Source organism: Rana temporaria, chromosome 1 (genome assembly GCF_905171775.1).
Source record: "Rana temporaria chromosome 1, aRanTem1.1, whole genome shotgun sequence".
Lineage (NCBI taxonomy): Eukaryota > Metazoa > Chordata > Amphibia > Anura > Ranidae > Rana > Rana temporaria.
The window spans coordinates 100,844,454-100,988,632 of NC_053489.1; the positions used below are offsets into that span (position 1 = coordinate 100,844,454).

The window sequence follows — 144,179 nt, forward strand, 5'->3', positions numbered from 1 at the left end:
GAAGGAAGTGGGCGTGCTTCATTGTAATGAGCCGTGACCCCATGCAAATGAAGGGCCGGCCGTACTGCGCATGCGCGCACGAATCTGCTTCTCACTGGGCATGTGCAGAACTTTGCTCGGCGCAATCAGTGAGATAGGTAAAAGGCCAAGCATACTTAGTTTGAGGATCGCCCTGTGTGTAAATAGCCCCAGTCAAACACACTTCCCTTGCAAAAGTATTTCCCTGTGTTCCCTTCCTAGAGCAAGTTGCTTCTGCTCTGAACGTTTGTCAGTGTTTGTTGGTGAGTTGTGTGTGATAGAGAAGTTTTGGAGGAGTATTAGATAGTAGTTGTTGTTTGTTTCTGATAAGTGTATTTTTTGTTTGATTGTTTCTGCTAAGTGTTTTTTTTTCCTGCTTGGATTTTGTGTTTGTTTTTTTTCTGCTTGTATTTTGTGTTTGTTTTTTTCTGCTTGGATTTTGTGTTTGTTTTTTGTGTGTTTGTTTTTGACTTTGTAGTAGCTGTCTGCTTGTGTGTTTTGATTTTTGTTTCTTTGTTGTGTGTGAATTTTTGTTGGTTTGTCCTGTGAGTTTTCTTGTTGCTGAGTGGTGTCTGTGATGGCACCCAAGCGCAGGAAGCTTAATTTTACCCATGTGAAAAAGCAAATCCTTGCCAGGTCCATCGTCCGATATGGGCGCTATTTACATGGGCCTGAGAGCCGGAAGAAGATCTATCAACAAATTATCAGATAAATGCAGCGGGGGGGGGGGAGACGAGGACCCCCGCTGGCATACAGAAAAAGATCAATGATCTGAGGAGCGTGGTCCGCAATAAGGTGGCCAAGCTCACTGCCCATAGGAGGGGCACTGGAGGAGGGGGACCATGCCCCATCCGGCTGACTGAGGAGGAATGGGCAGTGGCCCGGTGTTTCCAGCCAGAGCAGGTGGTGGGCCTGCATGGCTTTGACTCTGATGTTCCTGTGGGGCCAGGTAAGTTTTGTTTTTTCTATCTGGTGATTAGCATGTGTGGGTGGGGGAAGGGAAGATGTGCCAAGTGTGTGGATCCTCAAACCTGTGATTGTTTGGTGTCCTCCACAGATGACCAGGAGATTGCTGGCCCATCAGGCCAGGAGGATGCTGGCCCATCAGCCCAGGAGGATGCTGGGCCATCAGGCCAGGCTGCTGCACCACCCCAAGGACAGGAGGCTGCTGAGGATTCCCCAGGGGAGGGGAGTGGCCAAACCTCCCCTCATGAGGAGGATGAGGGGGAGGAGGATGAGGGGGAGGGGAAGGAGGATGAGGGGGAGGAAGAAGAAAACCTGCAGCTTGGCAGGGAAATCCTTCTGGCCTCTGAGCTAATGACATTTGAGGATACCCTTGAGGCTACCCCAGAGGCTACCCCAGAGGCTGGCAGCAGTCAGGCCACCATCAGGGGTAGCCCCTCCCACTCCTCCCCCAACAGGCTGCAACCCACAAGGGTCACTCTCTCCCCTCCTCCAGAGCCACAAGCCTCAGGGGCAGGCAGGATGGCGACCCAGGAGACCAGGGGGGTGTTTGAGCGTCTGCGGGCCAGTCTGCAGAAGGACAATGCCCAGCAGACCAGCAGTCTGGGTGAGATACAAAAAAGTATTAACAAGATGGAGCACAGCCTGGGTGCAATGAGGGAGTCACTCGGTGATGTGGCCACAAACTCTTTGGGGGTCATCACCTGTTTGTGGGACCTGAAGACCGCCACAACAGGCGTGGCCCAGGAGGTGACTGCCCTGACCCAGGCTGTGCAGGACAATACCCGGGCTGTGCAGGACAATACCCGGGCTGGCCAGGCCAATACGGCTGCCATCACTGGCTGTCTGAACAGAATAGCAGTGGCCTTGGAGGGAAGGCCAGCAGGAGGACAGACACCAGGGGAGGCTCCTTCTTCCCCTGCTCACTCACCCCCCCATGAAGATACTCCCTCTCCTTCTCACACCCCCCACGTGAAGATCCTCCAGTTGGCCGTGCCCGTGGCCGTGCCCGTGCCCTTGGGCAGCCCAGACGGAGAACTCGCCGCAGGAATTAATTAGCAGGGGTACTTTTGATTTTTTTTTTTTTTTTTTTTTATGATTTAGTTTATTATACTGTACTTATGATTTGGTTTATGTGTGTGAATGATGTGTGAATGTGGGGGGTGGCATTCCTGATAAAATAAGGGTGTCACCCTCAGTTTTGGTGGAGAAGGGATCCCCAGGACCAGGGAGAAGTGATCCCAGATTTCTGAATGGTGTATGAATGCACAGTGACATAATTGGAGCCGTGGCGTGGCGTTACTGCTCCCAAGTACCAAAGGGGGGGGGGGGTACTTGGATCTAATCCAATTCGATGTGCATGTGATGTGTATGTGCTAGGGACCACAGTGGTGTACATTCATGCATTCTCATTGTGACATAATTAATCTGCATTTACTATGAATAAAAAACATTCTTAACCTCTTCCATACCGGGCAGTTATACACACTTCCATACCAGGCGTATTCTGGCACTTCTCTCCTACATGTACAAATCATAATTTTTTTGCTAGAAAATTACGCAGAACCCCCAAACATTATATATGTTTTTTTAGCAGACACCCTAGGGAATAAAACGACGGTCATTGAAACCTTTTATCTTGCACGGTATTTGCGCAATAATTTTTCAAACGCCTTTTTTTGGGAAAAAAATTGTTTCATGAATTAAAAAAATTTAAAAACAGTAAAGTTAGCCCAATTTTTTTGTAAAATATGAAATATGATGTTACACCGAGTAAATAGATACCTAACATGTCACGCTTTAAAATTGCGCACACTCATGGAATGGCGCCAAACTTCGGTACTTAAAAATCTCCATAGGCAACGATTTGAAATTTTTTACAGGTTACCAGTTTAGATTTACAGAGGAGATCTAGTGCTAGAATTGTTGCTGGCACTCTAACGCACGCGGCGATACCTCACATATGTGGTTTAAACGGCGTTTACATATGTCGGCGGGACTTGCGTGTGCGTTCGCTTCTGCGCGCAAGCTACCGGGGACAGGGGCGTTAAAAAAATTAATTTTTATTTCTTTTTTTTTTTATATATATTTATTTCTTTTTTTACACTTTTTTTTTTAATTTTTTTTTTTTTTTTATCACTTTTATTCCTATTACAAGGAATGTAAACATCCCTTGTAATAGGAATGTGTGTGACAGGTACTCTTTATGGAGAGATGCGGGGTCAATAAGACCCCACATCTCTCCTCCAGGCTGGAAAGCATGAAATCGGTGAAAAAAAATTCACCGATCTCATGCTTGTGGTTGCTTAGCAGCCGCAATCGCGGCTTTGTTTACTTACGGGGACCCGGGCGTGACGTCATCACATCGCGCCCGGGTCCTCCGACGGTCATAGAGATGACTGGTGACCATCTGGTCACCAGTCATCTCTATGCTTCCTGCGAGCGCCGGACGATTCGTTCTCCGGGCCCCCGATGGCACGGGAGAGCCCGGAGAAGCACCGGATGGCGGCGGGAGGGGGGGGATGTCCCCTCCCGCCGCCTGTAAGAACGATCTAGCGGCGGAACCGCCGCTATGATCGTTCTTACGTTGTGCAGAATCGCCGGCAGTTTAGAAGGATATCTGAATGATGCCTCTAGCTGCAGGCATCATTCAGATAACCACCCGGAAAGCCCAGGACGTCACATGACGTCCACTCTGAACGGCAGAAGTTCTTTGTGGACGTCATTTTACTATGGGCCGGTAGGGAAGTGGTTAATGTGACAATATTCATGTGTGTTTACTGTGAAAACAAATATTATCATTGTGACATTATTCATGTGCGTTTACTGTGAAAAAATGCCTTCTGCGAGGTGTCTCCTGGCTGCTGTGCCCTCAGCAGACCGGGTAGAGTGGGTTAGGGGGGATTGCCTGGGTGGGGGGTCAGGTCAGCACGTATGTCAATCTGCAGTCCCCTTCTCATGGCAAAGTTGTGCAGCACGCAACATGCACCGATGATCTGGCACACAAAGTCTGGGGAATACAACAATGTACCCCCAGACTTATCCAGGCATCTGAAGCGGGACTTCAGCAGCCCAAATGTGCGCTCCATAACTGCCCGGGTGCGAATGTGAGCCTCGTTGTAGCGTTGCTCTCCTGGGGTTTGGGGGTTCCTGAATGGGGTCATCATATGTGGTCCCAGGGCATATCCAGAGTCACCTGTAAGGGAAAAGACATAAGGATGTTAGTCATGCATGTGCCCCTTGTGATGTCTGCATCATGGGGGGGGACATACCTGACACCCATGTCACCAATCAGCCAGCTGTCTCCATACATGTTCTGTTCCAAATCTCTGGAGATTTTGGTCTGCCGGAATATATAGCTGTCATGGCAGGATCCAGGGAATTTTGCACAGACGTGCCAGATGAGGCCATGGGCATCCACGATTACCTGGACATTTATGGAATGCCAGGGCTTCCGATTCCGGAACAGGTGCTCTGTCTCATGGGGGGGCTGTAGTGCCACATGGGTACAATCAATGGCCCCGATGGTCCGTGGGAATCGGGCAATGTTGTAAAAGTTCGTCATGGTTTGCAATCGCTGGTCCTCCTGGGTGGGTTTTTGAAATTGATTGGCCATGCGTCTCAGTATTGCAGGGACTACTTGATGGACACACCTGCTCATGGAGGATTGTGCCATCCCAGACAGACCTCCACATGTGCGTTGGAAAGACCCAGTGGCAAGGAAATGGAGTGTTGCCATTACTTTGATGAGAGGTGGCAGGGCATGGGATCGTTGGGTTGGGTTGGTGAGATCATCCTGCAGGATTCTGGTTAATTCCAGGATGGCTTCCCGGTTAAAACGGAAGTTGCCATAGACCTCAGAAGCAGGCATGCCAAAGAGATCTCGGCGTGGGCGGTATACCCTCTCCTGTGCCCTCCTCCTCCTCCTCTGTGCCCTCCTCCTTCTTTGTGCCTCTAAAGTAGCGAGTGCTGCTAGGATCATGGATGGCCCGGGCATGTTGGCAGACAGTTTGAAGTCCAGCAAATATGTGTTCTCAGCTTTTCCTCAATGCTGTTGCTTCAGCAGACCTTTACACAGCATGTGTAAAATTAGGGCTGCTTTTATAACGTGTAAATTTGCGCAGGGAAACTAACAGGTGCGCACAGGGCGTAATCTACGGCGCACACACTTAATTATGTGGATCGCCCTATCTCCCTCATTTGCATCTTTGCCTATCAAAAACAGCGGCGTGACTAGCGTAATTTGCGTCCGAGGATGCGCCGGTGTAATCATTTTAGGTAGGACGGAAAATCCGGATTTTAATGCGTAACTCGTTTTGAGGATCGGGCGCAAAGATACGCGCGGAGTAAAAATAGAAATCTCGAGTTAAGTTGGCGCATCTGCTTTGTGGATTTGGCCCAAAATGCCTATCTGGGTGATCCCAGTCTGCATATATAAGTTGCTCCAAAAATGAATGCATAGGGAATGCGTGAGAACCCTGGGGGGGCTTTAAAGAACCCAAAGCTAAAAAGAAAACTTCAACCACCTCTGCCAGGGGCAACTTATATCCCAAATGGACCAACTCCGTAAGGGATTGAATTAGCAACCTCTGGGATTGCAAGACTGAGGAGAGTTCTTCTGAGGCTGAACTCCCAAAGGAGGAGCCTTCTTCCCTCTCTACTTGGTTCCCCAAGAGTGATTTAACCTCCTCTACCCATTCCTGCTCCCACACAGAGTGAGTGTTTAAAGGCAGCCGCCTCGCGCATGCACCATATATATCATGCGTGTCGGCCATGCTAAGCCACGCCCCCCATGACGTAGCACGCCTTCCATCTCTCCCTTTTTTCTTTTTTTTTTCCAGCGTGCATGTGGCGATCCACGGGACCGGAGGGGGGGATCAGGGGGAGAGAGAATCCACCCCAGCCCGATGCCCAGTGCTCAGGAGGCGAAGGTCCCCCAAAAATCCTATTTTTAAAGACTGACCGGAGTGGAGAAAAGCAAGGCTGTCCACAAGCAATGCTGACACTAAGCCTGGATAAGCATGGTATGTTGATACTAAGGATGTCTTTAGTTTGCACCCTCTAGTGATCAATAGGCATGACAACATATTACTCACACAAGAAGTCCATAAATAAACACTTACCAGTCTGCGCCACAGGGTACTGTTGGAATATCAGACAGACCCAACCTTCACCCATCACCGCGGGCCGTGTCATGACAGACCTTCAAGGACTGGGTCCTCTCTGTAAAGTCTCACTGCCTTGGACCTATATAGCACTCTGCCAAGGCAAGCCTTTGGTTTGCTGTTAGGACCAAGGTTGCTGGGTCCCAGAGTCCAGCTCTCAAAAGAGAAGCATTATAGGCAACAACCTTGTTCTTCTTCCACGAGGCCCGGGTACCATCCACCTTAGTCCACTTGGCATTTTGAATGGATCCATCTGCATAGCTCCACTGATCCTGTAAAGGATCTTCCTGCAGCGCTCTCATAGCACTTCCTTAACCGTGATCAACACCTTAGACACTGGTGAAAAAATAGGTGCATGGGAGGGGCTATATAGGGGGAACGTCCTATCTTGATTATGCCAGTGTCCAATCACCTGAAGGTGGCCTATTACCCACATAATAATTACTATGGCTGCTCTGTGTCCCATGATGTACAATAAAGAAATACACTATTTATACATACAGTGCCTTGAAAAAGTATTCATACCCCTTCAAATTTTCAACATATTTTCATGTTACAACCAAAAACGTAAATGTATTTTATTGGGATTTTATGTGATAGACCAATACCAAGTGGCACATAATTGTGATATGGAAGCAAAATGATAAATGGTTTTCCAAATATTTTACAAATAAATATCTGAAAGGTGTGGCATGCATTTGTATTCATCGCCCTTTAGGCCTGATTCACACCTATGCATTTGTAGTGATTTTGCAGATTTGCACTACAGAACGTGTTCCATAGGAAACCATGTTAAATGGACTGTAGTGCAAATCTGAAAAATTCAAAAAGCACTAAATGCATAGGTATGAATCAGGCCTCAAGCTTCATACACACAATCAGATTTTCTGCGGACAAAGCGTAGGACTTTTGTCCGAGGGACGTTGGCCAGGAACTTGTATTGCATACAAACGGCAAAGAATTGTCGGCCAACAAACACGCAACTAAGTGTTTTTTCAGCTCTTTAGGGACACCCTTTGGGCAACTTCTGCTAATGTTGTGTTATGGTTAGCATTGCTTCTGAGTATGCGTGTTTGTACTTTGGAGTTTTGTCCGGCGGATTGTGTACACACGATCGGATAATCCATCAACACACATTTGTTGGCAGACAATTTTAAATCATGCTATCCCACATTTGTTGGCGGAAAATCTGACAACAATTGTCCGATGGAGCATACAAACGGACGGATTTTCCGACAACAGCCTGTCATCACACAATTCCCGTTGGATAATACGATCGTGTGTATGAGGCTTTACTCTGATACCTCTAACTAAAATCTAGTGGAACCAATTTCAGGAGTCACCTAATTAGTAAATAGTCCACCTGTGTGTAAATTATTCTCAGTATAAATACAGCTGTGCTATGAAACCCTCAGAGGTTTGTTAGAGAACAAACAGCATCATGAAGGCCAAGGAACACACCAGACACGTCAGGGATAAAGTTGTGGCAAAGTTTAAAGCAGAGTTAGGTTACATAAAAATATCCCAAGCTTTGAACATCTCATGGAGCACTGTATAATCTATCATCTGAAAATGGAAAGAGCATGCCACAACTGCAAACCTACCAAGACATGGCTGTCCACCTAAATTGACAGGCCTGGCAAGGAGAGCATTAATTAGAGAAGCAACCAAGAGGCCCATGGTAACTCTGGAGGAGCTGCAAAGATCCACAGCTCAGGTGGGAGAATCTGTGCACAGGACAACTATTAGTCGTGCTCTCCGCAAATCTTTATGGAGGAGTGGCAAGGGGAAAGCCATTGTTAAAAAAGCCATAAGAAATACTGTTTGCAATTAGCCATGTGGGGGGACACAGCAAACATGTGGAAGAAGTTGCTCTGGTCAGATAAGACCAAAATTGAACTTTATGGCCTTAACCACTTAAAGACCTTAGGTGTTTTTCAGATTTGGTGTTTGCAAGACTAAAACAGTTTTTCTGCTAGAAAATTACTTAAAACCCCCAAACATTATATATATTTTTTTCCTAACACCCTAGAGAATAAAATGGCGGTCATCGCAATACTTTTTGTCACACCATATTTGCGCAGCGGTCTTACAAGCGCACTTTTTTTGGAAAAAATTCACTTTTTTTAATTAAAAAATAAGACAACAATAAATTTGGCCCAATTTTTTTTATATATTGTGAAAGATAATGTTACGCCGAGTAAAATGATACCCAACATGTCACGCTTTAAAATTGCGCCCGCTCGTGGCATGGCGTCAAACTTTTACCCTTAAAAATCTCGATAGGCGACGTTTAAAAAATTCTATAGTTTGCATTTTTTGAGCTACAGAGTAGCTCTAACGATCGCGGCGATACCTCACTTGTGTGATTTGAACACCGTTTTCATATGCGGGCGCTACTTAAAAAGAGGACGTACATTTACAATACGCGGGTCTTTAAGTGGTTAAAGCAAAACGCTATGTGTGGCGGAAAACTAACACTGCACATCACCTTGAAAACACAATCCCCACCGTGAAACATGGTGCTGGCAGCATCATGATTTGGGGATGCTTTTCTTTAGCAGGGACAGGGAAGCTGGTCAGAGTTGATAGGAAGATGGAGCCAAATACAGGGCAATCTTAGCAGAAAACCCATTAGAGTCTGCAAAAGACTTGAGACTGGGACGGAGGTTCACCTTCCAGCAGGACAACAACCCTAAACTTACAGCCAGAGCTACAATGGAAAGTTTAGAGCAAAGAATATTCATGTGTTAGAATAGCCCAAAGTCCAGACCTAAATTCAATTGAGAATCTGTGGCAAGACTTGAAAATTGCTGTTCACAGAAGCTCTCCATCCAATCTGACAGAGCTTGAGCTATTTTGCAAAAAAGAATGCGCAAAAATGTCTCTCTAGATGTGCAAAGCTGGTAGAGACATACTCAAAAAGACTTGCAGCTGTAATTGCAGCGAAAGGTCTTTTATTAAAGGTCAAAACATTGCAGATGAAGAGGAGATAGCACATTAAAATTGTGCATATGATCAGTTTTTTTTGTTTAATTTTAAAATGTTTGAACTTATTTTGAGGCAAACGATCTTCTGAACAATTTGTATACTAAAATGTTTGGAAATGATTACATTCTATATCCTATATACTGTGACAGGGTACTTGGTTCCATGTATGTCAGTGAGAGGTTGGAAAGGTCAGCTTTCCCTGTCTTAGAAAGGGTTAAGCCTGGCCAACAGGTAAACCTCCTCTCTCTCCCTATTAATTAGCCTACACCTGATAGAGACAGGAAAGCGTGAGAGCTCAGTGTGAGAGGCATGCTGAGCTGGACAGACAGGACTGAGACTGTCTACATTGGAGGAACAAGGTCTGTCACAGATAATTGTTTATTTGGACTGTTATTTTGTTTGTTTTATACTGGAGGCTGGATTAGCCCCTCCAGTACAGTGTAGTGAGGGACACTACTGTTAGCCTCCTAAATTGGAGTAGGCCATTTTGTTTTGTATTATTTCTTTTTGAGTGCAATAAAGCCGTATTTATTGCTTAAGACCAGTGACTTTGCTGCATTACATTATCGCTATTTCTGCGACTTTGTCACAATACATAATTTAATCATTTGTCGCTTACAGCATCGTTTAAATTTTTTTTTTTAACAGATCTGATCATTCACATCTTTTTTTGTCATGAAATTGGTCAAATTATCAAAATAATAGTAATAAAAACAATTGACTTTAAATATAGGGATTAGATTGCTACATGTATGACCAACATTTTCCATTCATTTTAAAGGGCAGGCATAGTGTACTTTTTTTTTTTATTATTATTATTATTATTATTATTATTATTATTATTATTTTTTTTATATATATCTTTATTGGTTTTCCATATAAACACATTATTATAACTTTAATACATAACGTATCAAAAAGATAATTATTAGTATAAAATATACAATATCTCCCCCCCCCCCCCCCCCCCTCTCCCTTCTAATATATCCCCTGGTGTACTTTTCATTATGAATAATTGAGCATTAATCTGAAAGTGTTATATGTAGTTGCCATGTTTTTACTTGCTTGTTCTTGAGTTTATTACTAGGAACATTTCTTGTTGCTTACAGCTACCACTCATAATCCCTCTTTTTCTTTTTTGCAATTTCTTTATTCATTAGCCCCAAAGAATCTATTTATTCAATGCTAGGCTTGCACTGAATGAGAGAAAAACAAAAACACAGTAATGCCGCATACATACGATCGGTTTTCCCGTCAGAAAAACCTTGGATGTTTTTTCCAACAGAATTCCACTCAAGCTAGTCTTGTATACACACAGTCACACCAAATTTTGCCCTCAAGAACGCGGTGAACTACAACACGTACGACGAGCCAAGTTCAATGAAGTTCAATAGGCACTGGCAGTTCGGCTCTTCTGCTTGATTCTGAGCATGCATGTTTTTTTGAGCGTCGGAATTCTATACAGACTAACGGTTTTACCGCTAGGAATTTTTTTCCGTTGGGGGAAAAATGGAGAACCTGCTCTCAAACTTTTGCTGGCAGAAATTTTGACAGAAAAAGTTCGATGGAGCATACACACGTAATTCCCGGCCAAAAGATCTATAGGTGGATTCAGGTAGGCGGGCACATAGTTGCGTTGGCGCAGCGTATGGCATTTACACTACGCCGCCGTAAGTTAGCGAGGCAAGTACATGATTCACAAAGTACTTGCCTGCTAAGTTACGGCGGTGTAGCGTAAATCGGGCGGGCGTAAGTGTGCATAATTCAAATTCGAGTGAGGGGGGCGTGTTTTATGCTAATGGGGGTGACCTGATGTGATTGACGTATTTTACGAACGGCGCATGCGCCGTCTGTGTACATATCCCAGTGTGCGTTGCGGCAAAGTACGACGCACGGTCCTATTGGTTTCAACGTGGACGTAAATTACGTCCAGCCCTATTCATGGACAACTTACGCAAACAACGTAAAATTTTCAAATTTCGACGCGGGAATGACGGCCATACTTAACATTACTATTCCAGCTATTTGATGGAGTATCTTTAGGTCTGAAAGTGCGTTACATAAACGGCGTATCTTTACTGCGTCGGGCAAGCGTACGTTCGTGAATCGGCGTATCTACTCATTTACATATTCTAGGCCGACCGCAATGGAAGCGCCACCTAGCGGTCAGCTTAAAAAGTACACTTTAGGATACGACGGTGTAAGACACTTACGCCGCTCGTATCTGAGCCTAATTTAAGCGTATCTGGTTACCAGAATACGCTTAAATTAGCGTTGGCGCAGATTCAGACTTAGGCTGGCGTATCTACTGATACGCCAGCCTAAGTCTATCTGAATCCACCTACACATCTGACTTTTTCCGACGGGAAAACGATCGTGTGTACGCGGCATTACTGTTCAGCACTGCTAAATAGGAAACATAGTCCGCATATATGATAAACAAATGTGACTGTACACATGTTCTGCTAAACGATACATAGAAACAAATTTCCTGGGGGAAAAAAAGAGCCGTGACTGGTCTTGCTGTTCGGTCCCAGGTTCCATTCCCTGATAGGCACACAGCAGCCAGGCACACAATAGTTCACAGTCACCCAAATCGGACAATCTGTACATGTCTATTTGTGGTTTTATTTTGTTAACCACTTGCCTACTGAGCACTTTACCCCCTTCCTGCCAAGGCCATTTTTCAGGTTCAGAGCTGTCACACTTTCAATGACTATTGCATGGTCATGCAACACTGTACCCATATGAAATCTTTATCATTTTTTTTCACACAAATAGAGCTTTCTTTTGATAGTATTTAATCACCACTGCATTTTTTTTTATCTTTTGTTAAAGAAATAATAATAATGTAGCGCTACCCCTGAAGGAGCCGCTGGTTGATTTGTGGATCGGCGTATTAAGTTACCCTTTTTCTTGGTCTAGGGGTGACACCTGTGAGTGTAGGTACAGAGCGAGTGTCCAGACATCAAACAAGTTTTTAATGCTTTATTCCAAGGCCCAACACGGCCAACATCAACATGTCACACTATAGAGAAAGGTTGATGAGCATAGAGAGAACTTTAGTATCAGGCCTTTGATATGAACGAGAGCATGCCTGCTCTCGGCAATAATTTAGCTCAGCTCGTTGCCACTCCAACTAGAGTCGGTAAAGTGCCCCCAGACAGGCGGTTGTCCAAGGCCTGGCAGCCGGAGCGACACTTGCAAATCACTGGGAGGAACACACCTCTGCTACAGGCCCGACTCAAGGCCTCTGCCACAGGCTCAACAATTTTGGATATGAAGGATTGAATGGAGCTAATCCTCCCAGTTAGTTTAAATAAGGGTCACCAATTGACAGCTTTAGTGTACCTGTCATGCAATGTGATGACCGGATCCCCGATGGTTCTTCTAGGCCTCCTGGACAACCTCTATCTCTTGGTTCTCCCTGAGCCGTTCCCCCCCCCCCCCCCCCCCCCCCCCCCACCGTGCAGCTTTCAGCTTAGGATCCACTCAATGACGGTCTGGGACCCAGCAACTCGCTGGGGCCCCTCTCAATGTCAGGGCGACGCTCCGCATGGTGCGCAACTTCGGTCAGGTAGACCACGGTGGCGGGGCCCATGGATGCACGTACCCTGAAGGTGGTGTAGCAGAGCGTCCCAGAGAGAGCCTGGGAAAGTCCTGTTCAGGGTTTACACCTCTCCCAGGCTCTTCTCTTACACGTTCAGGGATCTCTGATCCAGTACAGATGTTGGCCCTCTCCCCCAGGCCAATTTAAGCTCACCTGAGCAGACAGCCTTGGCTCTGCCTGGGAAACACTGATAATGCTGATCTGTGTGAGCAAGAAGGTTGGTGGAACTGTTAAGCAGTATTATGTGGAAGCTGACAAGCTGTAGGCTTGTTCAGCCTGGTAGTGAGGGCTTGTAATATTGTATAGTTAGAGTCGGGACACGGCTAGGTTTTTTGTTTACTATTTTTGTTCTGTTTTTCGGCACACTGTACAGCACCTGTAAATACGACTTTATATATAGCACCAATAAACACCCCACTGTTTGTCACTTATCTTATGGACTTGGTATCTGTGCCTGCTCATCCCAGGGAGCTTTTGTACCTGCTACCTATCCCCCAGGTTACATATGGTGGAGAATGCGGGCAGCAGTAGTAAGTTACTATTTTAAAGGCCAGTACCTAAAGTGACAACATGGAGGAAATCCTCAGACAAATGGTGTTAGCAAATGCTGCACAACAGCAAACTAACGCTGCACTGCAGGAGCAAACCAAGGCGCTGTACCAACAAATTGGTGCTGCACAGGAGCAATCGCAGAGGCAGGTGGGCACCTGCAAAAATCAAGGATATTGGGGACAAGCCCTCAGCCATCCATGCGGGTCGCTTTCTGTCTAAGATGACTACAGATGATGATCCAGAGGCCTTTCTACTAACATTTGAACAAACTGCTGAGAGGGAAGGCTGGCCTAAAACCAAATGGGCAGGACTGATTGCCCCCTTACTTTCTGGTGAGTCGCAGAAGGCCTACTATGATCTGGAGTCGGCGGGAGACTATGAGAAGGTCAAGCAGGAGATCCTAGCGCGACTCGGTGTCACCTTGGCCGTTCGAGCACAGCGGGTCCACAGTTGGTTCTTCCAAGTTGAGAGGCCCACATGATCGCAGATGTTTGATCTAATCCACCTGGTGCGAAAATTACTTCATCCGGAGTCCCTGTCTGCGCCACAAATAGTGGAGCGTGTGGTCATGGACCAATTCCTGAGGTCACTGCCAATTCCTCTGCAGAAGTGGGTGAGTCAAGGAGACCCCAATTCGGCAGATAACCTGGTGGAACTCGTTGAAAGCCACGGTCTCCCCAGGCAACTGGTAAGACTGTTCCAGGGGAAGTGGGTGGTAAGCATGGCAAGGAAGTAGGGGGGGAGGATTTTTGGTGCCAGGACTGAAGTTTGGGGTCCCAAACAAGGGAAACCACTGCCTGTCAGCAAACCAAACTGGGGAAACATCAGGTGTTTTCGTTGCCAAGAACTGGGACATGTTGCAGCAAACTGTCCGTTGACAGATAAACCAATGCAGTGTGATCTATGTTTGCTGCTGTTTCATGCGCTGCAGCGCCAAATGTGGGGAAACACATGTGTCAAATGACTGTTAATAATAAGCCTATTACGGCCTTGCTGGACTCTGGAAGTCTGGTTACTTTGGTTACAGCTGAGATGGTTGAAACTGTGAATGTTTGTGCTAGAAAAGTTGCTGTGATCTGTGTACATGGGGATACCCTGGAGTATCCTATAGCCACTGTTCAGTTTAAAACTGGCTTGGGTACGGTGTCCCATGCGGTCGAACTTGTGCCCCACTTGGTGCACGAGGCCATCATTGGTAGGGACTTCCCTAAGTTTTGGAAACTGTGGGATCGTCCCGACCCGGTCGCAGTACCTGACTCAGTCGCAGAGCCAGAACTCCTGGCTACTTCTGATATTGTGGGTTCAGGGGACTCCTCTCAGAGCCTACGTTGGCGTTTGCTGACCTTAATGTGCACAAGGAAAATTTTGGTACTGAGCAGAGAAAAGACCCTACCCTGCCAGGGCCTGGGAAAATGTAATGACGATTAAAGCGGTTCTCCACCCTAAAGTGGAGTCCCGCTGATCGGAACCCGCCCCCCCCTCCGGTGTCACATTTGACACCTTTCAGGGGGAGGGGGGTGCAGATACCTGTCTAAAGACAGGTATTTGCACCCACTTCCGGCCACACGCTACGGGTTTTTCTGACTTCCCGTCTGTCGCCCGTTGTGTGCTGGGAACACTCGGCTCCCAGCACACAGCGTGTGAGCCAATCGGCGGGCGCAGCGTGACTCGCGCATGCGCCGTAGGGAACCGGGCAGTGAAGCCGCAGCGCTTCACTTCCTGGTTCCCTCAGCGTGGATGGCGGGGGGAGCAGCAGAGAGACGAGCGATCGCTCGTGCTCTGCTGCGATCAGCGCTGGACTCCAGGACAGGTAAGTGTCCTAATATTAAAAGTCAGCAGCTGCAGTATTTGTAGCTGCTGGCTTTTAATATTTTTTTCCCCATGGCACATCCGCTTTAATGAAGTACCTGTCGAACCGGGGGATAGGACCTGTTTTCCTTATTTCTGCAGCAATGAGGATTTACTGTATCATGTATGTAAAATGAATGATGAAGTGGTTAAGCAGTTGGTGGTCCCTAAGCCATACAGACGGGTGGTGTTGGAACTTGCCCATGGGCACTTGCTAGGAGGCCATTTGGGGGTTGAGAAAACCACTGAAAGAGTGTTGCGCAGGTTTTACTGGCCTGGGATACAGAAAAATAATGAGAATTATTGTCAATCCTGTCCTGTGTGTCAGATGTCAGCCCCGCTTCCGAAGTCCTTTAGTGCCCTTGCCCATTATTGAAGTGCCATTTGAGAGGATTGCCATGGACCTTGTGGGTCTGCTCCTAAATCTGCCCGTGGTCATCAGCATATCCTCGTGATCATGGATTACGCTACCCGTTACACTGAGGCCATTCCCTTGCTCACCGCGTCTGCTAAAAACATTGCCAAAAAGCTGTTTATGGTGTTCAGTCGGGTTGGCATCCCTAAATGGGGTACCCTAGTCTAAGGATTTCTTTATGTCACGGATAACTAGGGAGCTGTGCAAGTTATTTAAGGTGACGCAGTTGTGAACCTCAGTGTATCATCCTCAAACAGATGGCTTGGTGGAACGCTTCAATAAGACATTAAAAAGTATGTTAAAGGTTGTTGACAAGGATGGGGAAAAACTGGGACTTCCTGATACCATACTTGATGTTCCCCAGTCCTCTACGGGGTACTCTCCATTTGAGCTACTTTATGGGAGACATAGACATAGCCAAGGAAACTTGGGAGGGGGAACAGACACCCCACAAAAGTATCATTGAGCATATCGCTCAAATGCAGGAGAGGATTGCAGCAATCATGCCGGTGGTAAAGAAACACTTGCTGCAGGCCCAAGCATCCCAACAGAGAATATACAACAGGGGGTCCCAACTCTGTGTTTTCTCACCTGGTGACAGGGTCCTCGTGTTGGTTCCCACTGTTGAGAGCAAGTTCCTGGCTAAGTGGCAGGGTCCCTTTTTGAAGTAATTGAAAAAGTTGGGGAGGTCAATTACAAGGTGTATCAACCAGGTAAAAGGAAGCCCGAACAGATTTACCACATAAATCTGTTTAAAGCCCTGTAACGCCTAAAGGTACTGAGTCCCCTCTGATCCCTGAGATCACGATTCCAAACACCCTGTCATATTCCCAAAAACAGGAAGCTAGAGAGTTCCTGATGAGGAATAGAGAGACATTTTCAGAGTTGCCTGGCACGACCTCAGCAGTTTAGCATGATATTGTTACTGAACCTGGGTTCCGTGTCAAGCTCAAACCGTACCGAATTCCTGAAGCGAGGAGAAAGGACATTAGTGATGAAGTTAGAAGGATGTTGGAGCTAGATGTCATTGAGGAATCCAATAGTGACTGGTCTAGCCCCATCGTGTTAGTCCCAAAACCGGATGGCACTTGGAGGTTCTGCAATGACTTCAGGAAGCTTAATGCAGTGACAAAGTTTGACACGTACCCAATGCCCAGAGTAGACAAACTTATAGACCGACTTGGCAAAGCTCGCTATCTGACCACTTTGGACTTGACAAAAGGGTATTGGCAAATACCCCTAACTGCTAGTGCCAAAGAAGACTGCATTTGTAACTCCCGGATGGTTGATGGAAGGTTGGTGGAACTGTTGAGCAGTATTATGTGGAAGCTGACAAGCTGTAGGCTTGTTCAGCCTGGTAGTGAGGGCTTGTAATATTGTATAGTTAGAGCCGGGACACGGCTAGGTTTTTTGTTTACTATTTTTGTTCGGTTTTTCGGCACACTGTACAGCACCTGTAAATAAGACTTTGTATATAGCACCAATAAACACCTCACTGTTTGTCATTTATGTTATGGACTTGGTATCTGTGCCTGCTCATCCCAGGGAGCTTTTGTACCTGCTACCTATCCCCCAGGTTACAGTGGATACCGCACCTGGAACTCGGGCCCCGCACAGAACAGAACAACTAATGGCGGTTGCCACAGATATACCCCCCCCCCCAGCATGCCCAATGAGGGAAAAACTCCTCTGATTGGCTGCTGGGGTAGATAGGTCCGTCAGAACCCCTCTAGTGCCAACTGTCGCCCAGGGGTGGTAACGCACACCTGCAGCGCAGACTGGCCCACAGGACAGTTCTGAATTGACAACAGCCCCAAATTTAAATTAATTGTGAATGGGAGTAAACGAATCCTCCCATTCCCCACGAACTTTAGCGTAGTGCCCATACTGAAAGTAAGGGGGCGCTACAATAATAAAAAATTATAATTTTTCTCCTTAACTGATGTGCGCTGATGAGGCTTCACTGATAGGTGGCACTGATAGGCCTCACTGATGGGTACTGATAGGCACTGGCAGGTGGTACTGATGGGCAGCACTGATAAGCGGCACTGATTTGCAGCACTGGTGGGCACTTGTGGGACTGCGCTGATAATCAAGACCCAGATTATTAGTGCCGATGTCCCTTCAACACAAGCCTATTATTGGCTTTATTCGTCTCTCCTCATGCTGTCAGCGTGAGGATAGAAAAGCCGATATCTGGCTTGTGTTTACATCCTGTGATGACCTGTCATTGAACACAGCTGATCACATTGTAAAGGGCCACTGTGATTAGCTTTTAACCCTGATCTGTGATCAGCTGAGTCTGAAGGAATGAAGTGGTTAAAGAACTGGGATAGGGTGAGCCTTGGGATACTCCAATAAACTTCAAACAAACTGTAGAAGAGGACACTAAAACTGATCTATTCCCTCATGATGTAGGCACCCCCTTTAGAGTGAAGGTAAACTGGTACTAAACAGGGACTCCTCAACAGGAGTATAGTCCTGGATTTACTAAAGGAAAGCTTCTCCCAAATGAAACTAAAGAGGAGGCTGGTACTCACTGGGCCAGATTCAATAGGTTACGCAGATCTTTCCGCGTAACCTATCTCATTTACGTTACGCCGCCGCAAGTTTTTGAGGCAAGTGCTTTATTCAGAAAGCACTTGCCTGTAAACTTGCGGCGGCGTATCTAATTCCGCAGGTAGAGGGCGTGTAAAATTTAAATCGGGCACTTCCCCGCGCCGAACGAACTGCGCATGAGCCGTCGGTAAAATTTCCCAGCGTGCATTGCTCTAAATGACGTCGCTAGGACGTCATTGGTTTCGACGTGAACGTATGTTACGTCCATCGGTATTCGCAAACGACGTAAAAAAAAATGCGCCGGGCGGTCGTTCGTTTCTGAATCGGCGGAAATCCTCATTTGCATATTCGTCACGAAAAAAAAAAACGAAACACCACCTAGCGGCCGGCCTGGAATTGCAGCCTAAGATCCGACGGTGTAAGACACTTACACCTGGCGGATCTTGGGGATATCTATGCGTAACTGATTCTCTGAATCAGTCGCATAGATACGACCGGGAGAACTCGGAGATACGACGGCGTATCAGGAGATACACCGTCGTATCTCTTTTTGAATCTGCCCCACTGTGTTCTGAATACTGTGTTGCAGCCTGAAGTATCAGTCAGTTTCTGTACTTGATTTGCCTGTGTCCTGAAAGTTTGAATGAGCTCTCTGCAAATATTCAGAAGGCTAGGCCAGACGTCCCCAAGCCATGGTAGAAGCTGGTACCCCAAAATAGATTATTGTAGCTGCAGGCAGTGTTCCAGGGATGCCACAGCCCTCAGGATGATTCTTACTCCCCCAGGAACAAGAGACCTTTGTTCTGGGTTCCAGCCTATTTATACCCCTTTCAGCCTCCTGCTTGTCACTCACTTCACTGACCAGAGATTGGCTAAAGAGGCCTTAACATGCAGGCCAGGGCCTGTGGAGGCCTAAAACTAAATATAACACTAGTAGCCTACTGGGGCCCTACACGTGGTTTAACCTATTCGCTGCCAGGCTATGCTCATCACTTTTAACCTCAAGTGTTCAGATAATTTTTACAATATTTGTACATTTTTTAATTCTGTATTTATGAATTTAGATATACAGTATATGCCTGATTTTAATAGTGTAAATTTTTCTGAAAATTATAATATTAAAACACTGGCATCATCAGGCTACAGTACCACCTGCAGTCAGACTGTTTATTTTATGAATTAAACTTCCAGCATGTATGTGATCACTATGCCACAGATGACACAGTAATCGCAGGATGAGAAACCATTCTAATTATAATTGAAATGAAAATGTCAGTGCCGTCTGGTCTGGCAGGTAGCAGTAATGCACAATGTCAACTGATTGTCAAAATGGAAGATTAATATACCCTCAGCACGGGATGTTCTGTGGGGCAACATAAATCTACAAATTGTGGACAGGAAGCGGTTAAAAGAATTGTCTACTGATAGAAATATTTAGGTGATCTCATTCACTTGTATACTTAAAATAGAGTATAGGTTACCTTTAAATCATGAGCAGAGCATCAGAGAAGTGAGACTCTATCAGAAATACAGTCACAAAAATTACAGTGGGGAGATATGACTATCAGAGTGTCTAAGAAATAAAAGAACCTGGTGTCTCATTTAGCTGAAATTTTTTTTTGATGTGTGGATCCTTTTGACTCTAGGAATATCAAGAGGCTGCATGTAATGCTTTTTAAGGAAATCGTTTGTTTTCTACACTAATGTTCATTCTACTGCATTTTGTTCCAATAAAGGGCATCAGTGGATTCATTTAAACAAGGAATATTAAGAGACAAATTAGCTCAACTAACATGCAGACAGAAGTCTTTGCTGCAATTAGCCCATAATCAAAAAAACATTGATTTGAAAATACTAGCATATCAACAGATGAAGAGATCACATCCCAATAAAAATGGCCAGGACTCATCTTCGCATTACTGTGCTAAGTCTCTTGGAAGTAATCCAATCTCTGGGCTACTTACACATAATGAGGGGCACAATGCCAGCTGCGCTAATGGAAGCACCATGGCAACAAAGATGCCAGCAGTGTGTAGTGTGCCAGACTCTGGAAGCAACCAATTCCAAACCGCATTTAAGATATTCATTTCAAGTTCAGAGATAAATGGAACCAGAGATGTCCCTGTTGGTGTTCTGGCAAGTGAAGGGACAGGACAGCACTACTCCAATTTGACATTTGAAGACATTCCACTGGGAATTGAAAATGCTTTGTTGGGCTTAGATCCATCTTCCAGATTGACTTCTGATTTGAGCTCAGTGGATGATCATTTAGAAACTTCAGAACCAGGAAGCAGGTCCCCTGATTCTATATGTGTAAACAGCACAATAAACATTGCAGACAAAAGTAAAGTGACTGGTCATAAAAATAAACACCAGGCAATTGATGAGAAGCAACAGAATTCTAAAAAATGTCAGCCTTTAGAAAGTCCTAACTTGGAAGAGCATAATCGGCAAGCAGTTCCTGTTGCTTTTGGTGATGTCTCAGAAAATGAAAGGCCACAGTGGAATGTTTCAGGGCAGACAAGCACCAGCCTGGATTACCGTATGGACAACCATACAGTTAATACCCAGGCAGAAATGAAAATGCAGGTATGCGTAGATACCAAGAGAAAGACAAGAAGGGTTTCATTGAGAAAACTAATCAGTATGGAAAAACTAAAGCCAGGAAAAGATGTCCTTTCATTCCAGTTACAGGTATTTCAGTCTATAAAACACATTATAGATAACCATGAATGTGTGACATAACTTTTTTTTCTAGCCAAACACAAGGACTTTCCTGTCTTGGAGTCTAATGCTGGCCATACACTATATGAAAAATCGTCCGAAATTCTGTAGTTCAGACAGTTTGTTCGTTTTTAGAACCGTTAATGGGCACAAAATTGATAATTGTTGGGACGTTTTTAACTACTTGCCGACCGCCCACCGCCGTTATACGTCATCACTTTAGAGATGAATATCTCGGTAACGGTAGCAGCTGCTGCCACAATCGAGATATTCATCTCTTCTGTGGGCGGCCGTGTTAACGATAATGGTGGTCTCCGCGGCGAATCCGCCGCGAGATCGCCGTTATCGGTGGCGGGAGAGGGGCCCCCCCCCTCCCGCCGCTGTTCCGCGCCCTCCGCCGCTTACCGGAGCCGTCGGTAGCGGCGGAGGAGATCGCGACCATCCGGCAGCTGAGCGGGGACGAGACTGAAGGAAAAATCTCCTTCGCCCGTCCCCATAGCTCCGCTGGGCGGAAGTGACGTCAAAACGTCAGTCCCGCCCAGCGTCTTAAAGAAACTTTTTTTTTTGCATTTAAGCCTAAATATGAGATCTGAGGTCTTTTTGACCCCAGATCCCATATTTAAGAGGACCTGTCATGCTTTTTTCTATTACAAGGGATGTTTACATTCCTTGTAATAGGAATAAAAGTGATAATTTTTTTTTTTTTTTTTTTTCAGTGTTAAAAATTGTAAAATAAATAAAAATAAATGCGAAAAGCAAAAAAAAATTTTTTTAAAGCGCCCCGTCCCGACGAGCTCGCGTGTAGAAGCGAACGTATACGCGAGTAGCGCCGACATATGAAAACGGTATTCAAACCACACAAGTGAGGTATCGCCGCGATCGTTAGAGCGAGAGCATTAATTTTAGCCCTAGGCCTACTCTGTAACTCAAAAAATGCAACCTGTAGAATTTTTTAAACGTCGCCTATCAAGATTTTTAAGGGTAAAAGTTTGACGCCATGCCACGAGCGGGCGAAATTTTTAAGCGTGACATGTTGGGTATCATTTTACTCGGCGTAACATTATCTTTCACAATTATATAAAAAAATTGGGCCAAATTTATTGTTGTCTTATTTTTTCATTTAAAAAAGTGAATTTTTTCCAAAAAAAGTGCGCTTGTAAGACCGCTGCGCAAATACGGTGTGACAAAAAGTATTGCAATGACTTCCATTTTATTCTCTAGGGTGTTAGAAAAAAATATATATAATGTTTGGGGGTTTTAAGTAATTTTCTAGCAAAAAAAAATGGTTTTGTCTCGTAAACACCGACTCTGAAAAACAGGCCCGGGGCTGAAGTGGTTAAGCCGAAAAAACGAAGGACAAGTTTGGAAATTTTCTGCCGAACGAACGATGAATCAGAAGTTTAATGGGTTTCCCGTCCAAACTTTCTGCACCAGGCATATGTAAGAAAAACACATCCATTTTTTTTTTTTTTTTTTATGTCCACTGAACGAAATATCGGTCATTGCATGGCAATATCGTTTGCACTCACGGCCGAACGTTCGTTTTTCAAATGTTCGTTGGGACGATTTTTCGTAGAGTGTATGGCCAGCATTAGGGTTTGTTCACACAGGCATATATATGCATACACCCATGCAAAGGACCGTCTTCACCCACATGAGATGCACAGGTGTTCCATGCATCCACATGCAGGCAATCTCATTCATGTTTATTGGGACGTTGTGGCTGCATGGACATAGTCACTAGTGCCAATTTGGCAGCCATGCAGGTATGGGACCCCCTCTCCCCCCCCACACACACACACACTGTCTAGCCTCATTCACACAGGCATATCTATGCATACACCGGCGCAAAGGGCTGTCTTCATCCAAGCAGAATGAACAGGTGCACCTACACAGCTGTGAGATTGGGAGCAGCAACTCTGTCCATTAAGCTGATGTGTCCCAATAGGCCTAAATGGGACTGTTTGCATGCGGATACATGAACATCTGTGCGGGCGAAGACAGCCCTTGGCACAGATGTATGCATTGATATGCCCGTGTGAACAAGGTCTAATGGTAATTTGTCAATCTGTGTGTAGAAAAGTAGTAATAATTGTTTCTGTCTAACTTTATGAACAAACATAGCTGAGTTGAAGAATAGTTATTAATATCTAATATTCTTGTATCTCAAGGGCGTTTCTGAATGATTGGCATTCATAGTCAGACTGATTTGAAAACAAGGTGTGAGTTTATTGTCACACAGTTGGCATCATAAATACAATGAAAAAAAGTATAACTGTTCAGTGTAGGTAAAAATATATGAAATAGAATAGATGGTCATAATGCTGTAATAAGCTTATGAAAGCATGTGTCCTTTATACTAGCAGCTTCAGTTTTCCATGGTGTCTTGTGTCACAAAAGAGAAGCCGGAAATGACGTTTTTCGACTTCTGGCAAAGTTCAGCTGTCCTTATTTGTCAAAGTCTTTGTGTAAATGTGTCAGTGTCATCTCTCGTAGTGGGTGTGAGTGTGTCTGTGTGAGTGTGTCTTGCCCCTTCCATCGCAAATTGTAGGCTTATATATCTTGCATATGAATGCCATCACCTCACAGAAACTTAGAACCTTGTACAGCATATAATAATTTCGGTTAACTTCAGCAATATGTTATCCAAAAAAAGATATTAGCTCAGAGTCATATGGAGTTTGATTGACAAGCCCACATGTAAAGCTCCATACTTAAAGTAATGTGCTGATCATGTAATGCCATAACCAAGCATCTCCTATATGAGCACATATTACCAGCTATAACTACTAAGACTACACTAAACTAACTTAACAATATGGGTAAAAGGTGGAGTTGCGCTAAAAAACAACAAACTGTGTCTTGTGCAGATCCCCAGTAAAAAAAAAACAACAAAAAAGAAAGTCATATAAACAATCTAGAAGATTTCTTCAGATATGCAAAAAATGTAAAAAAAGTTGATGGAAACAGTTCATTGTAAAAACAGCTGTTGAAAACGTGTTCAAGCAAAGAAGTGTAAAGAAACAAGAGTTAATCCAGGATGCCTGGTATTGCTGACCCTTACCGGAGTTAATGATCCACAGGATCAAAACGAGCGGATAGCCATACACCTGGGCTAAACAGGGGAACGAATCCACAGCCAGACGCAGACACCCGATGATCCAGCAATGGTGAGCAACCAAAAAAAGCAACAGAACTCCAATAGTGTGATATTGTACAATAAAATAAAATAAAACACCCCAAGTGACTGGCAAACGGACAGTGTGACAAAAACCTCCACCTCAGAACACACTGGTCCTTACCAGATTCATGTGAAATAAGAGCAGTGAAATCATGGAAGATGGTTATGCAGCTGTAGTAGGGAGAACTCACGTCCAGCAATCCTTAGAGAGGCACTCGGGGCAATGGTCCCACCATCAGAGAAAGAAAGGGGGCCACAATGGTGTAATATCGTTTGGTAAATTTAATAGAATAAAAATAGCTCACTTACAGGTAGGTAGACAAAAATCAGCAGACAAAGTTCCGACCGGTACGGAACTGTTCCTCACAAGCGGGAGTAAACATCTGGTATTAGGGGGAGGAAAAGTGCCCTATTGTTGGTATCATAGGGAAGAATAGTGCCCCATTAGTGGTGTCAGTTGGAGAAATGGTGCTCCATTGTCGGTGTCAGATGGCAGAAAAGTGTCTCATATCATTGGGAGGGATAGTGCTCCAAGGACCGGATAAAGGCAAGCAAAGGGCCGCATCCGGCCCTCGGGCCGCAGTTTGGAGACCACTGTTCTATACCAAGATACCTTATATGTCATACTCAAATTGGCTATACCAGAAACATCCAGCAATGCTCGGCTTTAGATGAAGAATCATGTCAAATCAATTAATCAAGGTCATTCACGCACACTCTATTTATTATGACTAATCATAAAACCAAATATGTTTTGCAAGCTTGCCATGAATTAATATAACATCTATAAGTGCCGAATTAGGAATTTGAAATAATATTCTAACATGAGTACATGATTTGTTTGCAGATATGAACCAATTGAGTCTTATAAAGGTGTAAAAGAATTGAAAAGTTAAAGTATTACTAAACCCAGTAATATGGAAATATTTTGCAAGTCTTTACTGTCCTGGCTGTGTCAGCACATTACAGCTTTATAGACTTCTAGGGACCTGTATTCTAATGCTGGAGATAAAGGGAGAGATGGCCCCATAGAAGTCTATGGCATTGTAATGTGTAAGTGCAGCAAGGACAGTAAGACTTGTATGCTGACTTTAGTAAATCAACCCCAATGGGTTAGGTTAGATCAGGGGAAAGGGACAAAAGAGTTTAAAGTGCAATTACTGTATCTTTTTTTTTTTTTTTTGTTTTGTGCCTAAACAGGACCATGAAAAATTTGTTTTTTGTCTGCAATTGCTCATGAAAATAGAAATGTACTTCCCGGTATCTGAGTGTACCTAGGCACTCCTGTGCCTACAGCCTCCTAGCTGTATATTTGCAGTGTGAGATCGAGGACACTGCTGCTTCTTTGTGCTAATTTGAGGTTTGGAGTGAGATTTGGTGATTTCACTGCTGTTTTCCTTGCTGCAGGCTCTGACATGAAAAGCAAAGCCTGGCCAAAGCTTTTCTCCTGCTTTCCTGTGACCCAAATTCAGCTGACAATGAAAACAATAATGTTGAGATTCACCCAGATGCCTTATCTCAGCTGGCTCAGCCTCTCGGTGCGCCACTTAGAGCCTAATCCCGCTGCTCCTGCCCCTTCCACAGTCCGATGCTCTAGTGAACTCGGGAGGGGCAGAACAAAGAGCAGTGACTGACAGTCAGCGTTCTGTGCTCAGAGCAGACCTGAGAACTGAGCAATCAGGTGGGTACAGATGCAGCATCGGGCACAATTACCTGGCTGGAAGACAACTCAACCAGGTGCACTCACAAGATGTTGCAGTATTACAGTGTAACAGCAGGTCTCTAAATCTCTGACAGCGTCTGTCTCAAGAGATAGAATGTGGCCTGTTAGGTCTGTACCCAAACGTGGAGGCTTCCAGGAAGGAGTCACCTGCAGCAGAGAAAGTAGACTGCACCTGTCGAGCCCATTTTAAAATAGCACTGGGGACACAGGTGGTTAAAGAGTTAACAGATTTAGGGTTAGCCAATAGAACAAAAAATCCTGCCTGTGGAGGAAAGGAGGGGAGGAAGTAACAATTTTACACAGTATTAACAGCTGCTATTTTAGAATTGATAGAAAATAATGACAGAGAACTTGACCCAGTACCTCACCTCCAATAAACATACCATTACACTTATCTTAATTATCAGTATGTGATTTTTTTTTTTTTTGCTCTCTGCCTCCTGGGAGACCTATAGAGAAAGTTGCTTTCACTACAAATAAACTTCTCACTGTATTTTTCTTACTATATAGTATCTTGTTGTTATTTTGCTAGTAACTACAGCAGTAGATTTCTCTTGTTTAACAGCCAGTGCATTTATTTAGTAACAAGATGTTGAACATCATTGTGCTGACAAGGCAGGACACCATTTCTACTCCTGACCTTGCAGGTCATTTAGTCATATGTGAAAAGCTTATACCGCGTACACACGACCGTTTTTAATGACATGGAAAAAAACGTTTTTCTCTACGTGATTCTTGTCAAGCCTGCCTTGCATACACACGATCATGAAAAATAAATGCTTGAGCAAAGCACAGTGACGTACGACGGCACTATAAGGCGGAAGTTCCATGCGGATGGCGCCACCCTTTGGGCTGCTTTTGCTGATTTTGTGTTAGTTAAAGTTTTGGGAGAGACGATTCGCGCTTTTCATTCTTTGTGCTTTTCAGTCTGTTACAGCGTGACGAATGTGCCATCTCCATTACAAACGCTAGTTTTACCAGAACGAGTGCTCCCGTCTAATAACTTGCTTCTGAGCATGCATGTTTTTTCCCCGTCGTTAAAGCCTACACATGACCGGTTTTCACGACGTGAAAAACGGCGAGAAAAATTAGAGCATGTTCTAAATTTTTAATGTCCATTTTTCATGTTGAGAAAAATGCTCTGGAGCCTACACATGACCAATTTAAAAAATTGCATTTTTCTCGTCATGAAAAACGGTCGTGTGTACGCGGCATAAGTTCTTGTAGCTTAAACTGCACAATCGCACCTCTGACTGGACAAGTACAGACCTTGCCATAATAAACATCACCCATTGTTATCTTTTAGAAATTCAGTCTATTGTCACTCTCAGACCTAATATATTCAAATTTAAGTAAAGACAAACTCAATGAAAGCCCTAATCAAACATGTAATTTATTTCTTGTCCAATTAGAAACACAGCTAGTCTTCTACTTTTTTTTTTTTTTTTATACTGCCTCCTACACTTGGGCACTTTTTGGCAAACAAAAAACTGTAGGCCAGCCCAGGATAATAACCCCATCCCACTACCAGCATGCCTTATTTTTTAGCTAGTGTTCTAGGAGGAGAGACAGGAGGAGAAACCTCTTTTCTCCAGCTCTTCTGTGTTAAAGGCAAAAAATGTAGCTGCTGGCTTTTAATAAACATGCACTCACCTGCTCCACGGTCCAGCGATGCACCGGCCGGAGCTCCGCTTCTCTCCCCTAACCCCCCCCCCCCCCCCTTTCCGGCCATTTTTCGACTTCACGGCTGGGCACTCACTGCGCATGCGTGAGCGGCATCTGATTGGACAGGCGATCGCCTGGGACCTGTCACGTGTCCCAGGCGATCGCCTACAGGCAGGGTCCGCCAAAAGGCGATATGACGCATTGCCTTAGGCCGCGTACACACAATCGGTCTATCCGATGAAAACGGACTGAAGAACAGTTGTCTTAAGTTAACCGATGAAGCTGACTGATGGTCCGTCGTGCGTACACACCATCAGTTAAATAAACTATTGTGTCAGAACGCGGTGACGTAAAACACAACGACGTGCTGCAAAAAAGTTCAATGCTTCCAAGCATGCGTCGACTTGATTCTGAGCATGCACTGGGTTTTTAACCGATGCTTTTGCATACTAACGATCGTTTTAATTTCTCCAGTCCATCGGTTAAATTTTAAAGCAAGTTCTAATTTTTTTGACCAAAGGTTAAATAACCTATGGGGCCTACACACGATTGGTTTGGACTGATGAAAACGGTGCTTCAGACCGTTCTCCTCTGGTGATCCTATCGTGTGTACACGGCCTTAGCGGCCCCTGGGTGGAAGGAGGAAGTGGGACAGGATGTCCCACTCCTCCTGAAGCCCCCCCCCCCAAAAAAAAAATTATGTGGCATGTAAGGGGGCAAGAAATGGATTAAGTGGAAGTTCTACTTTTGGGTGGAATTCCACTTTAAAGACTAAGCTATGTTTCCCGTGATTAGAACTCTCCCTGCACAAAATGACATTCTGAAGGAAAAAAAGTAATTTCAAAATCACTCGCGGCTATAATGAATTGTCGGCTCCCGGCAATTCTGAGAAAATTCATTCATAATAATAATAATAATAATAATAATAATAATTAAAAAAAAAGCATGGTGGTCCCCCCCCCCCAAATAAAATCACCAGGTCCCCCCCCAAAGCACCTTGGCCCAATGTTGATATGGCTGGTGATTGTGGGGGTCTGCAGGCGGGGGGCTTATCAGAATCTGGAAGACTCCTTTAACAAAGGGGACTCCCAGATCCTGACCCCCCCCCCCCTGTGTGAAATGGTAATAGGGTACATTGTACCTCTACCATTTCACCAAAAAAAGTGTCAAAAATTTAAAAAAAGACAATAGCCGGTTTTTGACAATTCCCTTATTAATGTCTTCTTTCCGTGCTGCTTTTTCTCCTATCTTCTATTCCGCATTCTGGTTTTTTCCTCCATCTTGTTCTTCCTCTGCTTCTTTCTTCGGTCTTCTTCTTGTCCACATCTTGCACTGGCTTCTTCCCCCGCTTGGTTCTCCGGACGACCCGCTTTCAATTGAAGTTTCCGATGTGTGACGCTTCTGTTCTTATGACAGTTCTTTTATCACTGAGGACGCGGCATCACCCTGTGACCCACGCCCCCTCTGACATCACGGGGAAAGCTATAGGGAAGTCCCTGTGAAGTACATGTGCGTCAGAGGGGGGCGAGGTCACCGGATGACACCGCGTCCTCAGTGATAAAAGAACTGTCAAAAGGACAGAAGCGTTACACAGCGGGAACTTCAATTGGAAGTGGGTCGTCCGGAGAACCAAGCGGGGACCCCTAAGCATCCTCCCCATGTGGCCCGGTACGGGGGGGGCGCTCTCTCGCCCCCCTCTTTTCCTGCGGCCGGCCAGGTTGCGTGCTCGGATAAGGGGTCTGGTGTGGATTTTGGGGGAACTCCACACCATTTTTTTTTTTTTTTTTTTTTTTTTTTTTAATTTGGGGTGGAGATCCACTTAAAATCTATACCAGACCTGAAGGGCCTGGTATGGATATTTGGGGGGGGAACCCCACATCATTTTTTTTATTTGACGGCGGGGTTCCCCTTAATATCCATACCAGACCTGAAGGGCCTGGTAATTGAATTTGGGGGGACCCCCACACTTTTTTTTTTTTTTTTTTTTTTTTTTTTTTGAGCAATGACTGTTCTCTGTATTCTTTATAGCCATGAGTACTTTTAAATTACTTTTTTTCCCCTTCAGAAATGACATCTTGTACAGGGACAGTTCTAAGCACGGGAAACATGCACTACTTTACTACTTTGAATCAACTTGCAGCCCATAGGACCGGCTCCTTCCTTCCCTTCGTGGGCCCCTCTCTTCAGGTAAGACCCTGTCTTTCAGGGCCATCTTTCCACCCCCAGGAATCGCTAGTGACCGTCCTTTTCAGGACAGCCACTCCAGAGATCCAAATTGCGGCTGTTTACCTTCTCTTAGAGCCGCATGCACCCCAATCAGTCACCCCGGCCACCCGCCGCGCATAGCAGCGCTTTTTTCTGGCGATCTGCGGCTCTTTCCCGCATCCGCGCCAGGCCTTATTCGTGGCCGCCGCAATTAGGAAAGACCGTGGCTTCAGCCGCGGCCTAGCGGCGCGCCGCAAAAAGGAGCACTGACAGCCTGGAAATTTTTCTGGAATTGTCAGGGATCATCCCCCTATCCCTGGAGGATCCCATCCTCCCCTGGATTAACAACCAGCTCATACCCACCAAGCCAAACAGCCCCCAAACCTGAGGCCTGTGGCCCGGTCGGCGGCCATCTTGGTACTCCTCAGCTACAGTGACACCCTTCTTCCCCCCCTTCCCCCCATTCCAAACAGTACTTGATCCAGGGTTTCGTCCGATCGCCTTTCAGGGATCAGGAAGGAATTTTTTTCCCTGCGGCAGCAAATTGGCTTAGCACTGCCAGGGTTTTTTTGCCTTCCTCTGGACCAAGGCCAAGCGAGAGGATTCAGCGAATCTTCCCTCTATTGCAATTAATCCCCCCCCCCCCGGTGACTGGCAACAATGGTTAAACTGCGATACTCTGCAGAAACGATTTGGGGTCTGAGACAATTCGCAACAGTATTACCAGCCGTCACCAAAAAGGCCTTAAAAATAGACCAACTTTTGAGATTCGATCAACGATCGACCATCAAAAATTTCAGCCATTTAACCCAGCTCAAGCACATATCATGTGCTTTGATCAACACAAGATCGGCAGTAAAACACCGATCAGAAATCCACGATTTCTTACTACAAAACGATCTAGACTGCCTCTTTATCACAGAAAGCTGGCTTTCAGACGACTGCAACACCATTCTCGGAGAATTGGTGCCAGAAAACTATCGCATTATAACGGAAAACAGAATAGGGCAAAGAGGAGGAGGCCTGGCGGTGATCCATAAGTTTCATATTGCAATCACTAAGCCGGTCCTTCAAAATCCTCTTCCATTTATGGAAACCCTTACTCTTCAACTTCAAACTTCCCCCCAGGAGACTGTTCACATTCTCCTCTGCTATAGGCCACCTGGGCCAAAATCGCAGCTTCTACCATCATTAACGGAGTTCATATCCACTTATACCCTTAACAGCAAACATCTTTTGCTGCTCGGGGACTTCAATCTGTGGGCCAACTCCTCACAGGATCCCATTGCGGACGCCTGCATCGATCACCTGGAAGGGTTAGGACTACAGCAACTTATATGCGGACCCACGCATGCTTCAGGTCACACACTCGACCTAATTTTCAGACAAAATCTGAAAATAAACATTTTGGGAAATGAACCTTTGCCATGGACAGACCACCATGCAATTAGTTTCATAATTTCCAAAATTCCACCAGTGATAAAAGCACCCAAGCCGGTGACAATACACTGGGCTAGATCTCAGAAGAAGCTCCATTCGGAACTCTTCAAATCTACCTTGGGAAACCGAATCGAAACTATTCATCCTCAGTTAACAGCTTCAGATACACTGGATGCCATAAATGCCGCTCTGCTACAATCAGCCGACTTAGTAGCACCGAAACGCAAAGTCTGCATCCGGAAAAAAAAGTCCGGCTGGTTCAACAACCAGCTGTCCCTACTGAAGCAAGAGCGCAGAAGGGCGGAAGCCGCCTGGAAAAGAAGCCCTTCAGAAGATCACCTCATCATCTACAAGGCAATAACAACACAATATCATAAAGAAATCTTCAAAGCAAAGAAACATCATTTTTCTATGACGATTAACAGCGCCATGAACCGCCCCCGAGAATTATTCAAGATGGTCACCCAGACCATGAATCCGGGATGTCTTGAAGTCCCCAATTCAGACACCCAAGAGTTCTGTAATGAACTATCGGATTTCTTCATCGACAAAATCGAAAGAATCCGGGTAAGTATTCTGCAAAATAATACCCCCCTCAGCCCCCTCTTCAATCAACTACAAAACACCAACAGAAACCTTCTACAATCAACTAAGTTCACTCTGGAACCCATCTCCATCGATACCACCAAAAATATCATTGGTGCGTTGCGGAACAGCACAGCACCCAATGACATCATTCCCACCAAGCTGCTGAAGGAATGCGCCGACATTCTGGCGCCTCCCATCACACAGCTTATAAATCAGTCATTTAAGGAAGGCATAGTGCCATCCCTGCTGAAAGAGGGCACAATCCAGCCCATCCTGAAAAAACCTAACTTGGATCCCAAGGACCCAACTCACCGCCGCCCCATAACAGGCCTAAATGTTCTCTCCAAGATAATGGAGAAAGTAGTGGTACAACAGCTGCAACAGCATCTGGATACCCACAATCTACTCGATCCATTTCAATCAGGTTTCCGTCCCGGACACGGGACAGAAACGGCCTTACTCAAAATATGGGACGATGCCCTCGAGGCCGCAGACGAGGGAGAATCCTGTCTCCTGGTTCTGCTGGACCTAAGCGCAGCCTTTGACACAGTAGACCACAAAATGTTACTGATGCGACTGGCCGAGGTAGCCAGAATCGCAGAAGGTGATTTACCATGGTTTTCCTCCTTTCTTGAAAACCGATCACAAACAGTGAAACTGGGATCTTTCACGTCGGAAAAACGCACGGTGCCATGTGGAGTCCCCCAAGGATCCCCCCTGTCGCCGGTGCTTTTCAACATCTATCTTCGCCCTCTCTTTGATATTATCAGTAGCCAAGAACTACTCTATCACTCTTATGCAGACGATACGCAACTGTATTTTCGCATCTGCAACAAAAAGGATCATCATCTCAGTTTAGAGAAATGTCTCTCTTCAATAGAAAACTGGATGACTAAGAGTTATCTTAAACTCAACAGTTCCAAAACAGAACTTCTTATGTTTCACGCCAGCCGAAAGAGTCAACTGGCAACAACCTGGACACCGCCGCCCATTCTGGGCCAAAGCATCACCCCTAGCTCCAAAGTCAAAAGTCTCAGGGTCATCTTCGACACCTTCATGACAATGGACGCACAAATAGGGTCAGTAGTCAGCGGATCGCACCATTTGTTGCGCCTACTACGCAGACTTATTCCATTTATCCCCAAAGAAGACGTAGCAGTCGTGGTGGGAACAATTGTGAATTCCAGACTGGACTATGCTAACGCCCTTTACCTCGGGCTCCCAAAGTACCAAATCGCTCGTCTGCAAGTCGTTCAGAATACGGCCGCCAGACTGGTGACTGGGAAAAGGACATGGGAATCAATCTCACCTTCGCTGAGAACCCTTCACTGGCTGCCAGTAAAAGACAGAATTGTATTTAAAGCACTCTGCCTGACACATAAGTGCATCCATGGGAAGGCGCCGCAATATCTTTGCGACAAGATAGAACCTCACAATTCTAATCGCGTTCTGCGATCCACTGACCAAAATCTGGTCAAGGTGCCAAAAACCAAATACAAGTCCAAAGGAGAAAGAAGGTTTGCTTTTCAAGGTCCGAGACTATGGAACGCTTTACCAACCAGCATTCGGTTGGAGGAAAACCACCTGACTTTCAGAAGACAGATCAAAACTCTGCTCTTTTGATGTCATGAGACACGAAACATCAAGCGCCCAGAAGCGATTCAGTTCGCATGTGCCGCGCTATATAAGTTTTTTTCATTCATTCATTCATTCATACTTTACAGGCATACAACATAAACATAAAAAAACTGCAATCGCGGCTGAAAGCATGAGATCAGTGAATTTTTTTTCCCAATCTCATGCTTTTCAGCCTGGAGGACATATGTGGGGTCTTATTGACCCCGCCTCTCTCCATAAAGAGGACCTGTCACACACTATTCCTATTACAAGGGATGTGGGGTTCCCCCCAAATATCCATACCAGGCCCTTCAGGTCTGGTATGTTTTTTTAAGGGGAACTCCACCCCAAATAAAAAAAAAGTGGTGTGGAGTTCCCCCAAAAATCCACACCAGACCCCTTATCCAAGCACGCAACCTGGCCCGTCGCAGGAAAGAGGGGGGGGACGAGAAAGCGCCCCCCCTCCTGAACCGTACTAGGCCACATGCCCTCAACATGGGGAGGATACTTTGGGGTCCCCCCCCAAAAGCACCTTGGCCCAATGTTGATGGGGACAAATCCCCAAATATTTTCGTTTTGTTGGAATTTTTAGTTGGGGCATCTCAGCTATCGTCTGGTCTCGTAGTGTGTCTATTGGGAGCAGAGCCGACTTATCCCAGTTAACAATCAGTCCTGAGAACCTACCAAACTCCCTGACCATTTGAACCACTGGGGCCAACAAGTTATTGACATCGCCTATAAAGAAGAGGATGTCATCCGCAAACGGCGCTATCCTATCTTCCTCTAAGCCCCTTCTAAACCCCTGGATGTCTTTCTTGAGCCTGGTTTTAATGGCTAAAAGTTCCATGGCCAGTGCAAACAGGAGTGGGGATAGGGGACACCCTTGTCTCGTTCCCCTCTCCAGTCCAAATAGGCCTGAAACTTCACCATTGATTTTGATTTTTGCACGTGGTTTATTGTATAGGAGTTTAACCCACCTAATAAAGGACGGGCCGAAACCAAAGCTTTCTAATACCTTCAATAGGTAGGTCCACTCCAGGCTGTCGAATGCCTTAGCTGCATCCAAGGCCAGCAATGCTCTAGGGCCCTCATTATCGGTAGGGACCTGTATGTTTAGGGAGTCCCTTCTTATATTGAGGCTTGTTGACCTGTTTGGAATGAATCCTGACTGGTCAGGGTGGATAAGGCTCGCAATACACCCATTTAGGCATGTTGCAAGGACTTTTGCAAGGATTTTTACGTCCGTGCAGAGCAGTGAGATTGGACGATAGGAAGAGGGGTCTAATTGATCTTTCCCCTCTCTATGGATAACTATGATCGTTGTCTCCATCATAGAGGAAGGAAGATGCCCCTCGGAGAAGGCGAATTTCAGAGTGTGCAGTAACTCTGGTAGTAATATATCCCCATATCGCTTATAGATTTCTATTGGGAGCCCATCGGGACCTGGTGATTTATGGTTAGACATCCCTGCCACAGCAAGTTGCAGTTCTTTCAAAGTGACAGGGGATTCCAGTTTTTTTTTTTTTTTTCATTATCTGACAAATTTGGAAACGGAATTCCCTCGAAAAAAGCTTCCATGCGTTTGTTTTCTCCCCTAGATTTATATAGGGATTTATAGAAGTCATGAAACGTCTGTCTTATCTCCCCTCCTTCAGTTACAATTTCACCTGTGGGACCCCTAATGGCCCCAATATTGGAAGAAGGGGTGTTGGTCCGTACCAAGAGTGACAACACACGCCCCACCTTCTTCCGCTCGCCAAACTGAGATTGCCTCTGGAAAAATTGGCGGTTCTCAGCCTTGCTCATAGTGGCCATTCTATGGACCTGCTGCTTATCGAGCCATTCGCTTTGTCTACTTGGGGACGGATCTTCAATGTAGCGTTGCTCGGCTAACATCACTTCGTCCTGACCTTCTTCCCACTTTCTAGATTCCCTTTGTAGCCTTGCCACCCTTTGTATTAACAAGCCCCTTAAGTATGCCTTCAAGGAGTCCCAGACCACATCAGCCTCTGCCGTACCTGTATTGATTTGAACATACTCCTTTAGGCTGTTCAACAGTTCTTGTGGATCACCGAGTAGCTCAAGCCAGTATGGACTAATTTTCCACTCCCTTGGGGGTGTTCGCTCATTTTTCCTGATTACTAGTTCTAATGGTGAGTGGTCTGAGACCCCTCTTGGGCCATACTCTATTTCCTTCACCATATTCAATAGTGTTTCATTGCCCATAGCCAAATCAATTCTGGACAAGGTGGCATAGGAGCTAGAGAAACAAGAATACTGCCGGGTCTGTGGGTGATGGCTACGCCAGATATCTCTTAGCCCTGCCTCCTCCATAAACTGGGCCAAACGGCCCCCTCTTTCGGTGTTTAAGTCGGCTTTTGGGGAAATCTATTGTACGCTCTATCAGGGACTTCATTGTAGTCACCCACTGCTATCAGAGGGATGTTCGGTTTATCCAACATGACTAATTTCTGTAGTACAGTAAAATTAAAGGGGGGGGGGGGGGTATATATGTTGACTAATACATAGGGTCTGTTCTCGATAGTACAGGACAAAAAGATCTACCGTCCCTGTTCATCTACCCAGCTCTTTTCACAGAAGAATAACAGCTCTTTCCCCACCAGTATGCTGACCCCCCTTGAATATGAGGAATGTACTGAGTGATAGCGGAATGGGAATTTCTGTGTGCCCAGTTGGGCCATAGTATCCCTGGTTAGATGTGTCTCCTGTAGACAAAGTATCCCTGGTCCCCTCCCATCCATTGATGCCAAAACTAATGCTCTCTTGGTAGGATCCCCCAGCCCTCGTACGTTCCATGATCTAATTCTCCAAGCCATGGGCGATGTATAATAAGCAATATGCAAAAATAAGCAATGGCATGAAGTAGCTCTTCTCCCTCTCGCTCAGCTGCTTGCTCGGACCGAAGCCTCTCCCATTACTAATGATATTTGAAATGCTTGGAATACCTCCCTCCCCTAAGATATCCACCCCTTCCCCCCCTCACCTCCCCTTGCCCATTGGGGCTCGCCTTGGGGGCCTCACCTGTGACCTTACCACTCTTACCCAATCTCGTCACATCTACCATAGTACCACTGCCCACCACATTCACCCCTGGGAGAATATCTTCTCGCCCCTCCCATAAGAAAATGTAAGGCCCCACTTCCCGGGGAAAACCCTGAAATAATTGATTGCATGACCAGCATGTCATTTTAGATTAAATCTAGAAATGTGTACAGGAAATAATGTCTCAAAGTCCCAGAAGGCAACAGTCCATTAGCAATTAACAATGTGTAAAACACAAGTAGAAAAAAAAGGGGAAGGAAAAGAAAAAGGAGGGGAGACCCCCCCCCCCCCCAGGTGTATCACAACGTGTACCATATATATAAAAAATAGTCCCAAAGGGCCCGATGAGCTCCCAGGCCCTGAACACCCAAATCTGGCACGAAGTGTACCATTATAAATAAATACAAAGTGAAAATAATGGCTCAAAGCCCAAGAAACATCTTTTCATTAACTTTGTTGGCGTGTGGGGGGGGGGGGGGGGGGAAAGAAAAAAAACAGGAGGAGGGCAAAAAAAGAAGGCCTCCTGTACCAGGTCGCTGAGTATTAAACCAGCGACATATGTGTCATAATTGTGTTCAAACTAGTAGCAAAAGAATAGTGTCTCATCCAAAAAAAAAGGGGGAGAGAAAAAAAAGGGGGGAAAAAAAAGGAGGGGAGGAAAGGCAAATAGTCATGTAAAAAATAAGTCTTTATAAGTCCTTGCGGAAGTCATCCAACCATTTTGTCGCTTCTTCTGGCGTATTGGAAAAAAAAAGTCCTGCCCAATGCTATAACCCGTAGGCGGGCTGGGTACAATAGAGCATATACCACTTTATGCTGCTGCAGAGTGCGTTTAATTGGCACGAATTCAGCTCTTCGGTTTTGTAATTCTGGGGAAAAGTCAGGATAAAACGAGACTCTAGCGCCATTATAGATAATAGCTTTTTGGAGCAAGGTGACTTTGTCAGCATAGTTAAAGAATTTAAAAAGTAAGGATCTAGGGCGCCCACCTGGCTGCGGGGCTTTTGAAGGGACCCTATGGGCTCTTTCAATAGAAAAAAAAGGTGAAAAAGTAGCAGTATCAAAAACCTCTTTAAGCCACCCCTCCATAAATTTTATAGTGTCAGGGCCCTCACACTGTTCTGGAAGACCAATCACACGAATATTGCTCCTACAAAGTCTGTTTTCCATTTCATCTAATTTGGATGATTGGAGATGAGTTTTTTCCTGCAACTCTCGTAGTTTTATTCTCAATCGGTTCCATAGTATCCTCGAGGGCGCTTGTTCGCTCTTCCAAGGTTACTACCCTTTCAAGAGTGTTACTCATATCCTGGTGTATTAAAACAAGTTCGTCTTTCAAGCTCTTGAGTTGATTATCAAAGCCAACCATAAATGTTTTACAGTCATTAACAGCGCTTAGGACATCTTTCAATGTAGGTTCCTGAGTTGGCTCAAGGCCAATTTTTACAGGGCATCCTGGTGTAGCCAGAGCGGGCAATGTCGCAACAGTCTCATTCTTCTCCCCCCCCCCCAAGTCCCTTGCTAGTTTGGGTTTTAGGCCCAGTTAAGTTGGCTGAATTGGATGGTTTAGAAGCTACTGCTGACCCCAAACTCTGCCTATCTGCCGATAAGCCTGTCGAGCCCTTGGGTTGCACTTCTGCGGATGATGACCCCCCCCCCCCCCTTACTAGGGGAGTGGGCTGTGGACTTGGGGGAATGGAAGAAGTGGTCTAATTTAGCTGCGGCTGCCTGACTACCTTTCTCTTTGTCCTTAGCTGACCTTGTAATGGGGGCCCCCTCTGAATGGGGCGCATTTTTAGTCATGGTGAACATATTAGAGTAAGCAGCAATTTTAACTGTCCTGTAAATAGCGTGTGACAAAGTTGAACTTTTTACGTCAACTATATGCACTAGTCTGTAGTCTAGACCACTCTTTAATTTAGGCGTGATAGATTCTTTCTTCTTATGGGGCCAGAGAGAGAGTGAACATCTCAAAAGGAAGATAAAGAGTTCAAAATAATTGATAACAGGTAGTTGGCTACAAGTCTCTCATCTCGTGCAAGTTGCAGGATATTTGCGTGTTATTGCTTACAGAGTGATTAAATGCTATACCCTAAACTTGTAGTCCCATAGCTCTACGCCTCCATACAAAAATAGAGAGAACTTGGAGGGCACAACAGGTTACAATCAAGAGTAAAAGTAAAAAGAGACACTCAAATCCAGCAATAGTTCCAGTGCAAAGAACACAGGCAGCCACCAGGGGGCCGTAACTGCCTACCTCCGCATACTGTAACAGGTGTCTCCTTACCAGTACCCTCAGATCTGATGTAGGAGTCCTCTGTTAGCTCCTCTATTGAATCCTCTGTTGAGACCTTCCGTTAGCGCCGGCTGAGCCTGTAGTTTTTCCTCCAGTTCGCCGGCACGCATCTCTGGTCCGTGTGACAGTGTACCAGAAAGACGCGCTCGCGAGATCTCGGGTGTCGGGTGACGTCGGCTCCGTGCAGTGCAAGCCAGCTACGATCAGGCAGGGACACGTACGTGCAGCCGGGGGACCCACTCGCAGCTCAGCACCGAGCGGCATCCAGTCTCTGGCTCCAGCTGGCCAAGGAGAGACAAGGTAAAAAAGTGGGCATTAGAGCGATTGATTTCCGGGGATAGAAATCCATTCCTAGGCGCAGCACAATAGCATGGATTTCGCACAGGGGAGGGGAGGCGAGATCCTCACGCACTCACACCACCACTCTCGCTCTCACTGCCTCCTGCATCCGGCCACGCCCCAGATCAGCGGATCTTTAGATCCGCGTAATCTATCTGATTTAAGATCCGCCGGCGCAAGTTTTAGAGGCAAGTGAGTAATTCACAAAACACTTATCTCCAAACTTGCGGATCGTAAATCCCCCGGTGGAATTCAAATTCCGCGGCTAGGGGGAGTGTAGTATTTAAATCAGGCGCGTCCCCGCACCAATTTAAATGCGCATGCGCTGTCCGCGAATTTTCCCGGCGTGCATTGCTCCCAATGACGTTGCTAGGACGTCATTGGTTTCGGCGTGAGCGTAACTTGCGACGAGCGGTTTTGTGAATCGACGTATGCAAACGACGTAAAAAAAAAATTCAACGCGGGAACGACGGCCATGCTTAAAATTGGCTGCGCCTCATAGAAGCATATGCGCCGGGAAAACCCTTACGTAAACTTTGTAAAAACACTGCGTCGGGCCCGCGTTCGTTCGTGATTTGGCGTATCTCGCTGATTTACATATTCTCTGCGTAAATCAGCGAGAACGGCCATTTTAAAATTGCAGTTAAGATCCGACGGTGTAAGACGGTTACACCTGTCGGATCTTAGGCATATCTATGCGTAACTGATTCTATGAATCAGTCGCATAGATACGACCGGCCTAACTCTGAGATACTGAATCTGGCCCAGTGTCTTTTCTACCAGATAGATAGATCAGGAAGGCTAGTCAGTTTAGTTAAATTTACAGTGTGTAGAGGATATATATATATATATACATACATACATACATACATACATACATACATACATACATACATACATACATACATACATACATACATACATACATACATACATACATTTATACACTGTATAGCTTAGCTAGATCAGCTATTCCTATTAGGCAGTAGATTGTGCTAGATGCAGTGCTCTAACGTGTTGTATTGCCTGCATAGTGTTTAGTTTACACCTAAACATAGTACTCAGTGTTAGTGGACATGTGCTATTTAATTGCCCATGAACGCATTAGCTGTTACTGCACGTGGGCTATTTAATAGTGTATAAAGGGGTATTGCGTGAGTGAGAACGTCGTTCGCAGTCGGTAGAAAACATCGTGAAAACGATCATGCAGTACGACGCTACAAAACTTGATTTTTGGACTTTACGATCAGTGGATGAGTTTGTGGGTTTGATATGGGGAGAAGGCTAAGGCTTGACTGACATTAGTTTTTGATACATTTTGACTTGCAGAAATAATGGAGGCCTTCAGAGAACAGGAGTTCTTCACAGAATTTGTTCAAAGGGGGCCCCGGGTGGCAACCCCCCTTTTTTCTAGAATTTTTCTATCCCAAAAAAATAATTTATTGAGCCAAGATCTGGCATTGTAATGCTCCCCCCCACCCCTAAAATAATCGACATCCTGGGGTAGATTCAGGTAGGGGCGCGCACTGATACGGCGGCGCATCGTATCGTCTTTACGCTACGCCGCCGTAAATTACAGGAGCAAGCGCTGTATTCACGAAGCACTTGCTCCGGCGGCATATCGTAAAAGGGGCCGGCGTAAGCGCGTGTAATTCAAATGATCCGGTAGGGGGCATGGATCATTTAAATTAGGCGCGTTCCCGCGCCGAACGTACTGCGCATGCGCCGTCCATGAAATTTCCCGACGTGCATTGCGCTAATTCACGGACGACTTACGCAAACGACGTAAAATTTTCAAAATCGCGACGCAGGAAAGACGTCCATACTTAACATTGGCTGCGCCTCCTAATAGCAGGAGCAACGTTGCCATGAAAACGAGTTACGTAAAAAAATACCGCCGGGCACACGTACGTTTGTGAATCGGCGTAAGTATGTAATTTGCATACTCTACGCTGACAACTACGGAAGCGCCACCTAGCGGCCAGTGTGAGAATGCACCCTAAGATACGACGGCGTAAGAGACTTATGCCAGTCGTATCTTAGGCTAATGTCGGCGTATCTAGCTTTCTGAATACAGAAAATAGATACGCCGGCGTAGCTTTGAATTTACGCGGCGTATCTATGGATACGCCGGCGTAAATAGTTTGTGAATCTACCCCCCTGTTGCCACACAGCACGTGCACTTTGGGGGGCCAAGCCTGTATGGACAGTCTCACGGGCCACCACCACTGGAACATCCGTGGCCTCATCAGGCACAAGTGTCATGTAGTTTGTTGAGGGTCTCTTTAGGAAATTGTGCAATATGCAGGAGCAAAGTATGACATGGTTCTGATTCTACTTAAGAAACCTACAGTCCTTATCTTGTTTGCATCGCCTGTATACTGCTGTTAAAGGTATATTGGGCCAAACTGTCTTGTCAGGGCCGATCCTCGCTATAGGCTCACTATGCAAGCCGCTTAGGGCCCCGCAAAGCTGCAAAGGGCCCCCCAAATTACTAGAGGCCCCGCCTGGTGAGAAGTAATTTTCGCCCCCTCACTCCGCTTCTAAACTCGCTGGCTGAGTCATTTCCGACAGCAGAACACCCCCTCACCCCGCTTCTCAACTTTCTTTATTGTGACATGTCACTGTCATCAGCACCCCCCCGATTCTCATTTTTAATGTGCCATGTCATTTTGCTTAGGGCCCCAGGGAGGTCAGGATCGGCACTGGGTCTTGTAATGACTTGGGGGAGTGGTGGCGGGGAAACTCGTGCTATTTTTTTTCAATGATTTTTATCCATATTGCAGGGACCAAACATTTAAATTAAAGCCGCAAGCGGTATTAAATTACTTTTTTCTGAGAGTAATCTCATGTTGTGCAGGGACATTTCTAAACACGTGCCACTACTATAGACACCCAGCAGGTACCATATTTAAAGGAATTTTTTTTTTCACTTTAAGCATCATTAAAATCACTGCTCAAGAAAAAACTACAGTTTTTACAACTTTTTTTTTTTTCCATTGATACATGTTCCCTGGGGCAAGAACCGGGTTCTCAAAGATGTTTTCCAACAATAACTTGCATATTGGGCTTTAAAATGAGCACTTTTGAATTCGAACGTTCGAGTCCCATAGACTTCAATGGGGTTCTAAATGTTTGTGCGAACCGAACCCGGGTATGTTTGGCTCATCCCTACTGTTACTGCACATAAACGCAGTTGCTGTTACTGCACGTATGCTATTTATTTGCACATAAACGTAGTTGGCGTTACTGCACTTGTGCTGTTTATTAGCACCTAAACGTCCTTTGTGTTACTGCACGTGTGCTATTTATTTGCACCTAAACGTAGTTGGTGTTACTGCACTTGTGCTATATAGTTTTCACTTAAACCTACTTGGAGTTTACTGCACTTGTCCTCTGCAGTTTGTACCTAAAGGTACGATTTGTGTGTACTGATTTTGTCCTGTGCAGGCCATTAAAATGTCTGGAGGGACAACAAAGAGAGGCAGAGAGTCACGAGGGCAAGCAGGCTCTGCATTTAGAGGCAACGCTGGTGGTGGACACGGTGCATCCTCTTCAGCACGTGGCCATCTGACACGCTCGTCCTTCTTTTCAGGAGCTGGCCGTGTTGAGCCTCAACATGCAGAGAAATTAATAGAGTGGATGACCAAGCCGTCCTCATCCTCCTCATCCTTTAACCCAGGCTGAGATTAGTTTGTCTGGCAAAGCAGCTGCTAAGGCGTCCTCTTCCCTCTGCACAATAGCATCACACAATCCTTACCTAGTCCCACCATGTCCTCCTGAGGAGTCCCCCCGAACTGTTTCAACACAGTGTTGCGTACATGCTGCATGAAGATGCGCAGCGTTTTGAAGGCTCCGATGATGGAACACAGATAGAGGAAGGCATTGACGTGAGCCCAGAGAGAGGGGGTGCCGGAGAGGGACCGCAATCTGGCAGTCATGTTCCCCCAGCTGCAGCATACTGCCAGGTTTTCGACAGTAATGAGGAGGGAGGGGATGATGAGGTCACTGACTCTACGTGGGTGCCTGATAGGAGAGAGGAGGAGGACGAGGCACAGGCACATCTCCAAAGAGGCAGGATGTCCTCCAGGGGCCAGCTTAAGGGCAGCACACCAACTGCATTACATCGCAGAGCTACGCCTATGCAAGGCGCTGCTGTGTCTCAACGTTGCTGCAAAAGTTCTTTGGTGTGGGCCTTTTTTGAGACATGTGCATCAGATCGCACCGTTGCTATTTGCAACATATGTCTCAAGCGTATCTCGCGTGGCCAAAACATCACCCGCTTGGGCACCACATGCTTGACCAGACATATGTCGACCTGCCATGCAGTTCGTTGGCAAGCATACCAGAAAGACCCACAGCAAAGAACAAAGCGGACCTCCCCTTGCCCCTCATCAGCTGGGATCTCCAACACCACTAGACCCTCAGTCCTCTCTGAAGCCTACACTGATAGGACTGAAGGTGTAGAATTAGGTGTGTCACAACCTAGTAGTACATGTGGGCAATCTACTGATAGTAGCAGACACATTTCCCTGCCCCAGCTGCTGCAGCGCTGAAAGAAGTACTCTCCCAGCCATCCACATGCCCAGCGGTTGAATGCTAGCTTAGCTAAATTGCTAGCACTTCAACTGCTACCTTTTCAGTTGGTAGATTCTGCCCCCTTCCGTGAGTTTATGGAATGTGCGGTACCTCAGTGGTACTCAAATGCCACTTTTTCTCACGGAAGGCGATTACGGCTCTCTACCGGCATGTGGAAGGCAATGTCCATGCCTCGCTGGACAGGGCGGTCAGTGGTAAGGTGCATCTTGCCGCTGACTCATGGTCCAGCAGGCATGGACAGGGACGTTGCCTCTTTCACGGCGCATTGGGTGACTCTGCTGGCAGCTGGGAAGGACGCAGGGCAAGGTACAGTAGTGTTGGAGGTTGTTCACCCACCACGCCTCCAAAACACTACTACTGGTTGTGACACACCTCTCTCCTCCACCCCCTCCTCTTCTTCCTCTGTGGCCTCTTCCTGTGCTGTTTCCTCGGAACCAGCCATGCTCTGTAGGCGTACGAGGGGCTACGCAGGAATGCAGGCAAAGAGATGCCATGCGGTCTTAGAGCTGGTGTGCTTGGGAGACAGGAGCCACACTGGGGCTGAGGTTCTGTCAGCTCTACAGGGGCAGGCTCAGAGGTGGTTGACGCCATGCCAGCTTAATCCAGGAATGGTGGCTAGCGATAATGGCACCAACCTCCTCTCTGCCCTGCGACAGGGACAACTGACCCATGTGCCCTGTTTTGCTCATGTTCTGAATTTGGTGGTGCAGCGGTTCTTGGGCAGGTACCCGGGCTTACAGGATTTCCTGAAGCAGGCCAGGAAAGTCTGCATTTCCGAAGGTCATACAATGCCACTGCTCGGCTGACAGACCTCCAAAGGGAATACAACCTGCCCAAGAACTGCTTAATCTGTGACATGCCCACCAGATGGAACTCTACATTGGCCATGCTGCAGCGGCTGCACACGCAGCAGAGGGCCATCAATGAGTACCTGTGCCAATATGGCAGCAGAACTGGGTCAGGGGAGTTTGGTTTTTTTTCCCCACGCCAGTGGGCCTTGATCAGGGATTCATGCACTGTCCTGTCACCATTTGAGGAGGCCACAAGGATGGTGAGCAGTGACAGTGCATGCATCAGTGATACTGCCCCTCTTATTCACATGTTGGAGCACACACTACGTGGAATAATGGACAGGGCCCTTGAGGCAGAACAGAGGGAGGAAGAGGAGGACTTCCTTACCTCTCAAGGCCCCCTTTATCCAGACAGTGCTCCTGCTTGCCCACCTAGCACACAGGAAGAGGACGAGGAGGATGATTGTATCAGCAGCATGGAGGTGGAGCCTAGCACTCAGCATCAGCAGCAGCAGTCTTCAAGGGATCACTTACAGTCCCAAGCAACCCGTGGACTTTTACGTGGCTGGGTTGAGGTGGCTGCAGATCCTGTCGTCCTCAGTGACCCTGAGGACTGTGCCCCGAATGCCTAAGCAAACCTACGCTGCATGGCCTCCCTGATCCTGCAAAGCCTGCGTAAGGATCCTTGTGTTCGTGATATCAAGGAGAGGGACCATTACTGGCTGGCAACTCTCCTTGATCCACGTTACAAGAGTAAGGTTGCGGAGCTTATCTTCCCGTCGCAGAGGGAGCAGAAGATGAAACCTCTTCGGGAGGCCTTGCAGAAGGGTCTGTGCAACGCGTTCCCAGAACCTGGGGGATTACCAAATCCTGGTCCTGGACAACGTGTTGCTGAGGCTACGGTGAGTCACAGAAGAAGCGGTGGAGAAGGTGGCCGTCTGACCGATGCGTTCAGACAATTTTTTTAGTCCGCAGCCCCAAGGTATGACCGGTTCCAGCAACCATCGCCAGCGTTTGGTTTACATGGTGCGGGAATACCTAGGGGCAAGAACAGACTTGGACACCTTCCCCTCCGAAAATCCTCTGGCTTACTGGGTCTTGATCGACTGACCTTCATAAAAATGAATCGGGCTTGGATCAACAGCTACCAAGCACCTGATGCTGATGTAACTGAATAATTTTTTTGAAATGTCAGATCCCTTGGAGACTGCCTATGCTGATGCTGTCCTGTTGTGCTGCTGACTTAATATCCTTTTCCTCCTTACTGATCTTGCTGATAGCTAGTAAGAAAATTGTTGTTGGTGGGCGTGTGCACGGCGCGATGCTGAGGAGACTTGACTGACTACAGCTCCGTCGGACTAGGTCCTTCACGGCGGATTACCCGGGGCTATTCAGCCTTTTTTTTAGCCCAATTTCACATTCACCCCTGTGGGAACGTCTGGTGTATGTTTTCCACTAAAAAAACGGAATCGTCATACCAAACACACCCTCACCACCTTCCTGCTAGACGCAGAGCAGAGGAACGGCAAGATGTCACGAAATGATGCAGGCCTCTGTGAGGTAATGGGAAATTCCACAAACAGATCCTCTCCTCACCTTCATCCAAACCAACAAAACAGTGAGTTCGGTCCCCTCCCCTTATCCAAATCTGATCTAGACGCCAGTCTAGCATCTATATATGAAAAACTGGTTAACAAAATTGAAAAAGAAATTCATCATTCTACAGCGTCCCTCTCTCGTGAAATCGCCAATATTGGCAATCGTACAGATGTCTTAGAAACTGAATATGACGAACTTTCCAGAGCCCACAATGACCTTAGAAGAGATTACGAAAATTTAGCCGATTAATTTCGCTTTTCTGCAGGCTCAGGTCGAGGACCTGGACAACAGAAACCGCCGCCATAACAGGATGCACAGGGTCCCAGAATCCATCACAGACCTGATACTTGCTGTTTCCAGAATGTTCCATGATCTCCTACCTGACAAATCTGTCTGATTTCACTTGTGACAGGATACATAGGGCTCTTCGTCCAAAACCCCCCCTGACAATCCCCCCCAGGGACATCATTATGTGCATGAAAGACTTTCTGACAAAAGAAGAAATAATGCGTGCATCAAGAAATACCCCCAATATTACCCTGGAGGGTAAGAAATCCAGATCTTCCCGGATATCTCACCTGCCACCCTAGACAGAAGACGCAGGATGAAAGATGTGACAAATATATTACAAGCTGCAAAAATTAAATACCGCTGGGGATTTCCCTTTAAACTCACGATCCCATACAATGGATCCACTTATACAGTCTATAACGCAATCGTGGGCAAGGATCTTTTAGTAAAAATGGGCTTATTGACTCAAGACGCCCAAATATGCCCTACGTCCACGCCTAGACCCTCACCTATTTGGTCTACACCTTCCACCAGGCGCAATCAAAGAGATCAGAGGAGACTGGCCCAACCTTTCCAAAATCAACACATCTGAGATGCCTGCAGATTTTATTATATTTTCCGTTTCACTGAATTCTACCTTTTTACTACTGTTTGTGATGACATCCACCCCCATGGAGCTTTCTTTTACGTTCCTACTAACTTTTTCACACATAATGGCAGCCAGCCGCATAACAACGTCTGATCACATGATCACCTCCACTCTCTGTCTGTCTCACACAGCATGTCGTATCCAAACAGAGCGTCGCTATGACAACCAGATGCTGTGCAGTTCCCACATATACTGCTATAGAACTGCAGTGATTCCCTGCTGCTTGCTCCATTGATTTCACTGTTTATACAGAGAGAATCTCTGATGCTGCAGGAGGGGGGGAGGAGCTATCTAAAATAGAGATTCATCTTGATCATTCACCTTTGCTTGAAGCTGCCTCCCTGCGAACCAGGATAGAAGACATCCATTGACTTTATACTAGTATATTGTTAATATTTTATTTCCTCTTCATACTACATCTTATTTTGGTTTGGTTCTTTACACCAAACATACATCACCCTTATGTTCACTATATTTTTCTATATGCCTGAAGCGTCCACCGTTGCTAGATTGACCCCACATCTGTGCTCATGCTGAGTACTAACCTATTCTTGCGGTGCTCAACATGTTCACAGAACAAGGACACATTTGTCCTAAACAAATTTTGGTTTCATTTTATGAGTGACAAGTTACACCTTGTCCCAAAATGTATACCCCTTCCATTTATTTTTATTTGGTTGATTGTTATGGCCCTTATAGCCCATCGACTACTTTGCACTACATTTAATAGTCATGGTTTGTACACCTTTTCAATGTTTTTATACTTTTCTGTTACACATATCTCTGGTATTTCATATATCTTGAAACTTAGATGTTATATACATGCTTTCCATCGTAGTATCACCCTAAAAAAGTTATCTAAATTGGTACGTCATGGACATAATCGAATCCAACAATCTCCCATACTTAATATACTTTTTGTTATACTAAAATATATTCTGTTGATCCTACCCTCCAACTCTTTTCATGGATCTTAAAATCATCTCCCACAACACCCAAGGTTTTAACTCCCCACATAAGTGCAAAAAAGCATTTGATCATTATAAAAGACTTGGAGCAGATATCATTCTGCTTCAAGAAACTCACTTTGCTTCCTCCAAACATCCGAATTATTTTCACAAATCATATAATCAATTTCATTATACCACCTTTACAAACAAAACACGTGGAGTAGCAATCTTCATCCGCAACGCCACAATTTTTGACATAAAAAGTATCTACAAAGACCCTGGCAGTCGCTTTATTATCCTTTTAAAGGTACCATCAACAATCGTGAGATTACTATCGCTTCAATTTATGCCCCAAATGAATCCCAAAGTGCTTTTTTTTGCCAAATTTTTTGACACTCTGGAACGCTTCAATTCCCCCCCACATAATATTGGGTGGCGATTTCAATATGTCTGCCCACCCCACCTTAGACAGAAGTATAACAACCCCTTCCTCTAAAGCGTTTTCTAAATCCACTAACTACTGCCTCAACAAATTTCAACTGATTGACTCTTGGAGAGCACATAATACTGGTATTAAAGCAAATACCCACTACTCCCACCCTCATGATTCCTATGCCAGACTGGATTATATATTTTGTACCCCGATACTCTTAGCTAACTCCTCCCAGGCATGTATTCACCCCTGTCCATGGTCAGACCATGACATTACCTCCTTTCACACATCCTACATAGGCCTCTCCCCTTCCCCATACAATTGGAGGCTCAATGATTCCCTTTTCACTGACCCTACTAACCGAAATACAATATCTACTCATATCGAGAATTAATTTTCTGAAAATACAAACAACGACACTCCCCCTACATCTGTTTGGGTTTCTCATAAAGCTGTCCTCCGGGGACATATTATCAAATTAGCTACCACCAAAAATAGAGAAAGATTAGCGGAAATTAAATCCCTTACCAATGATCTTGATCATTTATATAATAAATTTAAGTCATTTGGCTTCCCAAGATATCACCCAGCAGATTCAAAATAAACATCGGGCCCTAGACCACATATTATCTACCAACACTGAGAGATCTCTGATTTTCAAAAGCTAAGTTTCTATTACACAGCAATTCCCCCTCGACTATGTTCGCCAGAAAATTGACTCAAGATAGTACCCACTCATGTATACAAGCTTAGGGATAGTAAAGGTAATTTTAATTACACATCCACAGAAGGTTTTGAAAATATTCACATCCTTTTATAAAGATCTTTTATCAAACCCTCATGTTGATCCAGACATCACCTCCAACTCTTGGTTGGAACGTTTACAAATACCTACTCTTGACCAACGCCATATAGACTCCTTTAACCACTTGGTTACTGGCCCATAGTCAAAAGACATCCTGTTTTTAAAGATGGATATCTCAGTAATTTTTTAAAGCGCCCCGTCCCGACGAGCTCGCGCGTAGAAGCGAAGGTATACGCGAGTAGCGCCGCCATATGAAAACGGTATTCAAACCACACAAGTGAGGTATCGCCGCGATCGTTAGAGCGAGAGCAATAATTTTAGCCTCAGGCCTACTCTGTAACTCAAAAAATGCAACCTGTAGAATTTTTTAAACGTCGCCGATCAAGATTTTTAAGGGTAAAAGTTTGATGCCACGAGCGGGCGCAATTTTTAAGCGTGACATGTTGGGTATCATTTTACTCGGCGTAACATTATCTTTCACAATATATAAAAAAATTGGGCCAAATTTATTGTTGTGGTGTTTTTTAATTTAAAAAAGTGCATTTTTGCCAAAAAAAAGTGCGCTTGTAAGACCGCTGCGCAAATACGGTGTGACAAAAAATATTGCAATGACTACCATTTTATTCTCTAGGGTGTTAGAAAAAAAAATATTCTATAATGTTTGGGGGTTTTAAGTAATATTCTAGCAAAAAAAAATGTTTTAGTCTCGTAAACACTGAATCTGAAAAACAGGCTCAGTAACGAAGTGGTTAAATAAACCCTGGACTGCTGAGGAAATCTCTCTAATCATCAAATCCCTTAAAATCTCTACAGCCCCTGGCCCAGATGGATTTACTACTTCTTACTATAAGAAATTTGCCCCTCTTCTGGCCCCCAACCTTACAACACTCTTCAATCATATTTTAAACGGCAACCACTTCCCTAAAGAAATGTTATTGGCCAACCTTTCCCTTATCCCCAAACCCAATAAAGATCACACCCTTCCTCCAAACTTCCATCCTATTTCAGTCCTAAATAACGATTTAACATTTTTTGGTAGATTACTAGCTGATAGACTGGCAAAAGTGATCCCTCCCTTAATTCACCCAGACCAGACAGGTTTTATGCCAGGTAGACAAATTGTAGATAATATTAGATTAGTAAACAATATCATTCAAGATGCTAACCTAAATTCTCGCCAAACTTGTTTCCTCAGTCTAGATATACACAAGGCATTTGACAGCGTCAGCTGGTCTTACCTCAACACTCTTCTTCCCAAATTTGAAATTTCGGGCAAATTTTTACAAGGCTTCAATGCACCATATCATTTCCCCCAAACGCGTATTAGAATCCCAGGAAATAATTCATGGATGTCCTTTATCTCCGCTCCTAATTGCCCTTGCCATAGAACCCCCTAGCAATTGCCATCAGAAAAAATCCAGACATCAGAGGTTATTCCAATGGATTAAATGAATACAAAATCAACCTATACGCAGATGATGCCTCTTCCTCACAGAACCACAATTATCGATACCTGTTCTAAAGATACTGAACTCTTTTCACAATATTTCTGGCCTAAAAATTAACACGAATAAATGCTCAATCCTCCCAATAAATATTCCTATAGACACGCACAACCTTTTACGACTCAATTTCCTCTTTATATGGTGTCCACACTCGATATTTAGGAGTCAATGTCACATCCTCACATAATCAATTATACAAAGCCAATTATCTTCCAATCTTTTCACACCTAATATGGAACAAAAGAAAAAATACCGCGCTAAAAAACAATAAAGGTAAATAAATTGCTAGTAAAGCTGCAACAACGGAGTGTCATACAAACACAACAACATAGAACAAAGGGGAAAGGTTGTTGCGCTAAAATAAAAAATCTAAACAATAAAATTGAGGAAAAAATGGAGCCAGTAACCCGAATCAATGAGGGACTAGAAAGAGGATGAATTCAGTCCTATTGCATCCACAGAAATAAAGTTCATATAGAAGTAGCAAATGTTGAGGAGCAAATAAAAAACCTTGAACCAGTAAGAATTGGAGGCTTACCGAATGGCAAGCAGTGTGTGCTTGCGGCTGCAAACCCCAGCCAGGGCCTTTAAAAAGATCCTCGCAGGGGAGATGGAAAGAAGAGAGGATTCTTGAAGTCTCCACCGAAACCCAAATTATTGAACCGTATCAAAGGAAGAAAACATTCAATGGTGAAGTATGTTTGATCAGCTCACACATAAGATAAAAAAGTGACTTAGAGAACCACCATCACCAGCACCCTATAAATAGGAGGCTTACCAGAACATGTATGAACATCAGCAAGTGGCTAAAACCCCTAGCCTGGGCCTTTAATTCCTGGGCTGTAGTGGTAGTCCTAAATATCCTCCGTGTTCAATGGGTACATAGAGGGAGTGATAGAGCCCACATAGTGAAGTTCGTTTAAACCATGCGTTTAATAGTTAAAAATTACACTTACAGTGTCACAGTAGGAATAAAAACAAAGAGAAGCCGGCCGGCCATTCTGTGGATGCAATAGGACTGAATTCATCCTCTTTCTAGTCCCTCATTGATTCGGGTTACTGGCTCCATTTTTTCCTCAATTTTATTGTTTAGATTTTTTATTTTAGCGCAACAACCTTTCCCCTTTTTTCACACCTAAGTTCTCTCCTTAAAACATGGTCCTCATACTACATCTCCTTTCTCGGTAGGATATGTGCAATAAAAATGAATATCATCCCTAAACTACTATATTTTCGCGCCCTCCCTATCAACTTATCAAAAACCAATTTAGAATCTGTTCAACGTACTATTAATTCATTTGGGCAGATAAAAAAACCTAGATACAGTTATGTTCTTATGCATAGGCCTCAATCGATGGGTGGATTAGGCCTCCCTAACCTATGGCAATATTTTCTTGCCGCTAGGCTGTCCCAACTCTCACAATGGTTCTCCCCATCCCAAAATATACCCTGGAAAGACTTTGAATCCACCTCAATTCTTCCCTATCACCTTCAAGGCTTACCTTGGTCCAACTGTGTCCTGTACCATAAACTACTGAAACGTAACATGATAGTTGCTCATCTATTCCAACTTTGGCAAAAAACTAAAGACTCATATCTCCTATCCTCGACCATATCTCCCCTCACTTCCTTTTTGGGGGATCCCAGATTCCACTTGGCCTTTACCAACAGACCCCTGTTCACGTTATGGATAGACAATAATCTTACCACACTAAATTCTCTACAATCCAAATGGGTCTTTAAATCCTTTCATACTTTACAGGAAGAATATAACCTTCCCCCATAGAATACATGAACTACCAACTAATTAGATCCTTCTACTCACGACATTTTTCACTTTCCTCACACTCTACTAATACTTTATTTGAAAGAATTTGTCTAACATCCTCCAGAGACAAGGGAATGATTTCCAGACTATATCAATACCTTAGCAAGCTTAATTTACAGGAGAAATCTAATCCGATGCTCTGTTGGGAGAAAGATCTTGATTGTTCCTTTTCAGCAGACTCATGGTACTCCATGTCTGAAAACCTTCAAAAATGTAATAAAGCAATCTCTTTTAGAGATACTCCAGTAAAGCTCTTTTCTAGGTGGTACCTCACAGCCTCTAAATTACATTCATTTTACCCCTCAATATCTCCCAATTGTTTTAGAGGTTGCTCAGAACAAGGCACGTTATTGCATACATTTTGGAACTGCCCTTTTCTAGACCAAATATGGCGTGCGGCAACATCTAGATTTGAGTCATCCTATGGTCATAAAATCTCTTACTCCACAAATCTGTCTTTTGTATGCAACAATTCCAGATATACCAACTTCACACATGAGATTATTCCATTCCCTATGCAGCTCGATCCAATGGATGATCGCCCTTAATTGGAAATCTAATACTATCCTTTAGTCACAAGTATTGGAGAGCATGGAAGTTTATAAGATTTCTGAGAAAATATATCAAACCTTAAATGACAACCTCCATATTTACAACTCTAAATTGTCGAATTGGAACGTACCATAATACTCTTCTCCTCTCCCTTCCCCTTTTCTTTACCATCACTACCCATACCACTTAAGATATTACTAGATTGCAATACATTTAAATACTGCTACCTGTTTATTATTACCTTTACTGTAGTATAACGATGATAACTTTGACTGAATGATATACTATGTACTATTCTACTGACTTTCTATTATTGATTACATTGTCATTATATTTGTGCAACCTTTCATTATTATTACAATAAAAGTTTGTAAACAAAAAAAAAGAAAATTTTTGTTTCTGGGCTCTGCCACCAGTGCCTAAGGCCCAATTTTTCTGCCCCTGTTTAACAGGGGCGTCTAATAACAATTTTTGATGCAATTCTTTGCTGAGCTCCATTATCTGTGAGGGGTTGCAGTCTTGTGCCTAAGGCCCAAATTTTCTGCCCCTGTTTAACTGTGAGGGCTTACAGTGTTGTGGCAACACCAACACCTAGGTCCCAAATTTCTGTAGAGTATATACGGCAGGCCCCTACTTTTAAACATCCAAATTACAAACGACTCCTAATTGCAAACGGAAGGAGACAACAGGAAGTGAGAGGAAATCTACCCCTGGGAAGGGAAATTCTCTTCTGTCATTGGGACAGAAAGTGAGGTGCAATCTTCTGAACAGATGCACACAGACAGCAAAACCAATTGTACAGGGGTGATATGATAACCCTTCTCTGTTTTCAGAAAAGCTTAAAAAAAGATTTTATGGTTGAAGCTACACTTTAAAAAAAAGTACCAGTTAAAAATTACAAATAGATTCTACTTAACAACAAACCTACAGTCCCTGTCTTTTTTGCACCTCCTGTATACTTCTGTTCAAAGTATATAGGGCCAAAGGGGCTTTTTAATGACCTGGGGGAGGGGGCGGGGAAACCCATGCTATTTTTCTCACTGATTTTTATCGATATTGCAGGGACCAAACATTACATTAAAGCCGCAAGCAGTCTTAAATTACTTTTTTTATTATAGTAATCTTATTTTGTGCAGGGACAGTTCTAAACACGTGCCACTACTATAGACACCCAGCAGGTACGATATGTAAAGGAATTTTTCATTTTTTTTTTCACTTTAAGCATCATTAAAATCGCTGCTCCAAAAAAACTACAGTTTTTAAAACTTTTTTTTCCATTGATACATGTTCCCTGGGGCAAGACCCAGGTTCTCAAAGACATTTTCCAACAATAACATGAATATTGGGCTTTAAAATGAACACTTTTGAATTCGAATGTTCGAGTCCCATAGACTTCAATGGGGTTCTAAATGTTCGCGCGAACGTTCGGTCTGTTCGAACGTTCTGGTGCGAACCGAACGCCGGGGTGTTCGGCTCATCCCTACTAGAGACATATGATTTCATAAGAAAGGGAAGACCTGGGATGAAAAAATCTTTATCCAGTAATTCATATGTCATCTGCCAGCCTCTATGTCCCACCCCATGGTACTGAGAGATAAACAATGGGGCACTAGCTATAGGTATACATGGTTTCCCCTCTTTGCAGATAACTCCAGACTCTGGACTTTTCTGCACACCTGCAATATTCCATTGTTTTGTCAGTTTCAGTGGCACATGTTTGTAAATCTGAGGCCGCGTACACACGACCGGTCCATCCGATGAGAATGGTCCGACGGACCGTTTTCATCGGTTCACCGCTGAAGCAGACTGATGGTCTGAAGTGCGTACACACCATCAGTTCAAAAACCAATCTGGTGAGAACGCGGTGACATAAAACACACAACGTGCTGAAAAAAAAGTTCAATGCTTCCAAGCATGCGTCAACTTGATTCTGAGCATGCGCGGGTTTTGAACTGATGCTTTTGTGTACTAACCATCGGTTTTGACCGATGGTCAGCCGTCCATCGGTTCGATTTTAAAGCAAGTTCTAAAACTTTGGTCTGAAGGACAAAAGTCCGATGGTCGGTTTGGACCAATGAAACTGGACTTCGGTCCGTTTTCATTGGTTTGGACTGGTCGTGTGTACACGGCCTGAGAGTATTTGATCAAGTAAAGGTATTTCAGAGGCTAGAGAAGGCATCTGGATAGTGGTCTTTTGTTTGGAAGCTACTTGTGCAGATTAAAATGGGACTGGATTTACCTCGAGTACAATGTCGGGGAGCTGGACCATAGCATATCCAGCATAAGTATGGTCATCTGATCTTGAGCAAGACCCATCTCAAACACATTTTAAGCTCCCGGGATTTCACTCGAGCACATATCCTCCTTCAGTGAGGTGTCCTGCTGTAAAGCTTCAATACATTAATGTTGTGGGGCTACCTCATCCTACTCATATATATTTTTTATTTATTTTTTTAATCCCAAGAGAGCATTCGGGATTAGGGCTGGGCCTGAGGTGGGGGAGGCATAAATTACCTCATACCCACTCAGCCGCTGTGCGGACATATGTTGAGTGACCTAAAGTGAAAGATGTGGCCATTTCCACAAGCATAGTACAGGATGCAAGAGCTCTTAGACACACCGGCATACCCTGAACCAGCATAGGCACTACTCTTGAGAAAAAAGCGATAGGCGCAGTTTGCCCCCATGTTCTTGTGCTAGGACTCCCGCCATGGTTTTACAGTTGTCCCTAGCAAATAGGTGAAACCCTTTGCTATAGTCGTATAGGCCAAGACCAGGATCTGTTACCATAGATGCTTTAAGGTATACAAAAGCATTGTACATTTCATCATTGCATTTTATACAATCTGGCATTTCAGTACCTGTGGTTTGTCTCAAAATTTTATCATAGTAGGAACAGTCAGATATCCATTGGCGACAATAACCAATCATGCCAAGGAAGGACAGCATATCCTTCTTGGTCTGTGCGCAGGCTAGACCCACGAGAGCCGCAGCTCTCTTGTGACTGACTTTCCTTTCACCTTTTGTGAGTGTAAAACCAAGGTATTCAACAGTTTCTTGACACCACTGAAGTTTCTTTTTGGAAACTTTATGACCATTATCTGCCAACCAATGTAGCAGATCTAAACCATCCTCCTTGCAGGCTACCTGGCTTGGGATACCTATTGGAGTAGGACAGAACCATGATGGGGAGTCCAGGACTGCAAGGTGGCCTGGAGCACAACTGAGTAGACTACAGGGCAGTCCACATAGCCCTGAGGCATTCTACACCATTTGGCGGTTTCGAAAACAGAATGGAAGAATAGGATGTGTCTCTTTGTCCACAGGGACGGAAAAAAATGCATTCGTAAGGTCAATAACAGAACAATATTCTGCATTGAATGGTATGGAGGTAGGGGGGGGATGGCACATCAGGCACTATATGGGGACAATTAAATTATTGACAGCACCAAGATCTTGCACAAATCTATAAGAACCTCCAGGCTTCTTTACAGGGTTAATTGGTGTATTCCATTTGTTTCCAGTGATTTATCTCACTATGCCTTGTTTGAGGAAATTTTCAATCATAGGCACAATTCCCTCTTCCTTTTCTTTAGAAAGAGGTTATTTTTTATGATAAATGGGTTGGGCTCCGGGGTTTCAGTGTGGCTTTATATGGGGTGCATGAGATGAGACCAACATCTAGGCTATTTATAGACCAGACTTTATGATTGGGACCAGGTAGGTCACCATCATCGGGTTCTGAAAATAAAAATTGCCTTTGAATGGAAACCTTTTTAGAGTGCACTATGATTCCTCCTTCCTCCTGTCATTTTCATAACTATTCCAAGTCTGCCCAACAGGTCTCTTCCCAAAAGATTAACAGAGCAATTTGGGATAATTCTGAAAGAGTGTTTGTTTGAGTACTGGTTGGTCACCATATGAGGAGTCTATTGGCTAGATTCAGAAAGACTTAGGCTGGCGTATCAGTAGATACGCCAGCCTAAGTCTGAATCTGCGCCAACGCAAATTTAAGCGTATTCTGGTAACCAGTTACGCTTAAATTAGGCTCAGATACGAGCGGCGTAAGTGTCTTACACCGTCGTATCCTAAAGTGTAATTTTTAGGCTGACCGCTAGGTGGCGCTTCCATTGCGGTCGGTTTAGAATATGTAAATCGCTAGATACGCCTATTCACGAACGTACGCCCGGCCAACGCAGTACAGATACGTAACGCATTATCAGGCCTAAAGTTATTCCATCAAATAGCTGGAATAGTAATGTTAAGTATGGCCGTCGTTCCCACGTCGAAATTCGAAAATTTTACGTCGTTTGCGTAAGTCGTCCGTGAATAGGGATTTACGTCCACGTCGAAACCAATAGTCCCGTGCGGTGTACTTTGCCGCAATGCACACTGGGATATGTAGGCGGACGGCGCATGCGCCGTTCGTAAAATACGTCAATCACGTAAGGTCACCCTCCATTAGCATAAAACACGCCCCCTCAGCCGAATTTGAATTATGCGCGCTTTCGCCCGCCCGATTTACGCTACGCCGCCGTAACTTAGCAGGCAAGTACTTTGTGAATCATGTACTTGCCTCGCTAACTTACGGCGGTGTAGTGTAAATGCCATACGCTACGCCGCTGCAGCTATGCGCCCGCCTACCTGAATCCACCTATGACAATTAGGTTGGGTGTTTTCCAGGTTTTGGTAAGTATCCGATTAATTCCCATTGAAGGCTCAGCATTTGTGGTTTCACCCCTATAAAAATCCTCACTCAGGGTGCTCCTTGTGGCTCCTGAATCAAGGAGAAATGGTACTTCCATTTCATTCACATGCAACATAATTGGTTGCTCTGAATAAGAGGATAAAACCAGGGGAAATGCTGGGATACTACCTTCCGGGCATCCTCATTGGGGATGGCGTTGCTTCCATTGGATGGGATATTTTGGCCCTTGATGTTGTTGGGGTTGTGGGGGTTGTGTGACTTGTGTGCTATTTTGTTAAGGTATGCCATGTGGACATTGGTTTCTCGGATGACCCAAGTCACCACAGTTAAAACAACCTCTTTGTGAGGGCTGTGTCCTGGGGAAACCACAGCCTCGACCTCTTCCTCTCCCCCTACCCCTATTCTGCTATGTACCATTCCCCGGGTGGGACTGCTGCTGTTGTGGCAGTCCTCCCTAGAAATGTGTACCTGAACTTTTCGGTATCTCAAAACATCCTGCTGAATCCTTCTCTGTGAATTCCGGTATGGTCTTTGTAGTCCAATCAGAAATTATTTGCTTAACCATTAAACCATGTTGTGGTTTTAGATTACTAATGAAAATCTGAATCATCAGACTATTCATATCTGGTAGTATTGATACTCCAGCTTCCTGTGTCCACACAGCCATAAATCTCTTCCAAAATTCTAAAACACTTTCTCCTGACTTTTGTTTACAAGCTATGGCAGTAGGAAGGGAAGTTCTGTTTTTAAAGGCATTATTTAATTCTGCTTCTAAATGATCCCACATGGTGTTTTTTTTTTTTTTTTTTTTTTTTTTTCAGTATTTCATTTATATGCATCAGCCTTTACTGTTTTTGGATCTTCAATATCATTTATGGATGCTACTTTAGTCCAATCAAATGCGGATGTGTGTCCAATGACACCATCCACAATTAATCGCATATCTTCCTGTGTATAATTTCTTCCTTTTACAAGCCTTTTTCAAATAGGACAAGGATGCAGAGGCAGACTGAGTTGGTTTTGGACAACTTTTAACGATTTTTAATATCGATCACCTTGTTCAACATGTCGTTTCCTGTAGTCAGAGGGAACTCAATACCATCCTTTTCTATCTCATCATCATCATCTAGTCTCCTCTGTCTATTTGGTCGATTTCTTAATTCCATTTGGCTACCCTGTGGGCGTGCAAGTGGGGTATTCATGATATCAGATCCTACAATTGTTAATCCTCAGAGAAACCTATCTCTTGCGGAACTGTTTACTTGTTCCTCCTGACCAGAACCATGTTCGTATCCAGGTGGAGAAGTTTTTGATGAAGAAACAGGGGAATCAGAACCTCCCGAAGCCCCACCTTGAGGTGAGCCTCCAGGAGTTCCCAAAACAGGACTTTGTGATCCAAGATCTAGTTGCGTGACCACAGAAGCTCTGAGGCGGCGCGCCTGATGTGGGCGCTCCACCTACAGATACTCCTCCTCCCTGTGCAGGTGGTTGTGGTGGGGTTGGGGTTCTTTGTTGTACAGCATAATGTCTGGCCAGTAAGTCTATTTCCTCCTTAGGTAAACTGGTGTATACTTTACAAACCCAAGGATTTATAAATTCATAATCAGTACTACAAACCCTGGCTACATAATCTTTACAATTTTCTCCGGGATTAGGATATGTTTTTTTCTATGATTTTGACCCATATTAAAATAGTGACAGTGAGAGTCTGTCTTACCTTACAGACTTCCTTCTCCCACACAAACAAATTATATTTTAATATTTCTTCTTATACTTTATGCGAAAGAAAGGAAAAGCAAAAGTAGGTTGGGTCACTGAAGCATAATCCTCATTAACTATTTCAGCTCCTTCCCCAAGAGGGACTGTACAGTACTGTATTATTCAATTAAGACCTTCTCAAAGGTACTCAAAGGCAGATTTTCCCAAAAAATCCCCTATACACCAAGGCGTGGCTCATATACCTCTTCTACATGAATTTAGATTTGAGATGAAATTTAAATCCGAGCTAAGGCAAGAGAAAACAGTCTGTCTAAAAGACAAATAAGTTCTACTTACCAAAGGTGATTATCTCATCCCCACCACTGACATCATTCTGAAGAGGTAAACGGGTAATACGGCCACCCAGGTGTACTTCAGGTAATGAAAGAAGAGCTTCAATGATCCAGAGAGACAAATGACACAGAGATAGACTTGTGTGCTGTTCATTAGATCTCTAAGGTTTATTCACTCCCAGAGTGGCTTATATGCAAAAGAAAGATAGGAGGGGCTGTGTGTTCATGCATATGTCTCTAAATATTATACAAACTCAGTATATTCTTATAATGATTTAAACTTGCTGAATTTAGTTTTAACAAGGGCTAAAAGATGACTTTGCTTATACAATCAGGCTGTTCCATGAATAGGCTTAACCACAATGACTAGCAGTAGAAGGGTGTGTCTCTATGCAAACTGTTAGTTAAGCTAAGTATGTCAAAACACGTATAGAAAAGTAAATTTCTACTTAAAAATGGAGTCAGTTATTTTATACATTCTATTACACTTGTTACATCACATTCCCGGAGCATGATGGGAATGTGATGTAACAGGGGGTGGGGTCGCCGGGTGCCTATGGGACGCCCCATGCCTATTGTCACGTACCTGGTTGGAGGCCAAAATGTCGAGAGGGCTCCCCTTGCGGCTGAGTGCAGTACACCTCTGAGGTTGGGTACAGAGGGTGTAGTGCCCAGAGAAGCACAGGTTGCCAGATGGATCCAGGAGAGAAGAGCTGGCGAGTGCCTGAAGAATACTGGAGAATACAGGAAACACCGCTGGGCTGCAGTCTCTAGGAATCCTCAGTAACACTTGGCAAGGTGTGCACAAGGAGCAACAGTGGAAGCCGGCTGGGGATCAAACACTGGGTCCAGGCAGGAGATGCAGGTTGCAGGAACGGAAACAAGCCAATGGTCTGGTATTGGAAAACAGTCAGGAACAGATAACTGAAGCAAAGTCTGTGAAACAAGCTGGGATCAGGTGCTGGAGACGGTAACAAGTCAGTAAAGCAAGCCAGGGGGTCAAACCAGGAGAGCGGATCAGACAGGTCAGGAATAAGCCGGGTCACAACAGGAAATCCAAACGGCAGTAGTACAGAGACTCAGGAAGGCTGACGACAATCCAGCAATTTGGATCAGACAGTGGCAGCCTTTTATAGGCCAGCAGGAGGATCCACCTGTCACATAATGTGCCTATGGTGCTCATTTCTTCTACTGGCAAGATTGCCAGTACTTCTATGGCCATTGCCCTGACAATAGGCCAGCAGGAGGATCCACCTGTCACATGATGTGCCTATGGCTCCCATTTCTTCTACTGGCAAGATTGCCATTACTTCTTCTACAGCCATTTCCCTGACGCCTATATAAGTTGGTGCGCAACACGCACACAGCATTACAGCGGTAGAGCTTGTCATGTCAACATCGCTAGAAGAGAATACGGAACAAGACAGCGGAGAAGACCGGCCCCCGCGGTGGAGCCCGGCAGAAGAGAGAACAGAGAAGACAGCGGTGAAGTCCGGCTCCCCCCTCCCCCCCGGCAGAAGACGGCGGTGAAGTCCGGCTCCCCCCGTCAGAAGACGGCAGAGAAGACTGGGCCCACCCCCCCCTTGTAAAAGGGCTTAAAGAATAAAGGGGGGCCCCCCGGCAGAAAACGGCGGTGGGCCCCCCCGGCAGAAAACGGCGGTGAAGTCCTCCCCCCCGCAGGTTTAAATGTACTAGCAGGCGCTGGTTTTTGCAAAAGTCACTTTCTATTCAGGCCGTATAAGTTACATAACACATGTCACTACACTTCCCCACATCATCCTACATCACCCCCCATAATAAACTCACCCCCAAACTCTTTTTATTTACATTTCTAGATGCCGTGCGCCAGGTCCATAGTGGTGCACGGAACTTATTTAAGCCAAGCTCGCCCTCCACTCTCTCTCTCGGCACGTCCTCTTCAATCCGGCAGGAGGCCTGCTAAAAGTTTCCTAGGCCCGAAGAGCCTGGACCTTCAGGGACTGAGAGCGGATCGCCTAGATTGGAGAGGTAGCCTTGTTACATCCTCACTGATCAGACCGGAGAGGGACCGGTCCACGTGCTACAACATCCGGAGCCACCAGTCCACGATACCTTGTGGGCTGCTACACGGCGAACCGTGGATAACGAGTTCCAGAGAGGCCGAGAGCCGAGCAGGGTCCATGCGGAGCAGTCTAGCGAAACAAGGCTTCATTCGGTGAGAGGGCACTTGCCGAACCATATTGTTGACTAAGTTCCAGGAAAGTGGGCCTGTTTATAGTTCCACCCACACGTGCTTACATTTTGTAGTGCCACAAGCAGGGATACACTACACCTGAGAACAGTACAGCGGTCTGGAAGGATTAACGTTTCTAACTTCATACCACTTCATATTTCAAGGGTTCATGTTTTCCTCACCTTATTAGAAAACAAATAATTAAAGTGCACCAACGAGGCTAGCTGAAGACCTGCTGACTCTTAAAGAGTGTTACTTCATTCCCACAATTGGTCCACACAGGACATGCCTCAGTGGAGCTGTTCTCTAGTGGGAGCCATACCGTTATGAGCTTATGTGATATACTTGATTTCATTGCATTGTGTTGTCTATTGTTCATGCAAGACAGTGTTGCTAACCCCCTCAAGTGAAATTTTACTGGCAAGATGCCTAAAAATTACGAACGACACCAATTTTTTACTAGCACTTCAAAAAAGCACCTAAAATGTCTGTTTTCGGTGCTAAACTGTGCAATTTTTAGTATTTAAACTATAAACATGTTGCTAGTGCTATAAGCAATGTGTTTAAGTTAAAAGTCAAAAAACGAATTTCTCTATTTACATGAAGATCAGGTTAATATAACACAGCCAGCACAGAGTTCCCCATTACAGTGCAAGGGAAAACTCTGCGAACCTTGATGTAAAGGACAATGCCACAGATCAGGATCTAAGGGGAAACTCTGATGTAAGGAGGGGCTCGACGCTCCCATTTACATCAGAGTTCCAACTTACATCAGGGTCTGCAGAGTTCTCCCTTGAACTATAAGAGGAAATCCTGCAGACTCTGATGTAAAGGGGAACATTGGGAACTCTAATGGGAGGGGGGGACTCTGGTCGCCAGAGATTACCTTCCGCAGAGTGAATACACTAAGTTAATGGGGGTTACTGATATAAGGGTTAACCTTTATTTCAGTGCCCCCTTACATTATTGTGTTCACTCCCCCCCTCCTTACATCATTAACCTTTCTCAGACTGACCTCCTCTCAGGTGCACCGTGCAGGGCTCAGGCAACTCCAGCTTGGCGGCTCTGGTTTTATCTGATAGTTTCCGCTACACAGTCCACACACATCTGACTTCTCTTGATAATCCCTACAAATTACTTTGGTTAAAGGGATCAGATGGTCCAGAAATGTGTTACTTATCCGCTGCTCTGTAATTATTAAAGTATTAGGGGATCAAATTTCACCTGGAAAGAACTGAAGCCCCCCAGTTGTGCTCTCCTCTGGCTCCTCCTCACCCATGCTCGGCCGAGTCCTCGAGTGCACTGCATGAGCCCCACTGGCACCGAATAGCGGCGACCGCCATAGTGTCCCGAGTACCGAGTAACTGCCGATCTATTAAAAAATGGCGCCGAGCAGGGCCATTACATTACTGCGCTTGCGCCGCCCGGCCGAACGCATACAAGCTTTCCCGAACCTGGCCGGCTTCGGAACCGTGCATGCGTAGTTGCATGGTCTGCTCGCAGCCATCTTTTTTATGGGCACTCGTTGCCCATAACGAACTTTAACGGACAGCCCGAAAAGGGGTTAAATTTACGGACTGTGCGTAAATATACGTACGGTTGGCAACACTGATGCAAGACTTGGTGGAGAGGTGCCCCAGTGTTGATGTCAGCGCACTGAGAGATTCCTCCACCATACTCTCACTCCGGCCTGGCCCTCGGGTTGCGTTATTTAGGTCTGACTATAGAGATATTCTGACTTAAACAGGGAACTGTATGTATTGGGCGTTTATTGTATAACCATTGTTCTACTCTTTCATCACGTAAACGCCTTACCACTGGTTAAGCTACATTTTGTGTGGAACTCTGTCTTTTGCAGCTGTGAGGCAGGTGAACAACAACAAGGTAATAACACTTTACTGCATTTATTGTTGTGTGGTACCATTGAGGTCCCCTTTTGCCAATTGAGGTCCCCAATTACATTAATGTCCATTTGTGCCAAGGGGGGATCGAGCCAAATTCTGGGGGTTGACAGGCAGAGTACAGGCCCAAATCTAAACCAGCAGCTCCTTCGGGGGTAGTGCTACATATCAAAATATCAGATGCTACCAGCTGTCCAGGCTTCATGAGTTTCTATGGCCTTGCCTTTTAACCAGTTAGCAACCGCCCTATAGACGAAATACGTCTACAAGGCGGTTGCTTAACTCTGGGAGGGCGTCAATGTACGTCCTCCTAGAATCGCGCGCCCTGTGGGGCGCGCACACGGGAGTCTCCGTGACCGCCGGGTCCTCCGGACCCGGCTGATCACGGATCATGGTAAATCGCCGCTGATAGCGACGGTTTACCACGTGATCGCTCCGTCCAATGACGGAGCGATCACTAGTAAACAAACCGGCGTCATGTGATGACGCCGGTTCCTCCCTCTCCTCTCTGTACCGAACGGTACAGTGTGAGAGAGGAGAGGGGAGAGAGCGGAAGCAGCAGCAGCTGCTGCGGGCTGGATCTGTGACAAATGCAGTCACAGATCCAGCCAGCCATCCATCCCTCCCTGTGCAATACTCTGCAATGCCCCCATACTCTGCAATGCCCCCATACTCTGCAATGCCCCCATACTCTGCAATGCCCCCATACTCTGCAATGCCCCCATACTCTGCAATGCCCCCATACTCTGCAATGCCCCCATACTCTGCAATACCCCCATACTCTGCAATGCCCCCATACTCTGCAATGCCCCCATACTCTGCAATGCCCCCATACTCGGCAATACCCCGCAATACTCGGCAATACCCCGCAATACTCGGCAATACCCCGCAATACCCGGCAATACCCCGCAATACTCGGCAATACCCCGCAATACTCGGCAATACCCCGCAATACTCGGCAATACCCCGCAATACTCGGCAATACCCCGCAATACTCGGCAATACCCCGCAATACTCGGCAATACCCCGCAATACTCGGCAATACCCCGCAATACTCGGCAATACCCCGCAATACCCCGCAATACTCCGCAATACCCCGCAATACTCCGCAATACCCCGCAATACTCGGCAATACCCCGCAATACTCGGCAATACCCCGCAATACTCGGCAATACCCCGCAATACTCGGCAATACCCCGCAATACTCGGCAATACCCCGCAATACTCGGCAATACCCCGCAATACTCGGCAATACCCCGCAATACTCGGCAATACCCCGCAATACTCGGCAATACCCCGCAATACTCGGCAATACCCCGCAATACTCGGCAATACCCCGCAATACTCGGCAATACCCCGCAATACTCGGCAATACCCCGCAATACTCGGCAATACCCCGCAATACTCGGCAATACCCCGCAATACTCGGCAATACCCCGCAATACTCGGCAATACCCCGCAATACTCGGCAATACCCCGCAATACTCGGCAATACCCCGCAATACTCGGCAATACCCCGCAATACTCGGCAATACCCCGCAATACTCGGCAATACTCGGCAATACTCCGCAATACTCGGCAATACTCCGCAATACCCTGCAACGTCGTCTATGGGGATTTTTAAGTAGCGAAGTTTGGCGCCATTCCACGAGCGTGTGCAATTTTGAAGGGTGACATGTTGGGTATCTATTTACTCGGCGTAACTTCATCTTTCACATTTATGCAAAAGAATGAAGAAAAAATACTAAATTTGCCAAATTTTATAACAGAAACAAAGAAAAATTATTTTTTTTCAGTCTTTTTTCTCTTATAGCGCAAAAAATAAAAAACCCAACGGTGATTAAATACCACCAAAAGAAAGCTCTATTTGTGTGAAAAAAAGGAGGGAAATTTCATTTGGGTACAGTGTTGTATGACTGAGTAATTGTCATTCAAATTGTGAGAGCACCGAAAGCTGAAAATTGGTCTGGTTATTAAGGGGGTTTACGTGCCCAGTGGTCAAGTGGTTAACCTGAGCCTTACGCTGTCTTACTGCCATATCACCAGACATGGGATAGCAGCGCCTTATTAAACATACACACATTTAAAATGGAAATACATACTGTATCTGTGTCTACTTTGTTTTAGTTTAATGCTAACCGATGAAATGTTGTGGAGATCATCTTGTATGGTTGTGTAAGTGTGTAGACTTCATATCTATTCTGTTGCTTTCATTGGTATCCATTTTCTGTAGGACTACAGCCAGAAAGCCACCCTTCTGCCCAATGGGCATATTAGAGATCGTTCTGGGGAAATCCACCAAGATGTAACTTCCTGGATAAAGGCTCTTCTAGGAAATAACATTTCAGTAACTTGGAAATATGTGGAAAATAAGGTAGGTATAAAAAATGTCTGTCAGTAAACATTTTATTGTAGCAAGTATTGTAGTAGGGATGTAATAAGCATGTTTTAACCACTTTAGCCCCGGGCCTGTTTTTCAGAGTCGGTGTTTACGAGACAAAACCATTTTTTTTTTGCTAGAAAATTACTTAAAACCCCCAAACATTATATATATTTTTTTCTAACATCCTAGAGAATAAAATGGAAGTCATTGCAATACTTTTTGTCACACCGTATTTGCGCAGCGGTCTTACAAGCGCACTTTTTTTGGAAAAAATTCACTTTTTTAAATGAAAAAATAAGACAACAATAAATTTGGCCCAATTTTTTTATATATTGTGAAAGATAATGTTACGCCGAGTAAAATGATACCCAACATGTCACGCTTAAAAATTTCGCCCGCTCGTGGCATGGCGTCAAACTTTTACCCTTAAAAATCTTGATAGGCGACGTTTAAAAAATTCTACAGGTTGCATTTTTTGAGTTACAGAGTAGGCCTAGGGCTAAAATTAATGCTCTCGCTCTAACGATCGCGGCGATGCCTCACTTGTGTGGTTTGAATACCGTTTTCATATGTCGGCGCTACTCGCGTATACGTTCGCTTCTACGCGCGAGCTCGTCGGGACGGGGCGCTTTAAAAAAAATTTTTTTTGCTTTTCGCATTTATTTTTATTTATTTTACAATTTTTAACACTGAAAAAAAAAAAAAAAAAATTATCACTTTTATTCCTATTACAAGGAATGTAAACATCCCTTGTAATAGAAAAAAGCATGACGGGTCCTCTTAAATATGGGATCTGGGGTCAAAAAGACCTCAGATCTCATATTTAGGCTTAAATGCAAAAAAAAAAAAAAAAAATTGGGAAATGTCATTTTTTCAAATGACAAAAAAAAAAATGTTTCTTTAAGACGCTGGGCGGGACTGACGTTTTGACGTCACTTCCGCCCAGCGGAGCTATGGGGACGGGCGAAGGAGATTTTTCCTTCAGTCTCGTCCCCGCTCAGCTGCCGGATGGTCGCGATCTCCTCCGCCGCTACCGACGGCTCCGGTAAGCGGCGGAGGGCGCGGAACAGCGGCGGGAGGGGGGGGGCCCTCTCCCGCCACCGATAGCGGCGGATTCGCCGCGGAGACCGCCATTATCGTTAACACGGCCGCCCACAGAAGAGATGAATATCTCGATTGTGGCAGCAGCTGCTACCGTTACCGAGATATTCATCTCTAAAGTGATGACGTATAACGGCGGTGGGCGGTCGGCAAGTAGTTAATACAAATCCAAACATACTGTAGAATTGACACTAGGTCAGTGCTTCCATAAGTGCAGAACTCTAAACTAGCCATACACATGTAGATTAGGAATGGGCTGGGTGTTCGAGTTGAATGCAATCATGCTGAGGTGCTGTAGCAAGGGTGCACACTTTGCACCCTTGCACATCAGGGATTTTATAGGACTAGACTTAGGTGTATGCTTAAACAATTATACCAAACAGGTCCTAATGATCACACTGCTACTAAGGAGAGGTTGTGGAAGACACAGGTCACACACCATGGCAAGACTGAGCACAAAAACAAGATAAAAGGTCTTGGGAGAGCTGGAGAAGAAAGCAGGGGGGGATCTGAAGTACACAAAATGCCTCTCTCAGGCTAGTGCATGAGATATTTAAATTACTTGTCACTCACAGCAAGGGGGAAGAACTGACTACTATTTCTCCATTTGTCAGTTTTTATCTCACTGAAAAAAAATAAGAGGATTACGGAGAGCTGGATTAACACTTCGTGGCAAGACTGGGCACAGATGACATGTAATCCTATACTGTACAAGGTGCAAGCCTGAATAAAAAAAAAAAATGGGTTTACATTCAATTGCTTCATGTGCATGGGACGTTTTTAACCTCTCCTAAACGATTTAACTTGACAGCTAGAAACCAGCGTCTAAAAATGTCATTTTAGCCATGTTTACATGCTGCGTTTAGCTGCGTTTTCATCTAGAAGTGTATATATATATATATCTCAAACAAACAATTGTGACAGGAAGTCAGGTAAATCTGTGGGTGTTGTCACAGACGGAACATACATTTCTGCCTTGTTTAGACAATACACCAATTGTTATTAGGCGTCGGCTGCAAAAGTAGCCAGAAAAGGTCTAAGGGCGTTGGAAAACTTCAGCTGTTCAGAATGAGGCAATTAAGGCCTCTATAAGTAATCCAGAGGATTACCACTGATTTGCTGCATCCTGAGGCTTTGAGTGAAGGAGAGCAGTAGCTGAAAGTCTTCTGAGGAGGTGATTGATTTTTCTGTGTGATAAAAATCAAAAAGAGACTATTGTTTTTCTGCTGTATGACCAGCAGTGTCTGCCCAGCGCTAGGCTGTGCCAGACTCCCTAGATAGGTTCCTGTGTGGTGAAGGTAGACGCTCCAAGTGGCCAGGGTTTATTTTATGTTTGATTTTGTTTATGCTGTTTGGATGCTTGCACTTGTTTCCAGCAAGATGGAAGAATAAACCAAAATCTTTGTTTTAAACCGTCTTCGACTGCCTGTCTGTATAAATTCAGAGTGTAGTGAACCCATCCAGGGGGTCACACACCCCGCTACCGAGCTAACCCCTTATATATTTATTGTAAACTTTGGGGATTATAGCTCCACGAGACTAAGTGCATAAACCATTTAACCACTTAAGCCCCGGACCAATACGCTGTCTAAAGACCCAAGGTGTTTTTACAATTTGTCACTGCGCTGCTTTAACTGGTAATTGCGCGGTCATGCAATGTTGTACCGAAACGAAATTTGCGTCCTTTTCTTCCCACAAATAGAGCTTTCTTTTGATGGTATTTGATTGCCTATGCAATTTTTATTTTTTGCGATATAAACGGAAAAAGACCGAAAATTTTGAAAACAAAAGATTTTTCTTATAACAAAAAGTAAAAAATATCGAATAAACTAAATTTTAGTCAAACATTTAGGCCAAAATGTATTCAGCCACATGTCTTTTGTAAAAAAAATCGCAATAAGCGTATATTTATTGGTTTTCGCAAAAATTATAGCGTCTACAAACTAGGGTACATTTTCTGGAATTTACACAACTTTTATTTTATGACTGCCTATCTCATTTCTTGAGGTGCTAAAATGGCAAGGCAGTACAAAACCCCCCCAAATGACCCCATTTTGGAAAGTAGACACCCCAGGGAAACTGCTGAGAGGCATGTTGAGTCCATTGAATATTTTTTTTTTTTGTCCCAAGTGATTGAATAATGACAAAAAAATAAAAATAAAAAAAAAATTACAAAAAGTTGTCACTAAATGATATATTGCTCACACATGCCATGGTTATATGTGGAATTGCACCCCAAAATACATTCTGCTGCTTCTTCTGAGTACGGGGATACCACATGTGTGGGACTTTTTGGGAGCCTAGCCACGTACGGGACCCCGAAAACCAAGCACCGCCTTCAGCATTTCTAAGGGCGCAAATTTTTGATTTCACTCCTCACTACCTATCACAGTTTCGAAGGCCATAAAATGCCAAAATAGCACAAAACCCCCCCAAATGACCCCATTTTGGAAAGTAGACACCCCAAGCTATTTGCTGAGAGGCATGTCGAGTCCATGGAATATTTTATATTTTGACACAAGTTGCGGGAATATGACAAACTGATTTTTTTTTGCACAAAGTTGTCACTAAATGATATATTTCTCACACATGCCATGGTTATATGTGGTATTGCACCCCAAAATACATTCTGCTGCTTCTCCTGAGTACGGGGATACCACATGTGTGGGACTGTTTGGGAGCTTAGCCGCGTACGGGACCCCGAAAACCAATCACCACCTTCAAGATTTCTAAGGACATAAATTTTTGATTTCACTCACACAAATCTTGAAGGTGGTGATTGGTTTTCGGGGTCCCGTACGCGGCTAAGCTCCCAAAAAGTCCCACACATGTGGTATCTCCGTACTCAGGAGAAGCAGCAGAATGTATTTTGGGGTGCAATTCCACATATAACCATGGCATGTGTGAGAAATATATCATTTAGTGACAACGTTTTGTAATTTTTTTTTTATTTTTTTTTTGGTCAATATTCAATCACTTGGGGCAAAAAAATGTAATATTCCATGGACTTAACATGCCTCTCAGCAAATAGCTTGGGGTGTCTTCTTTACAAAATGGGGTCATTTGGGGGGGTTGTGTGCCATCTTGGCATTTTATGGCCTTCAAAACTATGATAGGTAGTGAGGAGTGAAATCAAAAATGTATGCCCTTAGAAATCTTGAAGATGGTGATTGGTTTTCGGGGCCCCGTACGTGGCTAGGCTCCCAAAAAGTCCCACACATGTGGTATCCCCGTACTCAGGAGAAGCAGCAGAATGTATTTTGGGGTGCAATTCCACATATAACCATGGCATGTGTGAGAAATATATCATTTAGTGACAACTTTGTGCAAAAAAAAATCAGTTTATCATATTCCCGCAACTTGTGTCAAAATATAAAATATTCCATGGACTCGACATCCCTCTCAGAAAATAGCTTGGGGTGTCTACTTTCCAAAATGGGGTCATTTGGGGGGTTTTTGTGCTATTTTGGCATTTTATGGCCTTCGAAACTGTGATAGGTAGTGAGGAGTGAAATCAAAAATTTACACCCTTAGAAAGCCTGAAGGCGGTGATTGTTTTTTGGGGTCCCGTACGCGGCTAGGCTCCCAAAAAGTCTCACACATGTGGTAGCCCCGTACTCAGGAGAAGCAGCAGAATGTATTTTGGGGTGTAATTCCACATATGGGGGGAGTATGTTTTGCGCGTGGGTGTAAGCGTTACTGGCACTAACTAGCTACCTAGCGGCACCAGCGACACTAATACAGCGATCAGAAAAATGATCGCTTAGTGACGCTGGCAGTAGGGGGTGAAAGAGTTAACTCTAGGGGCAATCAGGGGTTAAAACCTTTATTAGAAAATGTATGGGGGTACCTAACGCTATAAAAACCTGGCGGGCGAACCTCAAAAAATAACTAGCTACCTAGCGGCACGAGCGACACTAATACAGCGATCAGAAAAACGATCGCTTAGTGACGCTGGCAAAAGGGGGGTGAAAGGGTTAACTAGGGGGTGATCAAGGGGTTAAAAGTGCTAGGTCCAGTGTAGCCCCCTACCCCCCCCCAATAAAGGTTTTAACCCCTTGATCACCCCCTAGTTAACCCTTTCACCCCCCTTTTGCCAGCGTCACTAAGCGATCGTTTTTCTGATCGCTGTATTAGTGTCGCTCGTGCCGCTAGGTAGCTAGTTTTTTTTGAGGTTCGCCGCCATGTTTTTATAGCGTTAGGTACCCCCATAAATTTTCTAACGCTATAAAAACATGGCGGCGAACCTCAAAAAAAAACTAGCTACCTAGTGGCACGAGCGACACTAATACAGCGATCAGAAAAACGATCGCTTAGTGACGCTGGAAAAAGGGGGGTGAAAGGGTTAACTAGGGGGTGATCAAGGGGTTAAAACCTTTATTGGGGGGGGGGGGGCTATCCTGGACCTAACACTAACTGCCTGACACTAACTGCCTGTCACACTGAAACTAAATGCAGTGATCAGTAAATGATCACTGCAATTTAGTGACGGTGTGACAGGGGGGGGCTGGTGGGGGCGATCGGGGGGTGACCGGGGGGGGGGGGGATCGTAAGCCTATGTGTCTGTGTGTCAGTGTAGTGCTTGTGTACTCACTGTGTGATGTCTCCGCTCCTCCGCCGGACGAAAATACCGGCGGGAGGAGCGGTGACATCACTTCCTCCTCTGCCTGTGTTTACAATGCAGGCAGAGGAGGGCGGGGGAGGAAGCTGATTGGCTGGGTAGCGATCCGGAGGGGGCGGACAAAAACGAACTGCCGCCCCCGCATCCCGGATCGCTCCTGAAGATTACCGACCCGCGCCATGTACCGCGGGGGGTCCTGATCGGACCCCCGACCCCCGTCAAGCAGGGCACGTACAGGTACGTTGATGTGCCTGTCCGTGCCATTCTGCTGACGTATATGTACATGAGCGGGTCGGGAACTGGTTAAAAAAAGGCTTTTATTTACAAACAAACCAAAAATAAGGCTTAACTCCGCATACAGGGAAAACTATAAAACAAAGTCCACTTAGCTTCAGCATAAAATAAAGTCCGCTTGTCTTCAGCACAAAAATAAGTTAAAGAAAAAGCACCTACAGTTTGTTTGTAGATGGGTCTTCACCCCAGAACTTCAAAAGTCCTAGCTGTATCTTTAACAGCTCCCAGCAGACGCACAGCTCATCTCCACAGGTGCTTTCCCACCCGAATAGCACTTTAGAGCCTCCGAAATTCCGGGCGGCAAACGACTCTATCAAGACAGAGGACTGCGAGCCAGTCCTCTCTGGATTAACTCTTTCGCCGGGAATCCCTCACCCATTTTGGGTGACCCCTGTACACTTTCACAGCTCTTTAAAGGGACCACAACCCAAATATTGGTGCTGTATAGCACCTGTTCAGGACCCAACCTTGGCGTCCTGTATATGTCCCCCCCTCTGCCTCAACGTGGAGGTGTTGGAGGCACCACTTGATATCATACAATGGACTCGGGAGAGGGCATCAGCATTCTGATGTCTCCCTGGTCTGTGCTCTACCACGAAATTGAACTGGAGAGAAAGGAACCACCTTGTTACCCTGGCATTGGTGTGCTTGTTCTAGGGGTGCAACGGATCAAAAAACTCACGGTTCGGATCGTTCCTCGGATCAGGGGTCACGGATCGGATCATTTTTTTGGATCGGCAAAAAAATAAATTCTCCCGCACTGTAATATCCACATCTCTCCCCCACTGTAATATCCACATCTCTCCCCCTACTGTAATATCCACATCTCTCCCCCTACTGTAATATCCACAACTCTCCCCCTACTGTAATATCCACAACTCTCCCCCTGCTGTAATATCCACATCTCCCCCCCCCCACTGTAATATCCACATCTCCCCCCCCCCACTGTAATATCCACATCTCCCCCCCCCACTGTAATATCCACATCTCCTCCCCCTCCCCACTGTAATATCCACATCTCCCCCCCACTGTAATATCCACATCTCCCCCACTGCAGTGGCACTAGGGTTGGTGTCACCCGGTGCAGAAAAAAATGGTGTCATCCCCCCCCCTCCCACCAACTATAGTCCCCCCTCAGTAAAGAAACCCCTTGGTGCAGACACCCACATCAGTACGTACAGACCCCCCCAGGTAGTACAGACAGACCCCCCCCCCAGGTAGTACAGACAGACAGTGCTGTATCCTGGCCTAGGCCAACAAGGCCCAGGCCTAGGGCAGCACTTTGCAGGGGGGCAGCACGGAAAGAGTCCCCGCCGGCTTGTAGCAGCAGTCTTATGGGGCGGACTGGGCTGAGAGCCAAATTGGTCTAGCACCCCCATAAAGCGCCCGCACTGCTTCTGGTATGCAGGCGGCTGGCATTCTGCAACTGTGGGGGGGGGGGGGGGGTTCTGCTGCACCATTGGCATGGTAATATCTTCTTAGTCCTCACCATAAAATTATCAGAAATTTGTGCTTAAAGTAGAACTATAGGCTACAATTTATTTTTAATTTTGGATAGATTAAGGGGGATTTTATAGCCCCTGTCAGTTTATTTTTTACCATCCCCGTCCCATTGCAGAAATTTCCCTTCACTTCCTACCCCATAGCCAAACAGGAAGTGAGAGGAAATCTATGCAAATTAAGGGAATTCATTGCCCCCCCAACCGGCCCTCAGAACTAGTGTCCCCACTCAATTTTTTTTAGGGTGTGTCATATTTTAATTACCCCTAGTAGTATGACTTCCAGCGGTATGTCCCAAGAGTGCGGGCTCCTCCTCCTCTGTGGGTGTAAACAGAGAGGAGGGCTGCCATCGGGTCTAAGCCGAAGCCGCGGCCATAACATTAGGAAAGGCCGCGGCTTTGGCCTAGCTCCGGAGCCGCGGCCATAACATTAAGAAAGGCCGCGGCTTGGGCCTAGTTCCAGAGCAGCGGCAATCCACGGATCACAGCGTGTGCCGATCCGAAGGGGATGACCCGTTCGAATCATGGATTAACTGTGATATGTTGCACCACTAGCTTGTTCTGTCTCATCCAGGTAAGGGTAGCATGGTCTGACACCAAGCGAAACTTCCTACCAAGGAGGAAACTTGATGGCCAGACACTCCCACTCCACCATGTGTAAGAAAAACCACAGGGTGCTCCTCCCCATTGATTTCCTAAAACAGGACCGCTCCCAACCCTTCACTTGAAGCATCTGTCTGCACTACAAAATCCTTTGCAAAATCCGGAGCTACAAGCAACGGATCCTGGCACAATGCCATCTTAAGCATTTGAAAAGCTTTCTCGGTCTCGGCATTCCACTTTATCATCACCGACTTTCTGCCTTTGGTCAAGTCAGTCAGCGGTGCAGCGATGTTGGGGACAAACCTCCTATAATAGCCAACTATGCCCAAAAACGCTCTGACCTGCTTCTTGGTTTGGGGACGGGGGCCAGTCCTGTATGGCTTTCACCTTACTCATTTAGGGCTTCACAGCCCTCTACCCACTATATACCCTAGGTATTTGGCTTCCTCCACCCCAATGGCACACTTCTCCGGATTGATGGTGAACTCTGCTCTTCTCAAGGAGTCTACAACTGCCTGAACCCAGGGAAGATGGGACTCCCAATCAGGGCTGAAGATGACCAATAGGTAGATTCACGTACAGATGCCTAAACTTGCGGTGGCGTAGCTTAGCGTGTTTAGGCTACGCCGCCGTACGTTAGCTAGGCAAGTACATGATTCACAATGTACTTGCCTGCTATGTTGCGGCGGCATAGCCTAAAGCAGGCGGGCGTAAGGGCGCCGAATTCAAATGTGTGTAAGGGGGCGTGTTTTATGTTAATAAGGCTTGACCTTATGTTTTTGACGTTTTTTTTTTTTTTCTGCGAATGCGCCGGGAGCCTACATTTCCCAGTGTGCATTGCGGCTAAGTACGCCGCACGGGCCTATTGATTTTGACGTGGACATAAACGTAAATCCCGATTCACGGACGACTTGCTCAAACGACGTAAAAATTTAGAATTTCGACGCGGGAACGGCGGCCATACTTAACATTACTATTTCATGTAGGGCTAAGCTCTAATTTTAGGCGGCCTATCTCTAACGTAAATGGCGTAAAAGTACTGTGTCGGCCGGGCGTACGTTCGTGAATCGGCGTATCTACTCATTTACATATTATACGCCGACCGCAATGGAAGCGCCACCCAGCGGCCATCCGAAATATTGCAATCTAAGATACGTCGGCTTGCGCCGTCCTATCTTAGATATGTTTAAGCGTATCTCTGTTTGAGCATACACTTAAACATAAGTCGGCGTAGATTCTGAGTTAGGCCGGCTTCTCAGTAGATAAGCCGACCTAACTCTTACTGAATCTACCTATATGTCATCTAGGTAGACGAAAGTGTATCGTTGATGTGGACTAGGGATGAGCTTAGTGTTCGACTCGAACCTATGTTCGACTCGAACATCTTCTGTTCGTACGTTCGAATTTCGAACAAAACGGGTCGTTCGCGCCGAAATCGAGTGACGCGCGTCGGCCTAGAATTCACTGCGGCACTGCGCGCTGATGATTAGTCAAGCATGCACCATGACCCTGCATGCTTGGCCAATCACAGCGCGCAAAAAACGAAGAACCATAATTGGCCAAAGCCAGGGTGGCTTTGACCAATTATGGCTCAGGGGGTTTAGTACACGCCCCACACTATATAAGGCCACATCAGACAGTCAATCAGTTAGAGAGAGAGATAGAGACAGTGTCTTTTCTACCAGATAGATAGATAGATAGGGCAGGCTAGTCAGTTTAGTTAAATTTACAGTGTGTAGAGGATCCACATCCCAGCGTTGTACATATATTTATACACTGTATAGCTTAGCTAGATCAGCTATTCCTATTGTTAGGCAGTAGATTGTGCTAGCTGCAGTGCTCTAACGTGTTGTATTGCCTGCATAGTGTTTAGTTTACACCTAAACATAGTACTCAGTGTTAGTGGACGTGTGCTATTTAATTGCACATACACGCTGTTGCTGCACGTGTGCTATATAATTGCACATAAACGCATTAGCTGTTACTGCATGTGTGCTATTTATTTGCACATAAACGCAGTCACTCTTACTGCACGTTTGCTGTGTTTTTTTCCTCATAAACGCATTAGCTGTTATTGCACGTGGGCTATTTAATTGCACATAAACGCAGTCGCTCTTACTGCACGTGTGCTATTTAATTGCACATAAACGCATTAGCTGTTACTGCATGTGTGCTATTTATTTGCACATAAACGCAGTCGCTCTTACTGCACGTGTGCTGTTTATTTCTGATTTTGTCCTGTGCAGGCTATTAAAATGTCTGGAAGGACAACAAAGAGAGGCAGAGAGTCACGAGGGCAAGCAGGCTCTGCATCTAGAGGCTACGCTGGTGGTGGACACGGTGCATCCTCTTCAGGACGTGGCCGTCTGACACGCTCGTCCTAATTTTTGGGAGCTGGCCATGTTGAGCCTCAACATGCAGAGAAATTAGTGGAGTGGATGACCAAGCCGTCCTCATCCTTCTCATCCTCTCACCCAGGCTGCACTTAGTTTGTCTGGCAAAGCAGCTGCCAAGGTGTCCTCTTCCCTCTGCACAATGGCATCACATAATCCTTCCCTAGTCCCACCATGTCCTCCTGAGGAGTCCCCCGAACTGTTTCAACACAGTGTTGGGTACATGCTGCATGAAGATGTGCAGCGTTTTGAAGACTCCGATGACGGAACACAGATAGAGGAAGGCATTGATGTAAGCCCAGAGAGAGCGGGTGCCCGAGAGGGACAGCAATCTGGCAGTCATGTTCCCCCAGCTGCAGCATACTGCCAGGTTTTCGACAGTGATGAGGAGGGAGGGAATGGTGAGGTCACTGACTCTACGTGGGTGCCTGATAGGAGAGAGGAAGAGGAGGAGGCACAGGCACATCTCCAAAGAGGCAGGATGCCCTCCATCACCCGCTTGGGCACCACATGCTTGACCAGACATATGTCGACCTGCCATGCAGTTCGTTGGCAAGCATACCTGAAAGACCCACACCAAAGAGCAAAGCTGGCCTCCCCTTGCCCCTCATCAGCTGGGAGCTCCAACCCCACTAGACCCTCAGTCCTCTCTGAAGCCTGCACTGATGGGACTGAAGGTGTAGAAATAGGTGTGTCACAACCTAGTAGTACATGCGGAAAATCTACTGATGGTAGCAGACAAATTTCCCTGCCCCAGCTGCTGCAGCGCCGAAAGAAGTACTCTCTCAGCCATCCACATGCCCAGCGGTTGAATGCTAGCTTAGCAAAATTGCTAGCACTTCAACTGCTACCTTTTCAGTTGGTAGATTCTGCCCCCTTCCGTGAGTTTGTGGAATGTGCGGTACCTCAGTGGCAAGTACCCAAACGCCACTTTTTCTCACGGAAGGCGATTCCCGCTCTCTACCAACATGTGGAAGGCAATGTCCATGCCTCGCTGGACAGGGCGGTCAGTGGTAAGGTGCATCTTACCGCTGACTCATGGTCCAGCAGGCATGGACAGGGATGTTACCTCTCTTTCACGGCGCATTGGGTGACTCTGCTGGCAGCTGGAACTGACGCAGGGCAAGGTACAGTAGTGTTGGAGGTTGTTCCGCCACCACGCCTCCAAAACACTACTACTGGTTGTGACACGCCTCTCTCTCCTCCACCCCCTCCTCTTCTTCTTTCTCTGTGGCCTCTTCCTGTGCTGATGTTTCCTCTGAACCAGCCGTGCTCCGTAGGCGTACGAGGGGCTAAGCAGGAATGCAGGCCAAGAGATGCCATGTGGTGCTAGAGCTGGTGTGCTTGGTAGACAGGAGCCACACTGGGGCAGAGGTTCTGTCGGCTCTACAGGGGCAGGCTCAGAGGTGGTTGATGCCACGCCAGCTTAAGCCAGGAATGGTGGTTAGCGACAGTGGCACCAACCTCCTCTCTGCCCTGCGACAGGGAAAACTGACCCATGTGCCCTGTTTTGCTCATGCTCTCAATTTGGTGGTGCAGCGGTTCTTGGGCAGGTACCCGGGCTTACAGGATTTCCTTAAGCAGGCCAGAAAAGTCTGTGTGCATTTCCGAAAAGTCATACAATGCCACTGCTCGGCTGACAGACCTCCAAAGGGAATACAACCTGCCCAAGAACCGCCTAATCTGTGACATGCCCACCAGATGGAACTCTACATTGGCCATGCTGCAGCGGCTGCATACGCAGCAGAGGGCCATCAATGAGTACCTGTGCCAATATGGCAGCAGAACTGGGTCAGGGGAGCTTGTTTTTTTTTCCCCACGCCAGTGGGTCTTGATTAGGAATGCATGCACTGTCCTGTTACCATTTGAGGAGGCCACGAGGATGGTGAGCAGTGACAGTGCATGCATCAGTGAGACTGTCCCTCTTATTCACCTGTTGGAGCACACACTACGTGGAATAATGGACAGGGCCCTTGAGGCAGAACAGAGGGAGGAAGAGAAAGACTTCCTTACCTCTCAAGGCCCCCTTTATCCAGACAGTGGTCCTGCATGCCCGCCTAGCACACAGGAAGAGGACGAGGAGGATGAGGTGAAGGAAGAGGAGGATTGTATCAGAAGCGTGGAGGTGGAGCCTAGCACTCGGCATCAGCAGTCTTCAAGGGATCACTTAGAGTCCCAAGGAACCTCTGGACTGTTACGTGGCTGGGATGAGGTGGCTGCGGATCCTGTCATCCTCAGTGACCCAGAGGACTGTGCCCCGAATGCCTCAGCAAACCTACGCTGCATGGCCTCCCTGATCCTGCAAAGCCTGCGTATGGATCCTTGTGCTCGTGGTATCAAGGAGAGGGATCATTACTGGCTGGCAACTCTCCTTGATCCACGTTACAAGAGTAAGGTTGCGGAGCTTATCTTGCCGTCGCAGAGGGAGCAGAAGATGAAACATCTTCGGGAGGCCTTGCAGAAGGGTCTGTGCAACGCGTTCCCAGAACCTGGGGGATTACCAAATCCTGTTCTGGACAACGTTTTGCTGAGGCTTCGGTGAGTCACAGAAGGAGCGGTGGATAAGGGGGCCGTCTGACCCATGCGTTCAGACAATTTTTTAGTCCGCAGCCCCAAGGTATGACCGGTTCCAGCAACCATCGCCAGCGTTTGGTTTACATGGTGCGTGAATACCTAGGGGCAAGATCAGACTTGGACACCTTCCCCACCGAAAATCCTCTGGCTTACTGGGTCTTGAGGATGGATCACTGGCCAGAGCTTGCACAGTACGCAATTGAGCTACTGGCTTGCCCTGCATCCAGCGTTCTTTCAGAATGCACATTCAGTGCTGCTGGAGGCTTTGTGACCGATCACAGGGTGCGCCTCTCCACCGACTCCGTCGATCGACTGACCTTCATAAAAATAAATCAGGCTTGGATCAACACCAGCTACCAAGCACCTGATGCTGATGTAACTGAATAATTTTTTGGAAATGACAGATCCCTTGGAGACTGCCTATGCTGATGCTGAGTGACTGTCCTGTTATGCTGCTGACTGAATATCCTTTTCCCCCTTACTGATCTTGCTGATAGCTAATAAGAACATTTTTGTTTCTGGGCTCCGCCACCAGTGCCTAAGGCCCAATTTTTCTGCCCCTGTTTAACAGGGGCGTCTAATAACAATTTTTGATGCAATACTTTGCATGTGGCTCTTTGCTGCGCTCCAATTACAGTATCTGAGGGGTTGCAGTGTTGTGACACCGCCACCAGTGCCTAAGGCCCACATTTTCTGCCCCTGTTCTAGTACTTTTCTTTGTTTTGATTCTTTTCTAATTTGAGTTCATTCTAGCTTTCTCCTACGTTATCATAGTGTCATGTTTTATTTTCCTGTACTAAATACTCATCATTGTCAATGTAAACACCACGGGGTAGATCCACAAAAGGATTACGCCGGCGTAATTTTAAATTTCCCGCGTCGTATCTTTGTTTTGTATCCACAAAACAAGATACAACGGCATCTGGGTTAGATCTGACAGGTGGTACGCCTTAGTACGCCGTCGGATCCTAAATGCAATTTTTCGGCGTCCGCTAGGTGGCGTTTCCGCGTTGAGTATGCAAATTAGCTATTTCCGACGATCCACGAACGTACGAGCGGCCGTCGCATTTTTTTACGTCGTTTCCGTTCGGCTTTTTCCGGCGTATAGTTAAAGCTGCTATATGGTGGCGTACTCAATGTTAAGTATGGCCGTCGTTCCCGCGTCTAATTTCAAATTTTTTGCGTAAGTCGTTCGTGAATAGGAATGTGACGTCATTTACTTTCACGTCGAAACCAATACGTCCTTGCGGCGTACTTTGTCGCAATGCACCCTGGGATATTTTAAGGACGACGCATGCGCCGTTCAAAAAAAACAGTGTTTACGTCGGGTCACGATGTATTTGCATAGCACACGCCCCCATCACTCCCATTTGAAATTGCGCGCCCTTACGCCGCAATAGATGCACTACGCCGCCGTAACTTACCGCGCGGATTCTTTGCGAATTCACTACGCCTGCCTAAAGATAGGCAGATCTTTGTGGATCTGCCCCCACAAATCTAGATTTGTTCTTTTAGGCAGCATTGATATAATAGTAAAAGAGGGGGAACCAATGCGCAAAACCACACCTAACCAAGGGCAATAGTACAAATAAATAATGTAATGATAATACAATTAAGGACAATACTAAAAGCAGCAGCCACTACTAAAAAAGTGCTCTCGCACCAATCAGCATATGTAAAAGTGGGGGGTGTAATGGCGCTTATTAGTAAAAACGTAAAAAATGCACAGCACCGTGTGATAATTAACTGGTGATGAAGTATAAATGTTTCACTCTGAATTCCTCACAGATTCCTTACACACCAACAACTAAGATGTAAAGGAAGGGAAATGTGAAAATAATGACATCCGGCAAATAGTGACTCAAATCGCAATTTGAGATCATAACACATTAAAAATTGTGAAACAATTGTAAAACTATTATATTATAGTGAAAAAAATCCATGCAAACACTAATAAAATAATTGGTATGTGTGAACCAAAAACAACTGAATAATCAATAAGTGCACTCAAATGTGCTAAAAAATAGTTCAAACAAAGTGTTCAAAGAAAAAAATCCATGCACAAAAGTTTTCCAAGTGAGTGAAAAATGAAATAAAGTGCTTAATGCAACAATTTCCACGAAGTGCAATATATAAAACAAAGTGCTTGATGCAAAAGTTTCCACAAAGTGCGATAGTGCTTGATATAAGGGTGATGCTGCAGTCCAATGCACGATCACCTCCGTGTGGTAGTGCAGATCAAATAAAATGAAAATACCAGTCTCTCACCTCAAGAAAGGCTAATAAAGCCTATGTGTTGTAATGGAGACCAGCAGATGGGTCAGGACGCGTCAGGGGATCAGAGAAGTGACGTCATCTCCGCTCGCGGCGGAGATCTGCTGCTGCTGTTTGTTACTTTTGTTCCTGTAACAGAAAATTTAAACTGTGAGTGTTACGTTTTTTTCTATTAAACTTGCTTATACTTGCTACACTATGGAGTGCGCATTCTGCTTTTATTGAGAGCGTTTTTGGATGACCTGTGGACGGATGCTGGAAATAGCCTGGATTGTCCTGACCCATCTGCTGGTCTCCATTACAACACATAGGCTTTATTAGCCTTTCTTGAGGTGAGAGGCTGGTATTTTCATTTTATTTGATCTGCACTACCACACGGAGGGATCGTGCATTGGACTGCAGCATCACCCTTATATCAAGCACTATCGCACTTTGTGGAAACTTTTGCATCAAGCACTTTGTTTTATATATTGCACTTCGTGGAAATTGTTGCATTAAGCACTTTATTTCATTTTTCACTCACTTGGAAAACTTTTGTGCATGGATTTTTTTCTTTGAACACTTTGCTTGAACTATTTTTTAGCACATTTGAGTGCACTTATTGATTATTCAGTTGTTTTTGGTTCACACATACCAATTATTTTATTAGTGTTTGCATGGATTTTTTTCACTATAATATAATAGTTTTACAATTGTTTCACAATTTATAATGTGTTATGATCTCAAATTGCGATTTGAGTCACTATTTGCCGGATGTCATTATTTTCACATTTCCCTTCCTTTACATCTTAGTTGTTGGTGTGTAAGGAATCTGTGAGGAATTCAGAGTGAAACATTTATACTTCATCACCAGTTAATTATCACACGGTGCTGTGCATTTTTTACGTTTTTACTAATAAGCGCCATTACACCCCCCACTTTTACATATATTGATATAATAGGAAGCCACACGTTGTTGAGTATCCAAAAATATTTACTGTATCACACTTAAAATGTGTCATTTTTCATTTTTTCTAAAAATATCTTAATAGAAATTGTTTAATTTTTTATTTATTTTTTGTCAAATATATTTTTGCTTTTAAATACTTGTCTACATCTATTTTTTTTTTTTTTTTTTTTTTGTTTTTATGATCTTCTCGAGGGCGAGGTTTGTGTCCTCTATTTCTGCCCTGCAGGACATGATCTCCCCAATTGGCACCTGGGCACTGTAGGTGTCTAATCCGCCCCCAACAGCTCGAACTCCTCCTGAAATTTGGAAAAAAAACATGTATTAAAATGATGCAGGCCTACATGTATTACCTGAAGGTGTGCTGTATGACACTGACCTGATGTGGTGGCATTTTGCACTTCCTGCACATCCGGCGAGGGTGGGGCTTGGCTCTGTGTGGGGTTGGTCGGCTCCACTGCTGCAGCATGATTGCGGCCTATGAGATTGTAAAAAAAAAGGGATAGATGAATCAAAAATATTAGAGGCCTGAAAGAGGAATATCAATCATTCTTTTTAAAAAGTGTGGTACAATTGTCTGTTTTTACAATCCTTCTAAGCTTAACACAGGATTTTATCCATTACCAAAGCTGCTGCATTTCTCTATCTATGGCCAAGTTTCCTACATTGAAAAACAACAAGTATACACTGGATCACCTCTGTGTGACACCCTAACTAGGTTGTTCTTGTGACCAACACTCAGTGCCGATCCTGACCTCCCTGGGGCCCGAAGCAAAATGACATGGCACATTAAAAATGAGAAGCGGGGGGCGCTGACGACAGTGACATCTCACATTAAAGAAAGTTGAGAAGTGGGGGGAGAGGGTGTTCTGCTGTCGGAAATGACGTCTTACATTAAATTGAGAAGCAAGGGGTGCTGACTTATTGCCTCTTCTCCCATGCAGCCAGCGAGTTGAAGCAGGGTGAGGGGGCAAAAATTACTTCTTACCAGGCGGGGCCTCTAGTTATTTTGGGGGCCCTATGCAGCTTTGTGGGGCCCTAAGCGGCTTGCATAGTGAGCCTATAGGGCGGATCGGCCATGCCAACCATTGTGCTACTTAGTCCATATGTGTAATCAACTGCTGTGCTGAGCATACTCTCCTTTTACTGTATATTGACTTAAGTTGGATTATTTAAATCTAGTTAATAACACATCTACATTAAATAAAAAATTGGTCTCACATAAAATGATCATATATAGAATGAACAACCGATTATTATGCCCACAAACATGAACCTTGAGACATCTATTCTTGAACTGTATATATACACAACCTGAAAGAAAAAGCACATGCCGCAAAATAATAAAAACAAATAATCAGAGTACACTTTTAAATAACTTACGTCTTTTGAGGACTCTTGGAATTCTCTCGAGCTGCTCCGTTTCTCTTCTTTCGAGGTCTGACCACCTCTTCCTCACCTGCTACCTTGACCTCTGCACCTTGAATTTCTGATGGAGAGTCCTCTGAACATTCTCTATTATCTTGGCCTCGACCTTATTGGGGTTCTTGTAAGGCCCTTTTAGACAATCATAGTCCTCCTTTTTAAGGATGGCAACCATCTCCACCATTTTATCGAAAGCCATGTTGGTGGCTTTGTACCTCCTCTTGCTCCTGGTGTGTGCCTGGCCTCTCTCCTTACTTGCAGCTTTCTGTCTCTCCTGAGTGTCCTCCATCATGTCTTCAGTGAAGTGCATTGACCGACCGAAAAGGGGCGTGGCAATTACTAGCACGATCGTCATGGGCGGGGATACGTGCGGAGCTTCTTGCATGCGTAGTGTATAAAGGGATATTGCGTGAGTAAGAACGTCGTTCGCAGTCGGTAGAAAACGTCGGGAAAACGATCGTGCAGTACGACGATACGAAACTTGATTTTTGGACTTTATGATCAGTGGATGAGTTTGTGGGTTAGATATGGGGAGAAAGCTAAGGCTTGACTGACATTTAGTTTTTTTTGCTAAATTTTGACTTGCAGAAATAATGGAGGCCTTCAGAGAACAGGAGTTCTTCACAGAATTTGTTCAAAGGGGGCCCCGGATGGCAACCCCCCTTTTTTCTAGAATTTTTCTTTCCCCAAAAAATAATTTATTCAGCCAAGATCTGGCATTGTAATGGCCCCCCCACCCTTAAAATCGACATATATTGTTGCCACACAGCACGTGCGCTTTGGGGGGCCAAGCCTGTATGGCCACAGGCTCACGGGCCACCACTGGAACATCAATGGCCTCATCACCAGGCACAAGTGTCATGTAGTTTGTTGAGGGTCTCTTTAGGAAATTGTGCAATATGCAGCAGCAAAGTATGACATGGTTCAGATTCTACTTAACAAACCTACAGTCCTTATCTTGTTTGCACCGCCTGTATACTGCTGTTCATAGTATATAGGGCCAAAGGTTCTTGTCAGGGCCGATCCTCCCTATAGGCTCACTATGCAAGCCGCTTAGGGCCCCGCAAAGCTGCAAAGGGCCCCCCAAATTACCCTCACCCCGCTTCTAAACTCGCTGGCTGAGTCATTTCCGACAGCAGAACACCCCCCACCCCCGCTTCTCAACTTTCTTTAATGTGACATGTCACTGTCATCAGCGCCCCCTGCTTCTCATTTTTAATGTGCCATGTCATTTTGCTTAGAGCCCCAGGGAGGTCAGGATTGGCATTGGGTCTTGTAATGACCTGGGGGGAGTGGTGGCGGGGAAACTCATGCTATTTTTTTTCAATGATTTTTATCCATATTGCAGGGACCAAACATTACATTAAAGCCGCAAGCAGTATTAAATTACTTTTTTCTGAGAGTAATCTCATGTTGTGCAGGGACATTTCTAAACACATGCCACTACTATAGACACCCAGCAGGTACGATATTTAAAGGAATTTTTGATTTTTTTTTTTCACTTTAAGCATTTAAAATCGCTGCTCCAGAAAAAACGACAGTTTTTAAAACTTTTTTTTCCATTGATACATGTTCCCTGGGGCAAGTCCCGGGTTCTCAAAGACATTTTCCAACAATAACTTGAATATTGGGCTTTAAAATGAGCACTTTTGAATTTGAACGTTCGAGTCCCATAGACTTCAATGGGGTTCTAAATGTTCGCACGAACGGTCGGTCTGTTCGAACGTTCTGGTGCAAACCGAACGCGGGTATGTTCGGCTCATCCCTAATGTGGACGCAAAGTTTTTTGTCCATGGCCCTTTGGAACGTGGCGGGGGCAGAGTGTAGACCAAATGGCATCCTTTTATATTGGATGTGGCCTTCCGGTGTAGAGAAGGCTGTTTTCTCCCTATTCTTTGCTCCACATTTTGGTCCATTATTCCACCTGCCCATTTTCCTCTCCCGTTTGGACTCCAAGAAGGGCTTGCCCCTGGCTGGCGTGTTTCACTTACATACACTGGCTGACCGTGGTTTCCGATTTCCAACATCTACCTTGGTAAGTATTTTACAACTATCACCAATGAAGACTAAATGCACATGTGAGGATCATGCACACGTATATGTGACACACATGCACGTGGGTGTGTATGTTTCTCCCCCTGTTGGTTCCTTTGTAACAATCTTCATTGATATACATGTGTTTTCTTTATAGAATCTATGTTCGCGCAAAAAACTGCCTCCCCCTGAAGAAGACCGCTACTATTATTACTAAGGTCGAAACGTGTTGGGGCTTTTTGCGCCCAAAGTGAAATGTATACAGTACTGTTAAACTCTACCTTGGTTGTTCCTATAATTATGTACCAGTTTTATTGATGTTCTTTGAAGCTAATGTCCTGAGTTTTTCAGATGGTGTTCCCCTCAATATATGGCTTGTGAAGAACATCCTTATATATAATTATTTATACTTTATCTAATAAATTGTATACTTTTTTACAAATCTTATCTTCATTATTATCGTTTTCATTCACTGCTGCAACACAAAACCCCTAGGCGTAAATGTACCCTTTTTCCATTTTCTCCCTGACTTCCTTGGTCAGGGGAATCTGCCAGTACTCTTTTGTGAGGTCTGGCGTGGTGATATACCTGGCAGGACCCAACCTCTCAATTAACTCATCTACCCGTGGCATGGGATATGCATCAAACTTGGAGACTTCATTAAGTTTTCTGAAGTCGTTGCAGAAGCGAAGGGTGCCGTTGGGTTTGGGTACTAACACAATTGGACTCGACCACTCGCTCTGCGACTCTTCAATGACTCCAAGCTCGAGCATTCTTTTAAACTCTTCAGATACTGCCACCCTATGGGCTTCTGGCATACGGTAAGGCTTTAACCGGATTTTTACATTGGGTTTGGTTACAATGTCATTCTCAATGACGTTGGTGAGACCGGGCAACCCTGAAAACATGTCCCTATTTCTTTGCAGAAACTCTTTCGCTTGCTGTGTTTGGGGCCTAGTCAGGGTAGCAGCAACCTGCATCAGGTCGATCCCTGCAGGGTCCCCTGACTGTACCCCTACCACCGCAGATACCTGTTCTCTGTTCCAGGGATTCAACAAATTTACGTGATAGATCTGGTATGGTTTTCTTTTCCCTGGCTGGTGTACCTTGTAATTCACCTCACCCACTTTCTCTACTACCTCAAACGGACCTTGCCACTTGGCCAAGAATTTGCTCTCCACCGTGGGTATTAGATCAGCCACCGGTCTCCTACTTGAAACTGTCTAATTTTAGCCGGCCGGTTATACACTCTTCTTTGGGCATCCTGAGCCTTCTGCATGTGCTCCCTCACCAGCGGCATCACCTTAGCCACCCTCTCTCACATATGAGAGATATTCTTTACCACAGTTTTATGCGGTGAGGACTCACTTTCCCACGTTTCCTTTACTAGATCGAGCAACCCCCGGGGCCTTCATCCATACAATGGCTTAAACGGTGAGAAGCCCGTGAATGCTTGTGGAACCTCCTGGATGGCAAACAGGGCAGGGAGTAACATATCCCAATCCTTCTCATCTTTCTGGACCACTCTTTTCAATATGAGTGAGTGAGTGAGAAACTTATATAGTGCAACACATGCAAACTGAATCGTCTCTGGGTGCTTGGTATCCATTCCCCCGGGGCCTCAGAAGAGATGGGTCTTAATCTTTCTCCTAAAGGCCAGGTGGTTTACCTCCAACCGGATGCTGGTTGGTAGAGTGTTCCATAGTCTGGGTCCTTGGACCGCAAATCTTTGTTCTCCTTTGGACTTGTATCTGGTTTTGGGTATCTGGAGAAGATTTTGATTGGTGGATGGCAGAATGTGATTGGTGTTGTGAGCTTTCATTTTTTCGCATAGATATTGGGGGGCATTTCCCAGAATACACTTATGCGTTAGACAGAGTGCCTTGAAAGTGATTCTGTCTTTTACAGGCAACCAATAAAGGGATCTCAGTGAAGGTGAGATTGATTCCCATGTTTTTTTGCCAGTCACAAGTCTAGCGGCCGTATTTTGAACGACTTGCAGGTGAGTGATTTGGTACTTTGGGAGTCCGAGATAGAGGGCATTTGCATAGTCAAGTCTGGAGTTGATAATTGTTCCCACCACGACTGCTATGTATTTTTTTGGTATAAAGGGGGTGAGTCTGCGTAGTAGGCGCAGCAGATGGTGTGATCCGCTGACTACTGACCCTATTTGTTCATCCATTGTCATGTAGGTGTCGAAGATGACTCCGAGACTTTTGACTTTGGTGCTAGGGGTGATGGTTTGACCCAGAATGGGCGGGGCGTTCATGTTGTTGCTGGATGTATCTTCCGATTGGCCTGAAACAGAAGAAGTTCTGTTTTTGACCCATTGAGTTTAAGATGACTCTTAGTCATCCAATTTTCTATCAAAGAAAGGCATTTCTCTAGTCTGAGATAATGGTCCTTTTTGTTGCAGATGCGAAAATATAGTTGTGTGTCGTCTGCATAAGAGTGGTAAAGTAACTTCTGGTTACTGATGATTTCAAAAAGAGGGCGGAGATAGATATTGAACAGAACAGGTGACAGTGGGGATCCCTGGGGGACTCCGCATGCCATCGTGCGTTTTTCAGAGGTGAAAGGGCCCAGTTTCACTATTTGTGATCGGTTTTCCAAGAAGGAGGAGAACCACGATAAATCACATTCCGCAACTCCGGCTACGTCAACTAGCCATGTCAGTAATAATTCATGGTCTACCGTATCAAGAGCTGCGCTTAGGTCCAGCAGTACTAGAAGACAAGATTCTCCTTCGTCTGCGGCCTCTAGAGCGTCATCCCATATTTTGAGCAGTGCTGTTTCTGTCCCGTGACCCGGACGGAAACCCGATTTGGAATGGGTCAAGTAATTTATGGGTGTCTAAGTCAGGGCTCGACAAATCCCGGTCGCCAGGTCGCCATGGCGACTAGAAATAGCATCCTGGCAACTTGGCTTGGAAGGTGGGCAAAAAGAAAAAGCGGTCTTACAAGCGCACTTTTTTGGGAAAAAAATAAGACACCAGTGAAGTTATCCCCATTTTTTTTTATATTATGAAAGCTAATGTTACGCCGAGTAAATTCATACCCAATATGTCACGCTTCAAAATTGCTTCCGCTCGTGGAATGCCGACAAACTTTTACCCTTTTAAAATCTTCATAGGCGACGTTTAAAAAAAAAAAATCTACAGGTTGCATGTTTTGAGTTAGGAGAGGTCTAGGGCTAGAATTATTTCTAGTCGGGACGGGGTGCGTTTTCTGGCTCCTAACTTTTTTAGCTGGCTCCTAGATTCCAAGCAAATTTGTCAAACCCTGGTCTAAGTGATGTTGTAGCTGATGTACAACTTCTTTCTCCATTACCTTGGAGAAGACATTTAGGCCAGTTATGGGACGACGGTGGTTAGGGTCTTTGGGGTCGAGTGTGGTGTGTGTGTGTTTTTTTTTTTTTTTTTTTTTTAGAATTGGTTTGATTATACCTTGTTTCAGCAAGTGTGGCACCAAGCCCTCCTTGAATGACTGACTGGTTTATGAGCTGCATGATAGCTGGTGCCAAAGTATCGGCACATTCTTTCAGCAGTTTAGTGGGGATGATATCATTGGGCGCTGTGCTATTTCGCAGAGTCCCGATATATGGACTTTAGAGTTTTATTAACCACTTGCTTACTGGGCACATATACCCCCCTCCTGCCCAGGTGAAATTTCAGCTTCCCGCACTGCGTCGCTTTAACTAACAATTGTGCGGTCGTGCGACGTGGCTCCCAAACAAAATTGACGTCCTTTTTTCCCCACAAATAGAGCTTTCTTTTGGTGGTATTTGATCGCCTGTGCGGTTTTTATTTTTTGCGCTATAAACAAAAGAGCGACAATTTTGAAAAAAATACAATATTTTTTACTTGTTGCTATAATAAATATCCCAATTTAAAAAAAAAAACTTTTTTTTCTTAGTTTAGGCCGATACGTATTCTTCTACATATTTTTGGTAAAAAAAAAAAAAGAAATTTGCAATAAGCGACTGGTTTGCGCAAAAGTTATAGCGCCTACAAAATGGACAGAATTATTTATTTTTTATTTTTATTTTTTTTACTAGAAATGGTGGCGATCTGCGATTTTTTTTTTTTTTTTTTTTTAATTGGGACTGCGACGTTATGGCGGACACATCGGACACTTTTGACACATTTTTGGCGCCATTCACATTTATACTGCGATCAGTGCTATAAATATGCACTAATTACAGTATAAATGTGACTGGCATTGAAGGGGTTAACACTAGGGGGTGAGGAAGGGGTTAAATGTATCCCTGCATTGTGTTCTAACTTTGTGTGGAGGGGGGGGTGACTTGGGGGGTTGACCGATCTATGTCCCTATGTACAAGGGACACAGATCGGTCTCCTCTCCAGAGACAGCACCGCTGTCTCTGTGTAAAACGGCAATGAGAGATGATCTCATATGTTTACATATGAGATCATCTCTCATTGGCCGCACAGATCGCATCGCAAACGGCCACTCTGATTGGCCGTTCGCGGCGATCTGTAATTGGCTGTGTCCAAGGGACACGGCCAACACAGTTTCCCCGCTGCGCGCTCTGGAGCGCGCGCGGGGAACGCCCAAAGGGGCGGACGTCTATTGACGTCCTTTTGGATTTTGGGATCCGTGCTGTAGCCGTCATTTGACTATAGCGCGGGTCCCAGGAGGTTAAACCTCTCAACTAGGCCATCGGTCTGCGGGTGATAGACGGACGTCCGCAACTGCTTAATCTGAAAAAGTTTTCACAAGTCCACCATCACCTTTGACAAAAAAGGGGTGCCCTGGTCCATCGGTATCTTTGGGGAACCCAGTTCGTGAGAACATTTTAAAATAATTTCCTGGCAATGGCCTTCGAGGAAGTTTTCCTCAAAGGGACTGCTTCTGGAAACCTAGTTGTGTAATCTAGGATGACTAATATGTATTGGTGCCCCCTTGCCGACTTTACCAGGGGTCCCACAAGATCCATAGCGATCCGCTCGAATGGGACCTCAATAATTGGCAAGGGTACTAGAGGGTTTCTATAGTGGGGCACTAGGGCAGTTAACTGGCAAATGGGACAAGACAATATCTTTTAACCTTGGCCTTCACCCCTGGCCAGTAAAACCGGTCGGTTATCCTAGCCTCTGTTTTCTCCGCCCCCAGGTGTCCTCCCAGTGCGTCGTTGTGGGCTACATCAAGGAGCATCCGCCTATACGGTTGGGGAACCAGCAACTGCTCTACAGTTTCCCCTCGGCTCTCAGCCACTGGATATACCAAGTCCCCCTTCAACGCAAAATGAGGAAACCTCTGATCTGAACCTGGCATTTGTGAGACCCCATCAATAACAGAAACCTGCTCTCGAGCGTTTAACAAGGTAGGATCCTGTAATTGGGCGGTGCCAAATGCACCTCTGGATACATCCAGGTCTGGATGCACTGGCCTTCAGGATGTTTCCCTTTCATCCTCCTCAACCGGGGAGAGCTCCTCATCATCCTCCCCCAGCATAACTTTTAATTGGAAGACTCTCCCCCCCCCCCTCAAAGATCAACTCAGTTTTGCGACCGGGAACAGTGGCATTATCATCCAAATTAGCATTCTCTGAAATTTCATTATTAGTGACGGGTATCTCCATATCAGTAGGGTGTGCTGTGGAGGTTTCAGGTCCGGACCCATCAGACCCTGTCCCTTCCAGGCCCAGTGTTCCCAGTTCTCCTTGCAGCCCCATCTGTACCTGGTTCCATAGTTCAAGAAATAGTGGACAGTCTCGCCCCACTATGATGTCATGTTTTAAACTTTTTACCACCCCAACCTCCTTTGTAACTGAGATATGGCCATAGGAAACAGTCACCGGGACCAGGGGGTATTCCCTGGTGTCCCCATGGATACACACTACCCGTAAAGTCTTATTTACTGGGCCAAGTCTCCCGACCGCCCTGGCATGTACAAGTGTTACCATGCTACCGGAGTCCAGTAGAGCCCTGGCAGGAAGGTGGTTCACCCACACTTCACACTTGAACCGTCCTGCAGTAAGATCAAGATGAGTGGCACACACTCTTTGCACATAGAATGAGCTTCTCCGACCAGTCCTGCAGTCCATAGGCTCCTCCTGCAGTGGGCATTGTGCCCGGGTATGCCCCCAGGACAGATATCGCCTACACTGTAGGTCCCCCATTCTTGGGACAGGCGCCAACCTTTGTGTTTCTGTGGAAGCTGACGCATGTTTGCATGTTCCAATGTCTGGCAGGGCTTCTCTCCTAGGTACTGTGGCTGGTCTGGTTGGCCTTGGTGTGGGTTCCCGACGCTTGGCAGGCCCAAGCTGGTCCTCTACCACGGTATACCTTTTGACCAACTCAACCAGTTGGTCAGCAGTTACAGGTTCTCTGTGACTTACCCAGCACAGTAGGTCATCTGGTAGGGACCGCAGGTTCCAGTCCATCACCACCCGTTCCACCATTTATGGACCGGACAACTTTTCTGGCTGCAGCCAGTTTTTGACCAGCTGTACCAGTTTGTGCATTTGGGACCTGGGTGGTCTGTCAGGTGTCTACCGCCAGGGATGCACCCTCTGAGCCCAGATGGCTGTGGTCACCCCCAGGCTGGGCCAGGATCTCTGCCTTCAACCGCTCATATTCGCTGATGTGCTCAGATGGAAGGTCAAAATAGGCCTTTTGCGGGTCACCGGTGAGGAAAGGGGAAATAATGCCAGCCCATTGGTCACGGGGCCACCCCTCTCTCTCTGCTATCCTTTCAAAGGTAGTGAGAAAGGCCTCTACATCTTTGCTGGGTGTTGGTTTTTGTAAGAAATGGTTTGCTCTCACAGACACTTGGTTACCAGCAGAAACGACCATTTGCTCTTGTCCCTGAGCCAGCTGCTGTGGTCTCCTGCTCGGTCGTAAACTGAGCAGCTAGCAGCCGTGTGTTTTCCTGCTGTGCAGCTATAGCCTGTGCCAGGGCCCGCTGCTGCTGAGCCATCGCTTCCTCATGGCGTCGGTTTGCCTCTGCTGAAGCTTGCTGCTGGGTCACAGTGGCTTGTGCCAAAGCCTTGATGACCTCCTCCATGCCTTTGCCTGCTGCTTGCAATGTCTGAGCTGACTTCACCCAATTAAGCGAGGCTAGTGCATGATTCATAAAGCACTTACCTCGCAAATTTCCCCGTCGGCTCCTAACTCCCCCCGGCGGAATGCAAATTCCGCGGCTAGGGGGAGTGTACAATTTAAATCAGGCGCGTTCCCGTGCCGATTTAACTGCGCATGCGCCGCCGGCGAAAAAGCCCAGTGCGCATGCTCCAAATGACGTCGCTAGGACGTCATTGTTTTCGGCGGCTAGGTTACTTACGGCCATCCGTATTCCCGACGTACTTGCGTAAACGACGTAACAAATTTAAAACTCGGCGCGGGAACGTAGCCCATACTTAACATTAGCTACCCCTCATATTAGCAGGGGTAGCTCTCCGCCGGAAAAAGCCGAACGCAAACGACGTTGAAAAAGAGCGACGGGCGGGCGTACGGACGTGAATCGGCGGTTCTCCTCATTTGCATATGCAACGTTTAAAAAAAAGCGACGACACCTAGCGGCCGGCGGGAGATTACAGCCTAAGATTCGACTGGTGTAAGTCACTTACACCAGTCGGATCTAAGGGAGATCTATGCGGAACTGATTCTTATGAATCAGTCGCATAGCTCCGACCGTGGGATCTCACAGATCCGACCGTCGGCTCTCACAGATACGACGGCGGATCAGGAGATCCACCGTCGTATCTCTTGATGAATCTGGCCCTGTCTCTTTAAGTGTCAGTTTTTAGTTTTTAAATGTTTTTTTTGCGGCTGCAAATGCACGTTGACAGCATCCAAGACACCAGTTGTAAAGTTTGGGGATTATTGCTTCATTGTGCATAAACCGTTTAAAAAACGGCTTTTATTTACAAACAAACCAAAAATAAGGCTTCACTCAGCATACAGGGAAAACTTTAAAACAAAGTCCGCTTAGCTTCAGCATAAAATAAAGTCCACTTGTCTTTAGCACAAAAATAAGTTAAAGAAAAAGCACATACAGTTTGTTTGTACCTCCAGCACCACTTCCTGTTTTATGAGCTGTTCTCTGGAGGTGTTAACCCCCTGTATGCTGACTCCCAGTGGTCAGGGGCGGAGGCTCTTTCCCCCCCGAATAGCACTTTAGACTGAGCCTCTGAAATTCCAGGCCCCAAACGACTATCAAGACAGAGGACTGCGAGCCAGTCCTCTCTGGATTAATTATTTCGCCGGGAACCCCTCACCCATTTTGGATGACCCCCTGACTATAGGCTCCTGAGATGTGAATTCCGGTTCTGGAGAAAGAGAGGTGGGGGGAGGGGACAAAGAAAAATGGAGAGAAAGAAGAAGGGATAGAACGAACAAGAAAGATGGAGAGAGAGAAAAGGGGAAGAAAGGAGAACAGAGAGCAAACGGTAGGGTAAAAAATATTTGAAAAATGTTATTGGGGGGGTGACTCCATATTTTACCGCACCAGGTGACACCAACCCTAGTGACGCCACTGCCCCTGAACACTTTCACAGCTCTCTTTAAAGGGACCACAACCCAAACATTGGTGCTGTATAGCGTTTAGCAGCATTTACAAGCTGTTATGTGCATTTGGCATTTCAAATGCCTCTGAACATCCATCTGAACCCATTTTTTTTTGCGTTCCAAAAAATTCTTCTAAACCCAACTGCCTAGAAACAACTATAAACGACCCTGTGTACATGTACTGATAAGATAACACAGAGGAGAGTTCAGGGGCAGCTGAAGAAAATGCCCAACTACTCCTTAACATCCCAGAGCATAGTATACTAGCTCATTATGTAATACTCACCTGGGATTAAAGCCCCTGCTGCGGTGCCCAACACAGCACCGGCGGCCAACATGTCGTCCCGCATTTACTTCGGGGATCGCGGCTTCCGCGATGCGATTGGCCGGAGCCGCAATGACGTCACTCCCATGAATGCGTACAATCCGCCAGTCACGGCATGACCTCCTTTACAAACGGAACAATCGACATTGTTAAAGTGCGCCTGCGCCGTTGTGTATGGCGCATGCATCGTAGAGCACAAGTCTCTAGCACAAGTCTCTAGTGTAAATATCTCCTAAACCCTGTAGGTTTAGGAGATATTTCTAGCACCTACAGGTAAGCCTTAATCTAGGCTTACCTGTAGGTAAAAGTGGTCTGTAAGGGTTTACAACCACTTCAAGGCCCCATACACACTATCAGATTTTCTGTAGATTTTTGTCTTCAGATTTACCAAAACCATGTAGTGCAAGGGCCTGCCTGATTGCATACAAATTGAAACTCTTAAGCCTTGTACACACGGCCGTTTCTCCCAATGGGAAAACCGCGAGGAGAGCTTTTAGCCGGGAATCCCGGCCGTGTGTATGCTCCTTGCAGTTTTTCCAAGAGGAAAACTGCCCAAAAACCTACGGACAAAAAAAGAGAACCAGCTCTCTTTTTTTTTTCCTGCCGGTAAAATGGCGGACTTTTGCCCAGCGGTTTTTGGCAGTTTTCCTATGGGCCTAACTGGCCATGTGTAGGGGGAAAGACTGACCAAGCAGGTTCTTGGCTTTCTCCTCGGGATTTCCGACAAAACTTTTCCCGTTTGGAAATCCCGCACATGTGTACAGGGCATAATGGTTTGACCGCATAATATAATATATGGTTTTGGTAAATCTGAAGACAAAACTCTGCAGAAAATCTAATAGTGTGTATGAGGTTTAAGACCCAGGTAAAAGACTGCAGCAGGTGGGCAGGCAGGGTTTGCTTTTCCTCCCCAAAAACAACAAATGCATTGTGCATGTAAATGAATCACAACTCAACTGTCAGTTTGTGTAACTTACCTCTTTTAGCTATACAGTATATAGCAGGTTTCTGTCTGTGATGTCGCTCCTCGTCTTGTGTAAATTTCAGAGTTCTCTGACTTCCTGTTTCCTTCCTTTTCAAGTTCTAATACTACATGTCCCATGATCATTTGAGCCTCTAACTCTTCCAGTTCTGAGAGTTGATGTGGGTGGGTCCTAGAATTACTAGAATTACTGTGGGTGTTTCTGGGCCTCCGTTTGTGAGGTGAAAGGTGTATTTGTGTCATACCTCCTCCTGTGTCATTCCGGTCCATGCCAAAGAAGAATGGCTTATTGCAAGACTACAGATGACTGGCTATGGGAGGTTATTATGAAGGTGTTTCCTTCATATGTAAATTAATCACTTCACAGAGAGCAGGGCTGTGGGAGGGCAGGACCTAGTCAGAATTCAGTCCTGCCCAGTTAAATATGCTATTTGTGATCTAATCAAACCTGCCCAACAGCAGCACAGCTAGCTTTCAGAGCAGGTTGTGTATGTGTGTATGTGAAGGTTTCCTTCTTGAATAATGCTGTGATCTGTGAGGTGGGACTTGGAAGGTATGGACTCGTTCTGTAGGTGTGATTGGGTGGTACATACAGGGCACCGGACTATGGATTCCACTTTTTTTTTTTTTTTTCGAAGCATGTAATTAGAGCCAGATGCTCTAATAGGCTTCAAAAAATGGTGGGCTAGAGGCACAGATTCCACCCAGTTGTGTGATGATAGTGAATTAATATACACTATTTTCACACAAAGCCATGAAGGAAACCACTGGAGGAGCGGTTACCGGAGCCGCTGTCGGCACCCCACCATCTGTCACCTAGATGGGGTCCCCCTGCTATGCTGTAGGACACTTGGAGCCGCTGCCTGCAGTGGAACCCGTTGATTGCACTGGGAGACCTGATGTTTCTTGGCCTTGCAGGGCACAGGAGAGGTTGCTGCTGTAAAGCAGATGCAGGAGAGGTTACCACAACAGCTGCACTCACTCCACCACAATGCTTAAGGAAGGTGCCTCTCCTACCTGGGTTAGCCCAGCCATACCTGCATCATCTGAGACGATTACAAACTTAACCCTTTACCTGAAGCAAGTTTTTTGCTTAACAGCACTAATATAACATTGTCCTTATAGAAGCTTTTCATAAAAACTATCAAATTGCTCTATTTTGTACAATGTCAGTGAAAGGTATGGATAAAAATAAATATCTGTCAATATTAAGATGGGGTGGGGGGGTATATTGGGACTTTAACCACTTGCTTACTGGGCACATATACTCCCCTCCTGCCCAGGTGAAATTTCAGCTTCGGGCACTGCGTCGCTTTAACTGACAATTGCGCAGTTGTGCGACGTGGCTCTCAAACAAAATTGACGTCCTTTTTCCCCACAAGTAGAGCTTTCTTTTGGTGGTATTTGATCACCTCTGCGGTTTTTATTTTTTGCGCTATAAACAAAAAAGAGCGACAATTTTGAAAAAAAATACAATATTTTTTACTTGTTGCTTTAATAAATAGCCCAATTAAAAAAAAAAAAAAAAAAATTCTCAGTCTAGGCCGATACGTATTCTTCTACATATTTTTGGTAAAAAAAAAAAAATCGCAATAAGCGACTGGTTTGCGCAAAAGTTATAGCGCCTACAAAATAGGGGACAGAATTTTTTTTTTTTTTTTTTACTAGTAATGGCGGCGATCTGCGATTTTTATTGGGACTGCGACATTATGGCGGACACATCGGACACTTCTCTTTTTTTTTTTTTTTTTTTTTTTTTTTTTTTTCAGGAGGGTGGCGGGCGAGCCCGGGGCAGCGACAACTCTGTCCAGCACGGACAGTGGTCAGATAGGGACCGAGGGGAAAAGCCTGTGCCCCTTACTCTAGGGAGGAGTGCTTTAGAGACTAAGATTAAGTCTATGCGGGACATCGAATGGTGCAAGGCCGAGAAGCAGGAATATGCCCTGTCCGTGGGGTGACCATATCTCCACGTATCAACAAGGTTGAAATCCGCGAGGAGCCTCGCGAATCTCGTGAAGCGCGACCCCACAGACGCGGCCTGATCCCCGACCATCCTATCCAGGGAGGGGTCTAGTACATTGTTAAAGTCACCCAGCCAGATCGCCGGTGTATCAGGGTGTAGGGCCATAAAGTCAAATCCTGAAACCAATATAGTGGACTGAAACGGGGGTGGGACGTAGAACGCCATAAGGAGGAACAGGTCTCCGAACAGTTTAGCTTTTAAAAAGACATACCTGCCCTGCGCGTCTATCACTGAATCCTGGAGTTCAAAATGCGCCGTTTTGGCAATTAATATAGTTACCCCTCTGGAGTGTGTGGTGTGGACTGAGTGGAACGCCCAGCCCACCCACGGTCGCCTAAGCGTCCTCTGGGCCAAGCCCTCTGCATGCGTCTCCACAAGGACCACAACATCCGCCCTCAACTTTTTAAGCATTGCAAATACTGCTGAGCGCTTAATTGAATCCCTCATCCCACGGACATTCCAAGTTAACAACTTTAGCGTGGCCATGGGACGAACCAGGGAAGATATAAAACTCCAGGATACAGACGGCCCTTACCTGCATACCACATTACCCCATGATTACACAGAAACACATCACCATACGCCAATAATTGCACATTAACAACTGTTACCCAGAACATTCGTATCCCCCCTCCCTGCCTTGCACTGTCCCCAACTGGTGCGGGCTTGAACCCTCAACTGCCAACGTGGCAAAAGCAGCACCCAATGCATAGTGGAAAAAGATTTAACTAGCCAGGATATACATAGGGAGCAGGGGTGTATTTAGGTTTTGTGCCACCCTAGGCCTGGTGAAACTCACGCACCCCCTACTTTTATATATGACGCACCCCTTCCTTTTTAAGACCCGCCCTATCATTTTCATGGGAGGAGTACAAGGTGGGATGAGCACAGGGGGACAGGGTGGGATGAGCACAGGGGGACAGGGTGGGATGAGCACAGGGGGACAGGGTGGGATGAGCACAGGGGACAGGGTGGGATGAGCACAGGGGGACAGAGCATCTTTTAATTTGGGGGGAGAGGGTGGTATGGGGATATGTGCCGAGGAGTGATTTGATTTTTTGCCGCCCCCCGCAAAGTGCCGCCCTAGTGCCGCTTGTCGGCCTAGGCCATAATACATCACTGATAGGGAGACCACCAGCACAGCCCCGGATTGCGACCAATCAGACCATCCAGGATGGGACCGTGCGGCGGCAGCCCCCCAGGCTTGAAGAGGGGTTGCTGCAAGTGGGGCGGAATTCCACTGTGTGCTTAAGCACAATGTGGGACCTTGCTCGCTGTCCGTTGCGAGTCCCTGAGTAGTATGCTTCCCTCCGCCGGAGAAGGGAGTGTGTAACATAGGATCGGCTATACCTCCATCAATTAGCAAAAGGCGGAAAAAGTTTTAGGTAACACAGGCAATGGATGAAAAAATCCAGTGGTCAAAAGAAAAGTAAATAAAACAAAGCAAGCGGTCATCCCCCATATTCAGATCGATGGGCAATCTGTCCCCCCAGTAAAGGATCCAGTCATGCGAGCAATAAAAGATCACAGCCCCCCGCATACCGCAGCCCCCGGAGGGGGTCACAAGCTGCAGGGGTGTCCTGGGCGCCCCGGGGCTCCGGTTGTTAGAGAGCAATGTCAGGATGCAGTTCGGAGCCCCCGGCACCACATAAGGGGGGGGTGAGCTTCAGGCTGGGGTCAGACAGGAGACAGGGGGTGTCGGGTACGGGCACCTCACAGGGGGAGGATGTGGGGAGACTCCCGGGGCATGAGGTAAGCTGGGGTTCACGAGGCCCCCACAGGGGTGGCCAAAACAGACTGTAGGGCCAGGGCGTCAATGACGGCTATGCAGCAGGAGCAAAAATAAACATGGTACTTATCTGTGCCCTTCCCGACGCTCCAGCCAGGCCAAAACCTCCTCCGGGTCCTCAAAGAAGTGAGCACGATCCTCTCCTTCCACACATAAACGGTCCGGGAACAGCATGGCATATTTCACATGTTTGATCCGCAGACGCCGCTTGGCCTCCATGAAGGTCTTCCGTCTGCGCTGGACCTCAGCCGAGAAATCCGGAAAAGCGGCCACCATCTTGTTGTCAAAGGGAATATTACCCCTCTCTCTGCTTAGCCGGAGGATAGCATCTCTGTCCCTGTAGTTCAGGAACTTTGCTATGAACGTGCGGGGGGGTGCCCCGGGTGGCGGCGGCCTGCCTGACATGCGATGGGCATGCTCCACAGCGAACATAGGGGAGAAGGACTCTCTTCCATATGTGTCCCGGAGCAGTTTTTCCAAAAAGTCTTGTGAGTCTCTCCCCTCCACCCCCTCAGGAAGGCCGACAAACCTCAAGTTACACCTGCGGCTTCTGTTCTCGAGGTCGTCCTGCTTCTGTAGGAGCTGGTTGATCTGCAGCTGCATGGCCTCCGAGGATTGCTGGAGAGGGGGGAGGGAGTCCTCCACAGCACCCAGTCTCACCTCTGCCTCGGACACCCTCTCTCTCAGCCTCTGCATGTCTTGGCGCACCAGGGAGATATCCACCTTCACCTCCTCTCTTTGCTGTAAAGGGTGGTCTGGCAAGCTGCCACAGCTTCTCGGCAGGAGGTAATAGCCAGAAGCACCTTGGCTATGTCCGCGCCAACCGCTGCTTCCTCTGTCCTCGTGGCGCCGCCATCTTGCGCCGGGGGGTCTTTCTCCTGGCGGAGATACTGGTCTATTTTAGGGCCAGCCGACTTAGTCGCCTTCGGTGGAGCCATGACCACTGGGTTGTCCGGGGTCTGCTGGAGGTTTTCAGCGAGAAAATTCTCGGGTGGAATCGCAGGATAAGGCAGCAAGGATAAACGGCCGGCGGAGCTCAGCAGACTAGCGTCCTATCCCATGCCGCTCCAGGCCACGCCCCACATCGGACACTTTTGAAACATTTTTGGCACCATTCACATTTATACTGCGATTAGTGCTATAAATATGCACTAATTACTGTATAAATGTGACTGGCATTGAATGGGTTGACACTAGGGGGTGAGGAAGGGGTTAAATGTGTACCCTGAATAGTGTTCTAACTGTGTGGGAAGGGCACTGACTGGGGGAGGTGACCGATCTGTGTCCCTATGTACAAGGGACACAGATCAGTCTCCCCTCTCCCTGACAGGACGCTGTCTCTGTGTGAGCCGGCAATGAGAGATGATCTCATATGTTTACATTTGAGATCATCTCTCATTGGCCGCACAGATTGCATACCAAACGGCCACTCCGTTTGGCCGTTCACGGCGATCTGTGATTGGCTGTGTCCAAGGGACACGGCCAGCACAGAATTTCCCCGCTGTATGCCCGGGAGCACGCCCGGGGAACGAGGGAAGGGGAGGACGTCAAATGACGTCCTCCTGGATTTTCAGGTCCGCGCTGAAGCTGTCATTCGGCTATAGCGTGGGCCTCAAGTAGTTAAATTAGGTAATAGGTCAATTACCTCCATCCCTAATAATAATTATATAATAAAGGAGAGAGCAGGACTTTAAATGAGGCATGTGCGGGGAACAAATTACAATGGGTTGGGAGAAAATAATATATCTGGAATAGGTTATAGGTTAATTATTTTAATACTTTCACATAATGCATTGTACATGACTATATTGCATTATTAAAGAAATTTGGTAAACATATACACTTCACAGACTTGGTTGGGGAAAAGGTTATTTTCGGCAGTGACCCAAGTGTACAAACAGAAAGTACAATGAAATATATTGCAGTAAATACATATTGAAGCATGAAGACGGTAGCTCTACGCGTTTCGCAACTAATGGTCGCTCGTCAGGAGCAGGCATGCATTGCATTTTATATCTGTAACATAAGCACATTCCAGGTTGATCCAGGGCATACATCATTTGAAGGGCCGAGGACAATTCAAGGTCCCAGATGGTACTCACCAGGTAGCCAAGTGCTGCCGGCACTGGAGTGAAGCCCCAACCAGTCCCCATGTGCTGGAACAACCCCTACCGGGGACTGTGGCAGGACGCTATAGGACAACAAGCCCCCAAACAGGACGCACCCAGGTTGCACAGGCATCAAGCAAAGGTGATGTATGGACAGAAGTCAGTGAATGGTGATGACTGTAAATAAAAGAAGGCATAAACTAGATGTGGATGGCAATGGGGGAAGGAGAACTTTAAACTAAGGCTGGAAAGTGGAGACAATGGGGATAGATGAACGTGCTGAGTGGGGGAAACAAAAGAGGTACCTGAGAAGTCCAAGTGTGTTGCATGTGAGTCTGTGGCACAAAGCCAAATGCCTGCAGCAAACGTGGGTAACGCCCTTATCTAGGGACCGCTGTCCAAAGTTTCCCGCCAATGTCACGCACACGAGGGGGAGGAGAGGGGAGTTCCCATGTGTTGTTCCAGCACATGGGGACTGGTTGGGGCTTCACTCCAGTGCCGGCAGCACTTGGCTACCTGGTAAGTACCATCTGGGACCTTGAAGTGTTCTTGGCCCTTCAAATGATGTCTGCCATGGATCAACCTGGAATGTGCTTATGTCGTTACAGATATAAAATGCAATGCATGCCTGCTCCTGACGAGCGACCATTAGTCGCGAAACGCATAGAGCTACCATCTACATGCTTCAATATGTATGTACTGCAATATATTTCATTGTACTTTCTGTTTGTACACTTGGGTCACTGCCGAAAATAACCTTTTCCCCAACCAAGTCTGTAAAGTGTAAATGTTTACCAAATTTCTTTAATAATGCAATATAGTCATGTACGATGCATTATGTGAAAGTATTAAAATAATTAACTTATAACCTATTCCAGATATATTATTTTCCCCCAACCCATTGTAATTTGTTCCCCGCACATGCTTCATTTAAAGTCCCGCTCTCTCCTTCTTTATTAAATATCTGTCAAGTTACAAACATTTGAAATTTTTTTATTACTGTTTTTTGTTTTTGCAGGTCACATACTGTGGAAAAAAGCTATTAAGTTTTATGTCACAGGAGGACTTTACACCAAAGGAATTAAATCATCCATGTCTACAAACCCAAACAGCATGTAAGTAGTAAATGAAGTCACATTGCACAGGTTTGATATTTGAAGTATTTGGAAGAATTGAAGCTGATTTAGGATTAGCATATATTGTTTAGATAACAGTAAAAAATAATGTGTAATAAATAAATAATACAACAAATACAAGATGATAATAAATACAAGAGCACAGCTCCCAAATGTCCCTGATTTGGAGCAATGTCCCTCTGTCCCTCTTTCCTCCTCACGTGTCCCTCATTTTGGTCTGATCTATATAGTAGTATATAAAATGCAATATTTATCTTTCAAAAAGTGTCCCCTGGTGCTAAATCTTGCATCCAATTTTTAAATGTCTGCATTTGTAAATGTTAAAGGCCAATATACAGGATTAGTAGTGGTAAAAAAAGCACTTGTTGGTTTAACTAATCATTTTTTTGTATAATTCTCCTTTAAGGGGACATGGCAGAGATCCTATGCCTACATATATTTGCTAATAGGTGTACTCATTCCCATCTCAAAAAAATGGGAGGTACTGTATGCAAGAGGCTGTGTAACTTCATTGGGTTTCTCAGCCTCCACATGTCCACCAGGGCAAATTCCCTCATCAGGCGGCCCAGTCTGGTCAGTCTGGATCCCCCTGTTGTTACCTCGGGACGCGCTGGTCGATCCATATAAGGATCCATAGTCATGTTAAAATCCCCCATCCACATCGCCGGTACCGTCGGGTATCTGGCCATAAATGCCAGGCCCGTGGTGACGACCTCTGAGCAGTACAGAGGGTAGATATAGCAGGCAATCAGTAATATAGGCATTCCGTCAATACGGGCATGTAGGAACAGATACCTCCCCTGCTGGTCAGACTCCAAAGACACTAGTTCAAATGGAGTGGCCTTGGACACCAATAACGAAACTCCCCTAGAAAAGCTAGTATGAGTGCTGTGGTACGCCCAACCTATCCAAGGGCGCTTTAGTGCAGACTGCAAGTGACCTGTAACGTGTGTCTCAGTCAAGGCCATTATATTGGCCCTTTGAGATTTAAGATAGGCCAGGGCAGCTGTGCGCTTAATTTTATTTCTCACGCCTCGCACATTCCAAGTCAGGACTTTAACTGAGGTCATGGGGTCAAATCTACTCGGCCGGGCCATCAGGGTGACAAACCGGTAAAACATAAGCATCTTTCCCTTTTAAAACAGCACTGTTACTTGCACCTTCATATACAGTTGTTCCTGTTACAATACTTTTTGTGCTGTAGAGATGTATCAACCATATAGGGTCACAACGGTGGCCCTGCAAACTTACATCCCCCTCCAAGCCCATCACCTCCCCAACCTGGTATGAGCATTGGCTTCCCAAAAAATACAACCAATTTTAGAAAAAAAAACGTCCAGTAGTATAGAAACCTGACTGGAGGCACATATCTTTTGTTCTGTGTAGATCAAAACATGACAAACACAGTCAGTCCCGTAGGGGCGATTGTTCACTGAGCTGCACATGGAGCTAAAGCGGGAACAAGGAACCATTCCCACGAGATTTTAAAGGACTCGCTCCTCCTGCTGTTCAACTTATATCCCACCATGTCATACCCCATTCCTGCACCAATTATAAAAAACGGTACTCACTTGCACCCAAAACCGACTCTATGCTTGTCTCCCCTTCCGATCCAACCAGGCTGCTGCTGACGCTGGTGTGTCAAAGAACTGTGCCCGGCCATCCTCTTCCACTCGCAGCCTGGCTGGAAACAGGATGGCATACTTGAGGTTCAGAACACGCAGACGGCGCTTCACATCCTGGTACTGTGATCTCTTCCTCTGCACCTCGTTGGAGAAGTCCGGGAACACAGCCACCTGGCCATTGTCCACACGCATGTTCCCCTTTTCCCTGGATAGGCGCATGATTTTATCCCTATCCCTAAAATTTAGGAATTTGGCAATAAAGGTACGAGGGGGTGCCCCTTCAGGCGGGGGTTTTGCCGGTATTCTGTGCGCTCTTTCCACTGCAAACATCGGTGAGAAAGCTTCTCTCCCATGCACTTTGATTAGAAGGTTCTCCAGGAATTCAGACGGTTCTCTGCCCTCCGCACGCTCCGGCAAACCTATAAAGCACAGATTACAGTGGCGGAGCCTGTTCTCAATTTCATCTTGGTGGGAGTGTAGCTGGTGAATTTGCCGCTGCATGGGGTTCAGTATGTCCTTTGCGGCGCTGATGCGGGCCTCCGTCTCAGACTCTCCCCCGAACCGTGGACAGATCTTGTCTCAGGAGGGATATGTCGATTTTTCACCTCATCAATTTTAGTTGTGAGGGTGCCCTGAAGTGCGGCTATAGCTTCCAGCACTTTCGCTGTCTCCGCCGCATGGCGGTCCTCCCCTTGGGCCTTGTCCGCGCCATCTTTGGCCTGCTCCGTCGTGTCGATACTTAGCGAGCTTATCCGCCGCGGCGGATGATTTCTTCGGTGGGGACATCTGCCGCTCCGGTCCCGGAGGTTCCAATCGGGTTTCTGGGTAGTTAGAAGGTCAATCTGTGACTCAGGATGGTAGATAGGATTTTCAGCAAGAGGAGCTCCTACAACCCACGTCCTACTCCATCGCTAGCCAGGCCACGCCCCACCCTTACCACTATTTTATTTGTAATAAAGCCGACCATAGACCGTTTTAATCTTGGTAGCGTAGCAATACCCCCGTAGGAGCTGCTGGTTAGATTTGGGCCTGCACGTTACCTCAACACTTGTCGTCTAGGGAAAGAAAGTCTGAAAGAACTCAAATGTCCACACAAGATGTAAAACCTCTTTCTTGTTTTATTCTTTTGCTCAAAACTCGTGAAGAAGGTAGGATGAAGGGGGAAGGGAAGGTTCAGGTACACGGTACAGATCACTGGGGAAAAACCCCTAAACTCCAAAGTCATTCACCACTCCCTCTTGAGTATTGCTCAATCGGATAGACCCCTTGAACAGTCCGGAATCCTCTGCCACAGGATGTAATATCTGAACTTCTAGCCGTACAGTTAAAGAGCCTTTAAGCCGACCCGAGGAACTGTAGGACAACTTGAGTCGTGGATCTCTCCTTAATAAGGTCACCAGGCCTATCCCGAGACATAAGCCTTCCACTTGGTCTCCTCCAGGGCAGGTCCTCCCCTGGTTTCCTTCATTAAGTGTAGCTTCCTTCACTTACCTGGACAGCTTGGGATCCCTCTTGATTCGTAGGCCCCAGTCAGCATAACTGGGCCCACTAGTAGAGATGCAGCCTCGGGCCAACGCGGCCTCGGGGTTGGAAATCATACAACACATATCTTGTGCCAGGAGGGCCACGAGGCGAAGGACCCCAAAAGTATCCCTTCCCGGCATACACAGCGGGCACCACTCCCACTGGGCTGTTCACGAGGAAAGATACTCAATGACCTATGTAACCCGTGGTTGCAGGAATGAAAATCACTCCTTTTATAGCTGGCCTAAGTAGTCTGAGACACACATCCCACCTTCTTGCATTTGCTCTGCTGACAATACTATACCTGTTCTTTTAGCAGGAAGAAACAATAGCATCCATGGCCATTTACTGATAAGATATGCTCCCAGTAACCATGAATGGCATATTCTCCTGACATTTGCATCTGGCTCCAGCAATGAAAAATAGTATTGTAGGTTTTTCCATTACCATGTGATACTTTTAAATAAAAATTATTATTTCAATTTGCAGCTGTTTCAAGTCTTCACAATCCAGTGAATACCGTACTGAATCCAGTGAATACCGTACTGAATCCAGTGAATACCGTACTGAATCCAGTGAATACCGTACTGAATCCAGTGAATACCGTACTGAATCCAGTGAAGACTGTACTGAATCCAGTGAATACTGTACAGAAAGTAAAAGACATCTTACTGTTTGATAAAAGTGATTTTTTCCCAAGCCACATTATGGATCAGATTTGGGAAGAATTTCTGAACAGTGGTAACCTGGACCTTTGAGGAAAAATCCTTAGAAAAGCAAAGTTTTTTTTTTTTTAATTGCTATTAATCTTGTTTGATCTTGTTTTCTTCTGACTCTTGTTGGACATCTTTTTAGTTTAGTGACTGGATTTCATGTAAAAAAATATTGCAGTCCCCATCACATCTGTTTATGGTATCGTTGATGGCATAGGGTCACAGCAAAATACGGCTCTGGTCTTACTATGGAAAATGTTCAGTTTGGGGCATGATAGTAGAAGTCCATTCACAGATTCCTAATTTTAGATATTATTCAAAACATGCATTTGGCTGTAGTTGTTCTTTTTTTAAGGTCACTTCGAAAATTTTCCAGAAAATGTGAACTACAGCATTATTATTTGTAATTTTCTGAAGCACTAAAATAATTAATAAAAAGAATCACAACAGAATTTAATTTGTTTCTTGGAATTTTCTTGTATAAAAAAAGTTTCCTTGGAAAATTACTTTGAAGGCTTTACAAGTTTGATAAAAAGCCAAAGGAGCTCTGCTCTGCAGGGATTACATCGTAATCAGGAGCAGCTTAAAGCGGTAGTAAACCCACATACATCAATACTATATTCATAATATTCTGAAAGGCAAATTAAGTATGAATCGAATGACCACTTTGTGTATATATAAAAATGTTAGCTTACTGCATTTGTTCTTATTAATCCAAACATTATTTCAGTATAATCGCCAGCGCCATCTTCACTGTGGTCTTCTGCGTCTAAATCTGCTCTGTATTTCCGCCCACAGAACGTCCTTCTCTCGATAATCCCACGCATGCGCACTAGTAAAGAGATATTCCAAGCCTCGTTTCGGGTTACTATGGAAACGTATGGAAAATAAATCACAGCGTGCTTCAGAAAGGAGTGACAATACCTCCGGGAGCACGCTGTGTAAGCACATTCTAAAGACACATTGAAATTGGCCGTCTGTCTGCCGTCTGTCTCTCCTGTACTATGTGACGTACAGGTCACATGGTAACCATGATGCTCTTGTGCATGAATGATGATGTAGTATCGCGGGATGTCGGGGCTGACGTCTAAAACAGGAAATGACGCAGCCCCGACATGGACACTGAATCTTTCCGGCCGGGTCTCGGCTTGCCGGAATGAAGGATGATACGGCGCATGCGCAGTATACGTAATGACTTAAGAAAATATTGATAACACGGACAGGAGGCAGGTACAGTAAAAATGACTCGTGGCAATTCATTGTTAATAAAAAAAACTACAAAATGGTATGCAAAGACAAAATTTTGGGTATACAACCGCTTTAAAGGATAATTAAAATTAGAAGACCGCACCATATAAGTCAGGTAGGCCATAAAAGTAAGGGGTACACTGTCAGCAATAGAGATTGCCTCGGGCGTGTTCGAAATCCCACGTGCCCGATCCCGCCTGGAAGCCAACACTGCCTCCGGTTAATCACAGGCAGTAAAACATTTCCTAGTTCGCAGCTGCACAGATCGGGAAATGTCTCATTGCCTGTGATTAGCTGTGTGCAGTGTCGGCTTCCTGGCGGGATCGGGCACGTGGGATTTCGAACACGCCCGAGCCCATTGTTATAGAAATGTTGAATTTCATATTTATACCAGGGGAACCATTGAAAAAATGGTTGTATATGTTGTACTGGACTGGTTATGACAGGGCCACGCTCAGACTGTATAAGCATCTCCTGTCTTGGGAACCAATTAAAGGTGTCAGGTGTTGGGGGGCGTGGCCAAGAGCGGCATGTGAGCGGACGTGTCTCACAGAGCTCCCTGGAAGCGTACGACAGTGATCCTTCTCCCGGCCGAAATACTGCTCGATTTGGGCACCGAACACCGCCTGGTAATACCGCCACACTCAGGGACCACATCGCTCCGCTCATCCGCCCGATTACCGGCATGATGACCCGCAAACAGCTCAAGGGAGACGAGCTGCAGGACTTGCAAAATGGCGCGGCGGCAGCCTGGAAAGCACGAGGGGATAAGAGAGACATCGGTAAGAACCCCCCCAAGACACCAAAAGCCCAGGGGAAGGAGGCCCCTAAGGATATGGTGTACTATACACAGAAGCTTAACAGCCTAGCAGACCGTCCCTCGGATGAGGAGCTGGATGCCACGCCAGACATCTTCCATGCACGGATGCCGGGGCCTTGCTCTGCCCAGGCCTCGCAACAGGCCTCAGCCCAAATTACACCTGAAGTTCTTGCAGGGGAGGTGGAGGAGGACGAGGGCGCAGAGCAACCCACGCTGGCTCAGATATTAAAAGCGGTTAATAAGTGTACAGCCTCGGTGCAGACTCTGCAGCAACATTTTGGGGGATTGAAGGAGGAGGTGGGGCTGATCCGCCATGACTTCCAAAAAATCAGGGAGCGCACCACGGCGGTGGAGAGCCGTGTTAGCGAGGTGGAAGATAGAATGGCCCCCCTCATTAGGGAACTGCAGGTCACGGCCAGAACAGCGATAGCTAATGAGAACCGTAACGAAGATATTGAGACCCGTTTGAGGAGGAGCAATGTCCGCATAGTGGGCCTCCCTGAAAAAACGGAGGGCCGGGACCCCACCACATTTGTGGAAGCCTGGCTGCAAGAAGTTTTTGGCAAAGATGCCTTTACACCCTTCTATTCAGTGGAGAGGGCACACAGAGTACCACCCAGACCTCTCCCCCCTGGCAACCCACCACGAACCATGCTTGCCAAACTACTCCAACTTTAAGGACAATGAAATTATTCTGAGACTGGCCAGAGAACGTCGCAACTTTCAATTCAATGGAGTGAGGGTGTCCTTCTACCCCGACTTCTCGGCGGATGTGCAGAGGCGCAGCGCCAAATTTGGAGAAGTAAAGAGGAGATTGCAACACCTGCGTGCTAACTACGCAATGCTTTACCCTGCTAAACTCCGAATTATTGCAGGCGGCAGGGCCCAGTTTTTCGAATCGGCGGCGGATGCCTCATCATGGCTGGATATGAATGAGCATCTGATTCGTCAGGCGGAGGGACCGGAGGCGGATGCGGACTGAGTTATCCTGATCTGATGGGCCGTGCAGAGTGGTGGTAAGACGGTTCGCTTTTCTGTTTCACACCTAAGTCTGTTGGGTTATATTCTGCCATCGTCCATATGGTCGCAGGACCGGGAGAAAAATATATGCAGAGGAAAAAGGGTTTTATACAGAATTTGTTTCTAACCAGGACTTGAGCGAACTATTTTTCCTCTTTCTGACTTTCCTGGTTCTACATGCGACTCGGATCGCATACGAAGTGCCCAAGGTAGCACAGGGTTGGGGCCACAGGCTGCACGTTGCGTCTGTGGCGGGAAAGGGGCACAGGTTTTGCCCAGCAGCAGAGCGCTGCATAATTGCTGTTTTTTGTTTTTTTTGGTTCTACTGATTTTTCTTTTTTTTGGATGCTACTCTCCTCTTCTCACACCCAGAAGGACTGCTACTTCAGAATCACCCCCCCCCCCGACCGCAGGACTGAGACTCCCCTGAATATGCATGATCTAAGCGGTGAGGTTTTGATAACCACTACACATTGGGGGTTTGTCTGACTGTTTGATGCTGTCGACCCATGCTCTATTACTTTTTTGTCTGTTTTGCATTATTTTTGAACTCCCAGGAGGACGCTTATTCTGCATTAGCAATATTATATGCTATGAGCCCGCTGGCAAGGGTGGGGGGAGATGGTGTTTGCTATGGCGGGTGGAGGTTTGATATGACATGTGATGCTATTTTAACTGGGACATGATGGCGGGGATTGCTGTAATTTCATGGAATGTAAGGGGACTAGGGGATCCACTTAAACAAACTATGGTATCCTCTTCCCTGAGGAAACATTTTCCAGCTATATGTGTCCTACAGGAGACTCATTTGACTCCAGATACTACGTCATGGATGGGGTTTGCTTGGGCAGGCTGGACATATCACTCCACTCACACCTCTTATTCAAGGGGTACGAGTGTATTGATACACAGGTCCCTGGACTTTCAGCTGATAGACTCTAGGATTGATCAGGAGGGGAGATATGTGTTCTTATTGAATGAGAAACTTGTATAGCGCGAGACATGCGAACTGAATCGCCTCTGGGCGCTTGTTAATCCTGTCTCCTTTGATATCAAAAGAGATGAGTTTTGATCTTTTTCCTGAAGGCTAAGTGGTTTTCCTCCAACCGAACCGAACGCTGGTTGGTAAAGCGTTCCATAGTCTGGGACCTTGGACCGCAAATCTTCTATCTCCTTTGGACTTGTAGTTGGCTTTCGGTATCTGAAGAAGATTTTGATTGGTGGATCGCAGAACGCGATTGGGATTATGGGCTTTTATTTTTTCGCATAGATAATGGGGAGCATTCCCATGGATACATCTATGCGTTAGACAGAGTGCTTTAAAAGCAATTCTGTCTTTTACTGGCAACCAATGAAGGGTTCTCAGTGAAGGTGAGATTGATTCCCAGGGCTTTTTCCCAGTGACAAGTCTGGCGGCCGTATTTTGAACGACTTGCAGACGAGCGATTTTGTACTTTGGGAGTCCGAGGTAAAGGGCATTCGCATAGTCCAGTCTGGAGTTCACAATTGATCCCACTACGACTGCTATGTCTTCTTTGGGAATAAAAGGAGTCAGTCTACGTAGTAGGCGCAGCAGATGATGTGATCCGCTGACTACAGACCCTATTTGTGCGTCCATTGTCATGTCGGAGTCGAAGATGACCCCGAGACTTTTGACTTTGGAGCTAGGGGAGATGATTTTGCCCAGAATGGGCGGGGGTATCCACGGTGTTGCATGTTGATCCGTCCGTTTGGCGTGAAACTGGAGAAGTTCTGTTTTTGCTCCGTTGAGTTTAAGGTAACTCTTTGTCATCCAGTTCTCTATCAAAGAGAGACATGTCTCTAGATTGAGGTGGTGATCCTTTCTATTGCAAATGCGGAAATACAGTTGTGTGTCATCTGCATATGAGTGATAGAGCATTTTTTGGCTGCTGATGATTTAAAAAAGAGGACAAAGATAGATGTTGAATAACACCGGCGACAGTATACCAATTGACGCTCATTCTTGCTGCAGTATATGTTCCTCCTCCTTTTCAGCCCTCAAATATTGCGTACCCTCTTGACCTTTCAGCTGAGTAACCCTGGTGTCCCATTGGTGGTGGGGGATTTCAATGGGATTATGAACCCATACTTGGATAGACACCCTGTCCCGGGGACGACAAGGACGGCCATGGCGAAGTTCATGGAGGAGGTGGGATGGGTGGACCCCTGGAGACTGAGGAACCTCCTAGAGAAGCAATTTTCCTGCTTCTCCAAGATGCATATGTCTCTGTCCAGGATAGATCTATGTGTGTGCTCCTCCTCTGCATCTCAGTATGTCGAGGATATACAATATCTCCCCCGGTGTATCTCGGATCATTCTCCCATCCTGCTCTCCCTGAGGGTTAGGCCTCTTACTACCCTTCCGCGTGCACCGTGGAAACTTAATGCCTTTTGGCTTAACCTCTTCCCCTCACATGAAAAAATTGAAAAGGATATTGTGGCCTACTGGCAGAGACATGCAGATCATCCTGGTACAGACTCTGCCAGGGATGCTTTTAAGGCCTTTTTGAGAGGAATTTTTATTGCGGAGGTAAACGCCATCAAGCACAACACAACTGAACAAAGGGATCAGATGGCACAGATGGTTAGGCGCTTAGAGGCAGAGTATATTGCCAACTCGGGGGAGGGTTCTCGGGAGGCATGGATAGCAGCACAGGACGCATTGACTAGACTTGACGCCTCTAGGGCTGACAGGAAACGGTTCTTTTCCAAAATGGCTTTCTATGAAGAGGGGGAACAGACGGGCAAACTCCTGGCCAAGATAGTCCAATTACAACAGACGTCCCCGTCCATTGGAGCTCTTAGGGCGGAGGGAGGAAAACTAGTCAACACTCCTGATCGGGTGATGAGGCAACTGGTCAGATTCTACGCTGACCTGTATGAATCGAAGCAAACACACACTGGGTAGGAGACTCGGGATTTTCTGCAGGGGATAGAACTACTATGTTTAACGGAGTCCCAGGCGGAGTCCCTTGAGGCTCCTATTACCATTGAGGAGATGACAGAGGCGGCTAATTCTTTTCCTAATGCTAAGGCACCAGGGGATGACGGCATCCCGATCGAAGTATACAAACAGTATGGGAATGTTGTGCTCCCGAAACTGCTTCACACTCTGAACGCGGCCAGGGAGTCACGGCGGCTCCCGGACTCCATGAGACAAGCAAGTATAGTTCTACTACTTAAACCTGGAAAGGATCCACTAGATCCTGGCTCCTATAGGCCAATCTCGCTACTGCAGAGCGATATAAAAATACTAGCAAAGGTCTTCGCAATAAGGTTGAATAAGGTGATGGCTTCAATTATATACACAGATCAGTCAGGATTTATACCGGAGAGATCTACAGCTAATAATCTCAGGAGACTGTTTGTTAATATGCAGTCGTCGGCGGATAACATGGGGGATAGAGCATTGTTGTCTTTAGATGCCCATAAAGCTTTTGATAGCATAGAATGGCAGTACCTGTGGGCGACACTGACCAGATTTGGATTCGGACCGGTGTTTCAGTCCTGGGTGCGGCTCCTGTACAACTCCCCCTTGGCGGTCATTAGGGAGGAGGGCAGAGTATCTTCTCCCTTCCCGCTGCATAGGGGGACCTGGCAGGGGTGCCCCCTGTCACCCTTGTTGTTCGCGGTTGCCATAGAACCGTTGGCAGCTCTGGTGCGTTCCAACCCTCTGATTACGGGATTTAAGTATGGACTGACGCATGAAAAGATTATGCTCTACGCGGACGACACTATGTTGTTATTGGGCGATACGTCGGGTTCCCTCCACGAGGCGATGTCAGTGGTTCAGACCTTCGGATCCTATTCTGGCCTACTGATTCGGACCCCACCCTGCAGAACATCCCGGTGGCGACTAAATTCAAATATTTGGGTGTCTGGGTTACCCCTCAGCCTCTCGAATATGTCACTCTTAACCTCACTCCCTTAGTAGGCAGAATTAGAGACAAAATTAAAATATGGTCGAAATTGAAAATGTCCCTAGTTGGCAGGGTAAACCTCACAAAAATGGTGTTTATGCCGCAGTTATTGTATATTTTACATAACACTCCCATGGTTGTCCCCCTCAGTCTTTAGGATTATCAATTCCCTATTTCGAGCATTTCTTTGGCTTAGTAAGCCCCCCAGGATTAAACTAGAACAGCTACAAAAACCAAAGGAGGCGGGAGGGCTTGCTCTCCCAAATCCCTGGTTGTACTACCTTGCAGCTCAATTACAACATATTGCTCGAGCCATGAGTAGGGAACTGGGTGATCCGGTGGTGGATATAGTGAAGCACGACGGGAATGGACAACATGGTGACAGGTCTCGAAACTTTACAATGCGCCAAGTCAAACTCTTCCCCACGTATGCATTAATGCAGAAGGTCTGGAATAAAACTCGACAGCTACAGAACATAGAGGGTTTTACGGGACACAGCCCAATTTGGAACAATCGCTATTATGAGGAGCTGATTTCTTTGACATGTGGCGAGCGCTGGAGGAGATATGGGGTCACACACTTGGCTCATATATTCTCCAGGGGCCATCTGCTTTCTTTTGCGGAGCTCCGGGAGAAGTTTGGGTTGCCTCAGGCAATGCACTTTTACTATTTGCAGTTGAGTCACGCCATCAGGGCCCAGGCTGGGAGCAACCCTTGGATTTTGTCCCCTGCTCCGATTTTCCACTTTATGACTGGGATAACTGGTTTCAGGGGCTTTATCTCAAGCGCCTATGCTATGCTGCTGTCGGCATTTCTGCCGGGCATCCCCTCTAGGGTGGTGACCTCATGGGAAAGTGATGTGGGCGTTTTCGAGGAGGAACAGTGGGAAGAGGCATAGCTATTAAGGGTTCCTCGCTTAATGTAGCACAACGTTTGTCACAACTGTATATTGTTCTGCGGGTTCATTTTACACCAGTCAGACTGCACAGGATGGGTCTGGTGGATGATGATACATGCCCTAGATGTGCCAGGGATCGTGGAGACCTCATCCACCTGATGTGGCGGTGCCCCAAGCTGCACCTATACTGGGCAGGGGTTCTCAAAACTCTGAATGAGGTGTTTATGATCCAGGTACCACAAACCCCCAAAGTGTGTATATTGGGTATTATAGATGATCTGCCACTTGAGGACAATCCGAAAACAGCCGTTGGTAGGGCCCTCTTCCAGGCCCGCAAACTTATTCTTACCCATTGGAAAGATGTGGAACCCCCTAGGCTAGGGGAACGGATAGCTCAGATGCAATTCACTCTCCGGGCAGAGAAATATATCTATCAGCATAGGAAGATGCGGGGAAGGTTTAAGTCGTTATGGGCCCCTTGGTTAAATACCCCAGGGCTGGCCCCACTTGAGCTGGTACTGGACAGGCTGCTCATATAGAAAGATTGCATTAAGGGTACTCAACCAAGCAATGGTGCCCCATGCAGGGGGGAGGAAGGGGGGACCAGGGGATTGGTTCATTGTTTACACTGGAGCGGGCTACAGGGTGTGAGAGTTCGCTGTTATTCTTTACCTGTACTATTGCGGAATATGTTGAGTTAGTATGGGGAGAGTGTAGCATGCTAAACGTTTTGTAAGGTTTTTTCTTTGTTTGCTGTTATGAGGATAGATAAACACAAAATGACAAAATGTATGTAACCATGTATTTTTACCATATTATTCAATAAACATCCTTTTTTGAGAAAAAAAAGAATACACAACCGCTTCCTTACCGGCCCATAGTCGTGATGTCCACAGAGGGGATCTCTCATCCCGGGTGGACTTCGTGTGACGTTCTGGGCTTTGTGAGGGGATATCTGAATGATGCCTGCAGCTAGAGGCATCATTCGGATATCATTGGGTAAAAAGATGTGTAGCGCTGAAATTAAATCACATGTTACCAAAATTATTCAGAAATAAACAAATGTGTATGAGAAAAGTAACTTTCATAAGTGTCCAATAAAGTGATAAAGTTCCTATGGGAAAAATCCTGTGAGAAAAAAAAGGTGTCAGGTGTTAAATTAGCTAAATCATCCCTTTTTCTTGAAGGGAAGTTCGGACAGAGTGAAGGCTCCATCACAGCAGGGGCCATTAGCATGCTTATATGGCAAATGGCCAAACTACGCATCAAAGAATTGCTTGACACATCAAAGACACAGGGCCAGATTCAGATAGATTACGCGGATCTAAAGATCCGCTAATCTATCTGATTTACGATCCGCCGGTCCAATTTAGCGAGGCTAGTGCATGATTCACCAAGCACTTACCTCGAAAATTGCACCGTCGGATCGTAACTCTCCCGGCGGAATTCAAATTCCGTGGCTAGGGGGAGTGTACAATTTAAATCAGGCACGTTCCCGTGCCGATTTAACTGCGCATGCGTCGCCGGCGAAATTTGCCAGTGCGCATGCTCCAAATTATGGCGTTAGGACGTCAATGTTTTCGGCGGCTACGTATATTCCGGTCATCCGTATTCCCGATCGACTTGCGCAAACGACGTAAAAATTTGAATCTCGGCGCGGGAACGACGGCCATACTTAACATTAGCTACCCCTCATATAGCAGGGGTAACTATCTAGCGACGGGCGGGCGTTCGGTCTTTAATCGGCGGTTCTCCTCATTTGCATATCCGACGCGTAGAAAACTGCGACGACACCTAGCGGCCGGTGGTAGATTGCAGCCTAAGATCCGACTGGTGTAAGTCACTTACACCAGTCGGATGTAAGGGCGATCTATGCGGAACTGATTCTTATGAATCAGTCGCATAGATCCAACCGGCTGGACTCCGAGATACGACGGCGGATCAGGAGATCTGCCGTCGTATCCCCTTGATGAATCTGCCCCAGAGTTTTTTTCATGCTAGAAACATTTCTTTAAGACTTGAAAATGCAACCAATCAGATACTGATTGGTACTCGGGACCAATGAATATCTAGGCTTGAGGTTCAACCAATCCGGTTGTAAGGCAATTTTACACCAATTGCATCCTACCCCCCCTCCAGGATTTTGAATCCTGGAGGGGGGGGGTAGAGGAGGGCATGGGAGCATAAAGGTCAGAGAGAAAGCCTTAGTCATCCTTGTAACATGGCAACACTATACCTGTAACATCACCTAGTGATATTTGGTAATTTCGAATCATTAATTTTCTTCATCTCTGTTATTTTTTCTTTTCCTATGACTTGTCTTGAGATACTGATGTATCCATTTTAGCCATCTTATTGTTTGTATAATTGTGTGCCTTGGATATCATCTTGGTTTTAAAGGTGGTATCGGTTATGTTATAGTCACGAATATTGGAGTAATAAAAGTTTCTTCTCTGTATCAATAAATGTAATATTTTTCTCTTTTTCGCACCGCTATTCTTTGTTTTAATTTTTATATAGACAAGAAGGTTTCAATCGCTAATTTTTAATTATTTAAGTGCGATAATAATATTTCTATGACACCATCTCTAGTCATCAACAATAACTGGGTATGCTATAGCATTTAACCACTTAAGGCCAAGCCTGTTTTTCAGATTTGGCGATTACAAGGTTAAAACATTTTTTTTTTGCTAGAAAATTACTTAAAACCCCCAAAAATTATATATATTTGTTTCTAACACCCTAGGGAATAAAATGGCGGTCATTGCAATACTTTTTGTCACACCGTATTTGCGCAGCGGTCTTACAAGCACACTTTTTTTGGAAAAAAAATCCACTTTTTTGTATTTAAAAATAAGACAACAGTAACGTTGGCCCAATTTTTTTATATATTGTGAAAGATAATGTTACGCCGAGTAAAATGATACCCAACATGTCACGCTTCAAAATTGCGCCCGCTCGTGGAATGGCGTCAAACTTTTACCCTTAAAAATCTCCCTAGGCGACGTTTAAAAAATTCTATAGGTTGCATCGTTGGAGCTACAGAGGAGGTCTAAGGCTAGAATTATTGCACTCGCTCGAACGATCGCGTTATACCTCACTTGTGTGGTTTGAACACCGTTTTCATATGCGGGTGCTACTCACGTATGCGTGATCACTTATTACAAGGAATGTAAACATCCCTTGTAATAGAAAAAAGCATGACAGGTCCTCTTAAATATGAGATCTGGGGTTAAAAAGACCTCAGATCTCATATTTAGACTAATATGCAAAAAAAAAAGTGTCATTTTAAAAAATGACAACAAGAAAATATTGCTTTAACCACTTCCTTACTGGGCACTTAAACCCCCTTCCTGCCCAGAGGACTTTTTGCGATTCGGCACTGCGTCACTTTAACTGACAATTAGGCGGTCGTGCGATGTGGCTCCCAAACAAAATGTACGTCCTTTTTTCCCCACAAATAGCTTTCTTTTGGTGGTATTTGATCACCTCTGCGTGTTTTTTTTATTTTTTTGCGCTATGAACAAAAGTAGAGCGACAATTTTGAAAAAAAATATATATTTTTTACTTGTTGCTATAATAAATAGCTAAATTTAAAAAAAAAATTTCCTCAGTCTAGGCCGATACATATTCTACATATTTTTAGTAAAAAAAAAAAAAACGCAATAAGCGACTGGTTTGCGCAAAAGTTATAGCGCCTACAAAATAAGGGACAGAATTATTATTTTTTATTTTTTTTTACTAGTAATGGCGGCGATCTGCGACATTATGGTGGACACATCGGACACTTTTGACACATTTTTGGCACCATTCATTTATACTGCGATCAGAGCTATAAATATGCACTAATTACTGTATAAATGTGACTGGCAGGGAAGGGGTTAACACTAGGGGGTGAAGAAGGGGTTAAATGTATTCCCTATATAGTGTTGTGACTGGGGGAGGTGACCGATCTGTGTCCCTATGTACAGGGCTGGACTTACCATTGGGCTTGACTGGGCTCAAGCCCATGGGCCCCGTCCAATAGGGGGCCCCTATAAAAAATTTTTTTTTTTTTTTAGGGGTCCGGAGGTCCCCAGGGCCCCGGAGGCCCCCCGGGCCCCTGACGGCAACCCCCCCCTTTTTTCATTTATTTTTTATTAAAAAAAATGTTTATATATTTTTTTTTATTATTATTATTATTATTAAAGGGCCCCCGGATGGCAACCCCCTTTTTTTTTTTTTTTTATAAAGAAATTTTCATTTTTTTTATATATTTTTTTTTTTAATTAAAGTGGAGTTCCAACCACAATTAGCATTTTTTAAATGTATGTCCTTTCTTCCTGCATTTTTATAATATAAATCCGGTCACTTACTATTTTACAATCCGCCGCCGTTCCGCATAGATATTCAAAAAAGATAGTTTATAAAACTATGTCTACACCGTTGGCATTTTGCTTGTGGGCATTGTGAAGCCTACAAGCATTTACTTCCTGGAAGTCTTGGATGGGGAGTGATAATTGGACAGCGCACTGCATCCTGGGAAATGATGACACACATTTCCCAGGAGCATTAGAGGGAGATGATGTCAGAATCATAGGTGATTTCAAAGGCAGATTTCGTAGGACCGCTTAGCAACAGGCATTTCCAGATGAGTAAAAAAATGTTTTTTGTTTTACTTTTTTTTAGGTCTAATGAGCACAATAATGAAAAAAAAAATTGGGATGGAAACTCCACTTTAAAGGGCTCAGAGGTCCCCATGGCCCCATGTGGCAACCCCCCCCCCTTTTTATTTATTTTTATAAATGTTTATTTTTTTATTAAAAGGCCCAGAGGCCCCAGGGCCCCGGATGGCAACCTCCCTTTTTTTATGATTTTTTTTATAAATATTTATTTATTTAGTTATTTATTTTTTATTAAAGGGCCCAGAGGTTTCTTTTTTCTTTTTATTAAAGGGCCTAGAGGTCCCCACTTCTCAATTTGCGGCAGGGCCCCCCGCTTCTCAATTTCAGGCGGCAGCACCCCCCCCCCCCGGTTCTCTGCTCCAGGGGGCACATGCCTTAAGCTGTGTAAGGGCCCCCAAAATTCCTGATGGCGGCCCTGCGCATACCTCCCAACACGCATGGATTCTGCGGGACTTTCCCGCACAGACAGCTTCTTCCCGCAGTCCCGCTAAAGGGTTAGTTTTCCCGCACTGCAAGAGGAGGCAGCACGGAAGCAGGAGGAACCGGAGCGGTGTGGAGGACTGTGGCTGCTGAAGGGAAGAAAGCCGACAGCCGGGCTAATGACAGTCTGTGGCCCCGGCTGTCGGCACAGGTGAGAGGCACTTCCCTTCCGCTCAACAACTACAAAACCCCCCTCGGAGGAACTGGAGCAGTGTGTGGATGTCTGCTGAAGGGAAGAGAGCCGACACATTCCGTGCACAGGTGAGAGGCACCCCCCCCGTGCTCAACAACATTAATGCCCCCCCCGCTCAACAACTTCAATTCGCCCCCCCGCTCAACAACTTTAATGCGCACCCCCCCGCTCAACAGCTATGATCCCCCCCCCTCGCTCAACATCTTCGACCCCCCCAATTCTCGGCTCCAGGGGGGCCCCTTCAACACTCAAGCCCAGGGGCCCCCACCACCCTAAGTCCTGCCCTGCCTATGTACAAGAGACACAGATCGGTCTCCTCTCTCCCTGACAGGACGCTGTCAGTGTGTGAGCCGGCAATGAGAAATGATCTCATATGTTTATATATGAGATCATCTCTCATTGGCCGCACAGATCGCCTACGAAACGGCCACTCCGATTGGCCGTTCATGGCGATCTGTGATTGGCTGTGTCCAAGGGACACGGCCAGCACAGAAGTTCCCCGCTGCGCGCTCGGGAGCGAGCAAAGGGCGGCCGTAAAAAGACGGCACCCCAGAGAAGTAGAACCACCCTGCGGCTGTATATAGTCGTACAGCCGTCGGGAAGTGGTTAAGAAGCATGGGCGGAAGTGACGTTTTGACTTCGCTTCCGCCCTGCTATGCTATGAGGACGGGTGGGGGCCATCTTGCCCTCACTCGTATCCCAGTTGAGCAGGGAAGAGGACCCGATCGCCTCCGCTGCTGCCGACGGCTCCGGTAAGCGGAGGAGGGCGCGGGAGAGCGGCGGGCCCTCTCCCGCCGCTGATAACAGTGATCTTGTGGCGAATCCGCCGCGGAGACCACGGTTATCGTTGACAGCACTGCTCACTAAAAAGATGGATATCTCGGTTGTGGCAGCAGCTGCTGCCGTTACCGAGAAATCCATCTTTAAAAAAATGACATATATACAGTGAGCGGTCCTTAAGTGGTTAAATAATGAGGATAGATCCAATAATTCAAGTTGTGTATGCCAAATGCCCCGTACACACGATCGGAATTTCAGTCAGGATAAACTCAGACGGATTTTTCTGACGGAATTCTGTTCAAGCTGTCTTACATACACATTGTCACACCAAATTCCGACCGTCCAAAACGCGGTGACGTACAACACTATGATGAGCCAAGAAAAATTAAGTTCAATGCTTCCGAGCATGCGTCGACTTGATTCTAAGCATGCATGTTTTTTTCTCCGTTGGAGTTCCATACAGACAAACGGAATTTTCCCACTTTATGCAAATAAAAACACGACCACCTTAATTGGAATTTAAACGGCCGTAGCCGCCATTTTATTAACAAACAATTAAACAAATGTATCTTTTTATTTCTTGAAAGATTAACTTTTTTCACTGACTGTGTCATACCGAATGTCTTAAATCCAGGTATTTGGAGGCAAGCATGGTCTACCGAATCGGCTGTATCAAGTACCAAGTCCCTTACCACGGCTCCCAGCCGCAATTACACCGACTCGAGGACAATTAGTTACCACATTACCACCCGATACAGCCCCAGCACTAATATCACCATACTGACGTCACATATACGGGAAGGTACCCATACCAAAGATGGGCCCAACCTATAATTCTCAACAGACAATTTGACCATGCCGACCTTCAAAAGCCTGGAACCCCTGCCACCAGCTACGACACCGCTATCCCACATCCAAAAATTGCAACCCCTTGTAACACAAATGCCCCCAAGCTAGCAACATAAAAGAAAGCCATGTAACTGCACAACAGATAATAGAAAACATTTAAAGGAGGGAGGGAGGGAAAGTTTCTCCTAGGCTGAACTTCTCAGACTAATGCACAGTAAACTCCCACAGCTTACTACACCCCTAATGCCCCACCCTGCCACACCTTCTTACCGTCCAATCATTTGGACCTCAAAAACTGCCTAGCAACAGCCTAGACTGAAAACTCATTCATGTAGGCCCTCCACTTAAAGTGGTTGTAAACCCACTGTTAACACTTGCACCTACAGGTAAGCCTAGATTAAGGCTTACCTGTAGGTGCAAGAAATATCTCCATAACCTACATAACCTCTGCCGTCTTTGTACATTAACGGGGTTAATGTTGTGTTTTCGTGTGTAGCGCTACCCCCTCAGGAGCCGCTGGTTGTTGTTGGGATCGGCATATTAAGTTACCTTTCAGTGTTGTCTAGGGGTGTAATTGATGAGTAGAGTAGTGAGCGAATGTCCAGTCAATGAATAAAGGTTTTCAAATGCTTTATTTCCAGGCCCAACATGGCCAACATCAACATGAGGTAGAGCAAGAAGGTTGATGAAGCAAGAGAGAGAACCTTGCATTATCAGGCCTGGATATGAGAAAGAGCAATCCTGCTCTCAGTAGTACAATAGTAGTAGATACTGAATAAATATATGGTACTACAGCGCTACTACTTCTAATTAATCAAAGAAAAATATATAGAAATAAAAAACTAAATAATACCGCTGCAAACACAAAAGAGTGTACAAAACCAAAATATTGTGATAAAATAGGTGTGTTGCGCTGATAATAACTTATTTCTAAGTACAAAATTACATAAGAAAGAGATCCCCTTGTAAACTTAATACAAAAGGGATCACAAGTGCAAATCGACAATGAACCAAATTAATAAATAAACCAGTGAAGTGCCAGTGAAATGCTAGGAATAAATCCCTATTGAAACCAGCATGCAATCTTCATGGGCAGCTGCAGCAAGTCAGTACAACCCCTGTCAGATGGAAAGATAAACACACCACAGTCCGATATTCATGAGATATTTCAGAGTGTACAGGCTTCACTTCTATATAACTTTTCCCTTCAGGGTAGTGCCGCTCATGTAAAAAAGAAAACACAAATATGGTGCAAATAACGTATGGATAAAGGAAGAAAACCAATGCAATACAGCGATTGCACTCACGGAAGCCTCGATCTCATTAGGCTCTGCTGTAAAGTAATACGAACGCCGCTCAGTGCTTTGACGATCTCCTCAGGTGGATGGTCGCGTCACTCGGCTCCTCCCCCACGCGTATCGTCACTAGACACGCGACTTATTCATGGGTTGCCATGTGACCATGTCAGCTGCCTATTTATGCAGACTGACCATGGAGGCAAGAGCGGAGGATAATCCTTCACATTATTGTCGGCTTACTTAAACAGCTTTTGACAAAATTGATAATGTGAATATCACAAGCTTTTAATATAAACATACAGCATTAAAAATACTTGAAAGATTAAAACTAATTAATCGATCACTATTATGAGTATCACAAAGATCACTACTATCTCTAATGTGCTGCCTCCAGTGGCAAAAATACCAAAAAACAGGCAGATACCCATTTCCATTATAACAATAGAAAATAGAAAATAGGAAAAATAGGAATCATCACTCCCCCCTAGTGGGCAATAATAAATTTACATATAATTACATGTTAACAGTATATAGACACAATTATACAACTGAAACATATATAATTAAAATATATAAAAATTATTATTAAAAAAGATTAAAATGTGTTTACATTGTATGAATATTGGAACATATTCCACCATATGCCACCAATAACGGTCATTCTAATCTTATTCAATCCCCATATACATGTTGAATAAATTACATTTCATAAACAGACAATAAATTAATCAACCCAAAAAATTTAATTAAAAATCTGCAATAAAACAATTGAGGTCAAACTCAATGTTAAAGCCATTTGGGGCCAAAGTGACCATCTCATGTATCCACCGAGATTCGCACTTACTAAGCTCCTTAACTTTATGGCTTCCCCTCCAATGGGGTATGTACTTTTGAATGGCCCAGAATTTTAATCCTCTTGGGTCTTTATTATGACACTGCTCAAAATGTCGCGAAACATTATGTTCCACACAGCCCTTTTCAATGTTCTGTACGTGCTCCCTGATTCGCTTCCACATTGGTCTTTTTGTACGACCCACATATTGCAATAAGTAGGGGCACTGGAGTACATAAACAACTCCCTCAGTCCTGCATGTTATAAGATCTTTAATTATATGTTCTTTTTTGGTCACGTTCGATGAAAAACTTGAACATTTCTGGCCATTTTGCCCAGTCTTCCTACACGCGAAGCAGCGTTTACAAGGGAAAAAACCTTTTCCTTGCCAAAAAGTCAGCTTATCGGCCTTATCTGGTGGGTCTGGGACACTTTTAGCCACCAGGTCTCTTAATGTAGGGGCTCTTCGGTATACCACTTTAGGTGCAACAGGTAGTACACTTTGGAGTTGCCTATCGGATTTTAAAATCAGCCAGTACTTTTTAAAAATAGATTCAAGTTGCCTGTGTTGCACATTAAAATTCAAGATAATTGGCACTTCTGATTCTGCATTCACAGGCTTCTTTTTGTCTAAGATGAGGTTCTCCCTTGGAATATTTTGGACTTCCTTGATTTTTTCTTGAATGAATTCATCACTGTAACCCTTTTGTATGAACTTGGTCCCTATAAGGTTGGCCTGATCCAAGAATGTGCTATTGTCTGTACAATTTCTCCTGATCCGAGTCATCTGTCCTTTTGGTATGTTGATCAACCATGGATCGTAATGACAGCTATCTGTTGGGATGTAGCCATTACGATCCACTGGTTTGAAGAACGTTTTCGTACTGAATCTCTGATTTTCCAAGAGATTTCCAAATCTAGAAACTGGATAGTCTTGTCACTGATCGTATAAGTGAGTTTTATATTTTTCTCATTCTCATTCAACTTATCAAAAAAATGTTTCAGTGAGGTTTCATCACCTTTCCATACCACTATGCAGTCGTCTATGAACCTCTTATATACTACCAAGGATTCCGGTACATCAGCATATATTGCTGTCTCCTCCCATTTCGACATATAGATGTTGGCGACACTCGGTGCATATTTTGCGCCCATAGCTATTCCGTTTAGCTGTCTAAAATAATCTGATTTGTGCCAGAAATAATTGTGCTGCAAACCATAAGCTAAGCTTCTTAAAATAAACCGCTTTTGCTTTGACACCAAATCACTAAAATTATTTAGAGCCCATTTGGACGCATCGATGGCCTCTTTATGATTAATCACTGTGTAAAGTGAGGCCACATCTGCTGTGAAAAGTATCACGAGTATCCATATTCACAGTTTCCAAAATCTGTATGAGATGTTTTGTATCCCTCAAATATGCCCGAGTTTTGGGCACCAATGGTTGCATGAACCGATCCACGTATTCACCCAACCTGGAATTGATGGATTGAATTCCATTTATAATGGGTCGCCCAGGAGGTTTTTGGGCATCTTTGTGTATCTTTGGTATTGTATATATAATAGGTACCCTACAGGTATCTGGTACCAAGTACTTGTATTCTTTCTTATTCAGGACGCCTTTTTGCCTTCCTCTGTATACCAGATCACATAATTCTTCTTTGTACTCTCCTGTAGGGTTACCCCCCCAGTTTAATGTACGTGTTGGTATCATTTAGTTGGTTATCCAGTTCTTCATAGTAGTACGTTCTTAGGGATTTATTCCTAGCATTTCACTGGCACTTCACTGGTTTATTTATTAATTTGGTTCATTGTCTATTTGCACTTGTGATCCCTTTTGTATTAAGTTTACAAGGGGATCTCTTTCTTATGTAATTTTGTACTTAGAAATAAGTTATTATCAGCGCAACACACCTATTTTATCACAGTAGTAGATACTGTTCGTCGCCACTCTAGCCAGAGTGGGTGAAGTGCCTCCGGACAGACCTCTGCCACAAGCCTGGCAGCCGAAGTGTCACTTTAGGTTGCTGGGAGGAACAGGCCTCTGCCACAGGCCTGGCTCTAGGGCCTCTGCCACAGGCCTAATATTTGAATGAGGTGAACGGATTGAGCGAAGCCTCCCAGTAGATTAAGTTAGGGTCACCGGGTGACAGTTGAAGTGTACCTGTCAATGTCCCGGTCACCATATCCCCGATGGTTCGTTCAAGCCCTGTTGGACAACCTGCCTCCGTGTTCTCCTCAAGCCGACCCCCCATCGAACGGCACACAGCCTGGGATCTCCTCAGTAGAGTTGGGAACCCAGTAAGTCACTGGGGCTCATATCAGGAACATGGAACTCCGCGTAGCATGCGACCCCGGCCTGGAAGGCCATCGCCGGGGTCAGTTGGATGCACACACCCTGAAGGTGGATGCCGCACCAGGAACCTGCGAAGAACCACACAAAATGGCGTCCTCCACAGATATACTCTCCTCCAGCATGCCCCGCGAGGGAAAACTCCTCTAATTGGCTGCTGGGGAAAAGCTGCTCCGCCAGAACCCCTCTAGCGCCAACTGTCGCCCAGGGATGGGATTGCATCCCTGGAGCGCAGACTGACCTACAGGACAGTTATGGAATGACAGCAGCCCAAATTTAGAAAATTGTGAATGGGAGCAAAATAACTCTCCCATTCCCCACTAACTTTAGCGTAGTGCCCATACTGAAAGTAAGGGGGCGCTACACGCGCATTCACGGGGACCTGCCAGTCCCAGGCGCATTCGCGGTAGTGATGTCATCACCGCTCCGGCCAATCACAGCGCCGGATCCGCGAAAACAGGAACTAGCGACGAGGGAACATGGCGGTGGACGGGACTTATGCGGACTTCAGAGGCTTCGATCTCAGGTAAGTGACACATAATGAGCTAGTATGCTGTGCATACTAGCTCATTATGCCTTTCTCTTACAGGTTATTTAAAAAATAACCAAGGGTTTACCTCCTCTTTAATGCTGGGCATAACGTTCCAGGCCTGTTCTGTTTGTTCAGTAGTTATGGACTTCACGTGAGCATCAACAAATATGCCCATTCTCTGACTTCACATATGCATTTTATGTGCAGATTCACAGGTATTTAAATGCACCCTTAAAATTCACGTGTGAACAGTGCCTTATGTTAGAACTGAACACAAATTTCAATATGCAATAGTTTTGGAGTGTAAAAACCTTGTAAGGGTTTTTGTTTTTTGCTATCTATGTCCCATGTAGGAGATTTCCCTTCACTTCGTGGCCCATAGCCAAAACAGGAAATTAGATAAAATCCATCAATGATCACCAAAACTAGTGTCCTCATTGAAAGATTACTATGAGGCCCCGTACACACGACAGAGTTTCTCGGCAGAATTCACCGAGAAACTCGGTCAAAACCCGGATTCTGCCGAGAAACTCTGTTGTCTGTACAGTTTTGGCTCGATGGAGCCGCCGAGGAGCTCGACGAGAAAATAGAGAACATGTTCTCTATTTTCTCGTTGTTCTATGGGAGAAGGCGGCCCGCCGAGCTCCTCGGCGGCTTCATCCCAGAACTCGACGAGGAACTCGACGTGCCAAGCACGTCGAGTTCCTCGGCCGTGTGTACGGGGCCTCACTATTTTGGGGACAATCCAAAATTTGGGATTTTCTTTTGGTGATGACAGGAAACATGACAACTAGAGAGGGTGAATCTTTCTAATGGGAAAACAGACAGCAAAAAAAACAAAAACAAAACAAGAGTTGTTCTACTCTCCTCCCACTCTATCCAAAATAATCAACTTTGTTGCTTCCCATGTCACTGCTCTGCTTATTGGACAGAGGTGAGTATTCCAATTCATTGTCCAATAAACATGACTATGGTATCCCATAATTTACCCTTTTACTGCTAAGACCCCACCACTTTTACTCCCCCTTAACCTTTAATAAATAATGAGACCACCACTGTAACTTGGAGTAAAACTGGCCGTAGCAGCCTCCTTTTATTTAAATAACTTTAAATATTAAATAATAAATAACATGTAAACACATATACCTGAGAAAACAGTTTTAACCCTCCTAGTGTTGGACTTTGCAGGCACCATTAAACACTAACTTGTAACCATTTTAACATTATAATATTTTGGGCACTGCGGTACCTAACCTCTGGTCGTAGGCCTCAAGCCGACAAGCTGGCTCAGAGACGACCACTGACCGCAGTGCCCCCATTAACCAACCTCCCAGCTACACTTGCTAAACTGGCAACTAACACCCCTTCAGAACCCATACCACCGCTGAGTAATGACATCCATCTTTGGGGTAATTTCTTCTCCTGCAAAGTCCAAACCCCCGCCACCGCCACGACATCCTAAACCTTGTACCTGTATAGGAGAAACAAAAACAAGGAAAGCACATAAAACAAAACCAACTATCACAGACCCTTATAACTACCATACCAGCAAACCCGTGAACAAGGGAGGGTGGGTGGGAAACTTTCTCCCCACGCTGTGTTGCCCGGGAAAGCGGTGAGGAGGAATTTATCGACTTTCTGATCCAACGGGAGACGATTCCAACGGAATCCTCCACAGCCACTCTGGACAGGGGACCCCTTGCTCCTCTGCCTCCGGCACCAACTCCCGAAACCTGTCCCACTGAAACCGAGACAAGGCGTCAGCCACTACATTGTCCACTCCCGGTAAATGCACCGCGTACACAAAAATATTCATTTCTAAACAGCATAGCACCAGGTGCCGCAAGAGCCGAATAACCGGGGGGAGAGGACGCCGTCACTCTATTGATCACTTGTACCACCCCCAAATTATCCCCGTGGAAACGAACCGTCCGGTCCCGGAAGCACCACCGGAAATAGCTCCAGCAGCACCAAGTTCTTCGTGAACACCGCTGCCAGCCAGGATTGAGGCCAAGGGCCAGCACTCCACTTGCCTTGAAAGAATGCCCCGAACCCCCGGCCGTGTCCGTGAACAGCTCCATGTCGAAATTGCTGACCGGACTGGACATCCACAAGGCCCTGCCGTTGAAGGACTCCAAAAAGGAGTGCCACAGCAGCAGGTCCTCCCTGTGATCCTTCACCAGCCGCACATAGTGTTTGGGCGACCGAACCCCCGTCGTGCCTGCCGACAGCTGTCGGGGAAAATTCCTGGACACCGGAGGGACCACGGACAAAGTGCAAGGAATGCTAAAACCCACCGAGAACCCCTCTCTAACGTTAGTGCAGCCGCCCTGTCAGGATACCTACCTAGAAACGGTCGCATCCTTTCCACCATCATCGGAGTCCTCCCTCTTACTCGCAGTATCTCCGGGACGACCCTTGCCTTGCTTGAAACAACGGGAAGAGGGGTGGTTGCCCCCGCAGCCGGAGCACTCGTGCTTAAACCGGCAAGACCCCCCAAACTTGCAGCTACCCTCGTAACTGCCAGCAGACCCCCTTTTTCTTTCCGGCCAATTGTCCCAGGGAAGAAGTTCCACCCTCCCCCCCTGAAAAAACGGCATGGACGTCCGTGGGGCCGACATAAGCCGCATCCAAAGGCCAATGTCCTTGGTATCCCACCTAATGTCCGGCCTAATCGCCCTGCGTTGCCTAAACTGCTCATCGTAACGGAGCCACCCCGTGCCCTCGTAACACCTGTAGGCTTCGCTGATCGCCTCCTGGTAACTGAAAAGCGGCGAACAGTGTTCGGGGTTCTTCTCGCCGATCACGCTCGCCATGATCGAATAAGCCTGCGACCAATTCGCAAAAGTCCTGGGTATAAGCCTATACCTCCTTTTTTCTTCGTCCTCTTTTTTGGACTCCTCCGGCTTAACCCTGTCCAGGTTAAACTTCTCCAGAGGCAACAGCGCAAATATCTCCACATATTCGCTCTTCCAAATTTTTTCCTTCACCTCTTGCTTCAAATGTGAACCCAGAGGCGCCTCGTAGCATGTGTATACTTCCCCCTTTGCCGCGTCCGCCAAACGGACCAGATCCCTTTTCTTCGCAGAGTCCCCCCCCCGCATCTGCCTTGCCCCCCGGTACTTGCCCCATCCGTTACCGCGCTCTTCCCCTTAGCCACGGACACCTCCATCACCGGCACAGCTGCCGCATCCGCGGACGCCGCCATGCTACTTCCACCTGCCGGAACCCAAGCTGTCCCCCCCCTTCAGCTGGCTCACCAGTGCCTCCAACCCCAACAAAGAGCGTTGCAAGCCTGAATCTACCCCGGCCTTTCCCCCGGGGTCCCTCCCCCGCCCCCCCACCGAACCATCAACATGCTGTAAAACAGGAGAAATAGATGAAATCGACTTACCGTCTCCCTCGCTTCAACCTCCGTCCTGGGCACAACCTCGTCCTCCGATCCCGACAGCTCACCCTCTGACCGGTCTCCGGGCCGGACATCCTCTCCTGATGATGGCCCACCAGGCGACTCGGGCCTGGCAGCTGAGGGCCCAGAGCTGGCGTCACTCTCCCTGCGCACTCTGGACCCGCGCACGGATTTCGCCGTCGCTTTCCTGGGTGCCGCTCTTCCGCTGCCGTCTTCCACTCCCCCTCGCCCCCTCTCCACCGGGCTGGATTGGAGGTGGCTAGCCGCGGATGGTAAGGGGCTAGACACCGCTGCGATAGATCTCCCCCACCTGGGCTCCGGAACCTCCGGTGCACAACCGGGATCGGAGCCCGTAGAATGCTGATCCCCACGACGGGCGGGCCTGATCGCCGCACTGGAGCCCCCTGGCCGCCCCCCCCCTGCCCGGAACTGACATCGCGCCATGCCGCCTTCCCGGGGCCCCCCGCCGCTGTCCGCTTCGTGGGGGGCCCGACTGGGACTCCCCTCTCTCCTCAGCTGCCTGGTTGAAGGACCCGGCGAGTAACGTTCTGGAGGCCGCGACCTGCGCGGCCTCCCTGCCCGAATCTGGAGTGTCTTCTCCCCCCTGCAGGAGGAGCGGCTCCAGCATCTCCTGCAGCCACCCTCACCGCGCCGCTTCCGCCCTAAGTTTAGCCAACATATTATCCAGCGCCGCCATTGCCAGTCCCCAGAAGCACAGAGCTCCTACCTTAAACTTTTTCCCCACGCTGTGTTGCCCGGGAAAGCAGGGAGGAAGAATTGATAACCTCTCCTCCCCTCCCCACTGCCCTCTCTCTAACCACTCCTACCTGCTAGCTAGGGGTTTTCTGTTAACCCTGTCATGGCCGGCCCTACGCCTATTGCAGACTTGTCTTCTGCTCCGGACCTTACTGGCAGGAGGTGAAAGACTGAACCAAGAAATAGGGCTGTTGTTTGGCTAGGATGACATGGCTGGATAAAGAACAAAATACTGAATAGAATTACAATGAGAACAGTAAAGCCCTGTACACATGAGGAGACATGTCCGATGAAAACGGTCCGCGGACCGTTTTCATCGGACATGTCTGCTGGGAGCTTTCGGTCTGATGTGTGTACACACCATCAGACCAAAATCCCCACGGACAGAGAACGCGGTGACGTAGAAGACACCGACGTTCTCTAACACAGAAGTTCAATGCTTCCACGCATGCGCGGGATTTCGGGCCGCTGGTTATACATCATAACCAGCGGACATGTCCGATGAGTCGTACTAACCATCGGACATGTCCGACGGACAGGTTTCCAGTGGACAAGTTTCTTAGCATGCTAAGAAACTTTTGTTCGCTGGAAACCTATCCGGTAGGCCAGGAAACCTGTCGGCTAGGCCGTACACACGGTCGGACATGTCCGCGGAAACTGGTCCACGGACCAGTTTCAGTGGACATGTTCGGTCGTGTGTACGAGGCCTAAGCCTTGGCTTACACCAGTGTGGCTTTGAAATCATGCAATTTCAAAACGGCAGATCAGTGCGATTTCGATCTCTGATTTCATTGCGGCTTGAGACTTAATTTAACAGAAGTCAATGGCAGTCACAAAAAAATTGCAGAAAAGTAGTGCAGGAACCTTTTTTAAAGTCGTCGCAATGATTTGAACGGGTTAGTTGCTAAAAATAGGATGTACGACTTCTCATGCTAATTCTTACTGTCAAGTCGCATTGGTGTGAACGAGGACTAAAAATTTATATTTTAACAGTGTTTTGCTGTTTTCTTTTCTAAGATGCAAAATAGTAGCCCAAATGATGATGGCTCTCTGCCCAATCTTAATTTTGTTTAGAGCCTGAATTTTAGCGCTTGTGTATTTTATGCACTTGGTTGATTTTAAAATGCAAAGTAAATGCAACATATTTATCCAGGATGCAAGATAATATCACAATGAAATAGTATAAAGGCTGTAATTACAAAAGTAATCTGCATGTCCTGGATAATTCCACGTAGGTGTGTCTGAGCCAAAGTTTTGCATTTTATCTTTATAATAAATATTTTTTTTATTAACTATTTAGCCCATTCTGTGAGACCAGAGTGAGTAGCAGCAGCTCAGAGAGCAGTGTACTTGTAGATACCTCTCTTAATTTTGGTGCTTTGACTATGGATCTCATAATGAGCAGATGTGCGGAAATGCTCCTGACGTTGCTGTTGCTGCGGCTTGAAAGACGTCGGAAATTGCTTGAGAGGACCAGAGTTCTTTGCTTCTGGACTCATCCATTAATGGCACATCGCATGTCTGCAGGATAATTTTAAAACATGTATGTCCAAGATAACACATCAGAGATACAGGTTTGGGTAAGGGTAAGCGACAGTCCTGTGAATCATTGTCGAAGCTACCTAGAAAATTTAACATGAGGGCAAATTTAAATTAAAACAGCCAGATATTAAATTTTATGTGATTATATTTGATCAAGTTGGGAGGGTGTCAAGATCAATGGTGGGCTCATCTGGTTCAAATCTCAAAGTTTGAACATATGGGTCAAATTGCCATTCTACTTCAGCTTACAGCAATGCTAGTGATGTATTGTATTTGATCATTGGCTCATTAGGAGTATATTAAATGGTCTATCAAGCTTGCAAGCAATTTCGAGTGTTTAAAAGTCTTTTTTAGCTTTTCATAATTTTTACATTTTTGAAATGTAAAAAAAATAGGACGCCTGTAAAAACGCTTTTAAACTAAAACGCGCCTAGACGCCGGTACTGCGTTTAGGCACATTTAGTCACGTTTTACCGCGTCTGGCGTCTGAAACGCCGGTAACCATGGCGTCTGAACCCATTTTTCAGCATCCAAAGGACAGCCTCTAAATGCAACTGCCTAAAAACGACAGTAAACGGGCCTATGTACATGTACACATAAGATAACATTTGGATGAGTTCAGGGGCAGCTGGAAAAAAACATCCAACTGTCTCTGAGCGTTCATTTACAAGCAGCAGTGTACATGAGGCCTAACCTTTTCAGTGCTGGGCCCTGCCCTTTACTTTGTAAGCTCAGGTGGCCAGATAATTTTTGCAATTTTTTACTTTTTCTATCATTTTTGGTTACAGCTTTCATGCCGCATACACACGACCATTTTTAATGGTCTAGAAAAAACAACGTTTTTTTCAACCCGATTATTGTTAAACCGGCCTTGCCTACACACAATCATGAAAAAAAAAATGCTCTAGCAAAGCGCGGTGACGTACAACACGTACGACGGCACTATAAAGGGGAAGTTCCATTCGGATGGCGCCACCCTTGGGGCTGCTTTTGCTGATTTCGTGTTAGTAAAAGACGATTCGCGCTTTTCTGTCTGTTACAGCGTGATGAATGTGCTATCTCCATTACGAACGCTAGTTTTCCAGAACGAGCGCTCCCATCTCATAAATTGCTTCTGCTTCTGAGCATGCGCGTTTTTTTCACGTCGTTAAAGCCCACACACAAGCATTTTTTACGACGTTAAAAACGACAACGTTAAAAACGACGTTAAAATTTAGAGTATGTTCTAAATTTTGAATGCCCATTTTTTACGTCGTGAAAAATGCTCTGGAGCCCACACACAATCGATTTTAATGACATTAAAAAAAAAGGAAATTTTTTACATTCCGAAAAACGGTCATGTGTACGCGGCATCAGAGTTTGTAAAATTAATTTTCTGAATGCACAGCGCTGATAAAATAAACAGATGGTGCTACTGATTTTATAGGTTCCGTGATAGTTGTGGTAGTATCAATATCCAAAACAATATTTTTTATAAAAATGCACTGATGCCGCGTACACACGACAATTTTTAATGGTCTAGAAAAAACTGAGTTTTTTTCAACCCGATTCTTGTTAAGCCTGCCTTGCCTACACACGATCGTGAAAAAAACAAATGCTCTAGCAAAGCGCGGGGACGTACAACACGTACAACGGCACTATAAAAGGGAAGTTCCATTCGGATGGCGCCACCCTTGGGGCTGCTTTTGCTGATTTTGTGTTACTGCGTGTTAGTAAAAGTTTGGTGAGAGACGATTCATGTTTTTTAGTCTTCATGCTTTAAAGATCGTTTTCTGGTGTTCAGTTTGTGCTTGTAGTGAGTTCATAATTTCAGGTCGTTCTTCAGAGGCCTTGCCGTTCTTCAGTGCGTTCTTTTAGTTCGTTCTGATTAGACAACCATTTTCTAGTCATGTTGTGGGTACGTTCTCGTCGCCGAGATCGTGCTGGGATTTCTGCTTTATCCCAGCTCCGGTCCATGAACAGGGTGAGGAGGAGTTTATGGGCCAAGAATTGGTTGCTCCAGCGGGACCAATTCTGTCACATGCCTCTGCTGCGGGAGATCCAGGAGAATGGATGACTTCAGGGATTTTCTTAGGATGTCTGACCCCGTTTTTCAGCAGCTCTTGGCTTTGGTGTCCCCCTATATTACCAGGCAGCACACCGTTATGCGGGAAGCCATCACTGCTGAGCAGAGGCTAGTTGCTACGTTGCGCTACCTGGCAACAGGGAGAAGCTTGCAGGACCTCAAGTTCTCGACAGGCATCTCCCCCCAGGCTCTGGGGATCATAATCCCAGACACCTGTTCTGCTATAATCCAAGTCCTGCAGGAGGACAATATTAAGGTAAGTTTTGTCCTTTAACCTCACATTCTATGTATTTAATGCTTGCTAATGTATTGGATTTTTTTAATCAGTCCCTAATTAACATAATTGTAATGTGCTGTAATTATCCCCTGAATCCAGTTCAATTAGTTAAAGGAACACTAGAGGTTCGTTTTTTATTAGATCAACTGATTGCTGTGAGCTATAGCATTTAAATATCACTTACCTCGTTTTTCCTTTTGACCTCCAAAATACAGTAATCCAGGTTTGAAAATGCCATTTCCTGTCACTCCTCTTCTTGCTTTCCACCAGCATCTGAGCCTTTTTGCATGGTGGAAAGCAGAATGTGCTCACCCCCTCCCTATGACTACAGCCCTGCGTGAAGATGCTCTCTTATCCCTCACAGGCATGGAGGCTAAGCCTAATGGGAACTGTAGTTCCCATTAGGCCGTGATGTAGCAAGAATGAATGCACACCGCAAACCAGGAAGTCAGTGAGAATAATGATTCAGTGACAAAGGTGAATAAAACAGTGACAAAGGTGAATAAAACAGCTCGATTTCAACAGGTATCAAACTAGTTATAATGCAAAACATTACTTTTTACTTTATCAGCTACTGTCAGACTTTAATTTAAGAGGAAAATATTTTTGTCTTTACAACCCCTTTAAATATAGTTAAGAACACATCTACACAACCATGTTGCAAAAAATATTCTCACATAAATAGTTCAAGATGTCGTTTCATGTTCGTGGGCACAATAATTGGTCGTATGACTCATCGTTCATTTGCTCACTAATAATAAAATACGATCTTTTTGTCTGATACAGTGTTAACTACATTTGACCATGCCTAAATAGGCATGATGAAATGTATAAAACACTGTATCAGACAAAAAGATCGTATTTAATTATTAAATGAACAACGATTAATGCGACCAATTATTGTGCCCACGAACATGAAACTTGACATCTTGAACTATACTACATTAAAGAAAAAGCACATACAGCACCATGATATTAATACATGAAAGTACACAGGAAAATTACTTAATTTTTCTAATAACTCTTTTGATTTGCTGGTATTGCTCCGGCTCCCTCAATTTGATGTCAACCGTCTTTTGCGGAGCTGTTCCTTGGATCTGCACACCCCAAATTTGTGGTACAGAGTTTTGACCACTTTCTCCATTATTTGGGCCTTCACTTTATTAGGGTATTTTTATGGGCCATGTTTACCATCATAATCCTTCCTCCTCAATATTGCCACCATTCCATCTCCTCAAACGCCATGTTTGTGGCCTTGTATGTCCGGGATCTGGTGTGTGGTTCCGCCTGGTTTCGCTCCTCGGTTGAGGTTGCCACTTGCCGAGTGTCCACCATGTTGTCTTGCACTAAACGACCGATAAGGGGTGGGGAAAGTACTAGAACAGTGATGGCGAACCTTGGCACCCCAGATGTTTTGGAACTACATTTCCCATGATGCTCATGCACTTTGCAATGTAGTTGAACATCATGGGAAATGTAGTTCCAAAACAGCTGGGGTGCCAAGGTTCGCCATCACTGTACTAGAACGAATGTCAGGGGCGGGGAAAATGTGCAGAGCTTCACGCATGCGCAGTGTATATAACGATAATCCGCATGGGTCAAAACGACGTTCAATGTGTGGAAGAAGGTGGAAGCAACGAATGTGTACAACGATGGTACGTAACATTGTTTCGACTTTACTGATCAGTGGATGAGTTTGTGGCCTATAAATGGTGAGAAAGATTATTAGTAGAGGCTTGACTGACATTAGCTTTTTTGTATTGATTTTGACTTGCAGAAATCATGCATGTCTTCAAAGATCATGACTTCATGACCGAGTGTCAGGGATTCTAAATAGACCAGTACTGTGTGCCTACACAGAGGAGACCAACACTGTATGCAGTGAAATAAAAGGTGTTTATTTACAAGGTGAACAAAACATGTGAAGACAACCAGTGCACAAATAAACAACAAAACGTATATACAAGCCAAGGGGAAATGCCATAATTATAAACAAAAGCCAAGCCGAGGTCATATACCAGGAGATCGCAGAAGATGGGTGAGGACAAGGATCGGGTCGGATAGGAATCGGGTCCAGAAAGCAGGGTCAGAGTAACAGGCTCAGGATCAAGGTAATAGACTGATACCAGGGCAAGGAGTGATTACACATGCCGGGTATTTATAGAGGTGTGCTGATTGCATTCAGGTCACACCTGAACGCAGGAAGGGCTGTATGCTCCATACTGCCAAGAACCCCCCGCTGGTGGACGCCAGTACTGCAGCCCAAGGATCACATAATACCACCAGGGGAGAGCTCCCCTGGTAGTCCAAGACTGCTGGGAGACACCTGGTGGTGGGCCACAGTACTGCACGCCAAATACCAGGCAGTATCACCAGCGGGGGGAACCTTTCCTGACACCGAGTTTTTGCAGAGATGGAAGGATCTGCTAATTTTATGGCAGACAAAAAGCAATCTCAATAAAAACAAAGAAGCCAGGAATAAAGCACTGGAGAGCCTACTTGCATTTGTGAAGACAAAGATCCCCACAGCAACAATCAAGGATGTCAATAAAAAAATTGGGACCATTAGGGGCACATATCATTCTGAACGAGTTCAAGTCATAAAATCTATGAGGTCAGGAGCAGCTGCAGATCAGATATACAAGCCAAATCTGTGGTACTTCAGCCAACTCCATTTCCTGGATGATCATCTGGAGTCGAGGGAATCCCTTTCAACCCTTCCCCCCAGAAGTAGATTCCCTGTAGCCAACCCTTCAGCCTGGGTCAAGCAGGGTCTCCAGTGCTGCCTTCCTGGCTTCTTTATTTTTATTACCTGAGTTTTTTGTTTGCCTTCAGCCTTTATTTTATTTGGTTAATAATAAAATAAAAATAATGGAATTCAACCTGGGGTGTGTTATTTATATTCCAAACCTCTGATACGTCTGTACAAGACGGAATACCTCCCAATAGACACTGTGTAACAGGTAAAGAGAAGAAGAGGTGGATGAGACAGAGGTCTCAAATAATGTCTTTGAGGGAGAATCAACAACAGGGTCGGATGGAATGATAACAGAAACTTTATTGATGAATACATACACAGTTTAATATATACAGGTCCAACTGGGGTGGTACAAAGGCCTCCCGAGTGGGACCCGTTCCTCCAATGTAGAGTTATCTATAAAAGCTACATGCAAAATGACAATGTTGTGTGGTTAAAAGTTTGCTAAAAGACAGACCAACCGCTACTGACTGAGGAGGTAAACAAAAACCTCCAATGTGGAAACTGATCGCTGACAAAAATATATATATAGATATATGTATGGCTGACCCCACTTATATGGATGAAAAAAAGGGGGGAAGCAGATGCAAATTCAAACACACACATATTGAATGTGTACAGCCGATCAGTTTAAGGAAAGTGTCTAGGAAGTGCTCAATTGATTGCTGGATGTCTCCAAATGCTCTGGAACAAATTGCAAGATCTCAAATTGATAAAAATCAAACAAAAATAGTCCTTAAGCACATACTATGCAAAATAGGCTCAGACAGGTCCATTCATAAAGGCATAAGGCTGCCATGAATATACAAACAATAGATATTGCGTCGCTGCCAAACTTGAAGCAATTATCAAACCTCAATATGAAGTAATATGAAGTGATTTTGCTGCTTGGAAGGTAATACATTTCCCTTGGACTTGTTAGACTGCAGGTTCAGCTTGAAACAGCATAGACACAATGAATAGTCTCAGTGTTAATGCAGGCTGGAGAGGAAGGGGGATACAATAAACTGGTGATTAGTTCAAAAGGAATATATATCCTATGTAGTGTTACAGGATTGTTCCCACATACAGATCATGAAATCCCGAGATTTATAGAGAGTTCTTACCCTTACTGAGGTCTGACACAGTTCTCTCCATAAAGTCTCTGTAAGCCGTTCGGTGGATCTGTCTGCTTGTGTGACGTTCAGGCAGTCCTGGCAGACACAGTTGGCGTTTGTAAACACGTGTGGAGATGTAAGGTGTCTTTCCTGGTACAAAATTAGAGCGAGTGTTCCTCCAGTGGCCAGTAGATGGCACTCAAGATCCAGGAAAGCTGAACCGCAGATTAAGGTGAGCTGTAGCACTTCTGTGTTTCACAGGAGAATAACGCTGACACTGATAGGGATTTTTAGTAAACATAGCAGTGGTCGTCAGGTAGCAAAAGCATCATACATCGACTAGTTTCGTGACCTATAACGGTCACTTCGTCTGGATGTTGTGCCTGAGTTATTGTGATCATTAAATAGGGCCGATTAGCCAATCAGAAACCAGGACCCAAAGACACATTAATTGTATATTGCCATCTAGTGGCCACAACTAAAATTGCATGTTGTAAATAGACAGATGAATCTGTTTGATTAAATGAGTGGACGGCAATTTAGCATAAAGTTGCTATTACATTTTGAATATTCATTTGCAACGCCATTCACTCATATACATAATACTTTAATGCCTACAGTAATCAAGTCAAAAGGGAAGGGGTGGGGGGGAAATTCATTTAGGGCTGGCATTGTTGGCAAGGATACAGATGAAATTAGTGTTAAAAGCCTAAAAGCAGATCTGTAAAACAGTTGCTGAGGTTAGTCACCTATTATCACATGAGGACAATAGATGGAATGCATATAGCACAACAGTCATGCAGTGTATAAAGGGATGTGTGGCACATGTTGTCACCCCCCGTGTCAATAGAACACGCAAGGGAACAATGTGTGCTACGTCTGTGAGACAAGGGCCTATACAGTCAATTTATGGCTCTAAGAAGATTTTTAAGCTCAATTCAGTATTGAGGCCCTTCGGCTGAAGGGTCTGAAGATGAAAGATCCATAGTTTTTCCTTTTTGCGGAGGACCGTGTCATAGTCTCCTCTCCGTTTTGGGAGGTCGAGGGCATAGAATCTCTTGACAGTTAATCCAGATGTTTTACTCTGATGGAATTGGAGGAAATGTTGAGCTATAGGTGTATCCTCCTTTGATCTAATGCTTTTAAGATGTTCCCCGAATCTTACTCTTAACTGGCGTTTAGTTTTGCCTATATAGAGTTTGTGGCAGTGACATTCCAGAATATAGAGGACCTGGGCGGTGGTACAGTTTATGAAGGATCTAATTTCAAATGTTTGTTTAGAGTCTCTAAATGTTTTAGAGTGGTCCACATATTTGCATGTGCTGCAGTGACCACATGCAAGCATGCCAGTTACCCGGGGCATGTTAGTGAGCCAGCTTCTATCGGGAACAGGCCTGAACTCAGATTGAACTAGGTCATCCCGTAGGTTTCTCGCTCTTTTGGCAGTAATGGAGGGTTTATCCCCCACTATGCCTTTGAGAGTCTTGCATCGGGTCAAAATATGCCAGTGCTGGGACAGGACTGATCTAACTTGTTGCCACTGGGTCCCATATGGGGTAATGAACCTCACTGGTCCCGTTGGAGCATTCTTCTCTAAATCTCGGGGCCTAAGTAGGTCCGCCCTGACCCTTTCACCTGCTAATCTCTTAGCTCGATGTAGAGTACAATGGGAGTACCCGCGTTCACGGAATCTCTGATAGAGGGAATCAGATTCACGATGGTAATCCTGGTTTGTGGAGCAGTTTTTCAGAATTCAAAGAAACTGCCCCATCGGTATACTACGAATTAGGGAGCTGGGATGATGACTGTCTGCTTGTAATAAAGTATTCGCAGCAGTTGCTTTATGAAAAGTCTGGGTAGCTAATTTACCATTTTCTATTCTGATAGACAGATCAAGAAAGGGAATCTCATGGGAATCTGCCACATAGGTGAGTCTGATTTTGCGGGTATTGTTCCCGAGTTCATCCATAAATTCAATAAGTGACGCCTCAGTGCCCGTCCATACCATCAGAATATCGTAGATGTACCTTAGCCAGGCGTGGGCGTGGCCAAGGTACATCGACGAGGCATAGACTGTATCTTCCTCCCACCATCCCAGATGGAGGCACACATATGCTGGAGCCCAGGGGACTCCCATTGATGTACCGCAGAGTTGCTGAAAAAATTGATTTGAGAATTGAAAGAAATTATTCTTTAAAGCCAATTCCAGCAGCTCGAGGACAAATTCATTTTGTGCTCCCATAGTTGGGAACTGTTGGTCTAAAAAGTGATGTACAGCCGATATACCCCATTCATGTGGTATCGATGTATATAAAGATTCTACGTTGATGCCCACCAAGAGAGCCCCTTCGGGGAGCACCAGGTCAGAGATTTTATTCAGGACGTCTCCGGTATCACGGACATAAGATGGCAGCGATACAACCAGTTCTTCTTCTTTTTTTTTTTCTTTTTTTTTTTAAATACTTTTTTTTGATTTTGCATGGAAAAAAAGACACACAAACAAAAAACAAAGGTTACATAATACAGCCTCTGGACATATCCCGGCTGAAGTAACAACCAATAAAACAGTCCTATACATCTATCACATCTATATTGTTACTACAACTTAACTACTCTTGTCATCAAGATTAGGAGGATAGAGAGAGGATAGCGTGTCATGCATTTCAGGCGACCACATCAGGAAGAGCTGCTGAGGTTGAGGATAGTGCAGTTAGGAGAACCGTCAGATAACATCAGAACAAGGGCCTCACTCCTACAAAACTGCTAGTTGAGAAAGACAGTCAATGGGAACAACGCCTAATTTGTTGCATTCGTGGTGTCTGAATCGACCCATAATTTCCAAATTTTGTCAAACTTAGCTGGGCAGCACCTGGCGAGATAGGCCTCTTTGTACAGTGGCACCGCTGAGTTTATCAGCGATTTCCATGTATTCAAAGAAGGTACCTCCGTTTGTTTCCATTTAATGAGTAGAGCCTTCCTAGCGTAAAACAATAGAAGTCCTATTAGCGCTCTGGTTGCTTGGCGGTGGGCCAAGGGGCTCACCAGACCGCAAGCACACAGACCGATACATTCAGGGGAACATGAATCAAGGTCAAGGTTTCAATGAAGGTCGTGACCTCCGCCCAGAAGTGCCGGATTATGGGACAGGACCACAACATATGGTTGAAGTCGGCATTTGCCATATCACACTTCAAACAGTTGGAGGAGGAATTCAGGTAAATTTTGGATAATCTTTGGGGTGACAAATAGATTATATGAAGCAGTTTGAATTGTATCAACCGATCTCGAACAGAAACGAGCTGTAAGAAAGAATATTCCCAGACATCCTCCCAGTCCTCTGAATCCAGATCCGGGACCTCGCCCTGCCACCTAGAGAGCAAGTCCTCCAGACCAAAGTGGACTGAAGGCAATAAAGCTTTGTAAATGGTAGAGGTGGGTTTGACCAGAGGAGTAACTCTTAATGTGGATTCAAGGTTAGACCGGAGGAGATGTACCGGGGTGGGACCAAATTGGGCAGCGAAGGCATGGCGAATTTGAAGAAATCAAAAGAATTGTCGGTTAGTGAGCCCGAATTTCTCCTTGAAGGAATCCAAAGGTCAGAAGGGAGCCACTAACACAAATATGTTCCAGGTTTTTGATACCCCTAGTTGCCCAAAATCCTGGGTCTGGGATAGTCAGAAACTCTGGTAAATGTGGGTTGAGCCACAGGGGGGTGTCTGGGGATTTAGTGTGAGGGTCCCTTTGAAGTGTACAGACCAATAGTTGCCAAGCCCTGATTACAGCCCTCATGGAGGGTGTGAGTGGATAGGGGGCTCTGACACCCCGATACAAAGCATTACTCAGTGCCTCGTAGGAACCGAGGTGGGCAGCCTCAAGGACAACAGCAGCATTGGTTGCATCTGAGACTAGCCAGTTATGAGCGTGTGACAGGAGTGCAGCAAAGAAATACTTCCAAAGGTTCGGACAGGCCAGACCCCCCTCTGTCCAGGGCCTTTTGAGTATAGATTTGTTTATTCTAGGGGGACGAGAGTTCCACAGAAAAGGAGTTATAATGGAGTCAAATTTTTGGAAGAAGGCTTTGGGGATCCAAATTGGGGAGTGCCTCAGTGCATATAGGAAAACTGGGAGAAATTACATTTTAATTAAGTTTATCCTGCCAATGAGGGATAACGGCGGGTTATTTCAAGCCTGAAGTTTTAGTTTGAGTTGGGTTAGTAAGGGATAGAGATTTAGCTTAGCAAAGTCTGAGACTCTAGGAGTAATGGTAATGCCCAGATAACGGATAGAGGAGGGTCAGGTTAGTGAGACAGAGGAGTCTGCATGTAGTTTTGCATGAGAGTCAATAGGTAGTGCTTGGGATTTTTCCCAATTGACTCTGAGTCCAGATAGTCCGGAGAATTCAGAAATGATATCCAGAGCTGCACTGAGGGAGGATCCCGGGTCATTGAGAAAAAGCATGAGATCATCTGCATATAAAGCAAGTTTTTCAGTGATGGAACCTACTTTAATGCCCCTCACCGAATTTGAGTTTCTGAGGGCAGTGGCTAGGGGTTCCATGACCAGGGCAAACAATGGGGAGAGGGGACACCCCTGCCTAGTACCCCTCCCCACTGGGAAGGGGTCAGACAGCAGGCCCCCTAGTTTGATCTGTGCTGTTGGTGATTTGTACAGTATATCTATCCACTTGCAAAAAGAGGGACCGAAACCAAAGGTCTGCAGGACTGATTTCATATCTTGCCATGTTACCATATCGAAGGCTTTTTCAATATCTAATGCCACCAATACCCGGGTTTGGGAATGAGAGTTTGGGAGCTGCAAATGAGTGAGAACTCTTCTTAGGTTGATGTCAGTTGCTTTTCCTGGCATGAAACTGGTCTGATCAGTGTCAACCAGATCCGGTAGAACTCCTACCAACCTAGATGCAAGGACCTTGGCCAGAATATTTAAATCATAGTTTAATAGAGATATAGGCCTGTAAGAGGCACAGAGTTTGGGGTCTTTGCCCGGTTTAGGGATGAGAACGATGTGAGCACCGTACATAGTGGGTGGTAAGGAGTTGACCTCTAAGCAGTGGGAAAAAAGTAGCTGGAGCCTAGAAGCTATAACCTTGGTGTATCTTTTGTACCAGTCACCCGGGAGACCATCTGGACCAGGGGTTTTGGAGGGAGGTAACGAGGCAATGGCCAATTCTATCTCATGGGTTGTTATTGGGGCATCCAGGGCCTCGACCTCCAAAGATGGAAGGCTGGGAAGATGTAATTTATGTAGTTCTGATTCAAGAACCTCTGGAGCAGGGCAGTGGGGTTGGTGATATAGGTCCCTAAAGAAAACATAGAACTGGTGAAGGATTGCGTCAGGATCAGTAATACTAGTCCCTGTATCCGATAGCAATTCGGGGACTATAGTCTGAAATTGCGGGTCAGCCACCAGATTGGCCAGCAGGCGCCCGTTTTTGTCCCCTGATTCAAATATTTTACCAGACAACAGACGGACATCAGTGTGGGTTAGGGAAGTGTAGTGTAGGGCTAAATTTCGCCTGGCCTGTGCCAATTGGAGATAATTGGATGGTATAGGTTGCTCAGCAAAGGATGCTGAAGCATCCGCCTACAGACATTCTAGTCTCGA

At 45.7% G+C, this 144,179-nt stretch overlaps 1 protein-coding gene across 1 annotated transcript; it reads left to right on the forward strand.

Annotated features, from left to right (window-relative positions):
* The first annotated feature begins 9,416 nt into the window (after positions 1-9,416).
* On the forward strand, positions 9,417-107,184 carry ANKRD31 (ankyrin repeat domain 31). Its single transcript, XM_040341365.1, has 5 exons — positions 9,417-9,496; positions 19,858-20,815; positions 66,070-66,210; positions 102,762-102,858; positions 106,518-107,184. Exons 1-5 carry the CDS (start codon positions 9,447-9,449, stop codon positions 106,784-106,786), a joined length of 1,515 nt encoding a protein of 504 aa, XP_040197299.1. The 5' UTR covers positions 9,417-9,446; the 3' UTR covers positions 106,787-107,184.
* The last annotated feature ends 36,995 nt before the right edge of the window (positions 107,185-144,179 follow it).

What these genes read in the sequence shown, in the direction of transcription:
- ANKRD31 (XM_040341365.1), top strand. Translation starts at nt 9,447, where the DNA reads ATGCTGAGCTGGACAGACAGGACTGAGACTGTCTACATTGGAGGAACA. An exon ending in GTCTACATTGGAGGAACAAG is followed by an intron (nt 9,497 to 19,857) that starts GTCTGTCACAGA and finishes GTTCCAATAAAG; the next exon opens with GGCATCAGTGGATTCATTTA. An exon ending in TCCTTTCATTCCAGTTACAG is followed by an intron (nt 20,816 to 66,069) that starts GTATTTCAGTCT and finishes CATTTTCTGTAG; the next exon opens with GACTACAGCCAGAAAGCCAC.